This window comes from Pyrus communis, chromosome 11 (assembly GCF_041283825.1).
Source record: "Pyrus communis isolate YQ-2024b chromosome 11, ASM4128382v1, whole genome shotgun sequence".
NCBI classification, from domain to species: Eukaryota; Viridiplantae; Streptophyta; class Magnoliopsida; order Rosales; family Rosaceae; genus Pyrus; species Pyrus communis.
The window spans coordinates 31307501-31435209 of record NC_142575.1 but is presented as its reverse complement, the minus strand read 5'-3'; the positions used below and the strand labels follow the sequence as shown (position 1 = coordinate 31435209).

General features: G+C 37.7%; 17 protein-coding genes and 3 pseudogenes across 29 annotated transcripts in view; 14 read left to right on the top strand and 6 right to left on the bottom strand.

The window, feature by feature from the left end:
* Positions 1-9129: 9129 nt before the first annotated feature.
* Positions 9130-16842, top strand: LOC137741547 (mediator of RNA polymerase II transcription subunit 33B). 2 transcript variants are annotated; one of them, XM_088679615.1, is made up of 13 exons: positions 9130-9646; positions 10300-10410; positions 11198-11545; positions 11638-11957; positions 12063-12154; positions 12294-12651; positions 12987-13197; positions 13558-13672; positions 13766-13927; positions 14048-14708; positions 14821-15027; positions 15301-15969; positions 16024-16842. In XM_088679615.1, exons 1-13 carry the CDS (start codon positions 9360-9362, stop codon positions 16419-16421), a joined length of 3939 nt encoding a protein of 1312 aa, XP_088535741.1. In that variant the 5' UTR covers positions 9130-9359; the 3' UTR covers positions 16422-16842. The 2 variants fall into 2 exon arrangements, with proteins under 2 accessions (XP_088535741.1, XP_068337342.2); XM_068481241.2 differs by having other exon boundaries at positions 15301-16842.
* A 1153-nt stretch (positions 16843-17995) lies between these two features.
* LOC137741548 (protein PALE CRESS, chloroplastic) lies at positions 17996-20220 on the top strand. Its single transcript, XM_068481242.2, has 7 exons — positions 17996-18193; positions 18407-18474; positions 18618-18812; positions 18975-19061; positions 19331-19381; positions 19608-19787; positions 19903-20220. Exons 1-7 carry the CDS (start codon positions 18076-18078, stop codon positions 20134-20136), a joined length of 933 nt encoding a protein of 310 aa, XP_068337343.2. The 5' UTR covers positions 17996-18075; the 3' UTR covers positions 20137-20220.
* Positions 20221-20480: 260 nt separating this feature from the next.
* On the bottom strand, positions 20481-23841 carry LOC137741549 (isoamylase 2, chloroplastic). 3 transcript variants are annotated; one of them, XM_088680115.1, is made up of 3 exons: positions 23718-23841; positions 22958-23290; positions 20481-22769 (listed from the first exon to the last, which is right to left on the bottom strand). In XM_088680115.1, the coding sequence occupies exons 2-3, from the start codon at positions 23032-23034 to the stop codon at positions 20639-20641; spliced, it is 2208 nt and encodes a 735-aa protein (XP_088536241.1). In that variant the 5' UTR covers positions 23035-23290; positions 23718-23841; the 3' UTR covers positions 20481-20638. The 3 variants fall into 3 exon arrangements, with proteins under 3 accessions (XP_088536241.1, XP_088536239.1, XP_088536240.1); XM_088680113.1 differs by having other exon boundaries at positions 20481-23290; positions 23710-23841; XM_088680114.1 differs by having other exon boundaries at positions 20481-23290; positions 23718-23833.
* A 1475-nt stretch (positions 23842-25316) lies between these two features.
* On the bottom strand, positions 25317-26865 carry LOC148693284 (hyperosmolality-gated Ca2+ permeable channel 1.7-like). Its single transcript, XM_068481246.2, has 4 exons — positions 26685-26865; positions 26229-26553; positions 25906-26139; positions 25317-25699 (listed from the first exon to the last, which is right to left on the bottom strand). Exons 1-4 carry the CDS (start codon positions 26855-26857, stop codon positions 25475-25477), a joined length of 957 nt encoding a protein of 318 aa, XP_068337347.2. The 5' UTR covers positions 26858-26865; the 3' UTR covers positions 25317-25474.
* LOC137741550 (hyperosmolality-gated Ca2+ permeable channel 1.7-like) lies at positions 26796-29935 on the bottom strand. The gene is made up of 8 exons (XM_068481247.2): positions 29360-29935; positions 28528-28677; positions 28169-28304; positions 27935-28036; positions 27668-27787; positions 27492-27572; positions 27038-27378; positions 26796-26930 (listed from the first exon to the last, which is right to left on the bottom strand). The coding sequence occupies exons 1-8, from the start codon at positions 29671-29673 to the stop codon at positions 26882-26884; spliced, it is 1293 nt and encodes a 430-aa protein (XP_068337348.2). The 5' UTR covers positions 29674-29935; the 3' UTR covers positions 26796-26881.
* A 1676-nt stretch (positions 29936-31611) lies between these two features.
* LOC137741810 (protein HUA2-LIKE 2) lies at positions 31612-41463 on the top strand. Of its 3 annotated transcripts, none has more exons than XM_088680664.1 (12): positions 31612-32035; positions 32687-32763; positions 35422-37515; positions 37775-38237; positions 38582-38690; positions 38806-38918; positions 39127-39311; positions 39394-39886; positions 39982-40414; positions 40512-40691; positions 40844-40899; positions 41000-41463. In XM_088680664.1, exons 1-11 carry the CDS (start codon positions 31913-31915, stop codon positions 40867-40869), a joined length of 4296 nt encoding a protein of 1431 aa, XP_088536790.1. In that variant the 5' UTR covers positions 31612-31912; the 3' UTR covers positions 40870-40899; positions 41000-41463. The 3 variants fall into 3 exon arrangements, with proteins under 3 accessions (XP_088536790.1, XP_088536791.1, XP_088536792.1); XM_088680665.1 differs by having other exon boundaries at positions 40844-40917; XM_088680666.1 differs by lacking the exon at positions 31612-32035 and adding an exon at positions 32867-32933.
* Positions 41464-42601: 1138 nt separating this feature from the next.
* Positions 42602-45369, top strand: LOC148693283 (putative glutathione peroxidase 5). The gene is made up of 6 exons (XM_088680667.1): positions 42602-42979; positions 43102-43178; positions 43274-43335; positions 43932-44050; positions 44848-45015; positions 45130-45369. The coding sequence occupies exons 1-6, from the start codon at positions 42926-42928 to the stop codon at positions 45160-45162; spliced, it is 513 nt and encodes a 170-aa protein (XP_088536793.1). The 5' UTR covers positions 42602-42925; the 3' UTR covers positions 45163-45369.
* A 13191-nt stretch (positions 45370-58560) lies between these two features.
* On the top strand, positions 58561-59268 carry LOC137743377 (small polypeptide DEVIL 14). Its single transcript, XM_068483259.2, has one exon. The coding sequence runs from the start codon at positions 58719-58721 to the stop codon at positions 58875-58877; it is 159 nt and encodes a 52-aa protein (XP_068339360.1). The 5' UTR covers positions 58561-58718; the 3' UTR covers positions 58878-59268.
* A 2094-nt stretch (positions 59269-61362) lies between these two features.
* LOC137742421 (uncharacterized) lies at positions 61363-67110 on the bottom strand. Of its 3 annotated transcripts, XM_088679886.1 has the most exons (11): positions 66969-67110; positions 66340-66404; positions 65704-65866; positions 65123-65509; positions 64854-65071; positions 63991-64560; positions 63324-63497; positions 63101-63217; positions 62587-62766; positions 62456-62502; positions 61363-61911 (listed from the first exon to the last, which is right to left on the bottom strand). In XM_088679886.1, the coding sequence occupies exons 2-11, from the start codon at positions 66385-66387 to the stop codon at positions 61590-61592; spliced, it is 2226 nt and encodes a 741-aa protein (XP_088536012.1). In that variant the 5' UTR covers positions 66388-66404; positions 66969-67110; the 3' UTR covers positions 61363-61589. The 3 variants fall into 3 exon arrangements, with proteins under 3 accessions (XP_088536012.1, XP_068338382.2, XP_068338383.2); XM_068482281.2 differs by having other exon boundaries at positions 64854-65509; XM_068482282.2 differs by having other exon boundaries at positions 64854-65509; positions 66861-67108.
* A 758-nt stretch (positions 67111-67868) lies between these two features.
* Positions 67869-72197, bottom strand: LOC137742026 (DUF21 domain-containing protein At4g14240-like). Of its 2 annotated transcripts, XM_088679887.1 has the most exons (14): positions 71984-72197; positions 71791-71867; positions 71507-71590; positions 71288-71401; positions 70902-70985; positions 70676-70747; positions 70209-70276; positions 69846-69933; positions 69632-69705; positions 69182-69536; positions 68979-69025; positions 68831-68900; positions 68665-68685; positions 67869-68360 (listed from the first exon to the last, which is right to left on the bottom strand). In XM_088679887.1, exons 1-14 carry the CDS (start codon positions 72195-72197, stop codon positions 68250-68252), a joined length of 1479 nt encoding a protein of 492 aa, XP_088536013.1. In that variant the 3' UTR covers positions 67869-68249. The 2 variants fall into 2 exon arrangements, with proteins under 2 accessions (XP_088536013.1, XP_068337859.2); XM_068481758.2 differs by lacking the exon at positions 68665-68685.
* A 308-nt stretch (positions 72198-72505) lies between these two features.
* On the top strand, positions 72506-75789 carry LOC137742723 (protein WHAT'S THIS FACTOR 1 homolog, chloroplastic-like). 3 transcript variants are annotated; one of them, XR_015953388.1, is made up of 4 exons: positions 72506-73688; positions 74680-74718; positions 74812-74944; positions 75187-75789. XR_015953388.1 is itself a non-coding variant. In XM_088679888.1 (2 exons), the coding sequence occupies exons 1-2, from the start codon at positions 72506-72508 to the stop codon at positions 74685-74687; spliced, it is 1191 nt and encodes a 396-aa protein (XP_088536014.1). In that variant the 3' UTR covers positions 74688-74870. The 3 variants fall into 3 exon arrangements, 1 of the variants encoding a protein (XP_088536014.1); XR_015953389.1 differs by lacking the exon at positions 74680-74718; XM_088679888.1 differs by lacking the exon at positions 75187-75789 and having other exon boundaries at positions 74680-74870.
* LOC137741812 (uncharacterized) lies at positions 74993-75789 on the top strand. Its single transcript, XM_068481529.2, has one exon. The coding sequence runs from the start codon at positions 75141-75143 to the stop codon at positions 75636-75638; it is 498 nt and encodes a 165-aa protein (XP_068337630.2). The 5' UTR covers positions 74993-75140; the 3' UTR covers positions 75639-75789.
* Positions 75790-78884: 3095 nt separating this feature from the next.
* Positions 78885-86975, top strand: LOC148693282 (uncharacterized; annotated as a pseudogene).
* A 1360-nt stretch (positions 86976-88335) lies between these two features.
* LOC137741358 (adenylate isopentenyltransferase 3, chloroplastic-like) lies at positions 88336-89398 on the bottom strand (annotated as a pseudogene).
* A 17738-nt stretch (positions 89399-107136) lies between these two features.
* On the top strand, positions 107137-110097 carry LOC137742097 (R3H domain protein). The gene is made up of 7 exons (XM_068481844.2): positions 107137-107436; positions 107720-107790; positions 108239-108347; positions 108715-108797; positions 109098-109256; positions 109441-109548; positions 109725-110097. Exons 1-7 carry the CDS (start codon positions 107364-107366, stop codon positions 109875-109877), a joined length of 756 nt encoding a protein of 251 aa, XP_068337945.2. The 5' UTR covers positions 107137-107363; the 3' UTR covers positions 109878-110097.
* Positions 110098-110481: 384 nt separating this feature from the next.
* On the top strand, positions 110482-113359 carry LOC137742096 (uncharacterized). The gene is made up of 6 exons (XM_068481842.2): positions 110482-110627; positions 110708-110902; positions 111678-111989; positions 112147-112311; positions 112978-113061; positions 113145-113359. The coding sequence occupies exons 1-6, from the start codon at positions 110598-110600 to the stop codon at positions 113250-113252; spliced, it is 894 nt and encodes a 297-aa protein (XP_068337943.2). The 5' UTR covers positions 110482-110597; the 3' UTR covers positions 113253-113359.
* A 191-nt stretch (positions 113360-113550) lies between these two features.
* On the top strand, positions 113551-114453 carry LOC137741816 (uncharacterized). Its single transcript, XM_088680355.1, has 2 exons — positions 113551-113670; positions 114079-114453. The coding sequence occupies exons 1-2, from the start codon at positions 113551-113553 to the stop codon at positions 114451-114453; spliced, it is 495 nt and encodes a 164-aa protein (XP_088536481.1).
* Positions 114454-115145: 692 nt separating this feature from the next.
* On the top strand, positions 115146-117872 carry LOC137742265 (uncharacterized). Of its 2 annotated transcripts, XM_088680622.1 has the most exons (6): positions 115153-115361; positions 115440-115634; positions 116527-116838; positions 116996-117160; positions 117488-117574; positions 117660-117872. In XM_088680622.1, exons 1-6 carry the CDS (start codon positions 115332-115334, stop codon positions 117762-117764), a joined length of 894 nt encoding a protein of 297 aa, XP_088536748.1. In that variant the 5' UTR covers positions 115153-115331; the 3' UTR covers positions 117765-117872. The 2 variants fall into 2 exon arrangements, with proteins under 2 accessions (XP_088536749.1, XP_088536748.1); XM_088680623.1 differs by lacking the exon at positions 116996-117160 and having other exon boundaries at positions 115146-115361.
* A 134-nt stretch (positions 117873-118006) lies between these two features.
* On the top strand, positions 118007-119522 carry LOC137741817 (uncharacterized; annotated as a pseudogene). Its single transcript, XR_015953604.1, has 5 exons — positions 118007-118246; positions 118509-118827; positions 118951-119113; positions 119203-119286; positions 119383-119522. The product of XR_015953604.1 is annotated as an uncharacterized LOC137741817 (transcript).
* A 6739-nt stretch (positions 119523-126261) lies between these two features.
* Positions 126262-127709, top strand: part of LOC137742529 (Eukaryotic aspartyl protease family protein) — a 1559-nt gene continuing 111 nt past the window's right edge. The window contains exon 1 of the mRNA XM_068482420.2: positions 126262-127709. This exon is cut by the window's right edge and continues 111 nt beyond it. Coding sequence (XP_068338521.2) covers positions 126284-127603 — 1320 coding nt within the window. The 5' untranslated portion in view covers positions 126262-126283 and the 3' untranslated portion in view covers positions 127604-127709.

Sequence of the window (127709 nt, the reverse complement as noted above, 5' to 3'; positions counted from 1 at the left end):
ATAAATATTTTCCTTGGAACTGCTCTTGAGAATGCAGTTAATTGCGTTACATCCAAAACCTATAAATTCTACCACACATAACTTTATATTCCCTATAAATTAAACGACATATCCTTTAAGTAGTACGTAGCTATCCAAAACATATCTTCATCCCGAATTATCATCATTTTACTTACAGAGATTTGAAGCCACTCCAATATGGAACAACATGGAGCAACCTTTCCGGTATGTATTTCTTCTCTCTTTCTCTTAATAATAATACATGACCGCCGCTCGCACAGGTGCTTCCCTCTAGGCGAACACTTTCCTAGCTACGGAATCCTTGCTAAAAGGCTGCTTGTATACATATCTATACTCTTTATAATCATTTTGCTCTTAATCATCTCATGTTTCTATCTATTAATTTTCCTGCAGATTTGTACTATAAAAATGAAATATCTCCGATGTTGCGCTAAGTGTCCACTAAAAGTGAAAGAAAAGTTGCAGAAACTAGACGGTAAATATTCTATGTTTTAACATTCTGTGTGAGTATATATATATATTTTTTTTTTCTTCGAAGTGAATTGCACACAACCCTTTTTTTTTCATTTGGAAGTCTCGTTTGTTTTTATCTTCGAATTGAATGAATAAAAAAGAAATCAATCAACAGAATTAAACAAGGGTTTGCATTTTTCAGAACGAGGAAAAATGTGTACAGCAATCATTTTCCATTTCTTTATCCTCGTTTATATATCAGTTTATAATTTTGTTTTTTTTTTCCACATATTATTTATCTTTAGGAGTGGAAGATATAAACGTAGATCCAGAACAAGGGTTGCTAAGAGTTCAAGGTAAAATAGACCCTATGGTTCTCACAAGGGCAGTCCAAACTATGGACAAAAAGGCAGAACTTTGGTCCTTTCAGAAAGAACCCTTCCCAGGTAATATTGGTAAATCTTCCAAGTACAACTTCCAAATTGGCAATGAGTGTTCATGCGATGGCGATTGTGACGATCATGAAAGCAGCTCTGATGATGAAAGCCCTAGTAGCAGTAAAGTTATACCCAAGAAGCAATATGGTATTCTCAGGTGGATCAAAAAGGACAAGACGAAGAAGAATGGTAATAATAAGGCAACTTCTAGCACGGCCATGCCTATGCCTGTGCCTCGGCCGAGACCTGGACTTCGCCCGCCTATGGCTCCACCCATGGGCATTCCAGCCAATAGGAACTTTTATGGCCCTCCAAGGCCCAGTTATCGGCCACTAAACCCATACTATCAACCTGTGGCGTACCATAGGCCATCACCGCCACCATATAGTTACTACGGACAAATGCAGCAGCCGCCACCATATAGTTACTACGGACAAATGCAGCGGCCGCCTTATTCATATTTCCGGTCAAGGTCCCCGCCGAAAGTTAACCCTATCGTCCACTACACCAGTTATGCGGACAACTATCGTTATCCATGAGCCCTCGCGTTGTGTATGTTAATTGAACATGCCTAGCCCCAAAATTTTCAATGTTGCTATGTTAAATTATGTATACATGCATGAACTTCTGAGATTATCTTGTCTATCTTTGTTAGACGATATATCTTGTTAATTTCTCTTAGATTGGGATTCCAGTTATTGTTATTTCAATAGTCTTGATTCATTCTCTTTCAAGAGTAAATTACGTACTCACAATACAATAGTATATAATATAATTTTTGTACAAATTTTTTTCAATGATACGTAACATTGAGCAGTACATGAAATAAATCGCTGAGTTTTATAAAATAATAGCACTGAAGCATTAAATCCACACCCATCTTTGTGATAAGAAAATCACTTTGAAAATGTAACTTTGTCATTAGAAAATGAGAAAAAAATAACTCAACTATGACCTACGACTGAAAAGTAGTAGGAATCGTGTGAAGAAAACTTAGAAAAGTGACTTTTGCACATTGTTTTTCTTTAGATATACATTTATGTTTCCATGTAAATGTAATGAATAATTGAAGAATCAAATAACAAAACATGGTACCATCGGGGTACTAGTGTATTTTCTCATAACAAAGGAGAGGAAACTTGCAGGGTAATTTCCTTCCTCGTTTGTACTCCTCGTCCCTTGCGGATCACCTACAATTTCTGCGCAATTTTCGCGCCAATCTTGGAGCTCCGTAGGTGTTTCGCAGAGAACAGCTCCGGGATCCATGAATTTCGAACCAGACTTTCCAAAAACCAAATATACAAGGTTCAATCACTCTCTCGATCTGTGTGAAATTTGTGAGCTTTATGGCATTTTCTTTCTCACGTTTCCACAAGGACTTGCTTGGTTGCTGAGAAATTGAACGTAAATTTTGTTTTGGTCGGCTATTTATGAACTTTCCGCATGTTACGGATGTTCTTCTTGTTACAAGCAGTACAGGCAAAAGGAACATCTTTTCGAGCACACCACGGGCTCATTCCACTCAGTTCATCAGCTGAGATGTGGAGTGCGTAAAAAGCACTTCATGTCTTTTCATTCACTGAGGGAACATCTCTCGCTGGTGAGATTTAATTCCATCGTCATTTGTATTGATCAGATCATTGCGTACTCGTTTTCATTCGTCTATAAGATTGCTTGTTGTTTGATTTCTTTTCCATGGTTCCTATGATTTAGGCTCACCAGCAAAAGAATTTTGCAAGACGATTTTCACTGAACAAGGTTGTCATCTATGTCTAAAGCTTTTTGATAGCGCTACTCCTGCGAGCGAGCATAGAAACATGTTTTGCATATCTGCACCTGCCCTTATGGTACGTTGATTAGTTGAACATCAAGCATCAAGTATAAAACTGGGACACTTCTATCATCTTCCATACTCCAATTGTTTGCATTTCGACCCATTAAACATACTCTTAGCTGCAATTGTAGATAGATGTCTGCATACGTTACTTATATTTTTAAGTTGAACTGTTGCGGGGAATGACAATGATGCCGTGTGCAGAATCTAAATCTGATATAAGCTTGAGCAACGAAGATCACGTCGGAGACGGTCTTGGTGCAGTAGCTCTGGATTGTGAAATGGTTTGGGGTGGAAGTGATGGATCACTACTTGATTTCTTTCAAGAACTTTTTGAATAGCCTCTAATGCGTTGAATGTTTATATTCCAGATATGAAGTTACTGGGTAAACGGAAGAGCATCTTAGAAACGCCATCGACACGCTGGTGCCAACAAACCCCAATGGATGAACTTCCCAAAAACTATTTCCCGCCACCCAACCACAAGAGTCCCACCTTATCCACCCACCCGACACCAAGCTTATATGGAGAGTGTTCTGTAAGACTAAACTTATCAAAAACAGTAGTTAAAAGATTAAGCTTATAAACCACAAATTTATACACGTATTAATATACAATTTAATAAACACAATGACAACTAACCCGTAAAAGAAGTAGAAGAAGAAGCCAAAGCAGACTTCTAAATAGTGCACATTCTCATCTCTTGCAAAACCAAAAGTACTCAAACTAACAATAGGTTCAATATTGAGCGTATATTTGTGAAAGTAGTGGTCACTATTTATACTAGATCAATTCTAATTTATTCTCCTATTAGAATAAGAGTAATGCTATTCATACCATATTTTTACACCACATTTCTATACCACCTTAGGTGACATCTGATGTGGACAACCACATCATTTGAAAAGTTTGCAAAACCCAAGGAAATGAAGGAGAAAGACTCCTCATATACCACAATCATCATTTAATTAATTAGTTTTTCTTAATTATTAGTTTATTAAATAATGAACTAAATTTAAAAATCTGATTAATTTAAATGATGTAGCTGTCCACATCAAATGCCACCTAAGGTGGTATGAAAATGTGGTTCAAAAACATGGTATAAATAACATTACTCTTAGAATTATGATAGTTTTAAGCTTTCTAGCAAGACATTTCTATTTCAATTGAAACGCCGCAACCAGCTATAATATTTAGTTTTCTACTCATATTCTAACATGTTCAATTGAATTGGGTCGTGCAAGCACCGGTGGTGGTTAGTTCAAGCTCCAAGTAGAGCTTGCCGATGAGAAAGGGGAAAAACCAACTCCACATATGTAAGAGTAAATTGTAGTAATGGTTCCTCAACTTTAATCAAATTTGAGCAATTGTCCCTCAACTAAAAATTCATTATCATTGATCCCTCAACTCATTAAAATGTGTAGCTATGGTCATTTTCGTCAATTTCGTTAGAATTTGTGAAAATAAGTTATGTTGGAAGAAAGATTGCTAGAATTGGGATCCCTCAACTCATTAAAACGTGTAGCTATGGTCATTTTCATCAACTTCGTCAGAATTTTGTCAAAATGAGTTATGTTGGAAGAATTATTGCTACAATTGAGTTTAAGTTGAGAGATCATTACTCCAATTGGTTTAAAGTTGAGAGACCATTTCTCCAGTTGGATTAAAGTTGAGGAACCAATGATAATGGATTTTTAATCGAGGGACCATAACTTCACATTTTAATGAGTTGAGGGACCAATCGTAATTGATTTTTAGTTAATGGACCATTGCTCCAATTGAGTTAAAATTAAGGGACCACTGCTACAATTTACTCCACATGTAATGCAACTTTTTTTTTTTGTAATTTATTTTATATTTATTAATTTAAGCTTCGAAAATTAGAGAAACAAATCAAAAGTGTGGTTTCTTTTTTTGTTTTTATTTTCAATGATAGCAAATACTCATTAAACAAAGCATGAAACGAACAAATTATAGCGCTAAAAAGGACTGACATAAAGAAAGAAGATGTCACTTATGCAAACAAAGCATGTTTAATGATTTCATTGCAGCAAATACAAAATAGTACACAATTGGAAGAAAAAAAACATAAACAAGCTTTCACCTAAAAAGAGGTCCAAATGTGGCTAGTAAAGAAACCCTAGCCTAGGTGATGGATGACCTGCCACAGTTTTCCGGAAAATAATAACAGTTGACAACCCACACCATCAATTCCGCACCACAAAAAATACTCGTTCATCGCTACATCTTGCCATATACAGACTATTAAAAGACCCAAGTAATAAACAAAGCTAAACCCCAAACATACACCATCAAAATACCCCAAATAAAACTGAAAATTATCACCAATTAACCTTCAAACCGAAAGGAGCAGCCAAACCTCACAGCTATATCCACTGCATAGGGACCAGCAAGAATACAGTTCTAACGCCGACAAAGTAGACATGAATTCAGAACCAACAAAGGAGGCAAGGCAAAGCTCCACTACAAAACCAATCTCTTGGCTTCACACACCTTCACCTGAATGAGCAATGATTCGCTTTCAGGGTGGCATCTAACATAGGGTTGGACTCCTCAATCGAAAGCAGGCAGTTGATGACAAAAAATAGTCTTGAGGATTGAAATTGTAGTATGGGTTAGGGATTTAAGGATAACCAAAAAAGGGGAAAACGAATTCCTAAATTGGAACATTTCTCGAGCCCACAAATACCGACATTCGTGGATTGAGGCTCACCACATCCAAGGAGAGATGGAGCAAACGGGAGAGAGAAGGGAGACAGGAGGGAGGGAAAAGAAACGGGAGAGAGAAGTGGAGAATAGTAGAAGAGGGAGCGAGGGGGGAGAGAGGTAATGAAGCAGGCTGGAATTTTCCTTAGTGGGTTTCTCACAAGCAGCACGAAAGATGAAAAGAGGAAAACAAAGGAAAGGGAGGAAGGAATTCACATTGAATAAGGGGGGGGGAGATGGAAGATGCAAAGAATGGGGAGCAGGAGGCTTTCAGGTAGTTTTTGGGTAAGAAAAGACATGGGCTCTGCAGGTTGAAAAGATATTAGATATGATTATTATTTGAAAATTTTTATTTGAAACCATATAATCTCTTTTTACACTTAATTTAAACTTCAAATGTGAATTGTCTTTTTTATTTTATTACATAATTATCATCAAGTATAAGATAAAATTAACAATCAAATTAAAATTTATCAATAAACCCACCTAATAATCAAACCCTACCATCACATAATTTTTATCCTCCGTTCATTCTAGCTAAAACCTTAAGACGCTTTCATAGAGAAAAACAAACTCGTTTTTACTGATAGATGGTGATTTTGAAGTTGTAAATTCTCCAACTAAGGTATGAATCGATTTATACAAAAAAAAAAAAAAAAAAAAAAACATTTGATTTAATTTAATTTTTTTTAGAATTTAGGAACAAAATCAGCGTCTTTTTCATGATACTTGCATAGAAGATACTATTTTTTCTCCTTGGTAAATGCCTCGACGTTTGCAGCAGAACGCTTTGCATGAAGTTGATGCCTGCAGCAGGGACTTTGTTCATGTGCTACGAAGCATGCGAGAGGATACTGGTAAAAGAAACAAAGAGAATGGAATAGTTTCATGAGAAATAAATTATATTAGATAATGAATCTAAGAACAAATTTGAATCTTTTGGTAGTAGATATTGTAACATCTCACACCATCCAGGAGAGTGGATCATGTAAGCCTTATATGTATATTCTCATCTCTACCTAGCACGAGGCCTTTTTGGAACTCACTGGCTTCAGATTCCATCGGAACTCCCAAGTTAAGCGAGTTCGCGCGAGAGCAATTTCAGGATGGGTGACCCACTGGGAAGTTCTCGTGTGAGTTCCCAGAAACAAAACCGTGAGGGCGTGGTTGGGGCCCAAAGCAGACAATATCGTGTTACGGTGGAGTCGAGCTCGAGATGTGGTGGGGCCCGAGCCGGGATGTGACAGATATAATTGTATTCTACAACATTTTATAAAAGAAATTATATTGCAGTTAAGCAAATGTCACTAGAGAGAAAAATCTTGAGTGAGTTGTAGAACACTGATTTTGTGTTTTTATATTCCAAATGGTTGTCAAGACAAATTTATATATTGAATTGAATTTGTGAGGGTAATTTAGGTAGTAAATTTGAGTTAAATGAGATATTGATAGTTTAATTAAAAATAATATGAGTTTGTACAATACGTTGGGTGTAAAAAGATGTTACATGAGTTTAATTAAAATTTCTCTTATTATTTTTTCATTTCGCTACAAAAAAGAGTGTAATTTCCTTGCTAATAACATAATTATCTTTTTTTTTTCGCATTTTTATGTTGAAAATTATAGTCATAACTTAAAATATACATTAAAAATAAACACATGATAGTGGTGAGATACATGATATATCCTCTCATGTTACGCGCGTTCCATTTGAGAATTGTCTTTAACAATATACTATAGGCTTCGAAAGGAGATGTTAGTATTTTGCTTTGTTTCATCACATGTTACTCTCGTTGGATTTGAGAATTGTCTAGGACAATTTTGACAAAATTTCTCTTCTTATTAAGTCAAACTCAAATGCCCTACGTTAAATAAAATTTAGAGACCAAAATTATACCAATTTAAAAGTTTAATCTTAATGGAAAATGATCATTGCTGGATCATTTTTCGTTAGATATTATTTATATTTAATTTAAAATTTAAAATTTAAAATGATTTCTTACCTCACGATATCCGATAAATGATCACGAAATTCCCGTACATTCATGTGGTCGAAGCCTTAGTCATTATTTTATTTTTGGTCCAACTTTTTCAACTAAACCTTTTCATTACCGCGTAAGTCACTTGTCAATTCAAAGTGAAAGTTTAAGTAAATAGTAATACCAAGACAAAATGTAGAGGCATACAACGAAATATCTACTCAATCAATTAAACACATATGCTTTAACTTTGGCAAAAAAAAAAAAATTAACGCATGTGCTTTAACTTTGGCCAACAACCAGAGCTAGGGGAATGAAATTTGCCCTTCTAGTTTTATCTTATCTTTCTTCCTTTTTTTTTCTTATCCTTTCAATTTTGCAATGTCATATGACAATCGAAACCGCCATAATCGAGTAAATTTTAAAAATAATCAGTACTTCTAAAAATAAAATAAAATAAAATAACTCAATTAGATTAGAATTGTTTGATCATTTAATTAAAAATTTAATAAGAATGCTGCTATTGATATTCTAAAAATAAATATTATTTTGAAATCTAAATTTCTATGTTAAAAAAAATAAAATTATTGTGCACACTAGTAAACTTGGTTACCAGTACCACAATATATTTATCTTCTTTTTCTGGCTTTTCTCTTGTTCCTCCAATTTTGCAATGTCATATGATAATCAAAATCGTCATTTTTGAGTAAATTCGTTAATAATCATCGTTTCTAAAAATAAAATAAAAAATCTCAATCAAAGGGAAAATCATTTAATCATTTAATTAACAATTCAATAAGAGTGGTGTTATCGTCATTTCAAAAATCTTATCGTTCACTCCAACCTTTTTGTACTTAGAAATAAAAGATACGAAGATTGCACAATATCCCTTTTGTAGAAATGATATCTAAAATGGAGGGTTATCAAGTAGGCAATTCGATCGTCAAACTGCAATATTACAAGATGAGAATGCATATTCACGCGATACATACACGAACAACATAATCTTACATTATTTTTATCCAAACGATATTCTATTTTAACATAAACAGAAGACTAGCACACACATACCCTAATTAACTTATACTCTTAAATTACGAAAAAGAGACACCTCTCTAATCAACTCAGCTACACGATGAAGTGGCATTTTTCAATTTGGAAAGTGCTATTCACATTTTTGTTAATTTTTTACTATTGATCTTTTTAGATTCGACGATCGGAAATTAATAAGGCATGAGAGATGTAAAATGGGTGTGTGGAAAGTGGTAGCACCACCCTTTTGAGGTGTGATATCTATATACTTTTTTTTATTTTTTATTTTTCACACGCTATATATTAATTTCTATTTTTTAATATTATTCAATTCAGTTAATTCCACGATCGGAAATTAAAAAAGGAGGTGGATTGTTTGTCCTCCCATTTCAATACTTTTCTCATGCCTTCCTGTGATGCGTGGTCACGGTTAAGCCACGTCAACATTTTATATTAATTTTTTATAAAAATAATAAAATATAAAGTAATAAGAATATAAAATGTTGACGTGACTTAACCGTGATCACACAAACAAAGGGCATGTGAGAGTATAGAAATGGAAGGACAAACAATCCACCTCTATTAAACAAAGACGAATGACCTAAAAATAGGTTGGTGAATAGTAGACCCCGACCTTTTTAGAAATGCAAGTCACGGACAATTTTACCGGTCGAGTCAACGGAGAAAAATGTACTAACCCGCCTCCAAAACTGACTTCAACCGCGCCTTGTGTACTCCTCCCTCACTCTCCATACCTTACACAAATTCAAAGTCCGAATATATTGTTATCCAATAAAGCAAAAGTTCCTCCGATTCTCTCTCTCTCTCTCTCTCTCTCTCATGCAACCCTAATTTCCTCCTCCTACGACGACGACGATGGCCGTGTTCGTACAGCAGGCGCCGCAGAGTCAGCTGTGGGACTCGGTGCTCCAGCTGACCAAGTCCGCGCAGGACAAGAACAGTGACCCGCTCCTCTGGGCGGTCCAGCTCAGCTCCAGCCTCACCTCCGCCGCCGTCTCCCTGCCCTCCGTCGAGCTCGCGCACCTCCTCGTCTCCCACATCTGCTGGGCCAATCACGTGCCCATCACGTGGAAGTTCCTCGAGAAGGCCCTGGCGGTCAAGATCGTCCCTCCCATGCTCGTCCTTGCTCTGCTCTCTACCAAGTACTCTCTCACTCCCTCATTACATTCGTTTTGATGTATCGAATTACAATTTTTGGGTTAAAGTTACTATTTTTAGTTTGTTGTTTATGGGAGTGCGAGAATCTGAGATTGTGAAGTATTTACAGTTTACGATTTTCTGGGAAGTTGATTGTAGTAGGTGAAATATTTGATTCGTTTCGATATTCGACTGTGTGGTTGTTCAGTTTGAATGGTTACTAAAATGCGCGTGCCGGGTAGGTGGATTGACAAAGTTTGCGAATTGGTTAACCTAACTATATGGCACTAGGGGATCGGCTTTTGCGAAATGTCTGAGTTACTTGTAAAGTTATAGTCTTTGTACAAGTTCAAATGAAATTCTGGGGCTTTGTGGCATTATAGTTGGTAGTTTGTGGCTGAATTATGCATCATCATATGGCGGACGATGCTTTGAAAATGGTTCAGAAAGATATTGTTGAATGAATAATTATTTAGGCAGTTAAGGTCTTCATGCCCGTAGTTTCTTTACTGAGCTGGTGTTGGTCGACGAAAATTCATGCATGTGCCATCTTGTGTGATGGATGGTCTCCTTTAGAACTATGCTTAATCAGCTGTTGTTATTAAAATGTACTTTTACTGGTTAAAACTTACGTTTATTGTTGTCTTGTTTTATACAGGGTTGTTCCAAATCGACAGCTTCACCCTGCAGCATATAGGCTCTACATGGAACTTCTTAAAAGACATACATTTTTGTTTGCTTCTCAATTGAGTGGACCAAATAGTCAGAAGTAAGTTTCAAATTTCTCTTTTTGTTGTATAATATTATTTCCCAATAAGCCTTCCTTGAACTTGTATTTTGTTTTACTATGTGCCATTTTGCAAAAGTTCTTGACAATAAAATCTTAATTCATGGCTTCATTTCAGGAGACAAAAAAGTCCTTGACAACGAGATATTGTGCTTAGTTGTTTTTCCTTGATTTTTTAGCTGCTACCACTCCTGCTATATAGGAATGCAAATTGTGTATTTTATTTGGTTTCTCAATAGTCAATAAGAGTTCAAGAATTTAATTTTTCCGTTAAACATGACAGTTTGCACAAAGGTGTTCAAATCCCCCCTTTCCTCTGTTAAGGAAATTCTCCTTATTGATGAACTCTTTTACCCCTTTTTCCTTTTCATTTCCCCCACGTGCCCCTTTGAAAGAAACAATGACTCATAGAGAACTTATTTGTATAATTTAATGTCATAAACCAATCAAAGTCTTTCAAGTTTCAACACCATATACGTCTATTTAGTAATTTCTGTCGGTTTTTCTGTCTCGTGCTTTCTGATTCCCTGACCCTCTGTTGAAGAAATGCTCTTTACTGATGAACTTTTTTGCCTCCTTTGCCTTTCCATTTCCTCCATGTCCCCCATTTAAAGAAACAGCTCATCATAGAGAAGTTAATTTTATAACTAATACCAACCAAACCAACCAAAGTCTTTCAACACCATCTATGTCAACTCAGTAATTTCTTCATTTCGCTGTCTCATGCTCGTATGATAATTTCTAATAATATCTTTTGATGCGATTGCAGGATCATAAAATCCATTGATGATGCTCTACATCTTTCCCAGCAGTATGGCCTTCAAGTGTCTGAACCTGGAGTTGTTATTGTTGAGTTTGTCTTTTCAATCACATGGCAGTTACTTGATGCATCCCTAGATGACGAAGGTTTGCTGGAACTTACCCCAGATAAGAAGCCTAGATGGCCGACCAGGCCACAAGATATGGAAATAGATGGTCACGGTTGCTTTAATGAGAAGAGAAGTGAGCAAAATGAAGGTTTGCAGAAAGCAAATACTGCAATGGCTATTGACATAATTGTGGAGTTTCTGCAAAACAAAGTAACTTCAAGGATTTTGTACTTGGCCCGTCGAAATATGTAAGGATCTGAACCTTTTCTTTTCTTTTTTTAAATATATCCATTTACTTTTTTGGTTCGTGGGCATCTTTCTTATCACCTCTTCTTTTCAGGCCATCGCACTGGGGAGGTTTCGTTCAGAAACTGCAAGTGCTTGCGGCAAACTCGTCAGCTTTGAGGACTATGAAACATATAACTCCAGAGGGTCTTCTACAGCTGACATCTGATAGCCGTCGACTTCTGACTCGGGAATGCAAAACAATTTCACAACAAGAATTTCATGCAGTCTTGTCTTCTGGGTCTTTAGTGTCTTCAGCCTGTCAGTCTCACGGAGTGAGTTCATCTGCTTTTTGGCTTCCCATTGATCTGTATCTTGAAGATGCTATGGATGGATCAGAAGTAGCTGAAATTAGTGCCGTCGAATCCCTTACTGGTGCGGGCCGCCTTTTTGTATTTAAATTCTTCTATCGTACGTACCTAGAGTTGATAAGATTCTAGTACTCCTAGCCAGGAATATTGATCTGAGTTAAACTTGCAGGTTTAGTGAAGGCTCTGCAGGCAGTTAATGCCACCACATGGCACAATGCATTTTTAGGTTTATGGATTTCAGCTCTTCGGCTTGTTCAAAGGGTAAGAATTGATGTGAACAATTTGGAAATTTCCATATCTAATGATTGATTGACATCTTGTTCTGTGCAAGGAAAAATTCCTCAAAAGTGTTAGTCCAATTGACCTTTTATCCCCTTTTCCCTCTTGATTGGTTTTATAGGAAAGGGATCCTAGAGAAGGACCTGTCCCTCGTCTTGATACCTGTTTATGCATGTTGTTGTGTATTACAACACTTGCAGTTACTAATATTATTGAAGAAGAGGAAGCTGAATTGATGGAGGAAATGGGAGGGGATCATACTAACCAAAGGAAGGAACAAGCTCCTGGAAAGCGCCGCAGAGATTTAATCACCTCCTTACAGCGATTGGGTGATTATGAGGCCTTGTTGACTCCACCTCAGTCTGTTTGTTCAGTGGCGAATCAAGCTGCAGCTAAGGCTATAATGTTCAGATCAGGCCTTACAGTCAGTAATGGATACCATGAATGTATTAGCGTGAACGAAATGCCAATAAATTGTGGTAAGAAACTAATTTTTCCTTCAGCCCAGCAATGGAGTTTTTTTATTGAGAAGGTATAAGATAGCTCACGATTTGGTGTTTAAGACCTTTCGTTTGTCTACCATTATTATTATGTTTTTGTCTAATTCTGCTTTCAGGATCAATTGTGTTTTCCTTTCTTATTCTTCAGAGGGTTTTGTTCTGTTTTAACATCTATAGTTTTCCTTTTGGTCCCGTTTATGTTTCTTCCCATTATGGTTATCTCGCATTCATGCTTTCCTTAATTCTTTTATGGGGGCTTGATACTTTTTATATATATATTTCCTTGAACCTATCCTAATATTTTGCACTTGCAGCGGGAAACTTGCGGCATCTGATTGTTGAAGCTTGTATTGCGCGGAATATCCTAGATACATCAGCATATTTTTGGCCAGGCTATGTGAGTGCACGCAGCAACCAAGTGCTACGCAATGTTCCAGGCCAAGTGCCTGCTTGGTCTTCAATAGTGAAGGGGTCACCTCTAACTCCGTCACTGGCAAATGCTTTAGTTGCCACTCCAGCTTCTAGGTATGCTATTGTATCATTGGTACAATTTGTCTGTTTGTATGTTTAGCCATAACAAGGTAAGTAGGGCTGCGATTGATAGGCAGTGATAGTCACACTACATAAACATGAATTCCAAGTGGGAATCATCTATTTTGGGTCCATGATTTTTGAGTTTGTAGCGCTGTTTAGCTCATATCATTAGGTACCAAATAATGACTAGAGCATCCATAATTTTTCTGAGCATCCATAATTTTTCTTAGCATCATGGCCTGGTCTTCAGTTACCCCCCTTCTTTTTCCTGAAGCCAGGTATATCAGATGCTCTATTTTGTAAATTTACCCAGTGGTATGGCAACTGAATTTGCTCATGGTTTGATGGAAGCTTAGCAGAGATTGAGAAAATATATGAGATTGCAGTCAATGGTTCAGATGAAGAGAAGATATCTGCTGCTACCATTCTTTGTGGGGCTTCTCTTGTTCGTGGATGGAATATACAGGTGACTCTCCCTTTCTCTCATCTCCCCCTCCCTTCCTTCCTCCTGCTGGCCTCTACTGCATGTTAGTCTTATTCAATTCTTTGTCCTTCGCAGGAGCACACCTGTCTTTTTATTATAAGATTGCTGTCACCTCCAGTTCCTGCAGATTACTCAGGGAGTGATAGCCATTTGATCGGCTATGCTTCATTCTTTAATGTCCTTCTGGTTGGCGCATCATCTATAGATACTGTACAGATTTTCTCCTTATTGGGATTGGTATGTGGATCCCTTGTTGAAATAGATAAGATTGATAAAGGTCTTTGTGTTATGAAATGAAAATTTTCCCTAGGCTTTCATGCTTTCCTAAAACTAACGTTATTTGTCATTCACTTCTAGGTTCCACTACTTGCAGCTGCATTGATGCCTATTTGCGAAGTTTTTGGCTCAAGTGTTCCCAATATCTCATGGACACCTACAACAGGGGAAGAACTCTCATGTCATGCGGTGTTCTCAAATGCTTTTACACTTCTATTGAGGTTGTGGAGATTTGATCATCCGCCTCTGGAACACATAATGGGTGACTACCCAACTGTGGGAAGCCAAAGTGGTCCAGAATACCTCTTGTTGCTGCGAAACTGTAGATTAGCATCCTTTGGTAATTCACCCATGGATCGAATAAAAAGCAGAAGAGTTTCAAAATTTATCACCTTCCCTTCAGGTACCATTACCCTGGATTTCTTTCCGAAACTGAAACTCTGGTACCAGCAACATCAAAAGTGTATTTGCTCTACCCTATCTGGGCTTGTACCTGGGACTCCCGTTCATCAGATTGTTGATGCACTCCTGACCCTGATGTTTAGAAAAATAAATAGAAGTAGTCAGCCTTTGACTCCAGCAACTTCAGGTAGTAGTAATTCATCTGCATCGGGAACTGATGAGTCCGCTATTAGACTCAAGGTACCGGCATGGGATATCCTTGAAGCAACTCCATTTGTCCTTGATGCTGCTCTTACTGCATGTGCCCATGGAAGACTTTCTCCCCGTGAACTGGCTACAGGTTTGTTGAATCCCCTTTATGCATTGATAGAAAAGCAGAACTGAAAGCGCCCCTTTGAGAAAGATGTGGAGTTGGTTAAGGTTTGTTAACTTCATTGCATGCTTCATCTCAGGACTGAAAGATCTTGCCGATTATCTTCCAGCAACTTTGGGAACCATGGTAAGCTATTTTTCAGCTGAAGTAACACGGGGAATATGGAAGCCAGCTTGTATGAATGGAACTGATTGGCCAAGCCCTGCTGCAAATTTATCACTTGTTGAGCAGCAGATAAAGAAAATTCTAGCTGCCACTGGTGTTGATGTGCCTAGCCTCACAGTTGGTATGTCCTTATATTCTATAACTTTGTGAAATAACTTTTTTGTTTTTCAAGATGTCTTATATTGTTGTAATATGAAAAATCATGACATATTGCCTCTGAAGTTCGAGCCAACTTCTTTCAGTTGTCACTCATGATCTAAAGTGAATGTGTTCTGTCGATATTTGAATTGACCAACAAATTTTAGACTAGTGAAATTGGAGCTTTGAGTTTATGCTGTAAACTTCTAATAGTTGTCATGTTAACACTGTTAGGCCTTCAATTTATTGCTTGCAGGTGGGAGCGCCCCAGCTCTGCTTCCCTTACCATTTGCTGCTCTCGTAAGTCTCACAATAACTTATAAACTTGATAGAGCCTCTGAACGTGCCCTCACCCTGATTGGACCAGCTCTGAACTCCCTAGCTGCTGGTTGCCCATGGCCTTGCAATCCGATCTTAGCCTCATTGTGGGCCCAGAAGGTAAAGCGCTGGAATGACTACCTGGTTTTTTCTGCTTCTCAAACTGTCTTCCATCACAACAGCGATGCTGTGGTCCAGCTTCTTAAGAGCTGCTTTACATCTACTCTCGGGCTAAGCTCCTCTCGTGCTTACAGCAACGGCAGTGTGGGTGCCCTCCTTGGTCATGGCTTTGGTTCCCATTTCTCTGGTGGGATTTCTCCTGTTGCCCCCGGAATTCTATACTTGCGTGTGCATCGATCTGTCAGAGATGTAATGTTCCTGACAGAAGAGGTGCTCTCTCTTCTAATGTATTCTGTTAGAGATATTGCCAATTGCGGATTACCCAGAGAGAGGGCGGAGAAATTGAGGAAGACCAAGCACGGGGTGAGGTTTGGACAGGTTTCTCTTGCTGCCGCAATGGCACGTGTCAGGATTGCAGCTACACTTGGGGCCACCTTAGTTTGGATATCTGGCGGATCGAGTTTAGTTCAGTCTTTTATCAAAGAAACTTTGCCTTCTTGGTTTATATCAACCCGTGGTTTGGATCCGGAAGGCAAAGAACCTGGTGGCATGGTTGCCATGTTGGGTGGTTATGCCCTTGCATACTTTGCAGTGCTTTGTGGGACATTTGCTTGGGGTGTGGACTCGGCATCACCAGCATCAAAGCGGCGACCAAAGATTCTCGGGCGGCATTTGGGATTTATTGCAAGCGCACTCGACGGGAAAATATCACTGGGTTGTGATTGGGCTATGTGGCGAGCGTATGTAGCAGGATTTGTGAGCTTGATGGTAGCATGCACGCAAAAGTGGATACTGGATGTTGATGTGGAAATATTGAAGATGCTGAGCAAGGGACTTAGACAGTGGAATGAGGAGGAATTGGCTCTGGCCCTTCTGGGACTCGGTGGCGTTGAGGCCATGGGCGCAGCAGCTGAACTAGTAGTTGAATGTGAGGTCTGAATGTTTCGAAGGCACGGAGGAGTCTGTGAGAGGAAAACTTACATGCAACGGGATGCTGTTGTCTGTTGCAGAGAAGTTTTTCTCGGTGAAAAGGCAACTAACGGACACGTATGTCTTGTATGCACTGTTAGTCTTGTATGCACTGTTTGAGAAAGCGGCCTAGGCACTAGGTGGAGGCCAAGCGCCCCAATTAGGGGCTAGGCGTTTAGGAAATCAGTGAAGTCTCTAGGCGGCGGCATAGGCGGCCCTAGGCGTTTCTATTTATTTGATTTTTTTTGGTTAAGGGTTTGAATATAATATTCTATTTGTAAAATAACTGTGGACTTTCTTTCTTGTAAAATAACTTATATAATACATTATTCATTTTATGTATTCAATCAACATTGTAGCACTTATGATTTATAAATCCTTCTATTTTGCATTTATGTTCTCAAATATAAGTGTGTGTGTGTGTGTAAATACTATATTTTTTTTTAAGTATAACTGTATAGGTAGTAACTTATTTATATGTTTTTATTGTTATATATAAATTTAATAAAAATAAAAGAACTCGCTTAGATCCTTGCTCGTTGTCCGATTTGTGCCTAGCGTTTTTTAGAATTTTTGCTTGTACGATATTCCTTGGTGAGATTTTTGGATAAATATAGCTCATTCAACTAAACTGCACGACTCTTCTTTTGAATGATAAAGAGTTTTTGCGCTCAACATTTTGATTACTTGAAATAGTCAAATGTTTTTTTTCTTCAAAAATAGAAAATAAAACAACATTTAACACTCATCTCTGAAGCAAAAAAAATAACCAAATAAATCAACTATGAGAAGAAGTGGTACATGATGATGATTTTGGAGTGTTAATAATACAACACATAAATTATTTCACCCACCTTTACCTTACTTGCGAGTTTTCTTTTGAAACTATGAAACGGAATTATAAAAAGAATTTTCTACAATCCTGTTATCGGGTTGATCAAAGTTATAATCTACGAGTCATAGATGAAGAAAATTACTAAACCAAATAGACGATTGATTAGCAGCAAAAATAAATAAGGGGTATACATTTCACACCCTTCATGGTTGAGGTAATTTTCAAAACGGACCACGAAGTTTTAAATATCTCACATTGCCTCTAAGGTTTTGAAATTGTATGAATTTACACCTGATGTCTAATGAATTATTTGAATATTCATTAAATTGATGACACAATGATCATGAACTCGGTAATTACAATAACATGTAAATCATATTTGCACCAAATTGATTAAAAAACTTATCAATTTAACAGACATTTAAATATTTAAAAGCCATAAATTGATAAGATTTCAAAACCTTAAAAAGCATTGTGGGAAAATTGAAATCTCACTGCCTATTTTTAATATTATCTCAAATCTCTCCCCTGTCGTGAGCTTCCAACATAAACTTGGTAAACACGAATCCGGTTATTGTTGGATTCTTTTGGTAAGGATTTCAGAAATTTATCAATCATGCTCGTTCATCGTACATCGTGTAATTAGAAATTATTTTAAATATTTTTATTTAAAATTAAACATATACAATACTTGATAAAAACTATGATAATCGGACACATTAACGTGGAACCGGAGAGGATCCTGTTGGGTAAACACGGTCTCGCCCAGTTCAAGTGAAAAAAGAGAAAATGGAAGCGAGGGTGTTCCCGCTAACGTGCGCGGCGCTGCCACTCTCACCGACGCCATCGTCATCTTCCTCGCCTGCAAGGCTCTGGCCCTCTCGATTGAAGCCAAAACATTTTTCAGGTGCATAGCACAACCTTTCAGCGCTCTCACATCACTTGATTTTTCAAATTTGAACTTTTTATTTCTAATAAGTTTGTATGCTTTCTGGGTTTTTTGTTGGAGCTTTGAACATTTTCTCTCTGAATTTTGATGCTTTTTTCTGGGTTTTTGATGGCAGTGTTGAACTTGTTCTTTTCTGAATTTGTATGCTTTTTTCTGGGTTTTTGGTGGCAGTTTTGAGGAAGAGCATGAAAAAGGAAGAACCAGTACTTGAAGGTCTTCCCAAAGAGTACTACGACGATGTGAGTGTCCTTTTTCCTTTAATTTGCTCTTTAATTTGTCCAAATGGGTACTCAAATTTCAAGTTTTTCTGTAATTATATGTGTAAAGTTTTGTATTTTATTCATGTTGGAAGTGGAAGTAAGCTTTTTATTTTCTGAATTAGGAATGGCAAGCTCAGCAAAGGGAGAAAACGAAGGAGCTGCATCGAAGGCGTCAAGAGGAGGACGAAGAGGAGGAAAGGAAGGTTGAAGAGTATAGGGAGATAGGCATGAGATTGAAGGATTATCCCGAAGAAGATGTCCGAAATGCTCGGAAGCTGATTTCGAGCTTTATCAGAGCTGCTGAAGAAGTGGAAGAGGTGATATCAGAAAACCCGTTGTGCTAAAATTGGTCTTAGTCTTTAGGAAGACTTTCAGTTTTCACCTGTGATGGCTTGCCTTCAGTTTCTTATGTTTGCTTTATTGCATTTTGTACTTGTACTCAGACTGTAAGTTAAATGAGGTTCATGATTTATATGCAGAAAATTGAGGAAGCTGCTGAGAAAGGGGAACTGACTGAACTTGTTTTGATGGTCATATGGAATCGCCTTGACCTCGCTCGACGTGATGTAAGTTGATGAGACTATAACAATTTCCTAAAGAAACTGATTTAGAGATATAGAAATGAAGTTTTGTAACCAAAAAGTCAGTAGCTGCCGTCTACAAACTGGCTGTGGTTACTGATTGCTTTAGATTAACAAACTCAACCTAATAAGTTGCTTGGATCAGTCTAATGTTATAGATAACCTATCACATTTTCGTCATCACTCTCTCTCTCTCTCCTTGTCTCTCTTGCTCTCCAGCTTATTGGTTTTGGGTATTTATGACCTTTTTACAGGATGAAAAGGATGTTATTAGAAGTCTTGATTTGCTATACAGAAGGGTTGAGGTACGAGCTGCTCTCATCCTATTCTAAGTTCTAGCCATGAAATTGTTCATTTTAGCATTTTGGAACCTGCTGTTAACCTATTTATACTTTGATTTCATTACCGGTGGGAGAATTTAAGCTGTTGCTATTACTCAATGGTTTCATATGAGAATACCTTACAAAATTAGTTTAGATTAGCCTTGATACCCCCTAAATCCTTGTGTAAAATTTTCGTATTCTTCTTTAGGCTGAGATTCTGAAACGGGAGGCTACTCCTGCCATGAGACTGCTCAATGATCTTTTGAATATGCATGATGGCTTCGACGGTGAAGGGTGGCTGAAGGAATGCAAAAAGCACATGATTGATACTTTCCCACGGGAGGATCCATTTAGCATTCTTGTTCCAGCAGGATTTGACATCGATAAGGTATGTTGGGAATATGCAGATTGAGATTTATGTTGGAAGTCATGATTTGTAACTATTTATAAGTCAAGTTTATCGTTTCTGACTTCTTTATTCGGTCATCTTTCTTCTCGATCAGCATGAAGGACCACTCCGGCTACCAGTTGAAGCCGATGATGCTCTACTGAGGGTAGACTTTGTCAGGGAGGTCGATGCATTGCTACAAGAGGTTCGCGCCGAGCAAAGTGAAGTACAAAATGCACAAGGGCTTGATCCTGAAGCCATTGCAAGTAGGTTGAAGCAGCAGGAAAAGCAGCGTGCCATACGCTTGGTAGAATCGATGCTAGACCTGGCCATTAATTTGCAGTGGTAGCAAAATTGTGTTCCTTGGTTTTTTTTTGTAGTTTTTGTAGCCTTTTCTTTTTCCTTGCTAAAAGAGTAAAGGGTTTTTCTTTAACTTCAAAAGACCAAAGATTGGACACATGAACGGAAGACCTACAGATGTTCCGTTAAAAGGTGCGACTTTGAGATGGAGGGTCAGGGCAAAATGGGTAGAGGAAGAGTAGGAAGACTCGAAAAGAGACTAAGAAAATGTATAAAGTACTTAGAGCTAACGGAAAACTTGGCGTAAAACCGAGCGCGTGGCGTTTTAGGATTTATACAGCCGACCCCATTTAGTGAGATAAAGCTTGGTGGTTGTTTTCAAAAGATCAAAGATTATTCAATAAAAATAGTACTTTATTGCTTTAAATAAAATTTACATGGAATTTACAGCAGTGACTTATGTGCTACTTTACTGCACTGCAATGTCTTATTGTCTAAGCATCCTATTAAAAGTTAACCAACAAAATAATTATATGGATTAACTAATAAAGCTACAAGCTTCTGGCTTCAAACAGAGCACAACTGTGAGACTTCATTTGGCACGCAAACAAACCAGCCATTTGTTCCGGAACTGGCTCGCCGTCAGTTGAGAAAAAACCTGGAAATGGAAGAGCCGTGTCGACCAAACGGAACCATCCCATACCTTCCGGAGGCGGAGGCAGAATGACAGTCTCTGAATGATCAGCTGCACTGAAGGCAACAAATAAGTCACCCCATAAAGGGGGAGAAACATCTCCTGGTTCGTTCGCTTCCTCTTCGTCTGGTTTCAGCTTCATGGCAAGGAATTTGCAGGATGGATCTTCCCATTTTGGAGAAGATTGATCACTCCCGTACCAGTCTATATTTTCTTCTTTCAAGAAGTTCCTCTTCTGAAGTAGGTCGCTCCGCCTTATCCTAAACGAACTTAAGAATGCGATGAATTGTGTGGTTTGAGTAGCAAAACCTGTTCCCAGTGCGTTCCAATCGAAAGCTTTTCTGTCACTGTATGCAGGGGAACCACCTGTAGATTGTCCACACTCATCTCCCATGTTAAGGACAGGAACGCCGAGTGAAACAAACAAGATAAAGAGAAAATTACGAATTTGTTTAAGTCGCCTTTCAAGTACAGCGGTTTTATCTGTAGGCCCTTCTTTCCCACAATTCCAACTCAGTTCTGAAGCTAACTCAACACCACTGAAACTAACAAGGTCCACGAGAGGAAGTCCGGAATTCCTGGAAATAAAGTTGAAAGAGAATGCTGGCCCTCGTCCATCCGAGAAGATGTCCCCGTTCCCACAAAGCCGTGTAGCAAGGTCACTAAGAAGGCCCTCACCCCTCAAAAAGTTTCTCACATCTTTAGAGAATTTTGAGTTCACTTCTGCCCATCTCTTCCAATGAGGAAGGCGAGTTTCCTTTGGTACTGAGCCATGAGGATCCCAGCAGTCTGCAATGATCTTGGTCTTCGAGAGTAGCGGATCAAAAGCAATTGCTTCAACCAAAGGCGGGCGAGATAAGTATTCACCATTAGACCCTCGCAACAGAGATGATGCATTTATAAAACAAAAGCCATCAACGTGAAACTCAGTCACCCAGTATCGAAGACTATCCAATACCATTTGTTGCACAACAGGATAGTTACAATTCAAAGCGTTTCTGGCTTTCAAATCCGCAACCCTGTTTATGTGATAATAAGATGAGATATCGATTCCTTGCAGAGCTTCACCCTCAGCGGTATGGGTGAAAACAACTTCCACTAGGACCTCTATTCCGTCGGCATGAAATTTTTTCACCATGTCTTTCATAGAATTGACAGCTGATACAGGCCCTCTAGAAGGTCCAAAACAATTCATAGGTGAAAAGAAATGGATAGGGAAGTATGGACCCTTTTGCTCATCAAATGGGAAAATAGGCTCTAATAAAACTGCATTCACACCCAGGTCTTTCAAATGCTCCAACTTCTCTGTCAAACCCGAAAAGGTGCCTGCTATATTAGTTGGTAGCTTACTAGACTTATGCTCTGTAAAACGCGTCACGTTCAACCGATAAACCACAAGTTTTTCCAATGCGAAGTCAGGTCGAACGTCACCAGCCCAGTTGAAAGCAGGTTCCTCACATAGTCTTCCAAGATACTTCAACCCTGTCCCATGAGGAACAGATTTCGCAATGATCTTAGCATATGGATCCAGCAAGACATTCCCTTCATCAAATTTATAACCATAGCTCACAAAATCCCATGCACTTTCAAATGATGCATGCCAGATGTCACCTGATCGATTAACATATGGATCTAGATCGAGCTCCAACACAGGTTTTTCAGCCGCGGTCTCACCATACAAGCATAAAACTACACTTTCTGCATTTCTTGAAAAGATGGCAAAGTTCATGGAACCATCATTAGAAAAAGACAGACCCAATGGAGCGGGATCTCCTCGAGAAAAACCAACTGGGAAGCAGAAATTTGTCTTCCTATGACTTCTTATTTCCAAGTCACTCGAATCAGCATCTGCGGGGGATTTCAAAATAAACGAGAGGTAGAAGGGGATTTGTTTAGCCTCAAACTCCAATTCTAGAGTAAACCTGCCGGAAGAAGTCTCAGTGAATGGAGTTTCAAGGGTGGTGGTTCTGTCAGCTGGGGTCGAACTTCTGAAATTCGAAGGCATAAAACTAGATGCATCAGATCTATAAATTCCCCAACTCAGTACTAATAATCTATCATTACTAGACAGGTGCAATGATGAAACTTCAATATTCACAATGTATTTGGCATTCTTCATTCTAACAAAAACTTTTACCAGATCCCCAGTTTCTGTCCTAAATCGATAAGTTGATACCTTGCCTGCTTCTTCAGTTTCAGTACTGGTGTAGACTCTTTGCTCCATTGGCTCAACAGAAACTCGGGATGTAGCATACACTTTCAAGTCACGGTCCCTTAGAGGCATTTCCTTCAAGTTCTGCAGAACTTCTCCGAAAACTAGATTTCTCTCTATACCCAGTTTTACAGAACCACGCAGACCGTTATGCCTGTGTATGTTACGATTTGCAGCAGTCAGCTTAGACAATTCAGTGGTTCCACAATTCAAACAACATGAGGCCTGAATGACGATTGACAGCGGAAGAGTTGCCATCCTAGAGCGCAAACACGAAGGTCCCTAATATATTGGATCCTAGAAAATCATCATCTCATGAACAAACTTCTTCAATCACCGGCATTCGATAAAGAAGCATATAATTTCCAATTTTTTCATGCTGCAACATACAATTGCAATGACAACACAGATAAACATCATAAACCCATCAAATCAAAGAAAGAACAGGATCCATGGGAGTTGTCACAAATGATCAAAAACTACGTGAATCAAGAAAATAAGTTGAACCCAGATTCTAATCTGAGAAAATCTAAGATGGGTTGCTCATAATTCGAGTATAAACAATAAAAAAAATTTCAGTTGGGTTGTTCATAATTCAAGTTTAAAAACTAAAATAGATAAAAAAAAAATCAAATGCATCAGCAGGTAAGCAACTAGACAGAAGATCATAAGCATGAACAAATTGAGAGATTTGGTGACAACAAAGAGGGAGATACGAACTTACATCATTGGACCTGCTCAGTTAGAATCAGACTGATGCAGAAACAGTAGGGGAGAGAGAGAGAGAGAGAGAGAGAGAGAGAGAGAGAGAGGCAGAGAGTTGTTGGGATTTCGTTCTCTGAAAAGTTGTCAGGATTTTATGGGCCGCACAACGCAGCAAAGCTGGTCGAGATCGAGATGGGTGAGAGTGACTTGAACTGTTCTTACGAAAATGCTCGACCGTTCGATTTTTGCTAAACTTCGAACTTTGTTAAGATTAATAATATTTTTAAGGGGCTTTAATCACAAATGGTCTCAAAATTAATCCAGTTCCTGTAATTGAACATTGATGAATGTAGTCAAATTATTGCGGTTATTCTGTCACAATTTGGTCGAAAATTTTGTTTTGTATTGACGTGTCACACAACTAGTCTTACAAATTTTATTGAATATTGTTATATGAATTAAAAATATTTAAATAATAATAAAAAAAAGATGAACGTTCATTATCTTCTTTCCCTCCCACCCGAGCAACACCCCGCAACATCCGTATGGTCAATATTTTCACAAATTTATATATCAATATTTTCATCGGTAATTATATTTTAAGTACATATCTCACTTCATCCGGTCACCCGTATGAGAAAAGAAAATTCTAAAACGGCTATTCTCTCAAATATAATATTTCCCAGAAGAAAAATTATGGAGGGAAAGCTCCAGGGTCTCAAACTAAAGTCCAAGAATACGTACTAAACCAGCAAGCCCAATTAGTTTAATGAGTAATTATCAAAGCAAATGTTAACCACAATAATAATTTAACGTGAATTGAAACTTTTCTGTATAGTTACACTTAAGAATTTCTTCTGGATCACACGATGAATTGCTAGTAAATAAAAAATAATCATGTTTAAACATACAAATTAGACTCCATCGCTACATTGACATTCTAATATGTCTGCATCTTCCCAATCATCCACATAATGAACACTATAAAATCCATGATCATAGACGGATTCATATAGGGACCTGAGAGGTCCCGGGACCCTCCGGAAGTCTGAAGAAACATTTGTGATTGACCTTCAGGACCCTCCAACAATTTGAGCAAGTGCATCGGAGAGGCTAGTTGCCTCCATGGATGTACATGCAGCAGTGCATATAAAGAAGAATAAGAGGTTTCTAATTTGTGCTTTAATCCTCCAAATCGTTGCAACCTCCCAACTTTAAACTCAAGTTACCCCATCCCCTAGCACCATTTGCCGTTCCACCACCTATAGCTGCCTAATTTTATTTCTTCCAAATTCATCTAAGTTTTTGTTGGTTTTATTACCTTTGAGATTAATCTTGATTATTATTATTTTTAAAGCGGGACAACTAGTAGTAAGCCACAGTTATTCACCCCTTCTAGGGGCCTAGAAGACTCACAGTCAAGCAAACTCACTAACTTGGAGCCTCGAACCTGGAACCTCCTATGTTTTGTATTTTATGAGTCGAAATCCGCGTCCTTACCACTTGGCCACTTGATGTGGTTGTAAATCAAGAAGGTGGTAAGACCCTTGCAGAGTTCCCCAACAGCATATTAATTTTGATTATTCAATGAACCAAATTCAATAAAAAAAAATAGTGATATGGAACCAAAACTAGTCTAATATTTTTTTTTTTTTGAACTTTTATCTTGGGACCTCCCGATCTTAAAATCCTGGATCGGTCACTGTCCATGATCCTCGTGCATTTACAAGAAAGAAGGGTTTTGAACCTAAAAGATAGGTCTGCCGGAAAGAAAAACTAACTGCGAATTTCAGGACCGGAGTCGGACTCGTGTTTACTTCCCATTTGAGACGTTCTCTTTGTAACAACGAGAGGACTGCTCTCTTCCTCGTCAACGTCTACTTCGTGATTCTGCATCTGCCCTCCCTTGAAGACGGGATGCACGTAAGCGTCCTTCAGATAGTTCAACAGATTCAGGTTTGGTTCCGTTGCCCGCTCGACTGTATCCTTCACCATTGCCTCCTGTTTGTTGCCAAACCAAGCACATTGAGAATATGGTATTGCTAAGAATACAGTATAGTAACGGCATTCAGAATGCGAGAGCCGCATATTTTTATGACTCTGTGTGTGTTAGTAAACGCATGAGAACTCAAGAAATGTGCCGTTATAGTAATGGCATTCTATACATAACTAACAAAACTTTGTACCGGAAACTTCAACCTAATTACCTGTAGTGGGAATTTTAGGAATGCTGATTCGAAACGCCCCTTGCAGACTCTATGGAACCAAATTGTCAAAATAGGTTGCGGGATGAGAATGAATGTTGATTTCGCAACGCCTAATGTGCTAAACAACCCCATTAGTAGAACTTGTGCTATGATTAGACCGATAATTACACGAAGATGCACTTGTGGCCAGAAGGCCGCACCACTCTCATATTTCTGGTCATAGACATTAATAATCTGGCAGCAAAAAGGAACCATTAGTGCCACCCTAACAATGAGCTAATCTGTATTTACTAATGGCAGAATGGCGGTATTAGATAGCGTACCTGATGGCGATAAACTACGTAGGCAAAAGCGAAGAATATGAGAATAAAAGGAAGTAGTATAGGTGTGACAACAGAATAAACAAGACCCAGCAGAAAATATAATTGTGTCCTAGGTTCGTTTGTGGCGAAATTCAAGGAACCGGGATCCGTTGCCTGCTCCCGATCTTGTTCTGTCTTAACCAGAAATGTGTTCTTGAGGTGAAACAAAATTAACGGCACCAATCTAAGGATTTCTGCAGCGATTCCACTCCAACCATCAACCATGACATAAGTGATGAAGAATGTACCTTTCATTGGGATGGACCTCCCAACAGTTTTTGTGAACCTGCAAAAGCAATCGTACATTTCCTGTCAGATTATCCCATCATCGATTAAGAAAGTATGAAAATTTCAAGTCTATACACAAAAATGCCATTGCCAACATTAATACTAAGTTGTGGAAAATTTTGACATTACTCGGTTGAGGGCTCGTTCATAAGTTTCTCAAGCTGCTGAAGTGCTGTTCCAGCAACAATGCTTCCTAGGAACACATTGATAAGTATGAACAAATGATACTTCGCTGCAGATCTCCTATCCAGATGTGAGAGTGATGTTAAGCCCTCAATCTTTGACATAAGCATAAGAATCATGGGAAGTATAGCAAGAAATATCTTTCATGCAATTCCCGGAAGAAACCCTTGGACAACAGACTTGACAGAACTTCTGCAAGAGAAAAACAAACGAAAAGAAGGGTTAGGATTTAAAACCCTTTGTATTAGTTAAAACCACATACAAGAAATCAATACTAATAGAATGAAACAGGGACACACATCTGAAGTAGTGGCTTCAAGAAAGGAAGGGCCTTCTGAATCCCCTCGATGTTAGCTAAAGATTGGACGAACGCAATTGGAATCATGAAGAAGAAAGTAAGGAAGAAAAAGGCAACACCCATGAGCAATTTTCGCACGTTGAGTTCAACATATGGAATTGCAAGGTTATTCCAATAGATGTCGCGTGGCTCAGGAGCCCACTCTGTCAACCACATGGTAGGATTTCTTGACTGCTGAGTTTGAGCACACACAGCTGCTCCCCATCGCGTTTTGAATGAAACAAATGCTGCAGGCATTATGGCATCAGGATCACTTATAACCTTTTCTCGTTCTTGCTTTTCCTGCATGAAATCTACATTATTATGCATCTAGAATGCACAAACAAAACAAACACAGACTGTCCAACATATCATTGTGTGACAAGAAAGAAAGCATGCTCCTTAAAAATACTCACTTCTTCGACCAACTTCTTGATCGTATCATTGTAGTAATCAATCGCGTCGACTCTATCTCCCCATAGACCCAAGAAACCTGTCTAATGGGATATGAGATGACGAACTCAACGGAATCAAAATATTAACAAATGACTCTCACAAGAACATATAAATCAAGTTACGCAAAAAAAGAAACCTTTGTAGTAGGCTTTGTCTTGGGATTTCTCTCAAACTTGTTTTGGTAGTACACAAGCCAATTTTTCGTACTCTTCTTCTTGTCGACCACCTGTGCAAGTTTATTTGCATTGTATACAACCTACAAGCATTTAAAGTAACACAATTGACTTCAATGTAGGTTTATAGTTTAATATATGTACTTTAAATTTGTTTTTCAGTAGTATATATAGCTGATTCCTTCGCAAATCAAACTAGCAAAACTAACCAAGTTCAGCAAGTGGCTTACTTGATGTGTAAGATAGTGATCGGGATGGTTTACACAGAAAAAATGTTCGATATGCTCACTGACTGATTCATCAGGATCTGGGGGTACATTCCTCACAAGAACCTGTTAGGGACGTAGAGTTAATGTAAACAATTGCAAACTAAAAAACTAACCCAGCTATGAGTAAACAGATGCCTCAAAGTATAAAAACAGATAACTGAAAAAACAAAACAGACCACCATGGGGATGCCTCACCGTGAACTGATCAGGACGACGCTTTTCAGATGCTAAAAATTGAAGCCGTTTAGTAGCCACTGTCTTGTACTCATGGTATAAAACAAAGCATGTCCAAAAGGTAAATACATAAGACATCACGAGATGTGCGAAAAACCTATAAGACCGAAAACAAAAGAGAAGTCAGATTTGGATTGTATAAAAGTAATGAACTTCTGAGAGCAGAAAAACTATGGTAACACTAAGTATTAAGGTCATCTCTTGTCACTCCTGTCTACTATACAAAAAAAACTTGGGTCGTGAGACCACAACGTCTGTAGGGTACCTCTCACAAAGAAGAAGAAAACATGGGGAAATGGAAATGGAGACGAAAAACTTACTTGGGAGATCCAGTAGGAATATTGGATATTGAGAGTTTATCAATGTCGCTGAATACTACTTCACGGCTCCTTTCCAGCGTATTGCTCATATAATTGACAGGCACCAAAACACCAAGTGCAAGCGCGGTTATGGGGACGAATATCTTCAAGCTGTGTGAAATGAGTATCATTAAGTTATTTACTGAGTTAATTAGCAAGAGTTTCGAAAACATGTAACATGTTATGTGCACTCCGAGTGTTTTAACACGATGTGTTCTGAACCATCTAACTCTTACTCGAGTGGTACCTCTCTTCACCGTTGGAAGAGGTCTAACTTCAAATAATACGCAATTTTCCTCTCACGACTTTGTTGAATTTCAAATGGGATTCAGTAATTCTGTGACAAACAACGGACTAAAGAAAGCTAATTGCAAAATACACCTTAGGTTCAAGGTCAATTTCAAGGGATACGACTTTGCAGTTTCCTTACATTACTAAGTAATTGAATCGTTAACAATTCAAACCGCTTTTGTGTCTAGACATCTTCCCCTCCGTACAATTTCTTACATTACGGTCTAAAAGTATTAAACTGTTGAGTAATTAGAACCGCGTTGTATCTAAACCATCTAGCCCTCCATGCAGGTCTACATAACAGGTGCCTCATACCAACTTTTTTTGTCTCGTTCAATTTCGGTCAGACACAAAAATGACTTGAATCGTTAATACTTTAGTAACCCCAAAAAATTGAAATTTTGGGGTCCCTCTTTGAAAGTGACCCCAAACCTCAAGGACGTATTTCGTAATTAGCTCAAAAAAATTTAAATTTTTCAAAAGCATGAAGGAAGTTAGCTACCCGAGTACATAAATCCGAATGTAAGCGGCGGAATCAAGGCCGGCGTGATCAATGAGCTCCGGTTCGGGCATCCGCAGCGCGGCAGGCATCCAATTGAGGAACTTGAAGTAGGTTTTGGCGTCCAGATTGACGAATTTCCTGACGGTGGCGCCGGAGCTCGTGGGGCTTCCCCTCATCCCCTTGAGGTACCATTTCGGAAAGTAGACTCTGTCGTTGAACGGCTGCAGCCGCAGCAGACCAAACGCCGCCAGAAATCCGAATGCAGACAGAATGTTGATGGCTGCTGACATCATAATATCTTGAAAATTCGCCATTTTTATTAACTAGTTTTGACACAGCGGAAGTTATAGGTTAAGGGATCACGAACGGTCGGTCTTTCTAGTCGGAAAGACGAAAGCTTTTTGGATTCCGTGACGGCGACGGCGGTTGGTGGTGAGATTACGGGTGGAGACTCGAAATTTTGGGCGGAGAATTGTGAAATTTGGGTGGAAATGTTTGGAAATGGGAGGCAGAAGAGAGAGGGAGCGGTTGGATGGCGCCAACAAGCTCGGAGGCGTGTTTGGCCTCGCTGGACTCACGCTTCTGAACGTTGGCAGGGGATATTTGAATTTTTTCTTTGACCGAACTACCCTTCAATTACTTCACTTTCTTCTTTTCTATTTTTGGAAAATATATGATTTCTTAAAAAAGAAATAAACAAATAAAAAAAAGATTTCCGTACACCCTCTTTCCTCTTTTTTTTTTTTTTTTCTTCTATGCATACCCTTATTTACTTGCGTTTATTCTTTTCTCATTTATTCAAAGGTCAAAAAAAAAAAAATTGTGTAAGGAAGAAAAGTGTAAAAATTGTTTTCCAGATATGAGAATGACAAGACCAAAATTTTCAAATAACATTAGTGACCGATTCAAGGAACACGAACGTCATTTGTCAGATCCCGCCCTGGGGAGGACCATTTTTTGGGCCCGCTCCACCACCGTAGCACGATCTTGTCCGCTTTAGGCCCCGATCGCGCCCTCACGGTTTTGTTTCTGGGAACTCACACGAGAACTTCCCAATGGATCACCCATCCTGGGAGTGCTCTCGCGCGCTACTCGCTTAACTTCGGAGTTTCGATGGAACCCGAAGCCAGTGAGCTCCCAAAAGGCCTCGTGCTAGGTAGAGATGAGAATATACATATAAGGATCAATCCCTTGGGCGAGGTGGGATGTCACAATCAGGGGCCCGTCCTCCTCGTCGACACACATGCGGCCAGGGTTAGGCTCTGATACCAAATTGTCACATCCCGACCCAGGGGGGGACCACTTCCCGGCCTCGCTCCACCACCATAGCATGATATTGTCCGTTTTGGGCCCCGACCGCACCCTCACGGTTTTGTTTCTGGGAACTCACACGAGAATTTCCCGATGGGTCACCCATCTTGGGAGTGACCTCGCGCGCTACTCGCTTAAATTCGGAGTTCCGATGGAACCCGAAGCCAATGAGCTCCCAAAAGGCCTCGTCTAGGTAAAGATGAGAATATACATATAAAGATCACTCCCTTGAGCGATGTGGGATGTCACATCATTTGTCACCAACTATCACAAATATAGGTGACAAAATAGTCACCAATAACTGTGAGAAAATACCCATATGATAAGTACAAGATTTGGTGATAACTAACTAACTCTTATATGCTAATACAAAATCTAGACTGCCGATTAATAAAATTTTATTGTCAATTAAAAGAGAGTAAGAAAAATTATTTGGTCTTTTTCATCAAAATAAAATTATGAGCTGTAATATAATTTCACACACACCAATTTTACTGTTTCTTTTCTCAAACCTCACACATATGTCATCATAATATATGTAATTTAAAAAAAAAAAAAAATTACATTCTCTCTCTCTCTAGCATCTCTCTTTTCCATATTTTTTCTAATATCTACACGCATAGTGATAGGGCTTCATCATAAAATAAAAATAGAATACTTGTTTTAAAGAAAAATATGTATTGGGCCTTCTATGCATACATATTCGGGTCCGCCCATTTCCAACAGAACACTTGGAAAGCATGGCCCATTTCCAACAGAACATTGTCAGTCGGTGAGTCACGTGTTATGCGCACGTCACTGTGCTTGCCGATACCCGAAATCTTAGTCCCCCAGCGTACGTTAGCACACTCCACCACTAGGCCCAAAACAAAACTTACACTACGCACCCCATGCGCACATTAGTCACCCCTTCACCTAGCCAACTCATCATCTCTCTGTTTGCGCTTCTTCCACATAAAAACTCTTTCTTCTATCATACTGTTTCTCCCTCCTCCCCCTCGTCCCTCCCTCTCTCTCTAGAATTAGGGTTTCGACTGAGTCACTCCCTCTATCTCTCTGTTGCCGATCGATCTTCGTGCTTCAATGCCTGCGAATCTCCGCCGGAGATTTTCCGCGAAGTGCCAGATTGTTCAATTCCTTGGGCGATTGCGGCACGCCGCCGTCCCGCAGTTCGTCGTGTGGTCATTTCAGTTCAAATAGCGGTTTCCCGATTTGATTGGAGCGGCGTGCGGTAGTTCTTCAATGGCGCCCAGCCGGAGGAAAGGAGCTAGCAAGGCCGCTCAGGCCGCCGCTGCTCGCCGCCAATGGAAGGTCGGCGATCTTGTTCTTGCTAAAGTCAAAGGCTTCCCTGCTTGGCCGGCTACCGTAAGTCTTTTTCCAAAAAAATTGAACTATTTCTCGCTTTATTTATGCCATATGCCGAGGTAAGGCGACTACCCAGTAGATGAATATGCTCTGGTTAGGGTTTTTGTGCTTTGTGCAAGCTTAGTTAGTTTGATACTGTATTGAATACTTCTTGGATGGGTGGTTTTCTGGATCTGAAAATTTCAGTTTCAGTTTCTATGGTTAATTTCATTGAGTAAATATTTCGGTTTGGCAATTCTATTGTTTGGGATTTTGTTATTTTTCCTTAGTTTTGGTATTTGGAAGTGTTAATTGAAAGAGGAAATGCATACGTGCTTCGGATTTCTGTACATCCTTATGAAATTAGGATTCTTGTATTCTTTTTCGATGCATGTGGAAATGGGTGTTCGATGATTAGCATCAATTTTCTGCAATTAGATTGGGGAAAAGTTAATTTATTTACTATCCGGAGTTTGAAGCTCCCTTCATCCTATATATATACTGTGATTCTTCTGCACAGTGGATATGAAAGTGTAGCCTTTGCATTGGTTTTGGTTCTTCTCATGCTTTGGTCACTGGACTTGCTTTCCGTGATTCCAAATGGGAATGCAGAGAATGGTGTCTGTTTTTATGTTCAGTGCGAGTGCTTATCAATTTAGTTTCTGATTGCAGGTAAGTGAACCGGAGAAGTGGGGCTACTCTGCTGATTGGAAGAAGGTACTAGTCTTCTTCTTTGGAACCCAACAGATGTAAGTACTTAATGCTTTCTTGATTAACTTTAACTAACATCAATGGTGGTTGTTTCCACTGTTGTGCAAGTCTATAATTGATTGGTTATGACTGTCCTTTCAGATCAGACTGACTGATGGAAGTTAACTTTGTACTTTATGATAATATGATGTCATGTTGTTTGAGTAAGGTATGATTACTATGTTTGTACTGTGTTTTTAAGAATGAAGCTGATTACATCGTTCTTGTCTTTTAAAATTGGTAATTGGTATCCTAACTTGTGTTGCTAGACGAGACTGTATATATGTATTTGGTGTATTTAAAATCACTACCACTGTTATTGTGCCTGTCCTTCATTTTGGTCCTCCTTGTTCAATTAGTAGTACATGAATATGGTGTACTAGACTCTAGTTGTGGATATTTTTCTATATACTGCCTCTGAATAAAAGGGGATGGCACTAGAAAATGGCATGTAATAACAGCCAAAACCTGTCTGTTACTTGGGATTTATTGTTATTAGTTATGGACCTTATCCTATTCCATTAAGTCGGGATAAAACATGGTCATTTGGATAGGTACAGTGACAAGGTCAATAAGTAACTTTTAATTCGTCATTCCTTTGAATGCACCAACAATGTTCTGCAAAAGACAAGAGTATAATTAATTATTTAATCAAGCTGACGCTTGATACGTAAAGTGGTTTAATTGATTCAATTTTTTTCTCTTACTTTCTTTAGCATGTAGTTTCTTTCTCTTGTTTTCAGTTGGTTTATTTAATTGGTTTCATATCATAATTAAACCTTAAAATAAGAATTATTTAACATTTATCAATAGAAATGGGGATGGATTTAGTGGTTGGTTTAATTCACGATCTGAGGTTTTATTGTTATGCCAAAATTCAAAGATGGGTTGCTTATACTGGTTTAGTCACCAGTAAGTTGAAGAGTTTCTGAATCTTATTAGTCTCTTTGTCTTTTATACCCTATGTCTAATGATACAAATAGTTGGTAAAACTTGCAATTATTGGACTAAAATGAGAAAGTTTCATATTCACCCTCCAAGGATAGAAACCTTTATTCAATAGTTTCACATTGGGGAAAACAAAGCTTTTGGAGGACTATTGTTTACTGATATTGTGGGTTACGGTATATCTTGTCAGTTTTGAGTAGCATAGTTCCTATGAGAATAGTTTGAGGCCGTGAGTTGAATTCTAGATTTGATTGTGATATTTTATTGGATGGACTCCGGTATATGTTGCATCAACTGTTTTTTATACATGTAAATACTGTGCAATCTACCTTCCTGGATTTAGTTCTCCCGCTGAGAATATTTCATTCTGTTTCATATTTTTCCACAAATGTAGAAATATGCATGTAGAATTGGCTGAATAGCAGTTGCAATGACCACACTTGAAATTGCTGTCCACACCCTTGAATTATGCTTGGAAAATCTGCCTTTGAAATAAAAATAACATAACGAATCTGCTAGTAATTATTACATTATGATGGTAATAGGGCAAGATGTTTTCCATAATGAATGCTTGTTAGTTTGTGATTGGTTTTTAAATCTGTAGTAAATTTTATTGTTTGGCACTGAATGATGTAAGGTGGGTGTGATTTTTCTGTACCCTTTGTTAGAGTGATAAGTGAGGATTTGTTTGGGACCTTACTGTTTTTTTTTTCCTCTCCTTGCTTTGAGGTGAAGCTTTTGAAAGGAGGAAGAATTTCTATTTTAATTTATATCATATATAGGGTAATGTTCTCTTGTCAAATATCCTATGTTGCAAGACTTTTAGTCTGAATTGCACAATCAAGTAACAACCTGATCAATTATCCCTGTTGACAATCTAGCAGCAAACATGCTGGACATTCTGGAAAGAGGACATTTCCCTATATATATATATGTTTAGAGGTATTTAACTTGGGTGGGTTGAGCTATGTTAGATGTTAGGGATGAATGCTGTTCCTTTTGGGTAAGACTGGAATGTAATATACTCTATCCTGGGTTCACTCTTGGACTTCGGGTAATAAATTGTAAAGCATGTTTGATACCGGCTGTATTTGTTCCTATCTTAATTGTGTTGTAACATGCAAGAGTTGCATAAATATGTTTCCATAGCCTTTGTTGATGAAGGATGAGTTAATTTATCTACTTGTTGCATAGAATTATATTTGATACACTAGGATAGTATCTCTTCTTTCCCTTTACTTGTATTGTTCATGTGGATGTACACAGGAGTATCCTTGCATTTCTGTGCGTGTGTGCATATTTTTTTCATCCCAGAGGGCTTTGTGGATTGTGGGTGAAGGATTGTAAGCTCAGATTCTGGCCTTTAAAGTTGTGGATCCTGAGAACTCCATATGCTCTGGTTACATACAAATGGGAATACTAGTAAAGATTATCGAAATTATGGAAATTATCTTAAAAACATGGAATTTGTGAGGCTTAATAAATGCTAAACCAATCAATAATGAAATATGAATATCATAAACTAGTACATTCTTGGTTAATATAAGGTTGCTCACCAATATATATCAATATATGTTGCATCACATGCCCTTTTGATTGTGTTGATGTTGACCTAACTAATCCAACTCATTCTGTACCTGTGCACTATGAGTCCGATTTGGTATTAGCTTGCTGTTTGTCTTATTCTTTTGAGTGTTTTTGTTATGCAGAGCGTTCTGCAACCCTGCAGACGTCGAGGCATTTACCGATGAGAAGAAACAGTCTCTTCTGGGCAAGCGTCACGGAGCTGATTTTGTTCGTGCAGTCCAAGAGATTATTGATAGTTATGATAAAATGAAGAAGGAGGACCAAGTTGATGACTTCAAATCCACTGCAAATGGAAGGAACACAGTGGACTCTTTGTCGAACTTGGGTGCAAAGGATCAGTCAGAAGCTCCTGAAGCAATTCTGGATTCACATTCTAAATCTTCACAGTCAACAAATAGAAATGAGCCAAGTGTTTCTGTAGAGGACGCTTCAGCAACTGAACAAGTAGATGCTATGCACGATAAGGAAGCCTTAATCGAGGAACCTGCGGCAACAGCAATGGTTACTGAAGCACCTCTTCCAGTGACCTACTCTTCAAGAAAGAGATCAAGAGACTTGCGATCACGGAATTGTGTCTCACTGAAAAAGGAAGCACCAGCTCGTAGGTCGAGACGTTCATCCAGGATGGAATCACGTAGAGTACGCAACTCAAGAATGTCATGTGATGATGATGACAAGAATGCTGGGCAAGTATCTGGTAATTTAGTTCAGGATAGATGTCTAAGAAGGAATAAACGAATACGGAAATCACCTGATGCCTCTGAGTGTGATGATGTGAATTCAGCTGCTTTTGTTTCAAATGGTTGTATCGAATATAATGGTTCTGAAGTTGTGACAGTTGATTCTGACGCATTTAGTCTAAATGAAGGCAGTGCTATTGATTCTGGTTGTAAAGGTGAACACTCAGAGGCTGTTGCCAAATTCTTGGATGGCGATGCTGAGTTGGTCAAAGGACTTGATCTCCAAATAAAGGCAGTCGTTATCAAGAAGAAAAGGAAGCCAAACAGAAAGCGAATTACTAATGATGCAGCTGACCCTATTGCTATGGTGGACAAGGAAACAGTTTTGGAGGTCAAGCAAAGTAGTAATCAAACTATGCAGAATGATTGTGGGAAGATGAATGGAAATTCCTCCAAGGAAGATGGAGATGAGCACCTGCCATTAGTGAAACGAGCCAGGGTGCGAATGGGCAAACCATGTTCTGCTCACGAGGAAGTAGATAGCTTTGCACACACTGAAGAAAGTCAGAAGGAAGTTGTACTCAGTCCACTGGGGCCAGTCAGCACATCATCAAATTGTGAGGAAAATTGTCCTTCTGGTAGGGACTCATCTGTGGTAAATGAAGTTTTGGATAATATTTCACCTTCTGGAGGTTGCACTCGCATTTTGGGAAACAGACCTCAGCTTTGGAACACCAAGAAAGACCAATCATTTGGTTGCTCAGTTGGTGGCGAAGCTGTTTTACCTCCATCTAAGCGTCTTCATCGCGCTCTAGAAGCCATGTCAGCTAATGTTGCTGAAGATGATAGATGTAATTATGAATCTTCAGTCGCCAAGACGTCTACTGTTGGTTGTCATCATTCTTCCACAAGCACATGCCCTGCTATGACTGTAGAAAATAATAAAGGGACTGGATTGGTACTGCAGAGTGAAGACTCTTTGGGCAATAATGCTTCAGGGGTTGATGCTTCTGGATTATCTACCAGTTTAAATCCTGTAGTCTTGGAGGAAAATGCTAAATCGGTTGTGGAAGTGGTTGCTGATGAAAAAACTGAGAGTCTGAACACCCAAAATCATGAATGTTCTATTGATGAATCACCAGATTTTGGAGACCATGTTGCTGGTAAAGATCTTAGTGGTGGTGCTTCTGGTTGTCACATTATGGGAAGTCCAGAGCATTTATCGCCTAATATTGACAGAGGAGAGGCTGGTATTCGGCTTATTGAAAGTTCAATTGATGAGTTGCCTACGAAGGACAAAAGCAAAGACAAAGATGAATTGAGCCACTGTGAAGCAGAAAATCCTGATATTGAATGTGATACTTCGGAGCATACTTTGAAGAGCATAAATCCTCCTGTATCGGGCACTATCCATGATATTTCTGAAGTTTCACCTTTAAACGAGGCTAGTCCACTTCATTATGGTGGAGAGGGCTGCAGTGAGAAAGTTGAGGCTTTGGAACCCTGTGTTCAAGATACTAGAGAAATCAATGACATGTAAGCTTTTGTTCAGTAGTATAGTTTTGCCATAGAATTTGATAGTTCATGTTTCTTGTTCATATTTCACGAGTCCCCTCCACCTTTTCCTATTTTGTAAGTTAATGCCTTGTTTCTTAATTTGTATCTTCTTTTTTTTTACTTCCATTATTATAGAGGCGTTTTGGTACTGATTTTTGCACTCAGTGTTATCCTTTACCTGATGGACTTTTAGGCAAGTACTTTTCTTAATCTCTATTGCTCTGTATTTCTGTCTTAGGTTTGATTTGGTGGTGAAAGAGGTTGAAAATAAAAAAACAGAGAATGATCCAAGTTCAATTTCCTATCCAAATGAATACTTGGGTGAAAAAAATGCCTCTGGTATCCGGTCAAGTCCATCCCTAACAGATGGAGGAGATTCTCTCGCACATGCATCACCTCCCAATACCTCAGGCTGTCACATGTCGACTTCAGATGGTAGCAATATTCTTCAGAACAATGGCAGTTGTAGTCCAGATGGTGATTTGCAGAACAAGAGAACTTCATCTACTATACTTGGTGAGGACGGAAAGTCTGAATCAGTTGTTAGTCAAAGACCAAAATCTGTGGGCAGGTATGCAGAAGTACATGCAACCCTCTTATCATTTGAGACAATGCTTGGAACATTGACAAGGACCAAGGAGAGCATTGGTCGAGCAACTCGTGTTGCTATGGACTGTGGAAAGCTTGGTGTAGCTGCTAAGGTAGGTGAAATCTAATCTCTAACGTAGGTTCAAAACATTGTACCTTATTTCCCCACCGGGCTTTCTTTTTTAAGTTCAATTTTCCATGTCAAATTTTTGTATAACATTTTAGATATATGAATGCTTTCACGATAACTAAGTGGAGACCGGTAATAACTTGTCGTTGTAGTTGTATATGAATGCTTTCTTGATGATTAGATGGAGACCAGGAACATCACTCCTTGTAGTTGTATAGGATACATAAAACTTCTTTTGGCGATTTCTTGTTGTACTTAAAATAATGTTGAAATATTGGCGGAGGAAAAATATGCATCCATTTATAATTTCTCTTCTTTAAAACTCAGGTCTTGGAAATTCTTGCCCATTATTTGGAAACTGAGTCAAGCTTACACCGAAGGGTGGACTTATTCTTCCTGGTGGATTCAATTGCTCAATGCACCCGAGGGTTGAAGGGTAATACATCTATTTTGTTTATCATAGCTAATCCTCTCGCACAAATAGAATTAAGGGAATTACGAATATACTATGTGTTGGATTTCGTTGTCTTGATATTGATTTTGAATAACAGGTGATGGCTGTGGTATGTACCCTTCTGCAATCCAAGCAATCCTGCCACGGTTATTGTCAGCTGCTGCTCCTCCTGGAAGTTCTGCACTTGAAAATCGTAGACAGTGTTTAAAGGTAAGCCAAGTACTTTTCCTTTTAGGGTTTTTTTTTTTTTTTTTTTTTTTTTTTTTTTTTTTTTTTTGTTTTTTCCCATTAATAGCATGTTGTAATAGCATCCTCTTGCCCACTCTTCATTATTGCTTAATATTCCGTAAATTTTGGACCTTATAATGTCATATGCGTTGTGCTAAATGCCTTGCCTGTTTCTCTTCTTTTGTATAAGGTTTTGAAACTTTGGTCAGAGAGAAGGATTGTTCCAGAGTCCATAATTCATCGCCATATGCGAGAACTAGATACTCATGGTGTGTCTTCTTCTGGTGCATATGGCAGGCGCTCTGCGAGAACGGAAAGGTCTTTGGATGATCCTCTTAGAGAAATGGAGGGTATGCTTGTTGACGAATATGGAAGGTTTGAATTGGCTGGACCTTACTACTAGATTTTCTCATATTCTCATATCAAATTGTTTATTGAGTTCTTTTTTTTGCTACAGCAATTCAAGTTTTCAACTTCCGGGATTTTGTATGCCCCGTATGCTCAAGGATGAAGATGATGGATGTGATTCTGATGGGGAAAGTTTCGAGGCTGTCACTCCTGAGCACAATCCTCAGGCCCATGAAGAACAAGAAACCACACCTGCCACTGAAAGACATAGGCATATCTTGGAAGATGTGGATGGAGAGCTTGAAATGGAGGATGTGGCACCTTCTTGTGATGTTGACATGAGTTCATCTTGTGGTGTTGCTGGAGCCAATGGTGTGCAGGCTTCGCATAATCAGTTTGAACAGAATTATCAACCGTCCCTTGCCCCTCCATTACCTCGAGATGTGCCACCGTCATCTCCTCCACTACCATCTTCTCCTCCGCCTCCACCGCCTCCGCCGCCTCCACCACCACTGTCTCCACCTCATGTGATCCATCCTCCATGCGCTATGTCTGATGCCTATATGAGTGGTGTTGATTCAAAGTCCTACACTGTCACACATGTGCGTATTTGCTTGACTTCTCTTGTTTTCTTTAAATCTGTATAAAAATGGTCATGATATTGCTTTTCTTCTAACTTTTGGATGTGCATTTGCAGAATGTGCATGACAACAGAGTTCAACCTCCACCTCAGCAGTTGAATGCACCAAGAGTCAACCAAACAATTCCCGATGCCATGCATTATTGTGCCTCTGAATGCAGAGATCATCAGAGACAGATGCCTGATTCTACATCGTGCTCTTATAGTAGTTTTCCTACATATTCAGATAGAAATGTGCCGCACTCTGAAAGTGCTACCTTCCACAATAAAGGTTACCCTTTACGACCACCTTGTGCTCCACCATCCAGCCAGTTCTCTTATGTTCAAGGAGACCAACAGGTAAAGCCTCGACGCGAGGCTCCGCCTCCTTATCATCACAACAGATTTGACTATGGGGACAGGGAAAACTGTTACAATAACCATGAAAGAATGAAACCTGGCCCGTATGAGCCCCGCGATAGCTGGAGATTTCATTCACATTCTTTTTCAGGTAAGTTTTTAGAGTACAAATAATTTTATGATAGCAACGCTCTGTATTTAATTGCAATATTTTGATTTCAGAATTGTTGGCCCTCTTTTTGCAATAGGTCCTCGATATCCTGATAAAGGCAAAACTTCTTATGGAACTGACCCATATTCTGGCCCTCCATGTGAAACAACAAGCGGACCTGGCCAAGGTTGGAGATATCCTCCCCGCTCGATGAGCCACAGAGACTCTTTGCCCTTTAGACCACCTTTTGAAGGTCCCATACCCGTCACAGGCAGAGGTGTGTGAATTTTCTGTAATAACTCGCTTTGTGCCGGGAGAAAATTATCCCCTAATATTTTCGTGTTCAAGAAAAATTGCTGCTTTAGATTTTCATGATAATATATAGGGACATTAAAATCGTAGGCTAAGCGACTCTTGTTTATGCTTCAGGTCCAAGCTATTGGCGGCCAAGATGACCGAAATGTAGCAAATTGTCGTCAGGACTGGTGTGTTGCAGCTACAATGTACTTTAATTTACCCTTTTCTAATAGTTGTTAGTTAACACTAAACACTCATGCTAATTCTATAACGGTTCATGAATTTTAGGTAATGATCCATTTTTGATCTTGCTCCTGCCCCGCTTATTCAAGAGCGTCAGTCATCTTGACGCCGCGAGGCACGGACGTTTAGAAAGAGGAGGAGGCTACAAGGCACCACAGACCGAGCGTTGGAATATTATGCTTTCGGTCTTGTATATATGTAATTCTATCATCCTTCCTCCTGCAAACGCAGATCAGGGAAGACGATCATTTGCAGAGACGATTGAATTGATGAGAGGCCGTCAGTGACTAACTCTAGGGTTGGCATTGTATCATTTCTATCCTCTCTTTTTTAGCCAATTTTATCTCAAAATTTTTAGAGTAATTTATTTCTTGAAGGCTCTTCATAGGAATTTTGTGACATTTGTTCCCATAAACTCGTCGGTTCGGAGCAACTTTTATGTGCTCCATTGTTCTTTTTATACAAGTACCAAAATGATGTAACATTAGAAAGCTTGAAGTGACTTTGTATGTTTGCGTGTGGTTGATTGCCCTTGCTGTTGGAGCCTTCATTTAAGCTCACGCCACCCGGGTTCGAAAGGAGTAGGATTCTCCTCTCTTTTTTTCCCTCCCATTCCCTCCCTTCTTATTTGAACGGTTACGGTTAAGTTACGTCAACATCTTTATTAATTTTTTATAGAAAGTGATGGACAAAATAGAGAATGTGAGAGGAGGGGATGGAAGGGAATGGAAAAAGGGGAGAGAATCCTAGTCTGGTTTGAAAACCTCCCCCATCACCCTAAGTTTGCACCAGGTTTTCAATTTAGAGTAGTTTAGGGTTCATTTGAAAGTTCTTTTAAAATTATTAAAGGCGTTTTTAATGAAAATGTTTTTAGAATCAATCATTCGTAGACATGCAAGTGAATCCTGAAAAAAAAACACTTGAAGCTTCCTACAAGAAGTGCATAATTGGTGTTTCTTGTAGGAAATCCTTTAAGTGCTTTTGAAACTTAAAAACATTTTTTCTAAAAACGTATTCAGTCATTTTAAAAACATTTCCAAACGAGCTCTTAATTAATAATTTTTGGTGTGATTGATGGGGGAAGTTGTTGAGAATCTCAATCATGCAAGTGAATGCGGCTTTAATTCTCAATTACTTTGTTCAAAGCGTGACCCTCACCAACGTACGTGAGCTGTTTTTCTTTTTAGGTCTCATGCCCTGTTGTCTTTTAAAAAAGAAGAAAAAGACTAGTTCTTTGTTGGGTAGATATGCAAATATAAGATACCAAACTGGTTTCAAAATAAGGGTTTGTGATTTCTTGGGGAAGGGTTAACGTTTCTGAATGCGTTTGACAAAATAAATTTTAAAAATGCTTGTTACTAATAAAAATATTTTCCGAATATTTTTATCAAATCATTTTTTAAATCTCAATTGTTAAAATTATTGATTTTTAGTATGTCGTTGATATTTGACCATGTGTCGTTATAATTGATATTTGATTCACATATAATCTATATTTAGTTTTGATTAGTTGCCCAATTTTTAATAAAATTCAACATTTAAAAAAAAAAAAATCAATTTTCCTAATCAAAGAACTTGAAAAATATTACCAGTCAAGACAATTCTTACAAAAATACAGTTAAAACGAGCTGTAAATGCTTTTAAATAATGACATGAGTAGGAGTTGACCCGTGGAGAAGAGAAACCGGTTAGAACTGGAATTGTAGAAAGACAGCACATTACTGGCTGGGCCAGCAAATAGACGCCTCAATGATTCATCACTCAACAAAAAACTGGAAACTGAAAATTTAAACCCAATTGCCTCTAAATTTAGAAACTTTTGAAACTCTTGTCTGCCATGAGATTGATTGACGACCAACTGTCCAACCCTTTCCTCCTCCTCCTTCCTCCCACAGTTTCTCAGTTTACTGTTTTTCCTTGTAAAGTCAGCTGGAGAGATAAACAGGGAGTCTAGAGAGAGAAACAGAGAAAATGGGTGGCTTCCAATCTGTCTCTGAGCAGTCCATCCATGAATTCACAGTGAAGGTAGAAAACCCATCTCAAAGATGATGGCTTTTCTTCTCCAAGTATATTATTTGGTTCAGAAAATCTTGATAAAGTTTGGTTTTTTGTGTTCTTTCTGAATTTTCTTTGGGTGGTGGTGGCAGGATAGCAGAGGGAAGGAGGTGGACCTCAGCGTTTACAAGGGGAAGGTCGTCCTCGTCGTCAACGTTGCTTCCAAATGGTTCTTCTTCTTCCACTTTTTTCCTGTACTTTTTTATTATATTTTTAAATTTGGTTTAATTTCTATTGATTAATTCTTGTATTTTTGTTCTTCAGTGGGTTTACTGATACTAATTATACCCAGTTGACTGAGATTTACAGCAAATACAAAGAGAAAGGTTAATTTTTTTTCCTATTTAATTACTTTTTTTCACTGCTGCAGCTCCATATGTATGAACCTGTTATTCAGAATTGAGTTTGAGTTATGGTTAAATAGTAAATGATATTATCCCATTTAGAAACTCTGTGTTTTGTTTTCATTTTCCATAAACCAAATGTTATGATTTCATTGCTAATTTCCAACTTCTGGTGTGAAATCCGTTTATCGAAATTGTTGGGATTGTCATTTTAGAATTGAGTGCAAAACCGAGTGCAGTGGCGTTCTAGGATTCATACAGCCGGCCCCACTTAGTGGGATAAGCTTTGTTCTTGTTGTTGTATCATTTTAGAATTGAGTTTCTGGGACGTAGCTGTAATTTTTGAATGAGGTTCTGGGTTTTATTTCTGTTTTGTAATCCAAATGTTATATTTTGTTTGTGTTGCTGGTTTCCAAGTTATTGTAGAAATCCGTGTATTGAAATTGTTCATGTGATTTATCCCTCGCCATTCTACCCTTGTACTTCTAAGTTCAGGTGATGCCATCTGCTCGTTGAGACATCGAGCGAATATTTGTTTAGTTTTGTCTTTGATTTGGTTTGGACATGAGTGATTGCAGGTTTTGAGATCTTGGCATTTCCGTGCAATCAGTTTCTAAAGCAAGAGCCCGGGACAAGTCAGGATGCTGAACAATTTGCATGTACAAGATACAAGGCTGAATATCCAATATTCAAGAAGGTAACTGAGTAACTTTTACCCCATTACTATCTGCCAATCAATCAGATTATCTTAATCGTATAAGGTGCTTGTACTGTTCTGAGCGTTGAAAAAGACGACCACTGATGTGATATTATTAGTGGCTCATGGATTTTGGCATTAATCGCTCTTCCATGTTGAAATTCTGGACAGAAAAATACTGCTCAGTGCTACCTTCTGCCTATTTATCCCGAGCTGTTAGACAACGTTTTCTCTCAAACAGCTTTTCGAGGAAGGCATGATCAACAACTTGATACTGATATAGAATTCTCTTACTCTTGCTGGATACCAATCCTCGTTTGTTTTGATTTCTGAGAAAAGGAAATCCCAAGTAAATTTGGCCCTTTCACATAAGTCGTAGGCCGGGATGCAGGGGCTGGCTAAACCTAATGCTACCCTCTGCTCATGAGATTATGGGGTTCCTTCCCCACTAAAGCATGTTTCAGAAAACAAAAACAAACAACAAACCTTGCCACCCTTCAAGCTCACGACCTCTGAAACAATTTTCTTTTTCTGTGGAACTCGGAAACTTTTCACTTCTCGATTCCTAAGATGATGCGCTTCAAGCTGAGTGCAAAAGTAAAGTACAACCCTTGACAGGAAACAAACCATGAAATCAGACAAGCTAATTGACTGTTGATGTCTCACATCAGTTTAAGATACTCTTATCTTATCTTCATGCTATCTCCATAACGAGTGTTAATCCAGTTGATTGCTGTCTGAGCACCGAGCAGTGTATCTTATTTTAAGAGAAATTCCGTACTCCTTTCTGTATGTAGGTACGTGTCAATGGGCCGGATACAGAACCTGTGTACAAATTCCTCAAAGCAAGTAAATCTGGATTTCTGGGGAATAGCATAAAGTGGAACTTCAGCAAGTTCTTAGTTGACAAGGATGGACATGTAATTGAACGGTACGCCCCAACCACCTCCCCCTTGAGCATTGAGGTACTCTCTCTCTCTCTCTCTCTCTCTCTCTCTCTCTCTCTCTCTCTCTCTCTCTCTGTGTATTCACGGAGAAGCATTACTCCGATCATGACTTAAAACTTATCTTTGGCACAGGCCGATATCAAGAAAGCGCTAGGGGAGGCATGATGTTATCAGGCAGTTCATCTTCAGACAATGGTGAAAGAGCATAGCAGTTCTTAGTGTCTCTCTTCTCTGTTCGTTATCTTTCCTCCCGGTGTCTTGGCTAGTTCTCCCCATTCCCGTCTGTGTAACCATTCTCCGTTTTTTGTTTTCGATGGGAACCCTTCTCTTTTAGTACTTATCGGTGATTTAATGGAGTCACGTTTCTGTTTATTCTTTCGTATAATTCACATTTATGTAGAGAGGATATGGAATCGGTAGTATCCAAAACTATAAAGGGCGACACCAAGCCAACATGGCTCTGTGTTTTATGAGGGTTATGTCAACAAGAGCTGCTAGAGCTGCTATTGTCTATGTTAATTACTCCTCACATTAAATGTTGTCAAGTGAGGTGGGAGCATGTAGTTAATGGTATTGGGAGCATTTTTGCTCACCACCATTTAGTGTGGTGTATGCTCACCACCTCATTTATCACCGTTAGATGAGTTTGAATTTCGAGATTCGTGTAGTGGACAAGCACAAATCTCAAAATTCAAATCATCTAATGGTGATAAATGGGGTGGTGAGCATACACCACACTAAATGATGGTGAGCAAAAATGCACTCTAATGGTATTAGATATTAGTTGTATGGTTTGTAATATAAAGAGCTCCTTACGGAGCCAATGTAATACAATGAAACAAGAAAATTGACCCACAAACCCATGATTTCTGAGATGGTATTAGTTATTTGATGCTATGACGCCCAATCAGATGAAGCGCTTCATCCGTTACGACACCGCCATGCAGGTATGGGATGCCATAAAAGGTCATTCACCATGAAGCAAAATGGAGCTCCTATTGCTAACTATTACAGCAATCTCACTGAGATTTTTCAAAAACTTGATCAATTTAGTCCCACTAGCATGAAGGACCCAGATGATATATCATCAAGGCAACAAGAAATCGAGTGACTTCGAGTCAGGATTAGACAGCAAGTTTGATCAAATTCGTGGTGAGATTTTGAGGATGGAGCCCAAACCTGGTCTTGAAGGAGCCTACTCTCATGTCAAACCTGAAAGCAACCGACAAGGAACCATGTCAGAAAGTGCCACCATTCCTGAAGCTACTGTGCTCTTTACCACAAATTCTCGATCTCCACAAGGACCTCGACTTCAAAACACAAGCTCCTCAACAGCTAATCGATTTCGTAATAGACCATGCAGCAAATGCGGATTGAAAAATCATACTATTCAAGGCTGTTACGAGATTATTGGCTATCCAGAAGCATGGGTTCACAAAGGATGAAAGAAGGAATCCAGCAGAGCATCATTCACCACCTTTGAGTCTTCTCAAGATGTTAGCTCATCTGACCATGTCCCAAAAGCCTTGAACACCTCAGGTATATCTAATTCTACATCCGCTAATACTTGTAATAGATCGCGGATTATTGATATAGGTGCCACAGATCACATGACGTATGATGCTAACCGGACATTTATTACCAGTGCCAATGGTTCAATCTCCCCGGTTACCGAAGAGGGCTCTCTTTCACTAACTTCCTCACTCAATCTTGATCATGTCTTGGTTGTACCATCCCTAGATTACGATCTTTTATCTGTTTCTCAAATTATTGACTCCCTTAATTGCTCTGTTTCTTTTTGGCCACTATATTGTCTTTTCCAGGATCTGCTCACCAGGGCCGTGATTGGTTGTGGTACTAGAAGGGGCAAACTATATTATTTGGACTTAATAGAAGAATGCAACAATAGATTGAGTCAAGTGCATCATGTAAGCAGACACGAATCAACCCGAATGAAGAAGATTTGGTTATGGCACAGACGATTAGGACAACCCTCATTTGGTTATCTTAAACTTTTATTTCCTGAACTTTTTTTCCAAGAATCCGATTTTCATTGTGAAATTTTCATTTTGGCCAAAAGTCATCGTGTTTCTTATCCATTAAGATTAAATAAAAGTTTTGTGCCATTCATGGTTGTTCATTTTGATGTTTGGGGTCCTGCTAGAATTCCTACCACTTCTTGCTTTAGATGGTTTGTGACATTTATAGATGATTGTACTAGAATGACCTGGGTGTTTCCCATGAAGCACAAGAGTGAAGTTCCTACCAAGTTCAATATTTTTCATCAATATGTTGCAACTTAGTTTGACAAGAAAATTCAGACACTCAGGTCTGATAGTGGAGGAGAATATGTCAATCATGCTTTACATAACTATTTGCAAGAGCATGGTATTGTTCATCAAACCATATGTGCCTATACACCTTAATAAAACGGTGTAGCAGAAAGGAAGAATCGACATCTCTTAGAAGTGGTTCGTGCATCTTTATATGGTGCCAACATGCATCATAAGTTTTAGGGCAACATATCTCATAAATCGGACACCATCCAGCACTCTCCAATATCAAACACCATTCCAACCACTTAACCACCTTCTCACCACTCCATCTATCCCAACCTTAGAACCACGTGTCTTCGGGTGTGTGGCTTATGTACAGGTTTATCCACATCAACGAGGGAAGTTTGATCCATGTGCCCTCCATTGTGTATTCTTGGGTTATTCTGATACAAAAAAGGGACACAAATGTTTTCATCCTTCTACCCAAACTTTGTATGTCACTACGGATGTCCAGTTTCAAGAGGGAGAAACATATTTTTCAATGGGAGACACTGAGTATTCCCTTCAGGGGAGAATATTATGTTTGAAGAGGATACCCAAGACATTAGCAACATTAAATTGTTGTAGAAATTTCAGAAACTGAGAAAAATGTTGATAAGTCAGCAGACGACTGTAATAAAACGATGCAAGCAGAAATAGAATCATCGACTCCAACAATAGACACAGAAGTACATCCAGCAACATTAAGTCAAGAATGCTTGCAATTGCCTTTTTCGACAATACCACACGATTAATCAGCCCCTGAACACAATCAACAGGTAATTGATCAATCTAATTCTATTTCTAATGAGATCATACCCAAGTCATGTCAAATTAAGTCCACTAAATATCAACTTCCCCCTTGAAAATCTTGAGGGATTCCTAAACAGTTATATGATCCTGATCCTAGAGCCAAGGTTATATACCCAACTGTTAACCATGTGTCCTTCCATAAGCTATCTACATCATGTGAGGCATTTGTAAATCAATTATCCATTGTATCTATTCATTTTAGTGTAGAGGTGCTATGAATGATCCTAGGTGGACTCGTGCAATGAATGAAGAAATGGAGGCACTCTAGAAAAATTCTAGTTGGGAGTTAACTAACCTACCTAATGGGAAGATAGCAATTGGTTGCAGGTGGATATACACTGTAAAATTCAATGCAGATGGCACTATTGAGCGATACAAAGCAAGATTAGTAGCAAAAGGCTACACGCAAACATACGACATTGACAACGGAGAGACTTTTGCCCATGTAGCTAAGATCAGCATTATTTGTGTACTCTTATCCCTAGGAGCAAACCTTGACTGACCTTTGCAACAGTTAGATGTCAAAAATGTTTTCCTGCATGGAGATTTAGAAGAAGAAGTTTACATGGGATTTCCCCCAGGACGCAAGCTGGATCCCAATCAGACCAACAACGTTTGTAAACTAAAAAAGTCGTTGTATGGTTTAAAGCAATCACCGAGAGCTTGGTTTGGGAGATTTACCAAATCGATGAAAATTTTCTGATACAAGCAAAGCAACTCAGATCATACTCTTTTCTTAAAGCATAAAAAAGGTAAAATCACTGCTCTTGGATGACATGGTGGTTATAGGAAATGATCCAAAAGAGAAGACAGCACTACAAAAGTATATAGCAAGTGAATTTGAGATGAAAGATCTCGGTGCCTTAAAGTATTTCTTGGGCATTGAGGTGGCTCGCTCACAACAAGGAATATTTCTATCACAACGGAAATATGTTCTTGATATTTTGATGGAAACCGGGATGTTATCATGCAAACCAATAGATACCCCAATTGAGTTGAATCACAACCTTGGTGAATATCCTAATCCGATACCTACCAACAAAGAGAGATATTAGCGACTTGTTGGTAAACTAATATATCTTGCACATACTAGACCAAATATAGCATATGCAATTAGCATAGTGAGCTAGTTTATGCATGCACCAAGCAAAACACACATGGATGCTGTAAACCGTATCTTGAGACATTTAAAGTCAACTCCTAGGAAAGGATTAATATTTTCAAAACATGATCATCTAAACGTTAAAGGCTACACTGATGCTACTGGCTGGTGATGTAACTAACAGACGATCAACATCAGGATATTGTTATTGTTGAAGGAAATCTAGTCTCTTAGCATAGTAAGAAACAAAAGGTCGTTGCTAGATCAAGTGCTGAAGCAAAATACCAGAGCATGGCACATGGAGTATGTGAACTGCTTTGGGTGAGGAATTTACTAAGAGATTTGGGATTTAGACCCAAGCATGCTATGCGTCTACATTGTGACAACAAGGCTCTGATGGACATTGCTCACAATCCGGTTCAACATGATCGAACCAAAAACAAAAAAACTAGACTCTAATGACTCAAAACAGAAAACTAGAATGACTCAAAACAGCACAAAACAAGCAAATTGACTCAAAACATAAACTAAGGGTGATTTTGGATGAATTTTGATATGACTTTGACTCAAAACACTAAGGGAAACAAATTTAAATAAGTTCTAACTAAGTAAACACGAAATATTAAAGGGGGGATTGGTTTTGACGAATTTAAAGCTTAAAACAGACAGATTCAAAGACTCTAAACAACTTTGGACGAAATTGGGTGTTTTAATGGGTGATAGGCTAACTAGAGGGTTCTTCTCCACACATGACAAATATGCATACAAATCGATTTCCAATTATTATTCCAATAAGCATGAATGACAATGCCCCAAATTAATCGTGAACAACACTAATTAACTCTTAGATTTCCCTAATTTCATTGAATTGGACTCAGCAACACAATCAAATTATTCTTATCAAGTTCTCTATATGAACAACATGATAGAGATACATATCAAAGATCATTAAGTTCTATGGAAATCATCAGCATTGACAAAGCATTCGTAACTATGAAAAGCATGATACTCCTGCCATGGATTTACTTAACACGATCGTGACTAGCAATCTCCACTACTTGCAAATATAAGTTCATAACGATTAGGTGAAAATCCCTTATATTTTAGCATCAAATTCATGCATGCAAATTAAGTGTGCACCCTCAATCAACATGCAAGAATAAGTTATCAATCAAGCAGTTAAGCAAATCACATTCATGTTTTACGAAACAATAATTGGATGAAATCAATTCATATCACATATATGCTCATGGCTTTGAATTCTCCTCTAGCCAAAACGAGTTTAGCTCCTCATGTTCGCAATCAAACAAAGATAATTAAAGTTAAACATTGAAAACAAAAGATTGAATACACCGAGAAACGTTCCAACAATCCAAACTTGAATGGCAGGCAAGGCTCCAAGGATCTCCTCTCCTTTTCTCCTTGCAAGGTTGCGGCACAAGGTGTTTTTGTATGAAATTAGGTTATTGTGGATGATTGGTGTAAATTGTGGTGAAGGATGGCTGAATGGATGAATGAATGAGTCTTTTGTGCGGCAGAAACATATAAAAATAAAGCGAAAAGGCAAGGCATTTGTGAACACGAAAGTTTCTTTGAAACAAGAAACCAGAATAACGTGTACAAAAATAATATTTTTGTGTTTATGATTTTGGGGTTACGATCTCTCTCAAATTTGGTCCTCTGATTCTATCTTCGTAGGGTGTAAGTTTGTGGATGAGTTGTTGATCCAAAGGGCCGTCGGGGCTTGATCTAAGGATGAACAGTTGATGAACGGATGAACACTTTCTTCAAGGGCCGTCGGGGCTTGATCTTGAATAATGGTTGTGTGGATTTCTTCAAGGGCTTTTGGACTTGATCTTGAAGGTTGATGGATGAGCGGATCTTCAAGGGCTTTTTGGGCTTAATCTTGAAGAACGATTGGATGTGTGGATTTGTTGAGGTTGTTGATCCAAAGGGCCGTTGGGGCTTGAGCTTAGGATGAACGGATGAACACTTTCTTCAAGGGCCGTCGGGGCTTGATCTTGAAAGAGGATTTAACGAAGAACGAAGAGAGCTTTCTTGATCCTTCGGGATTTGCTTGAAAGCTTTAGAGTTTCAAAGCTTCAAGGATTTGGGGAGTTCTTTTCCAATTTGGGAGTAGAGAAATGTATTTGTGAATTCCTTGATGCTTGATACCTTGATGGAGAAGCCTATTTATAGGCTTTGAGAATGAATCACCACCACAAAATATTTTTTTCCTTTCCAAGCACCATTGCCTAATTTTCCCACTTAATGCAATATTGAAATTGAAGTGGTGTAACTTATGGCCTAATTTCCCACTTAATACCATTTTAAACTTGAAGTGGTCTAACTTATGGCCTAATTTCCCACTTAACACCATTTTAAACTTGAAATGTGTATGCTTTGTCATTGCCCAAATGAGAAAAACTTGCTTTGATCCGTAATGGATTGAAGTGTGCTTGCCTTGTCATTGCCCAACATGAGAAGAAAAACTTGTTTTGATCCTCAATGGATTGAAATGTACTTGCCTTGTCATTGCCCAAAATGAGAAGAAAAACTTGTTTAATCCTTCAAGGGTATTTCTTCCTATTTTGTTGAGTCACACGCCATGTGTACAATTTGTACAACACGTGGCGTATGCCATGTATGCCTTGACACGTCAAAACTTTAATGCATTGGTGAACATTTGTTTTACTGAAATTTCGATGTCTACAGCATTAATTAATTAATTTTGGGAAAGATTTGCACTCCAAATCCTCAAGGAAAAAGGGTAAATAAATGTCAGAATCCAAGGGGAAAAGGGAAATGGATATGCGGCAGGACCTAGAGGGAAAAAGAAATGCCTTGCACGGTAAGGGAATGGGTTTTCTAGAAGGAAATGGTGCGGCTCCCTTTAGGAATTGGATTAGGCCTGCTAGAATCATTTATTTAAATGTCCTAATATAATTAGGGATCCTCCTTGCAGCTGGAACTTAAGTAGTGAAAGATTAGGATTGAGCTAAGACAAAATAAGGTAATTTGACTTATGTTTCCTTCTTTCTTGCTGAGCTTCATATCTTCTTTGTCTTGAATTAATTCTTCCATCTCTTTAGCATATTCTTAGCCCTTCTTGAACTTCAATTTCGTCCATCCATCTTGCTCCATGCATGTGTTATCCATTCCAAGCCCAAAACTGCTCTAAAATGCTCCAAATTGCTTTTTCTTGCCACTTTAGCCAATTGAACCTACAAACACATGAAAATAGCTTAAATCACTATAATAAATAGAAACTAGCTAAGTAAATGCAAGGAAATAGGCTAACAAAGTCGCATAAATATGCTCCTATCAGAGGTGGATAGACATTTTATTAAATAAAAACTTGAGGCAAGACTCATTGAAATTCCATTCGTAAAATCTGAAGATCAATTAGCAGACATACCCACCAAAGCAGTCACAAGTACAATATTTCACAGCTCACTAAGCAAGTTGGGCATTCACGACATCTATGCACCAACTTGAGGGAAAGTGTCAACAAGAGTTGCTAGAGCTGCTATTGTCAACAAAAGATATTGTCTGTCAACATGGACATGGCAATTGTCAATGTTAATTACTCCTCACATTAAACGTTGTCAAGTGATGTGGGAACATGTAGTTAATGGTATTAGATATTAGTTGTATAGTTTGTAATATAAAGAGCTCCTTACGCTTACGGAGCCAATGTAATACAATGAAACAAGAAAATTGACCCACAAAACCCATTATTTCTGAGAGGTTATACACAACCTTACCCTTACTTTGCAAAGAGGTTGTTATCACAACTCGAATCTGTGACATTTTCGTTACAAAGGAGCAACATTTCCGTTGCTCCAAGGCTCGCTCTCAGTATCCAGATGAAAAATAATAGTTGTTCCATCAAGTGTGCAGAATGGAAGTGTGAATCTGGTTTGTTTGGTCGGAAAATATCCAATGCTGATAATGTACTTGCGCTCTTCCTTCGTTTCTTCATCCGACAAGTTGGATTTTTATTAAGACTCTGTGGAAGCAAAAACATTCTCATTGGTTTTTGTACAATGGTTCTGAGGCCCCCTTCATCCGAGCGTCTCCTAATTACCATATTATGGAAGAAGGACTTGGGTGTCACCCGGCGGTATCTGAGTGCAAGTGCTAATATACACGTGTACATATTAGCACTCGTGCATTGATATACTGCCTGTGTCATGTAAGAATCAGTCCAAATGTAGTTGGGTGGTATATTATCCGATCATATATCTTAGTGACATAAAAGAGCCCCTCAACCTCTCTGTATGACGTGTTTGCGATGGGTACTAGAATCAATCGATTCTTGACTAGGGTTTACGAAAACTTAAGTATCATGACTCTTTTAATTCGCGACTCCCCTTCTATTTACTAATCATTTAAATCAAAAAACGACTTTGAGTCCTACATTAAAATTCGTTTTAATCTAATACTTAAAAAAATCAGGAATCAAATCAGTTAACCTCCTTAATTGATCCCACAACGATCCCTTCTGTCGCTTTCTTGACTCATGATTTTTTCCGTTTCAATTAAGTAAAACATGCTATCTGATGTGGAATTTTGCCAAGTATCAATAATTATCTCTTGAATGTTTTCATCCATTGAGAGATAAGGTTGCAAGTGCTTTATGGCAGTAGATTTGCCAGCTCGCACTGCAGAAGTGTCCCCTGAGACAATTAGGTATCTCTCTCAGACCAACGTGTGGTGCGCCAAAGCCACTATCTTAAAGGGGTGCCCCCCAAGTTGTCCATTCGTAGGGTTCACATTCGCACGCGGAGTGCAGGTTTTGTAAGGTCGTTGTTGTTGAAGGCGAATGATCGTCCTCACTGTCGCCTTAAAGTCCATACATGTAGGGCTTCAATTTCTGCTTCAAGTCATTGAAGATAATCTTTTTGAATTCCTAAGGTTTACGAATCTTAACAAGCATATAGTACATGTATCTTGTGACAAAACTAGAATTAAAAAAAAAACAAATACAACTATTGTTATTACACCGACAATCTTTTAAGATTTAAGGATCTTAATGTACGTGTAATCATAATACATGGATTTTATGATAAACTTAAACTTTTATGAAAACTATAAATAATTATTACGATATTGATTATGCTTACCAATTTCTTGCACGGCCTGTTAACCTAACACGAAACGACGCAGAAATAATAGGTTTTGGATGAACCTGTTAACTATTCGGATTATTATCAGGTCACCTGTTCAAAACGCGTTAGCAAATCAGATCGTTATCGGGTCACCCGTTAAGAACATGTTAACGAATCGGATCGTTATCGGGTTACCTATTGAAATACCCTTTGACCAACGGGTATGACATGTAAACGACATGAACGTGACCTATTTGCAAGGTCTAGACATTATAAACGGCAATTTCTTTAACTAATTTACCTGACACGAAACGACATGACTCTAACGAGTCGGGTCGTTATCCGGCCATCTGTTAAGAACCTCTTAAGACAACAGATTTAGCATGACATAATCTATTAAGACAACAAATATGACATGAAAATAACACAAACAAACACGATTTATTTGTCAAATCTAATACTAACGTGCATCCGTTATCATGTTAGCCTCTAAAAATAATATGTGAGAAACGATATTCGTAAAAAGTTAAAAACTTGTTTCACGAGATGAAGTCATTGAAGATTATGTTTACATGTGATTGTATTTGGTTTTTGCTAAAGATAAAGTGGATGGCAAGTCAGTTTGACCAACACAATTTGGAGTCGAACATAACACGACATGTTGCACATGATATTTTAGCCGTGGGAGGGTGTGGCTGGCCCCATTGTACTTGTCCTTATCCGAGACGTGGACTCTTGGTAGTGGTTGCAAAATGTAGTTACTGGCCAGTCTGAACTTGAAGAATGTCATATGGTTTAGTGCATGCAGATTCTTTTATCATATTCACAATGATATAGAGGTGGTTTTGGGTTAGAAAGCTTAGTTATGGTGGGTTGGGTTGGCAACTTGGAAGTGTTGAAATAGAAGATACTTAACGTTCGATTCTCACCCTCCATACTGTTAAGTACTTATTGTTCGATTGGAGTTTTGTTGGTAGGAGGATCGGGAATGAACTGTAAATCTATAGATTAGGGGGTTGTTGATTTACTTGTATTAATTCTGGAGTCAGTTTGTGTGATCGAGCTTTTGTCTTCTTTCTATTTTGGTGCACACAAGTGTTTGTTGAGTGTGTGAATCATAACGGAAAAAGAAAAGTCCCCTCTTTATAGAAAACTTCATTTTAATCCTTGATAAAAATGATCTTTAAATTAAAACCATGAGCAAGATCAAAATCTAATTTTAGTCCCTTTATACATTAATAACCTCATTTATTAATTATATTTTGATTTTTAATTATTTCTCTTTTTCTTCCTAATTTTTAATGTATTAATTTTATTTCATTATAATTATAATTTTCATTTCATTTATCGTAATATATTTTGTTGTAAACATTTAGATAAACTAATTTTTGTTATACAATATATTTTGATGTACTTTGTCTTCTTCATTTAGGTAAATCAAATTCATCATAATACATTTCGGTGCATACATTTAGGTACACACATTTCGGTACATGCATTTTGATACAAATATTTAGGTACATTAATTCAATATAATACATTTCAGAGCATAAATTTTGGTACACACATTTAGGTACATTAATTTAATATAATACATTTCGGTACATACATTTCGGTACTAACATTTGAATACATTAGTTCAACATAATACATTTCGGTACCAACATTTAGGTACATTAATTGAGTCTTTCAAGTTTGAAGAATCTTAAATAAAATTAATAAATTAAAAAACTCTTCTTTTTTTTTTTGTCAAAAAATAAATTAAAATTTGTATATTAATAAATTTAAATATTTAATGGGGAGACATTAAATAAAATGCACATTAATTATTTTGAATTAAGGACACATCAAGGGATTATAATCAATATGTAATCTAACACTAGGTTTATTTTAAATTTCATTATTCTTGAAGAATTAAAGTTAGAAAAACGTGATTTTTGAGCATTTCAATCGTATTTCCAGTTACTTTCGTGTTCAAAGCTAACATTAGTTTGGAAGTGATTTTATGGCTGGTAGCACTTTTAGAGAGAACTTATTTGTGTTCCAAAAGTATTATCACCAAAAGTGTTCTCAGTTTTGAAGGTACTTTCAGTTATTTTGAAAGTACATTCAAATGAACCTTAAGAGTTATTTGAGAGTGTGGAGTTACAGTGGGATTTATTGTCGTAAAAAAAAAGAAAGAAAAAGAAAGCATAACTAAGGAATTTGAATTATTCGAACGTACAAAACCTTCCTTAAACTTTATAATTTGAACATACTTTTTTTATTTACTCCACGTAATGTTGAATACTCTTCATATTAAATTAATATTAAATAACTTATATATTCTAATATATAATGACAATTTCGACATCGTAAGGTTTAAAAAAAAAATAATCAAAAAATACACCCCACATCACTTTTAGTATCCATATCCCAAGATTATTTATCTTCTTTAACTCTCAAAACCACTCTCACCCTCCATTGTAGAACAAAACCCTAACCAATGAAACTACAAACATGTTGATTGAAAAAAAATATATATTTTTGACGAATGGAACATGAAACTACATTTTGAAAGTTTTGCATGAGGTGAGACATCATGTTTTTCATTATTTTAGTGATTTCAATAACATCGGCATTCTTGTAGTTGCACTACGAATGATATCCCTTGTAAAAAGCATGGTTGATGATGAGTATCACACAGTTAATAAGCCCTAGCCCATATCTGATCACAGAACTCCGGCTATTGTGTTGGCACTTCTAGTGCGGAGGAGTACTTAAAGATTGGCAAACCTTTGTAAGTTCATCAACAGAAAAGAGGAGAACTAAATAATTGGATGCCTTTGAATCCAAATTTAGTTCATTTGATGAAGATATTCTTGAAAACTACATGATTGAATGAGCTCAAAGAAAAATTTGTGGCTGCGTAGATTGACACTTGTATGCATTTTGGTACAAAAACAAATGGAGAATTTTTATCTAAGATGTGAAGAGTGTGGAGTGTATGGACAAAATGTGGGATGTATGTTGAAAGTGTGGAGTGTGAGTGTACTATGGGAAAAAATGTGGGGTGTATTAAGATAAATTATAATTGAAAAGGCATATATATGGTACCGTGTATTAAGTATGTGAAGTCTATTTACCAATACGTAAGCATTTAAGAAAACAAGCTTTTCACAATGATGTTAAACATCTTACCTTGACAAAAAAAAAAACAAAACAAAACATCTTACCTTGACATTTAAATCTCCATATGAATAAAAATATTGTCGTTTCGACTAAAAAACTGAATTATTATTGTGATATGATCAAGTAATGATAACTAATATATAGATTAATTAGTTCTTATGCCACTAACCAAGGTATAATACGTGTACAATCTTTTTTTATAATAAATGTCTATTTGCACTATTAGTTCCTCACATCCTTTGCTAATTTTTCTTGAAGAAAACCACATAATATTAATTGTAAAAGAATTATAGTGCTCAGGTAATAAAATATGAGAACACATAAATAGATCAATTGTAAAAAATATTGATACGAAGAGCAAACAGGACAAGGCTTTAAGCTTGATTGGACTTTAGATGTTTATATCTAATTCTCTATTAGTTGACTTTTACACTATAAAACTATAGAAATCTATATTTAGCCTTAACAATCGGAACCGTAATTTACAGTAAACCTCAGCTACATAGCACATTAGATTTTTCTATTTATTTGATCCATTATGTTCTTCAATTTGTTTATAGAAGAAACGAGAGATGAATGAAAGTTTAGGGTCAAGTATGCCCCCTCGACTATTATTTGTGTATTATCTTCGGGTATAACAGACAATTAATAGTCTTAAAACAATATAATCCCAAATCAAATCTCTTTCTTTGTGTTTTCAATTTTGTATTAATTTTCTCTAATATTTTAATTATCTTAATCACGATTCTGATAATTCTCTTGGGTCATTGAAAAGAACAGGCATGCATGCTGGTTGGTTTATTAAGGTCAGACGGAGACGGGATGAGTCGGATGACCCCTCCAATGGAAGGAAGAGCCGATGAGAGGTCCCTTTTGAGGGTGTAAGCAACGAGCAGACAAGCTAATCGGAGGGCCCCACCCCTGTCTCGTTGGCCCAACCAGGGGCCAACATTTGTCAACCACCACCACATATTTTTGTTCCCCTCTTGCTCTCATATCTTCTTCTTCCTCCTCCCTCCTCCTCTCCATTTTCTCTATTTAAACCCCCTTTGTCCCTGAAAACCACCACCAAGTTAAAACCCGCTACCATCACAAGTCTTCCAAACTTCTTCAAAGTCTCTTCCAATTTCAATCACTCCCACTCTCTCAGTCTCAACCGCTTTAAGAATTTAGTTGATAACTATTCAAATATTCCTTGTTTTCTGCATGGACATGGAAGCCAAAGCGATTCCAACAAGGACGTCGAGGAGTTCTAGTTCGAAGGTTCGGCCATGGGGACGGTGTTCGAAGCAGATACGAGAGCAGCGGGCGCGGCTTTACATCATATGGAGATGTAGTGTGATGCTCTTATGCTGGCATGAGTAATTAAGAGGTTAATTATAATCATAATTAGCAATGGTTGGTCAAGTTTGAGATTAATCAGTGTTCGGGTGACTAATTAACCATACGGGTATCGTGCTTTTCTCTGTATAATAATTAGGCAAAGGATACCACTTTTTGGATAGATGGTAGGTTTAATTAGTATGTAAACAATTAAAGCTCCAAATGTCTTGTGAACAGAAATTTTTAGGATGCTCGGAATACAGGGTGGTACATTATATGTCATTATATAAGTGGAGAAAAGTTTTATTTTTCAAGTGTTTTTCTACTTATATAATGACATGTGTTGTACCACTTCGTATTTCAAACACACTGAAAAATCTCTTATATCTGACATTGTAAATATATGATAATTTAATGTACTCTTGTTTTCGTAGCTTGTTGATAGTAATGATCATTCTATATATTTGCGTGAAAAATACTTGGCTCTTTATCTTTTTGATATAAAAATATATTTACACTATGATGGTGAGAGATTAAATTGGTTCCGATCTCATTATTCATGAGATTCGAATCTAAGTTCGAATCATTTATATGTAAGGATTGAGAGACAAACAAATGTTCTACTTTAATTTCCACGACTAGCACAAATATTTGAGTCCAAATTCAAGAGTGTCACAAAAAGCATAAGTCATGATTCCCGAAATTTTTTTCTTCAGAAAAAATATATTTAGTATCAATCTAGTAATTCATCTGAATTGAACCTCAAACTTTTCAAAGAATGAAACCGTTGGACCATTTATTATTTACGTGCCCAAATTGAAATGTTAAACTTTGCTACCATTGACTGGAGTCAAAACTGACCAATATGGCAATGTTTCTAATTGCTGAATGTGTAAGAAAATGATTTGCTTATCCCAAAAAGCCATTTGACTTTCACTTTTTCTTAAGATTAATCGGATGTACATTCATTAGTCTATAACCCTCTGGACATTTTAATTTCTAGCTCTCATATTTTTGAACCACCAACAGTGTTCAAGAAATATATTTCTGTACATCGCGTGTCATGAGATAAGTGGAGGTGAGTTTTTTTTATTCAAGGATCCCATACTTTTATCACACATCCATGTCTCAAGTACACTTAAAAATTTCTCCACCAGCACACAATCATCATGCACTGTTTGGCTGAATTGAGTTCGCCAAAATCACAATGACAAGATTAGTCAATGGAACTGGACAGATTTTTTCATGTCACTTTCGCGTCGCACTATAAACTTCTTAAAATTCATACAAGCAATTTTGGATATGTACGCATCAACAATAGTACTCCATTCTAGCACAACTTAAAATTTGAGTTTTTATAATTAATAATCAAAATTTAGTCTTTAAATTTATAAATATCAGTTTTTATAAATGATTTCAGATATATCCAAAATTCTACTTAAATATACCCATTTGCCCTCAAAATTAAAACCTAATTACAACTAAAAGCCAATAGTCTTTTAAATTGTCTTCATCTTTGTTCATGAGGAGGGGAGTGGCAAACGGGGATATTGAAGGCCTTGTCGAACAAGATGAACACCATGAATGTATGTCGGCTGCACCATTGTGAAATCAAAATGCATGATAAGTATAAAAATTGAAGTAGAATTGATATATTAGAATATATGGGGAGCAATCGAAACAACAATTAGATCGATACAAAAATGTGTTCCTCAAATTAATATTATATATGCATAATACCGTGGAACCGTATACTAGAGATTTCCATCCAAACGAAGACATGAAAAATTCTATTTTGAAAATCTGCGGAAGTTCTAGGTCTATGAAATTTACAGAAAAAATATCAAATGATTATCATGCAAAAATATATAGTTGTAGGTGTTTGTCAATTAATAAATGAATTAGACAAGTTGATTGCTCATTCTCTTTTTTTTTTTTTTTCCACTTATTGGATTGGAATATATGGAAATAATCAAAACCCCTAAAAAAAATAAAATAAAATAAAAAAGTAGAAGAAATCCCATCTGTATATGTGAATCGAACAATTACTAGGTATGGAGAGAAAAATTCCCAGAAGCTCATATGCGTCTTTTGAAGTTCATTTTTGGCTATATATGATTTTTTTTTTTTTTTTTATAAAAACTGACATTTTTAAAATTAAAGGTCAAATTCTAGCTATATTTAATAAATACTCTTAAAAATTAAACAAAAAATACTTGTGTGACTCACCATTTCCACATGGGGCCTATAACATTTTATCTAGAATAATATGCCGTTTTGACTGCCTGAACTAATAGTCCACTTAATTAACCCTTGAACTATTTTTTGATAACTTAGCCTTTGAACTATTTTTTTGGTAACTTACCCTTGAACCATTTGGAAATAGCCGCTTACCGCCTCACCGTCAAATGTGATGAAATTTCATTTACTTTGCCGTCAAATATTAACACCTGACCAGCATGTGATTTCACTTTTAAGGATAAAATCGTTCCAGTATTGGCCGTCAACAGGCCCAGGAACATTTCACTGTCAGGAATATATATAATATGATAGAACAAAATGTAAGTGTACATAATATTCAAAACGCAGCAAGTCTAAATTATGATTGTTTTGAATCTCCACTATACAAAATCATAGAAATACTTGCAGGCTATATCAAAATATATAAATCCTCCTTGATTTGAAACAAAAATTGCATCCGTCTTCGAAGTTGATCCTGTTCATATTCACAGCATATGATATGCAGTAGAAGGTTTAGACGTCCAATTCTTTGTCGAAGACGACATCCCATCCGTCGTCGATAAGTTCCTTTTGATCGGCCTTGGTTCTTTCCTGTTCGAGTATGCTTTTTGGTGATAGGCCGTCAACTGAAGGAGCGGGGCTTGCCTTCTCTGGCGACTTTGGTAACTCAAGTCGTTCTGGAACTAAATCGAATGCCACGTTTTTCATGGATGAGCCTGAAGAAGCTAGGATACAGCTCGTCTGGCTCGAGGATACTGACTCGCTTAGCGGAACCCGCTCATCAAACTTCTCTTTCAGAAGCCTGACATCCTGACAAATAACAGAAATTTCTCCTCTGCACATGTATGGGAAGACTATTATCGTCTCCTCAAACACATAAAAATGCATGCCGCAAATAAAAGCATTGAACAGAAACAAAAATCTCGAGGAAGAAATAAATTGTAATAGAACAAAATATTACCAGATAGCGAAGAATTTGAGGTATCGAACTAGATTGTGACATAACAGACAACTAGTAGATGAGATTACATTGATAATGCTTAAAAAGTAACCTAATTCATTTAGATGTGGATGATTTAAAAATTGCTGGAGGAGACGAGATGAAATTAAAGGGGTAACTTTACTATATCTAAGGTTAACTGCAAAAACAGTCTCAACGTAGCTAAAGTTCCTCATACACATATATCAAGTCTAATATAAAGCAGGAGAGGATGAAAAATTGGTAATGGAGTTCTCCGAAATCAAGAGCAATATGTACTATACTTGCAAGTTGCTTGGCGTCAGCCACTTTAGATAGGTAATAAAGACCTCGATGGTCTAAACTGTAAACCAAACTTTAGAGTTTATAATATTAAAGCAATGGAGACAAAATCACTTACTGTAGCATATCAACAATGCGGCCACGATCCATCAGAAACTCCCGTAACTGCAAAAAGCAAAATTTGAGTAATTATATTATCGGTTATCTTACTTTAATATGTCCATGGTCACCACTGGAAATAGTTGTTACCTTCGAATTTTCCTCCGCCTGTTGTTGCAATATTTTGGACTCCTGAACAACTTTCTCCACCTCCGCTTCTTGTTCAGCAAGAGCTTTCCAGGCACATTCTTCCTTTTCTAGCTTGTCCTGCTCGGCCAGTCTCCTTGCCTCCGCTGCCGCATCTAGCCGTTCCTCAAGGGTTCCACACATCTGCAATGACAAAACAAATAATGAACTAAGAAAAAGGATTGTGTTTGTATCAACTGCCCCATATCAATCGAAGACAAATATAATTGTTGCAAGTAGTCACAAATAAGATTTTCCAATATCTTTACTGTGCAAATACTTAACATCTTTTGTGATGATATTGTTTGATAAATAAATATAATGAAACAGATCATACAATTGTTGTTTTTGAAGAATACGATATGATAAAGACAGCATAAAAATCAGGCAAACTAAAGATAAATGGATAAATTAGTGAAATAGAGCATGCACCAACAGTAATGCAGTGCAATAAGCAACTCAATGAAGTGAAGTCAACCTCATTAAGAATCGCAAGTGATTTATCTCTCTCATCTGATAAATTGAGCAATCGAGACTGAAGCTCCCTCGCTTCAGTTGCTAAAATTGCTTTCTCCCCAAAGACTTCTCCAGCATGCTGCACAGAAAGAATATAACCTCAGTTATGATGCACCCTTAATTAAAATTAGCAGAACTCAGAATCCATTAACTTCAAACTTTAATCACATTTCACAAAATACAACCATGTCATTTGCGTCTTTTGCATGTGCCAACATCTGTTTAAGGTCCTCCACCTTGACCATGATATCCAAACCTCCCCTAGAAGCTTCCTCTTGAACAATATCCACTGCTTTCTCCTGGACCTCCACTTCTCTCATCATGCTGATGACCGATTCCATGGCTGAAAACAGGGTTTTCTGCAACATTGTTAAACGATTAGGAACTCTATCATCAAGGAGGAGAGAAAAAATGGTGCCGCCGAAAACTAACTCCTTGACAATGGTGGGTCAGCAAAATAACACAAACAAAACATTAAGAATACGCTTTCAAATATCAAAACAAGATTTATTATCCCAAGATTATACATATTATTGGTAAAAAAACCGAAATGAAGCACACAAACCAAAAGTCCAAATCCATGAACACGTTATCCTTGGATCCTAACCCGAAATCAGATAGTACTTGTATCACACAGAGGAATTAAAAGACGCTTAAAAAAACCCAACGAAATACAGAACATCATCACATAGAAAAGATTAAGATTATATAACTACTCTGACCAAATAGGGCCAGGTTTATTTAGATTCTGAGAGAATTGAACAAACCAACAGTTACGTTTTAAGTTTATAGCAAGCGAATCAACTTCTGAATTGCAACCCTAAATCTACCAAGTCATAAACCCATTAGTACCTTGTTATGTTTAGCATCTTCAATGATCTCTTCCAGAACATCAATATTGCATACGCTGTTTGTGGCAGTCTCCTCAATGTCATTATCAACCATTTCCCTTGGAGTACAGTCTTTCTCGGAAGTATGATCCGAAGGACCAGTTGCCTGTAAGTTGTCATCAGCAAGAAGAGGGCCTGAACGAAACTCTGGAGGAATGTCACACTGTGGAGCATTGGGCACATGTTCTGGGAAGGAAGAATCAACTGCAAATGATTCTACTTTATCACGTGTTTCATGAAGAACCGAATTGGAATCACAGTTCACAGGGAAATAAAAACTTTTCCACTTAGGAAGCACATCACCCAAGGTGCCGTTTACTGCATCTTTTTCAGGCATTGAAAGACTAGTCATGCCAGATGCAGACTGCTGCAGCCCAACTTGGACATCAAAATTCATACCCTTGACATCGGAAATCACTGCTTCACTTCCAGTACTTGTATCAGCATCTGATGGAACAGGACCATTCTGCAATGAGTCCACTTGCTTCACCAGCGTGGGGTTGTCATGATAGGCACCACTTGTCATTGGATCCTAAACCAAAAGTCCAAATCCATGAACATGTTATCATTGGATCCTAACCCGAAATCAGATAGTACTTGTATCACCCAGAGGAATTAAAAGACGCTTAAAAGAACCCAACAAAATACAGAACATCATCACACAGAAAAGATTAAGATTATATAACTACTCTGACCAAATAGGGCCAGGTTTATTTAGAGTCTGAGAGAATTGAACAAACCAACAGTTAAGTTTTATGTTTATAGCAAGAGAATCAACTTCTGAATTGCAACCCTAAATCTACCAAGTCATAAACCCATTAGTACCTTGTTATGTTTAGCATCTTCAATGATCTCTTCCAGAACATCAATATTGCATACACTGTTTGTGGCGGTCTCCTCATTATCATTATCAACCATTTCCCTTGGAGAACAGTCTTTCTTGGAAATATGATCCGAAGGACCAGTTGCCTGTAAGTTGTCATCAGCAAAAAGAGGGCCTGAACTAAACTCTGGAGGAATGTCACACTGTGGAGCATTGGGTGCATGTTCTATGAAAGAAGAATCAACCGCAAATGATTCTACTTTATCATGTGTTTCATGGAGCACCGAATTGGAATCACAATTCACAGGGAAATAAAAACTTTTCCACTTAAGAAGCACATCACCCAAGGTGCCGTTTACTGAATCTTTTTCAGGCATTGAAGGACTCGTCATGCCAGATGCAGACTGCTGCAGCCCAACTTGGACATCAAAATTCATACCCTTTACATCAGAAATCACTGCTTCACTTCTGGTACTTGTATCAGCATCTGATGGAACAGGACCATTCTGCAATGAGTCCACTTGCTTCACCAGCGTGGGGTTGCCATGAGAGGCACCACTTGTATGATCATCACCAGCTGCTGGTCCAGGTTCTGGAACCCCTGATTCCTTAATTACCTGCTGGTGCATCAATAGTTTACCCTTCCCCTTCTGTTGAGCTGCAAGTTCAGCATGCAACATACAAATAAATACCTTAGATGAAATACCAATTTAAAAGAAAAAATGGAACACTTTTGTGTTGCAAGTAATTATCAATAATTATGGAATAACATGAAAGAGGAAAAGAATGTGGCATCAATAACAGAACAAATCCAGGAACGAAAGAAGGCTCTCTTGAGAAGCTACAGAATACCTGCTCGGAGCGGTGGAGTCCCAGGACTCTGAACCTGCACAGGACTGACAGCCAAAAACGACTGTGTAGCCAAGTTAGGGAACTCACTAAGAACATCAAGGACAGCTGCATCGGCATCGAAGGGATGTTCAATAGCAATAGCCCTCAGAATACGAAAATCAACCTGAGCCGAATCAGAAGAAATAATATGGATGGTCAGTTAGAGTCAAAAGTAAACATTTTAACCAAATAGACAACCCAAGCATCCTAGAACATACAGAATCACTTAAGTTACAGCTTTTACCTGAACAAAAAATCAAAGAAAGCTATTTTTTCACCTATGATCTTAGGCAACACAATTGATGTATATTCCATAAAATCAAACTATAAGTCTCAAAATCATTAGAATCTGCTGGAACAATATAAACTTAACAAAGATACAAAGGCGAAAAAATCAGAATAGGTGTTCCACCCAATTATTCAGATTAAATTCCTGAAATCATTTTCCAAATTGTGAAGCTTAATACCATGCAAGTTTGACAAGATTTATACATACGAAAATTTATAACGCCGAAATATTTAAATGGAAAACATAATTACACAACATAACAATTTATAATTCAATCCCAAAATACATTTTGGGGCAAAGAATCATACCTGTGGAAAAACTTCCTTTAAGCAGCCAAAAACCGCATTGAAACCCATCTCTAAGAGCTACGATTCTGCATATTTAAACACAATACAAAATTACAACAAAATTCATCCACTTGACAGCCCCAAAGCTGCAAATATATTTATCTTACAAAAATTCTAAACAAGAATTAGGTCAAGATCCAAGATTTTTTTTTTTTTTTTTCCTTCACTTTCGAAACCCAATAATCTGCGGGATTAAACTTAAAAAATCAGAATTTTCATCCAAAACTCAGAGAAATTCAGAGCCAATGATACAAAATCAATCACAATCGAAACCCAATAATCTGCGGGATTAAACTCAAAAAATCAGAATTTTCATCCAAAACTCAGAGAAATTCAGAGTCAATGATACAAAATCAATCACAATGCAAAAAACACACAAGCGATGAAATTAAAAATCACAATCGCTCCGTTTGGCTGCCGAGAAAATAAGAAAAACAAAAACAATAACAAAAACTAAAAACGAAAGATGATTTTTGTCATACAATTCAGAAGATCGAAATTTGCGAAAATTGAACACTTTCTCGGCGTTTCTCGTCCTTTTCTCGGCAGCCAAACAGAAAAAATAAGAAGAGGAAGATGAAAAGACTGACCGTTCAGGCAGGGGAGAAGGGAAAGTTGAGTGGGAAAAGGCGGAAGGAGGAGGAGAAAAAGGTTTGTGGTTTTTAGTTGTTAGTGTTCGATTCTCGGGAAATAATAACTCGGTTTAGCCTGGGATGGGCCGGACTCGGCCGAGTTGACTTGACCCATGCGTGATGCAGCTAAGGAAACGGGTACACTCGTTAATTGGGCTGGTGTGCGAGGCTGATTTCGTCAATTTCAGATTTTTTGTTTTTTTAACTGTTGGGCCGCTATCCTAGCCAGGGGTAATCTTGGTACACGAGTTTTTACTCGTTGTGATGGGCCCCGGAACGGTTAGCTGACGTGGAACTTGGGCAGTTTCCCGCTGCTTTTCCAGTTTACTTGCCGACTTGTTTGGCACCGTGGAACCTGGCCCCCAATCAACGTCTGAAAATGGAGAGAGGGAGAGGGAGTTACCTACACAGTGCACTATCGCAACGTCTTAAACTAATGATGTGATGTTATGTGTATATATTTATGTAAATGTAATTGTATTATTAGTTTAGATATCACAATGGTGTTTTGTAAATGTAACTGTATTATTAGTTTAGATGTCACGGTGGTGTTTTGAAAGTGTAGGTAAGTTTTAAAAAATGAAAAAGACTTGGGTTGTATAGCCTAACTAGCCAACAGGATAATGCCACACCATCAGTTACTTTCCACTTGGACTTCACCGACAAGCATATTGACACAATTTCGACGAACAATATTTGAAGTTAACAATACCGATAATATGAATGATATGTCAAAAGTTTTGTAGTACATAATATCGCGTTTGTCAGAAACGAATATGTTCTTTTTTTTTTTTTTTTTCCTTCAATAAAATGCAAGAGCCTCCAAATAATCAAACGTAAAAAGACAACTCTTGAGAGTTTGTGGGGAAAATGAACATAGAATATTTAGGGTTATGTTACCCACACACTCTTTTTTACCTCTCACACACCTCTCTCAATTTCCGGCCGTCATTATTCAATCTAAATCCTCATGATTTTTTGGAACCCAAATAGGTTTAATGTAGTAGTAGGACACATCTAGTTTTCTAGCCCTAGAAATGGACAGACTCCCAAAACTTGGACAGAAATTACAGGCACGCACTATAATCTACAAACCTAGCTTATAGATAAAACTGTAATATTCGCACGCGGCTGATCGCAACTTCGTGGCATGACAAGTAACAAAGGACTCAGAGCTTGCTGGCCGCAACTTCGTACCCAATTTTTCCAACCGGAAGTCTGGAGCTACTGTGAAGTCTGTCATCTCCTACTGCCTAGAAGAGGCTCTCGTGGAGACCCTGAAAACCTCGTCGAATGCCCATCATCTTCGGCAGACTTCTTTGGGGTTTGCGCATGCTTACTTAGAGCTCCCTGAAGGATAACAAGTATATAATTAGACAAAACAACTTCTATCTTCAGAACAGACATACAAATGACACACATCTTGTTATTCAATCCAAAATACTCATTCGGGAAAGAAGCACAAAAGTTTGATATTTCAGCTGCTTTTGGCTACTGGGTATAAAGTTACTGTATGATTTCCTTCTTATATCATTCAGCTGTATATAGTTACTATACTCTTCAAAACTTTTGTGTGAATTACTCCTTCCGAGTCACAAACTTATTTTAAAGCATGAGGAATGCACATCAAGAGAACAAGGACTTTTGTGGATACTTTTAGATAAATTCTGTTGACCTGCAGCGAGATACAAGTTTGAAAATCACAGATTTGGTGAAAGCTTCGGTTACTGGAAAACTTGTGCTTTTTCAGATATATTGGCTTATGAATTCATGTTCAAATGACTTAGCAAAAGACTGACAAGTAAAAGATGTTAACTTACTACAAGCAACTTCCGAGTTGATGGAGCTCGTGCCATGGATGAAGCAGCTGCTGCAGCAGCCACACGTATCCTATACAAATCACACATTCCAATTTAATCAAGGAACTTGACCATGAGAGAGAGAGAGAGAGTTCAGTTCCCATCATACCTCCTATGTACATCGATATATACATCTGTCTCATCTACAATTTCCTCCTGCGTTGAAAAGGGGACCAGGAAAATCGTCATAAAACAGTGGGCACATGAAAGGAAATAGAATGGGAATACTCGTAGCAGAACACATAATATCACACTGACTGAGCCACTGACAGATTAAATTAAGGAAGGAGATTGGATAGAAGCAGAGCATACTTGCAGAAGTTCTTCAAAAACATCCTCCAGGGTGATGATTCCTATGACCTCCCCGGCTTCAATGTCCTCTGATGAATTTGGAATTGTACCATTTGGCTGAATGGTTGGCTTGTTTGTCAGAGACCTTGGAGCTTTATCTATGTCAAGAGAAACACTCCCTGATTTTTCATCTTGCTTGGTTGGCAACGAGGCAGCTGGTTGAGATTTTAAATTTGCCAGTTTATCCTCGAAATTCTCTATGTCAGGAATTGCCAGAAGGTTGCTCTTTCCTTTGCTCTTCACTACAGCTGCCAGGTGACTGCTTCCTTTTTGAAACTCATTAAGTATATCATACAGCGGCATATCTGCAGGAACCCTGGGATATCCATGCATACGTATTTAAAGTTTTCCCACATACAACAGACGTAGATATATGCATAAAAGATAATATGGAGAAAAAAAATGACAAACCTAGGCATTCTTCGAATTGAAACGGCACTGACTGGAATCTCTGCTTCAGCTCGTACTGTGAGAAGACTTTTCACCTAAGTCCATTACAGAATAAATAAATAAATAAATAAGTCTACAAATGACTTGCGAGTGCTACAATCAGCTGTGACATACCAATTCTATAATTAGCTGTCATCAATGGCAGGAATCAACAGGCAGAAGTTTTCACACTCACCAGAAGGAGGCCGATAATGTTTTTCGGATTTTCATAATAGACAGGGACTCGACTATGGCCTCGTGCAAGAATTTTCCCAATTGCTTCCCTGCATTAGGAGACAGACATCAGTTTAAAAATGAATCTTTCCCTCTACAACAAAAAACACAAAGAAGACCAAGCCCCATCTCTATTACTACCAGATGATCCTCACAATTCCTTCTCAATACCTAGTTTCTACTCTATTCAGCCCAAAATAGCAGAAATACAAGAAGAAGAAGAAAAAGTACAATCAAGAGATGTCACTGCAATTTCAATGTCACAAAAAAATGCACCAAATAAAGAATATAAAGAATATGTAGAAGAGTCTGAAGGCAAACACACCAGTCAAAGTTTGAATTAACATCCAAGGAAAATGTTGATTCAATAGGTGTCATAGCTTCCTCTGCGGTCTGGACAACAAAAGAAACTTTAGTATTATGAATCCTTTGCAGATTGGAGAAAATGCAACACGCAGACGTGGTTTTTGGTGCTATCTCAATTACTTAAAAGGCATGCAGAAGCCTGAAAATTGTAACTAAAAATAAAACAACCAGGAAGCATCAAAATAGTTTGGGAACAAGTATCAGAAATACAGTAACAAGATAAAAAATGCACATAGAAAGCGAGAAAATTGGTAAATAATAGAGAACTCAGGAACATGTACATGAAATAACACTATAAAAGATTGGAAATGCCGTATACAGTCAAATTATCTTCCCTCAAATTGCTCTGCAACGTCCCATAAATTTTCCATGACATATGGTACAATGACAAATCAAAGCTTAAATACATCTGAAGACATTGGGTACCTTTTCAGTTAAATCCAGGGCTCCGCTGATGATCGTTGTCTCATCATGCGTGAGTTCACCTCCCTTACCAGCCTAAAATGGATAGAAATAACAAGTCAAGAAAAACAGAAAACAATTTGAATCCGGAAAACTGTAACTGTTGTGGAAATTCAGCAGCTAGTAGCCAGGAACAAACTGTGGACAAATGCAAGCGATGTCGTACGCACTTACAACCTAAACAGCTTACCTCTTGGCCATGAATAGAGACGAGGGCCTTCAACTGAGCTCGCCTAAACAAATCATCACTATGTCCAAGTACTTTATCAAGAACCTGAAACAATGGATCACACATAAAAGCTATAATATCAATATTCGAATCTGAAACATATTGAACTTCCGTCCATACTATGTTTTTACTAAAACAGGATACATACTTTGTGATCCAAATATGAAAATTATAACGAGTATGGTATTAAAACATCATTGCTTAATAAGAACTCGTCTCAGCGTTGATGTGATATCTTAACTGTGTCGCATAACCGCAAAAAGCAATTTAATTAAGCAGATGACTATAAAAGTTAGTAACTTGAAAACAAAATGAAATTCCATCCAGTACAAACTATAATTACATACCTTTGCAATTGGGTATGCAATCGGATAACAGATGACCATAAGAATGCGAACAAGCCAAACAAAATTGGCACCAACCGAAAGTCCATATCTTGAGCATATAGATTGTGGAATAACCTAGTCCAACATGAAAAGGCATAAGTCAGTCACAGTCCCATATAACACTAAACACTCTATCCATCTGCAGTCCAATAATTAATAACAACCCGGAAAGGCCCGTACCTCTCCGAATAACAGAACAAAAGTTACAGACAGCACAACAGCAACAACTGGGTGAAAGATTTTATCAAGGTATAAAGGAAGCGCCTGCACAAGCAAAATTCGATTGCGGTTAAATTAGTGGGACTTAATCTACCAATCATACAAATCTCGAAATTTAAACTTATCTAACGGAAATCAATGTTTTATCTATTACACAAATCTCGAAATTTAAACTTAATGGAAATCAATGTTCGTTGCTAAACCCAAAACGCATAAATTATCATTAAATTAAACTATTAAAGTACCTCCATAGCACAAGCATTGCAGAGAAGCAGAGTGACCAAAAGCTGGTGCTGCTTTTGCACAACGGGCAGTATCTTAGCTGCGTACAGTGACGGATCAACATCAAACCACCAAAACTAATCACATAATTAAGCTCAATTAAGTATAATTAAACACCAATTCGTTAATCCAATCTAAATTTTCCAAAAAACCGACCGGCTTGCTTCTTCTCGGTGGAGCTACCGCTGCGCTGGAGGATTTCGAGGTCGACGAGGTTGAGCGACATCAATCCCAAGGTGAGGCCGGACATGATCCCGGCGAAGAGGACGAGCAGGCACGAGACGCCGGCGTAGAGATACCACGACCCCGTCCCGAACGGGATGTCGTCCAAAGTCATCACCAGGTCCCTGGCGCCGTTCCACGACATCATTTTCGCCGTCGTATTCGGCGGCTAGATTAGGTTGCTAGGGCGATCGGCGGAAGCGGCATCGGGAGGGAGTCAGAGAGTCCGAATCGAATCGGACTATCGGTCTTTGACTTGCTGCTGTAAGCGCGACTGGTCATAAGCACGGTGTGGTTCCTGCTTTACCCCTGCTATGTTTGCATTATTACATTTTTGACACGCAGACGGAAATGCCCCGCACTCATCTCTTGTCATTGCTACAGAAACCCTGAAATTTGCCCCTCCCTCTCTCACTGTGTCCCGTGACTGAGTCAGCTCGGTGTCCGATTGCAGCTATGCTCTCCAAAACCCGAACAATCTGTTCCTATCTGCACACCCGCATACCCACTCTCACACCCAGCACCCACCCAGCAACCCACCTCCAATCGCGATCAATCTCGAGCCTCAAAGTCGTATGGCGCAAGGACCGGAAGCTCGACCAGGCAATCGAAAACGACAAGCCCTACAAGCTCTGCGCCCGCGTCGTCAAGGAGGTCCTCAACGAACCGGGTTGGGTAATCCCGCTCCGGTACCTCGAAAAACGGCGCGAGAGGCTGCGGCTCAACATCAAAGTCAAGACCTTTCTTAGCAGAAACCCAGGTTTGTTCGATGTTTACTATGATAGGATTAAACCCAAATCGGAACCGGTTCAGTTTCTTCGATTTGGCGATAGGTTAAGGATGTTTCTCGAGGAGGAGGAGAGGATTTTTAAGGAAAATGAGCCGTTGATTGTGTCGAAATTGTGTAAATTGCTGATGATGTGTAAGGATAGGGTTGTTAGTGTTGATAAATTGGTTCATGTGAAGAGGGAATTCGGGTTTCCGAACGATTTCTTGGTTAGCTTGGTGCCCAGGTATCCGCAGTATTTTCGGATACTTGGGTGCCCCGGAGAGGAGAATTGTTATCTGGAATTGGTTTCGTGGAACCCCGAGTTTGCGAAATCAGTGATTGAGAGGAGGGCAGAAGAGGAATCGAATTTGACAGGGATTCGGGTTCGGCCTAATTTTAACTATAGGCTGCCTTCAGGATTTTTCTTGAAGAAGGAAATGAGGGAGTGGGTTAGGGATTGGGTGGAAATGGATTACATTTCTCCGTATGAGGATGTATCGAAATTGGATCAAGCTTCGCAGGAAATGGAGAAGAGGACGGTTGGAGTTTTTCATGAGTTGTTGTCACTGTCTTTATTTAAGAGGATTCCTGTGCCGATATTGGGGAAATTTAGTGACGAGTATAGATTTTCGAATGCTTTCTCGAATGTGTTCACAAGGCATGCGGGGATATTCTATCTGTCATTGAAGGGAGGGATTAAGACGGCTGTGCTGAGGGAAGCGTACAAGGATGATCAGTTGATTGACCGGGATCCATTGCTAGAGATAAAGGACAAATTTACAGAGCTATTGGAGGAGGGATGGAGGGAGAGACGAGAGCAGTTGCGGTTGCAAAGGGAAGAGGTTGAGAAGGACAAGGAAATGATGACAGGTAATGATTCTTAATCAATAATATGTATCGATGTTGAGCTGCAAATCGTGTTGAAAGTATCAGATGATCTTGGTTGTGTGGGATTATTGAATTTGTAATCCACCACATTCATCTCAATTTTGTAGCGATTCTTGCTGTACCTGAATATCTTTAATGGAGGATGAAACTAGTTTTTTTGGTTCCATATTGTATTCGTGTTTCTTTTTATTGGACTTTACAACAATTCATGAAATTGAAATTATATATGGAATCCTAAGACCGTTGTGATGCTTGTTGGTGATTTGTGTAATTGATAAATTATAAAACGGTGATAGTTAACGGTGAAAATATTCATCTTTTTAGCATCCCCATTTTTGAAGTTCGCCTATGTGACTGTCACTATGACAATTTGTGATGCTTGCTCGTAAAGTGCATGATTGATATAACATAAAAACGATGGTGATAATTATGTGACTTTCATGGACAGTTGGACTCATGCTTAATGTGTTTCTCACATTCAGTTCCGTCCCAACTTATCGTATTCACAATATGACACAATTTTAGCAAAAGGTGACCTTATTATTGTGCAGTCAAAGTGCAACTATAGTATCGGTGTATTAATGCTGGTGATTGATTTCTTAGACAATGAACACCTTCTGACAAGTAACTTTTAAAGGGAATATCCACTGAAAATGGTTATGATGAATTTGCTTCTGTTCAGAGCATCGGTTAGTTTATACCCCCATTCAAATGAATGCTACTCCGTTTACCAATCGTAATTGAATTGATATACTTATGAGCTTTCCTATTCTGCATTGCTTTTGGATGGCCTTCCGTAATGAACTGGAGGTTCAATTTGAGCTTTAGCTGAAACTGTTTCATTTCTTTGAAATGATTCTGCAAACCGGGGGCATGATGGCCTTGTATTGGATTCTTACATATTTCATGATCTCTATGTTGTGATCAAATAGGATGGTAGTGTTTATATTACTGATGTCTGCTAAATTTACAGGGCAATGACACGTCAGATTGTCTTGGCAATGGTAGAAAGGTCGGAGCAATGACAGGGCAAACATCAGATTGAATTACGACTAAAAGATAAATCTTTAACAATTTTCAAATAATGTAATTTCTGTTCTTGCAGTTTGGTAGGAGCAAGGTCGGTTGTGGAAACACCATTTGGGAGAGAGTTTGCACGTCACCTAACACAAACAGAGTCTTCACACCAAATGAATGGGAATCAGTAAACCATTCAGAACCTGAAGCTCATTCCTTTGGTAATCTCCATTACTTTTTTAATTAGTATAATTGTTATAATTATTACCCACAAAGAGAGCCTAACAACTAAGAAAACAAGAACCTTACGAAACCACGACAGTGTATAAATAGACGGATTAGCAGAAACACCTAAAACCCATCCATATTTCTTCTCTTTCACATCACATGTGATAGCAGAAGAAGAAGATAGCTGAAATGGTCATGGGGAGAGTCAAGATTCTTACTTTAACCTTGTTTGCAGCTTCCCTACTCTTCCTGCCGAAGATGGAGGCGCAGCTTCTATTCCCACCTGCCCGCCCTTTCTGTGCATCACAGTTTACCCTTGCTAACTATGCTTGCTCGATACTCCCCTTTGCTCCGATGCCCCCTCCAACACCCCCCTCCCCTCCTCCCCCTTCTCCCAATGATGATGGACAGGAAGAGCAACATGACCATGGCCATGGCCATGGACACGGACATAATCACAGGCATAGACATGTCCATCATAGGCACAGGCATCATGTGCATGAATCCATACCTGCAGAAGATAATTGTTGTAGGTGGTTAACCCAGCTGGATAATCAATGTGTGTGTGAGCTGCTGGTTCACCTGCCTAACTTCCTCGTTAGGCCTGCTCATGTGTACTCCGTGGTTATCGGAGAAACTTGCACCGTTACCTACACGTGCGGAACCCCGATCAGGATAAAGATATGAAGAATAAAGCGTATTTACTTATCAGCGTACGAAAAAAATTATTTACACTCCTTGTTTATATTTGGTGTTACATGAGGTTTGGTGTTGTTTATTTAACTGCTTATTATGTTTTCATTCCAATTCATAAAACTTGCGGTTGAATTAGACTTTACTACAGTTGTTTCACATTTGATGAAATATATTTTCCACTATTAAAACTCGACGGCCAATCCAAACCAATCCAATTATATGAAATGGATTGGATTGGTTTGGATTGAAAATCCACAATCCAATCTATCTTGGATCGATCAAATGTGGATTGGCTAGATTTTTTGAACCGACGAGCACCCCTAATTGATTCAGTTTTCGTGTCGGATGTGATGCAACAATTTTACCGTTGAGAATATGATTCTCACAGAACTAAAGCTTTACATTTAGATGCGGGTTGGCTACGTTTTTTGTGGGCAGACAAGCACCCCTAGTTGTTTAACCACAACAAGTGACTGAATGGAAAGGTGCGGACACATTGCCTAAAGGAAAAAACGGGAGGTATAGGATTAAAATGTCTTGTAAGTTGTGAATCTGCTTGATTGTGGTCACAAGTAGAGTGCAATTTTCAACTAGCCTTCTTCAGGTTCGGAAGGGATGGATAACCGTGGTTCGCCATCACTTGTTCCTCTTTTTTCTTTTTTCTTTTTTTTTTTTTAAACCAAAAAAAAAAAAAAAAAAAAAAAAAAAAACAGCCCTAGTTTTTGTTCGGGAAGTGATGCAACGGTTTTCATGTTGTGAAATGAATCCCACGTTAGAAAAGTAAAGCTTCTCACGTAAAAGTTGATGCGATCTCTAGTCTTTTCATACGCTATCAAATAATTTTTCGTTTACTTTAATGACCTGATCTAATTAATATGATATTAGATCCAACTTACTCACCACACGTTTATACGTTGCATAAGATATGAATATGATTATTTGTTACTTTATTTTTATTTTTGTTGCAAGAGAGATTCATTTATCTCAAGATAAAGTAATATAGTCATGAATCCAAGAGTTCATAAATCAAACAAGAAATGAGGTATAAATTTTATTTTTATATTTTTAAAGGATCGATTAGTGGCAAAGCCACATCAATTGACCCTTTTGGAGGCCGGAAAAATTCATAGACACATTTCACCTTCTCATGAATACTATCGTGTGGTTTACCAGCATCAAGAATCGAATCCAAAATTAGCTATGCGAAATACGGGTTTAAAATTTACCCCAACCACTGGGGTTCTCTTGTCCTGAGATATAAATTAGGGTTTTCTTCTTGCTCATACAATTGTAGAATCTAAGATAATATATGATATATCTTAGGCTCTATGAATGAAAAGTTTCCAAGTGTCTGCAAAAGCGACAAGAGTAGAAAATGGAGATTGTATATATGCTGATAACACCCCCAATAATAAAATATTCCAATCTAAAAGATGGTGACTTGGTTGAAGAGAGTTTATTTGAAATTTAACTTTATTTTCCAGAAAGAATAATTGACTATATATACAAACTGGTTGTATTGGAGGGTATCAATATACTCGTTCTTGTTGAATATAAGTTTCACGTCGGAGAACTGAGAAAATAAAATAAAATATATATGTGTATAATTTCACTTCTAATATATATAGATATTTTATGATAAAACTCAACACCTAGTAATAGGTGGTTAAATTTTGATATTATCAGTATGATTAGGAGTGGATCAATGAGTCGTCTCTCTGAATATGTGACAGTTTTTCCTCCCTTTTCACCCAAAACTTCATTCCTTGCTTTTTTTTGTTTCTTCTATGAATTTTATGCAACAATATGCTCTGCATTTAAATATTGAAATCTACATTGACCAGATACCACACTTACAAACTTTAAAACTTCCGTACGAGGGGGACCATTGTGAGCCAAAACGTGTACGTAAATGCGATCTTATAATTAAAAAGTTGAAATTGTTATCAACGTGTTGACTTTAAAAACTACCAAGTTTACGAGGCGCGCAGGCCGAGTAACTAATGAGTTAACTACGTCCTTTGGTTATGTGAGGGGCATGCCAACTCGACGGTCAAGCTTGGTCGGGGAGTAAAACATGCTGATGTCGTGTTGAGCGCGCTGCTGACTTCTTGATCTTGTGACTGCAGTCGAGGAAGGAAAAAGTCTCGGCTTTTGGGTTCTAGAGCCTGAAGACAAGGTTGCTAGTTATGTGAAGTTCACAAATCATCGGCGTCGAGTTCGGTTACGGTGATTATATTCGTGAGAGTATAAACATGTCGAACTGACACCAGACTATATGGACACAAATACTAGAAAGAGATGTATGTCTTGATGGTAAATGTGGTTCGGTCGTCGGAACGTCGAACTCTAAAGTGTACTTGTGAATATCCAATCATAAAACAACTCAGCGCTTAACGTGCTAAGCCTAGTAACCTGTAACACCTCACTTTGCCGAGAAAGCTGATGAGATGACCTATACCAACTAGGACTCGAAAATCCTTATCGACCGAGACTTGGATAAATAACCAACCGGTCTCGAAGCAGTGCTTCCAGTGTTGTTTATCCAAACTGAAGATGTCGCTGGTTGCCTTCACAGTGTTGTTTATCCAAACTGAAGATGTGTTGGCAAGAAGAAAGGGAAGAAGGATAAAATCTCAAGTTGTTGAATTGGAGGGGGTTTCAATGTTGCCTACGACTCTGTATTTATAGCATCTATATTTTTTGCTTAGCACAGCCTGATAATTTCGTAGAAACCAATTGAAACTCAAACTCATAAAATGAAAGACTGATTTGTGGCATAGACTAAAGCCTATCTTCCAGATGGCTGACTTTTCAATCAAAATAAAAACCTATCTAGGCTTATCCCATCATGACCAAAAGCCTAGCTTACCTAGGTTTCTTATCTCAATGGAATATCAGAGTGCGGAACAAACAAGACTACAAAATAATAAGAATATTATTAAATAAACGAGAATGCTGGAACGGCTACAAAAACCCTAAGATGCTACATTGTGACTAACTTATTCTCTAATGAATAACAAAACTCTCTATTTATAATAAAATAACCCTAATCTTTAACTAAACCTAATTCTAATGGGCTAAGCCCAAATCCTAAATCTATTATTTTCCAACACCCTCCATCAAACTCATAGCGGTAAACAACATGAGTTTGCCAACAAGTAGATGTGGATGCACGTTTTGTTAGTCAAACAGACAGGCAGGCTCGGCAACGAGGACAGACAAGCAGGCTTCGCAATGGTGACAAATAGACAGGCAGGCTTCGCAACACGGACAGACAGACAAGCTCTTCTACAAGCAGACAGGTAGGTATGCAAACAAGATCCGCTACAAGTGGACAGCCACTAATGCTAACAAATACAGATTTCAGTAAACATATGTTGGAAGTATGGAGCCCGTCACTTAACGATGAGATTCCTATAACCTAACGACAACAAACAAGAAAACAGAAACTTCGACAATAATCACTCGGGTAGTCACTAATCCAAGCACTTGAGTCATTACCAAGCAGGCAACATCATACTTCAAACAAATCGAATACTTCATACAAAAAATCTAACAACCCAATATAGGCACCCTTATCTACTTAGCCCATTTTATCGGTCCAATCCAACAAAGTAGCCCAATAGACAAACAATGGCCCAACTTATTAAGTTCTAGAGCTGTCAAACCCTAACATAGTCAGATATGGTGAAGCAACGATGGTCTTGTACTAGCATGGGTCGTACCGACAATCAGGTCAGGTACTGGGAACTTCAGGCAGACGCTAGACTATGGTGGTATGATGCGAGATTGTGGAGATGTGGTTCAGGCTGGCGGCAGTTCGAACGATGGTGCGAATCAGCGGGGGTAACCTACGGGTTCAATATTCTTCAGGTTGCTGGCGGCATGGTGTGGGGTTGATGCGAGTGTAGTAACAGCAGCATGTTTCTTGGTTTTGTGCGGCAGTGAGTCCAGGAGGCAGTGCAAATGTGGTGGATTCATCGGATTCCTAGGTTAGTGGTGGCTTGTGGGTGCGAGCAAGTGCAGGGTGATCAAGCAGGAATGACTACGGGTCAGTAGTGCAACGGTGATGATTTAGCAATAGTGGATGGTGTTGTGACGGCGTGCTTGCAGGCGCGACTTGGTGGTGATCTGATGCGGGAAACGGCGAAGCACGACAACGCTTCATCAATTTTTTTTCTTTTCTAATATTAAACTAAACCCAAATGACGACAACAACATGACAGAAGCAACATACTAGATGAAACTGATAACAACCAAAGTAGATCAAATCCCGAAGGATTGAACTTGCACTAATACCAAATTGAATATTAAAGTGAGAAACAAACAAGACTACAAAATAATAAGAATATTATTAAACAAATGAGAATGTCTGAACGGCTGCAAAAATCATAAGAGGTTATATCGTGACTAACTTATTCTTTAATGAATAACAAAACACTTTATTTATAATAAACTAACCCTAATCTCTAACAAAACCTAATTCTAAGGGGCTGAGCCCAAATCCAAAATCTATTATTTTCCAACAATCTCATCATCATAATTCCATCAAATCACTTCACCAATTGAATCCATCATGCACATTTCCCATGACGAAGACCATGTATCCTTCACCAAATTAAACTCTGAAAAGTAACTGTAATTGATGAAATATAATCACCATATCTCAAGATAAAGTCACGTGCCACAACCCCATCCACTCCAACACGTCAATGAATTCCAAACCAATTTGAATTGTACCACCCACTTCAATACAAGAGATAGGATTTGAAGGGATAAGACTTGGTTTTGATAATAATTAGCCACGTAGAAGATTGCATGCACCTGGGGCTTTGATACGATGAGCCCATTCGAATGTCTTCGTGCAATCCTTTGACATTCGAACAATCCTTTGAAGACGGATCATATAATCTCTTTTCAAAACAACCAACTGGATATACCTAATATTAGGTTGAGATATCCTAATATATATATATATATATATATATATATATATTAAGAGATAATATCATAATTAAAATCATAATATTATTTTTCATTAATAATTGAAAATCATTTCAACCTCTTTGTCATTCAACGGTTTAAAATTATGCTCATTTAACGACCTTAATTACTCGGATCGATGGTGTAATTTTAGGTCCAAACACAAAGATATAGCTTTTTGTATATGAAAGGACATAACCATTATTTTTTCCTTGCAAAAAGGCTAACAAGAATAGAATCTTACATCTACATATAGGTATAAATTGACTTTGTTTGGACATATTATAGCTCAAGTAGAAGAAATTTTTAGATGTCACCGATGAATATTCATGTGATAAGAGACATAATACATGATTGTTTAAATCTGGTGAGAAAGCGTTTTGACTTTGTTGGAACCGAGCTAGTTATTTCGGTCGAAATTTGAGAGACAATGGATGTCACAGAAATATGAAATAGATAAACACATGATTGCATACAGTTGCAATAAGGTATGTTTTCTTTTTAAGTAATCGATCGGTCCATTTTGTCTTCTTGTTGTGCTGTGGGTATTTTCCTAAGTGGGTCCTAAGCATTTCATTTTCCAGCTGGGTGTGCTTGATGAATAAGAACCAGAATAATGCAGCACCATGCATCGCGCATCGTGCATAAAAATGACAACAGCTAGTGAGTGGTTTCCGAATATCTATAATTTGTTTCCATTTTCGTGGTTTTAGTATTTTCCTTTTTGGGTCAGAAATCCAAGAAAAACAAACGACATGACAGGGCAGCAAGTTATCAGAATCTTTCATGCTAATAATACAACATGCAAAAGTTTCTCTTCATTTGTAATTGTATCATTGATATGTAAAAGATTACAATAATACACGTGTTATATTAATAAAGAAAATTGAAATTTCATTATAAAATTCATTACAAATATGAACCATGTAAAATTTTATACTCTCGTGAAATTCATACCGTCAACAATCTATTACTTTTGTATAATATCTATAGGCACACAAAAACAAAAGCTAAAAAACCCAAAGCCACTTGTGGGACTATGTTCTCATGCTTCTTGTACCTCTACAACTACAATACAGAACACAAGAGGCCCGCCCATCTGGGCAAGTTTACCATAAAACAGTAAGTAATTAATGAGAACAAACTAGATTAGGGTTTTGAGTGTTGGACAAAAATGGTGAGCCTGGCCAAAGTGATGCATTAGGGTAACAAGATGGACAGGTAACAAGATTGAGATTTGAGTAGTGGACAAAATGGACAGGTAACAAAATGGACAGATAACAAGATTGAGATTTGAGTAGTGGACAAAATGGACAAAATGGTGAGCTTTGAGTAGTGGACAAAATGGACAGGTAACAAGATTGAGATTTGAGTCATGTATATTATGATCTATGTACGTACGAGCTTGAGACAAAGTATCCCTGAGCACCAAACATCGACCATGAATTTTGTCTAATTAAATTGGACTTGAACAACTAGTTTGCAGAACAAGGTTTTTATATACTTATTAGGGAATGTTAGAGATCTTCGTAGTTTGAACTTTTTCATGTTATCTTCTCGATCTTGCAATTTCACGTTGTGATTCGAACAGTTTATTTCTAAATCAATCTTTAAAGACAATTTTTACAAAATATTAACTAAATCTAAAATCTCTTAATCGAATAACGATTATTCAATTATTAATAAACGAACTATATATTTTCCTTAAAACAATGAATTTTGATGCAGCAGCATGATATAATTAATAGCTAGGAAATTGAATGAAATGCCTTAAGTTAGAATCCACCACGCTACCAAATTGGAATTCATCATGAAGTGGGAAAAGCCTCATAGTTAACTTATGAACGATATGAAAGATTACAACCCTGCACCTTTAGAGATCAATCCTAGGTTATCTAGGAGTACAAATAAAAAACGAATTAAACAAATAACAAAATAGCTACATGTCCTAAAAACTCCCATTAAACAAGCGAACTTGGCAAAAAAATGGCCATGCGTCAGGACAAAGCGCTCATCTTGTTGTTACAGCGAGTTGTGGGCTCAAATCGAACGTAGCTCCAACATGCAATGTTTGGGTCTTGCCGCCATTACGCCTTCTCACATGTTCTTTGATCGTTTCAGCTATTTGCTCTACATCAAATTTTGATAATGTGAATCGAGTAGTAAAGTAATTTCTACTTTTGATTATTTTTTTAATAATTCATCTTAAAAAATGACCTATATATTTTCGATCATGAAACAACATTTTAAATAAAAAATAAACAATATTTGGTTACTCAAAAATGAGTAGGAGCTCCTACTCAAAACTCTTAGTATTTTAATCACAGAGATTTGTGCTAATGATTAGAACCGTTCATACTATAAATCACACTGTAAAGATCATTTATGCAAAAAAATAAATTAAAACTAAGGTCGTTTAGTCAATCTATTGTAGCAAATACATAGACGATTCGTAATACTTTTACCAATATCATTCATTCGTTTTCAAACAATTTGATGACTAAATGACCTTATTTTTAATTGATTTTTTTGTAGAGACGATCTTTAAGGGGTGATTTATAATTTGAACGATTCTAATTATAAACACGAAGTTCTATAAATTGACAACAAATCATTTTGAGAAATTTTGAATAAGAGTTCATATTCATCTTTAAATAGCTAAGTATTGTTCAGGATTGTCAAAAATATAGACCGAAAAAAGCTAAGTAGAAAGTTGCTAGCACCTTTCTCATTTATTATTTTGGAGTCTGGGACAAGGGTGGGGCACTGCATCTGTCTTATCATTTAGAACTTGTACGTGAACAAGGTTCCTCTCCATATCCTCTTTGTGGGGATTCGAATGATCAATCAATCGTGTTCGTTCATCGTATATTGTGCGGTTAGTTTTCGTTAGGTACTATTTATATTTAATTTTAAATTTAAAATGATTTATGACCGCACGATATACGATGAACATACATGATTAATTGATCATCCAGATTCCCACAAAAAGGATTCAGAGCAAGGGCAGAGCTACCATGGGCCTAGGGGGCGGATGCCCCCACTGAGATTTTTCTGATGCTGGCATGCTGCTCAAACTGATCTGGTTTTGCAGCAGCAGAGCCCCCACTGAACTGATCTGGTTCTGCAGAAGCAAAGCTGGGTCTTATATATATATATATATATTTTTTTTTTTTTTTGTAATCCAGGCCAAAACGATGTTGTTTTGGTTCTGGTTCGTTTTGGTTATGGTTAAAAAAAATAAAAATAAAAAGAAAAAAAAGTAAATGAAACGGCGTCATTTCGTATAAGTTTTTTTTATTTTTATTTTAAAAAGTATGTTATAGGGGGGACTGCTTGTCCCCACAGTCCACCCCCATTCCCTAATTCCCATCTCTCCTTTTCCTTTTTATATCCCTTGCCAATCAGAGAGCAGCGAGGTGCTGCTCTCTTCCCATAAATTCCCAACATCTTGAAACGGAATGGAACAAGAGGAATGTGATGTTCCCAACCATGCCAGCAACCAGCCACTCCAGCCAACCACTCTCTAGCTGACATATATATATATTTAGGTAAAAATTTTAATTCCTAAATCTATAATCCTTAACCCTAATTAATTATTGAAGACGAATTTTTGTTTAATTGGTATAGAAATATAGAATCATATGGTAAATGGTTATTGGTTATTGATTATTGATTATTGATATGAATTCTATGATTATTGATGAATGAAATTATGAAATTACGAATTCTATGAATATGGGTATACATTTATTCATATGATTAGTTGAATTAAATGTTTATTTGTTAAATAATTTGTATGCTTGTTGGTATTGCCATATTGGTTAATTGAATTGTTGCCTTGGTTGGATTTGGATTAGTTATTAGGCATATTAGTATAGTATACTCTAGGATCAAGAGTCTAAGAATTTTATTGAGAATTTTATTCTATAAATTCTACAAATTACGTATGAACCTTATATGTTATTGGTATCAATATGATTGACTTTGCAGACTGAAACATCATGGAGAGGTTTTTCAAAAAAATACCAGTGCCACCATCCCCAGTTATTGAGAAAAATAATGATACTCGGGGACAAGATAGTACATAATTTATCTTATCAAATCTTCCATCAGATCCTAGTAAGCGAATTCGAATTTTGGATTACAATCCTAATATTTGAGATCAAGTACGAAGAGCGTATGTGCTAGCTGGTCCTCAACAACCTAAAACCAATAATTTTCCTTACAAGAAATATGGAGACACGCAAAGACGATTCAACCCTGCTTGGTTTGATGATTTTCCTACTTGGTTGGAATATAGTGTGGAAAAAGATGTTGCCTTTTGTCTGTGTTGCTACCTTTTTAAACCAAATATTGGAGAACAAGCAGGTGGTGATTTCTTTGTTGGTGAAGGATTTTCTAACTGGAAGAAGAAAGAAAGACTTCTAACTCATATTGGAGGCGTCAATAGTGCACACAATCAAGCATGGAGTAGTTTTGAAGCTTTAAGGAGTCAAAAGCAACATATCCAATCTTTTTTCTCTAAAACTCATGATGAAGCTCGAATATAGAGCTCGGTTGAATTCATCAATTGATTGTTGTCGATTTCTTTTGAGACAAGGGCCTGCATTTCGTGGTAATGATGAATTTGAACATTCAAGCAACCATGGAAACTTTCTTGAGCTTCTACAGTTTCTTGCCGACCACAATGAGGATGTGAAAGCCGTTACTTTGAAAAATGCTCCGGAGAATCATAAATTGACATCACCAAATATTCAAAAAGACATTGTAAATGCTTATGCAAATGAGACCATCAAGACTCTTATGCACTTCGTTGTTCTCTATTTTGATTGATGAATCTCGCGACGTATCAACGAAGGAACAAATGGTTATTGCATTGCGTTATGTGAACAAGAATGGGCATGTCGTTGAGCGTTTTATTGACATTGAGCATGTTACTAGTACCGCTACTCTTTCACTCAAGGAAACCATTTATGAGGTATTTTCTAGGCATAAATTGAGCATGTCTAGGTTGCGTGGGCAAGGTTAAGATGGGGCCAGCAATATGCAAGGTGAGTTCAATGGTCTTAAAGCTCTTATTATGAAAGAAAGTGGTTGTGCCTATTATATTCATTGCTTTGCACATCAACTTCAATTAGCTCTTGTAGTTGTGGCAAAGAAGAACATCCAAATTGAGTCTCTCTTTAGTATAGTTACTATTTTGGTAAATGTTGTTCAAGCTTCATCAAAGCGTTGTGATATTCTTCGAGAGAAGCAATCTATTGCAGTTATTGAAGCACTTAACAGTGGTGAGTTTACAAGTGGGAAAGGCAAAAATCAAGAAACTACTTTGAAACATGCTGGAGAATCACATTGGGATTCACACTTTGGTACTTTAGTAAGTATTATGACTATATTTTCATCCAACTTGATGTACTTGAAGTAATAGCAAATGATGGAGTAAGCTCTCAACAAAGATGTGAAGCGAATAATTTAATGGATTCCATGCTATCATTTGATTTTTTGTTTAATCTACACTTGATGAAAGATATACTAGGAATAACCAATGAATTGTCACAAGCATTGCAAAGGAAGGATCAGGATATTGTAAATGCCATGAAGTTGGTTGGAGTTTGTAAGCAAAGGTTGGAGATAATGAGGAAAAGTGGTTGGGATTCTTTACTTAGTGAAGTCTCAGAATTTTGTCTTGAACATGATATTGATGTGCCTAATATTGATGATATGTTTCTTTCTCGAAGGCGAGGGCAACGAAAAGCACAAGCAGTCACAAATATGCATCATTATTGTGTTGGGATATTTTATGTTGTTTTGGATTGGCAGCTTCAAGAACTAAATAATTGTTTCAATGAGACCAACACTGAGTTACTTCTTTGTTTGGCATGTTTATGTCTAGCTGACTCCTTCTCTGCTTTTGATAGCCAAAAGCTATTGCATCTTGCCCAATTTTATCCTAAAAACTTCTCTATGAATGAGCTAGTGATACTTAAGATTCAACTTGAGACTTACATTGTGGATATGCGGTCTAGCATTGAGTTTTCAGGTTTAAAAGAGATTTGAGATCTTGCAAAAAAAATGGTTCAATGCAAAAAACACAAGGTGTATTCGCTGGTTTACTTGCTTGTGACATTAGCACTAACTCTTTCAATTGCTACTGCAACTGTTGAAAGAGCATTTCCGGCCATGAAAATTTTGAAGAATCAATTGAGAAATCGGATGGAAGGTCAATGGATGAATGATAACATGATTATTTTTATAAAGAGAGAGATATTTGATGGTATTGGTAATGATGTTGTCATGCAACGCTTTCAGAACATGAAAACGCGTCGAGGGATATTGTAAGGGATTGTTGTATGAAAAAGTTTTTGGATTAATATATAAGTATTGTGTTTAGTAAATTTTTGAGCTTTTTAATTATGACTTTGTTGTTTGAGGATGCCCCCATTCACACAAAGCTCTGGCTTCGTCCCTGATTCAGAGAATATCCTTGTTCCTTATATATCATGCTCCACACTGCATACTTGCAACTGAATGAGGAACCTCTCCGGATCCTCTTTGTACGGATTCCGGAGATCCTCAAATCACGTATGTTCATCGTATATCGTGCGGTTAGTTTTCGTCAAATACAGTTTATATTCAATTTTAAATAAAAAAAATTACAATAATTTTTTACTACACGATGCACGATGAACGAACGTAATTGAAGAATCTTCAAAATCTTCACAAAAAAGATCCGGAAAAAATCTTCATTCGTGCAAACTAATCGACGAAGGGTTTTGTGTGTGTGATGCGTGAAAAGAAAGCAAAGTCCTAAGTGTTTCAACTATTTTATGTGGTTGCTTTTTATGAGAAGAAATATCGTCTATTCGCATTCAATTAGCTATGCTTTTGATTTCTTATCAAGAAATCATATCCAAAAACCAATTATATTAACTTAATTATCTTAGTTTGACGAGCATCGGAATACTATTGGTGACACGTTAATTTTAATTTTATTTATATCGTTTCACCTAACAACTTTATTATCGTAAGCCATATTATTATCCATCCTTATCATGTCAAGATTCTGATTCTATAAAGCAATGCATGACAAAAACTAAAGTGATATGAGGGTATGACATGTGTACGGAGCACATACTTAGGTTGTACCTGAAAAATCATCATAATTGACCCTACTTTTTCATGATCAAATACCTACTAACATGTAGTTAAAGACAAATTCTTCTTGCTAAAAAAGGACGTTAAACTGTATACACATTCGAAAGGATAAATTCGATGAAAAAGAAAGAATATAGTCTAGAGGAGTTGAGAGATGAGAATAGCCAAAGTTCATTTCAAATATGCTCTCGACCTTTCCAGCACCTGAAGTATACTAATCAATGAACCCATGAACCTACTTTTTTTTTTTTACTTTGTGTTCCGGTTACAAGAAGTTCTAAATAAGAGCCAATTGGTATTAAACTTGAGGGAAAAGAGAGAATACTTTAGACTTTGTTGATTTACTACGTGATGATTTTGTTGAAATTAAAAGATCAAAGCTGTGGTATTTATTTCATTAAGGATTTAGAGTTTTGCTCATCCCTCACTTTAATAATATCATTAAGAAAGCTAAAATTAAAACTATAATCATATCATGCATGATAGGAATGATAGGATACAATAAATTAATACTTAAGAAATGTCCATGACACTGACAATATTATTTTCTTTATTTTGCAATGATGAAATTAGATTAACCAAAAGTTATATTGCATAAGAAAATTATAATATCTAAGCCTCTAATGAGTTGCACTTGCGGCTGCAAGTGCTGCAGGAACCCTAAGACTTCCAATATGTGAAGGAACCTCAGCTGTCATATTGCAAAGAAACTGGCCAACGATCATAGCACCTGGCCCCGACACAAGCTTCTCCCAGGCCTCATCGGCCTCCTTGCCGCGCTTTCGGAACACCTCTGTGGCATCCAACGGGTGCAGATTCCACCCTTTGATATTTCTAAGTCTATGAATCTTCTCCAATTGTCGGCATGCCAATTTGCACGTATTGTCCTTGATTTCGTCCACTGCTTGCTGTAGTAACCTGGCACGAGTTTCTTCATCCAAAAGTGACCCATACCTGAAGTACTTATCGAATTCAGGGACCCCAATTGCCCTTCGAATCCCTTTCATGTAATCTGCATTGGGATCAAAGAACTCTCTCGCCTCATCCACCATTCCGTTTTGAACCATGCGGTCAACCCGTCCTGACACGAACGAGTGCATAACGGGTACAGACACATCTACCCATAAAAAGCAACATTCGTACTTGGACCGAAATTTATAGTCATGGTCATCGACTAACGCCTCGATGTAGGAGTTGGAGCCTCCGACGATGATTGGAAGCCGATCACGGCCTAAAACAGATTCAATGGCAAGTGAGGTTAGGTCACAAAAATCCCTGGCTGTAAAATCTTCATTAGGATCTAGTATCCCTAGCAAATGGTGCGGTACACCACGTTGCTCTTCTTTGGTTATTTTGTTGGTGACTATATCAAGGCCTTCGTAGACTTGCATTTTGTCGGAGTTTATGATTTCTGCCGGGAAACAGGTGGCTAGGTCGATGGAGAGCCTTGATTTTCCGGTCCCCGTTGCCCCCATTACGATCACCACCTTCTCCTTCTGCCGGCGGGGATTGAACACATCCATTTTATGATTATGGCCACTAGAAAGGAACATGTAATGTTTGTATTTGTTTGCACATTGGCATCATGTTGGTGATGATCAAATACTTTATCTGCAAAAAGTTAAGAAACATAAGCAAAACATAAAATTATGAAATCAAAACTTTAAAACAAATCAAATTTGTCCAAATTTTGGATTTGGTTTTAATAATTACCTTTTAAATTGGTTTATGAGACACAACGAGCCAAAGAAGCTAGAGAGAGAAGTTGACATGCGGCACGGCACACGCGTATTTACCTTTTTGATGTAACTAGTGAGATAGAGAGAGAATTGATGTCACTAGTAATCAAAGTTCTGAGCAAACAAAAAAATTCTCAAAAAGTTGAAGCAACTCCTTTACACCTCGTGTATGAAAGGGGAGGTTTTCATTGTTTATATACGGGGGAAATTGGCAATTTGGTCAATTGGCTATGTATTTGGAATTAGAAGTGGTCAACTATATATTTGTGGAGGAAGAGAAAAAGGAAATTAAAAGAAATGGTCTTGCAATATATTCCCTCCACAAAAGTTTGATTATTTATTCATTTGATTTGATTACCACTTGATGCAGGGAAGAAAATCTAAAGGAGTCTCGAAGAGACGCGGGATGATAATCTGTGAATTGCTTAACCAGGAAGAACGAAATCACTTATGTCTTTATAGGGATAGAACCTGGAATCACTTGACCAAAGGGTAATGAAATCACTCACGTTGCTAATCGTGGATTCACTCACACGACAAAGCCTCACACTTGATTTAAAAAAGGAGAAAACTCTCTTCTTAGAATACTTTTAATTTACTCAATTGGCTTCCTTTTGAGTACATAAGGATCCCTTTAAATAGAGAGATTACAAATGATCCATTCAAAACCTGGTCCATCCATGGAGGAGGTGAAGGAATTGCAGGGCTGCAACAGCTTTCTCGCGAGGAAGATGAAAGAGACATTGACTCTTTTATTTTTTTTCCTTCTACGTTGTCGTTTTGGACATCTCAATCAACATCTTTATGGGCTATCGAATTTAAGAGTGATAAAAGCCCACTAACTTTAAAGACCTTTAATTTGTTTTTTTTTCTTCTGGAAGTTGCCCATTTTTTAGATAATTTAAAAGAAAAAATAACTAAGTTTAGAGAACTGTTATCTTCTTTTCTTGCCAAAGAAAAGACTGTTTATTTTTTATTTATTTCGTAAAAGATAGAAAACTATCAATGTAAGAGAACAAGGGAATTAAGGTTACTTAACACTATAGTCTAGTGATATTCATGTTCACTTGTAAGTGAGAGGTTTTAGGTTCGATTCTCACCAAAGGCGAATTCAAACCACATTATTACTAACCCATTGGGAGGCTAAGCCCACCCGCTCCTCCCTTGGTGTAGATATCGTTTGTTCAAAAAAAAAAAAAAGTGTTTAGATTTTGTAAATTCTTGTGTTGTTTTTACCATGATTTATGGATGAAAAGTTAATGTTTAACTTTTTAATGTTATTTTCCCTTAATTTTAGGATAAATTAGGTTCTCATCCTTCCTTTTGATATTTCATTGATTAAAATCCTATTCATTTTCAATTTTTGATCAAGGCCCTTGGGTATTAATAATATCATTAATTATTTCAATAATAAAATATTTTTTTATTTCTAAATATATTCATTTAAAATGTTACAATTATTATATTTATATTTATGACTAAATTTTATATCATATATTTTTAGTTTTAGTTTGTACCCATTTTTAATTTTTAATTTGTACCAATTTTCTTCTCAGTTTTAAGTTGTACCCATATATTAATTTCTTTTGTGCCCATATTTTTTAAAGTTTATTTGTATTTGTACACATAATTTTTTTTTATTTTTTATTTTTGCTAAATGTACCCATGCTAATTATATGTACCCATTCATGTAAAACTTTTTAATCTTAAAATCTACTCATTCTTAAATATACCAATTTGTTATATGTAAAATGTACAATTTTTTTATTATATAAAATCTATTCAAAATTTTTTTAATCCATTTTTAAACTTATATGGGTACATTCTTTTTTCTTTGATTTTAAAATGTATCCATATCCAGTTTAATTGAAGAAATTTACTAATGTTATTAAGCCTAATATCTTTTTTTTTTTTTTTTTTTTTTTTTTGTGATTTTGAAGAATGTACCCATGTTTTGATACAATAAATTTTTTGGTTAATTTTGATGAATGTACCCATGTTTATATATTTATACACACACACACAATAGTATTTATATATTTTAATATTTTTAATCCCACAAATTATGGTTTTTTTATTATTTAAAATCTCATTTATATAAACAACTAAAATTTTTAATTTTTAATTTAAAAAATATAGTAATGTACATAGAAATAAATTATCACATTGATTTCAAGGACCTCGATCAAAAATTAAAAACTAACAAGGTTTCAATCAAAGAATATTCATAGCTAAGGACCGCATCCAAAGTCTCTCATTTGTTTTTGGATATCTTACATTGGGACCACCCTATGTTAGAATCCTGGATCCGCCACATGTTACTAGGCAACTCAATTAAAAGAGAAGATGACAAAGGTTTTGAGAGATGAGAAGTCACTACAACCTTAAATGTATATGTTTCCCATGCACTGCATCACTAGCTCCATAAATAATATGGCTTACAAAATTCATGAACAAAAACAATAAACAATAGCATGATAAGAGTTGCAAAGACTAGTTAGCCAGTTGAACAAAGTAATGTGAACGCTCCATTTATACCCGAGTTTGATGCTCTTATAGATTAGAATAGGTCGTGTCAAAATGAAAAACAAGACAAAACATGATCGGTGGTTTTATGCATGAGTAGTAGCAGTACTGTAAGTACCTGCCACTTCAGATTTCAACCTCAAGTTGAAAATGTTCTTGCATGACATTGCAGTTGCCGAAAGATTATGATTCTTAAAACGACATGTGATTGTTAGTCTAATTGGACTCTTCTGTAAATGCTTGCATTTTAGTAAGCAAGATCTGATTCCTCGCATACAAGTGGATTTAACAAAACCAGTGCCTGGCCCTGAATCCGAAACCCAATATGAATGTCGATGTGATTAATCCCAAAGGCTTAACTAACTTGGTTTATATGGCACCTAAAGTTAATTATATATATATATATATATATCTATATATCTATCTATATATATATATATATATATATATCTACTATATACAGAAATAATGGGAGAATTTTCATTAGACATAAAAATTAAAAAGAAGAGGACGAGTCTTTGGCGCAATAGAAATATTATTTTTTGTGATAAAAAAAATTATAGAAACAATTTATTTGCAACATAAAAGTAAAGTTACGTACAATTAATATTTGTTCCAATCCTTGTAAAGCGATAAGTTTCGTTAGTTTGGTTTGAGGTCCTCCTTTATAAAATTAAAAGCAAACAAATTAGATTAAATAAAGTGTTCCAACATCAGAGTGTCGTTTTGGTGATGGTCAAATCAATGGTCACTTTTCTCATTCGGGATTAAAAGAATAACCCACTTTATTCTGTAAAAAATTTCTTGGGACTCCACTGAATCTACTTAGCTTGGTCCTATATATGATCACAAAGTAATGTGTAAAAGTTTAATATAATTTATAACACGGGTAACTAATTCATCATTAGGTTCCATTAAATAATTTTGTCTAGGGTTTTTTATTCGTAGAACTTTCTAGTTATGATGTAACATAAATGTGTGTGTGTGTGTAAACAGAATGCAGGATAGTGAGGATAAGTATATCAGATTGGTGATATGAACAGATCTTTGGCATGCATTTGAAATGATTTTGTCTAATCATATAATATATATGATCAGTATATAGGATAGGGTTTGCTAGCTTGGTTTCCACTAAGAGAAACTGAACGATTTGGTATGGGATTTTTGCCATTTTGGGTTATGTCATGCTTGATTAGTACATGCTAATAACAATATACAGAAATATTCTCACAGGAACGCAATTGATGTGAATTGGGTTCACAGTTGATTTAAGTATTATGAAAACCAGTCATGTATGTTACACATGCATTAACAGTTAGAAGTCCACTCGCGCATGCATATGGATTCTCAACTCATTATTATATAATATAAATAGGTCAATTATATGCACTAAATAAATTATGAGAAATATTGTCAATAGTAATCATTCACATGCATATAATATGAACTCAGTTTGAAGTTTACTGTAGAGGCCGACTCACAATCATGTGAGTTACACATGCATTAACAGTTGAACGTCATTTACTCTAGACTCTCTCACTCATTATTTTGAGATATAAATGGTCAATCACATACTTATACTGATAAATATATAGGGTTGTGAACATCTTACATGTCTTGTACTGATTTCACATCGATCGAGACCACCTGGTTTAAGTCAGATCACGCGTCCGCCCGGGACTTGAGGGATGGTGGGATGAAGTTGAAAACAAAAAAAAAGCAAAGCTTTGTAATCATCATGGATGAGAAACCTTTCTATATATCCTGTATTCGTTCCATTCCATACGGATATTGTTGCATCGACCATTAATTCATTGACACCCAATCGATCGATCAGTTTATGAGTGGCGAGATATCGAGTTGAAAATTGTTAAGAGTTGTTCCACATCGGTAAGAAATACGATTTATTATGTGTTTATATGATTTTGGATTACTTCTTATATTGTCAATTAATTTTACAGTAGAATTTCAATTTCATCATGACATCAGAGTAGGTTATCCCTCTTGTGAAAGCCCAAGAGCCACACGTACTTACGCGTCAACCACTTGTTGTAGCCCAAGGGCCACACATGCTCACGCGTCACCCACTTGTTGTCCACGTGTAAGCTTAAAAATTGGCCACACTTGTAGGGCGTGTTGAGAGTTGTTCCACATCGATGAGGGACAATATTTGCTATGTGTTTATATAGTTTTAGGTTACTTTCTATATTATCAATTAGTTTTATGGTGGAACTTCAATTTCATCAAACAATATTGATGTTGTTGAAGTGGGCCGTCGACATGTCGACCTGAAAAATTCTACATGGTATCAGAGCCAAGGAAAGAGCTTGTACTGCCACGTGATTGGGTGGGTCCCCTTTGGCCTCGCGATGAGTGAGTCTCTACATAGCTCCACGTAGGTCAAAGTTGTCATGTGATTGGGTGGGTCCTCGTTTGGTCCCACGTGTTGGGTAAGCCCTGACTTGGATTCACGTAATTGCCGATGTGTGCATCTCCACGTGTGACCCACAAAATAGGGTTTCAAGTGCGGAGGCGTGTTGGAATCTCATTTATCCTACATTGGTCAGAGGGAAGGAGATAAAGCAATTCATATAGGATTATCCCAATCTAACTAAAACCCAAAGCCTTTTATGATAAAACATCACACCTGACTAATTGAGTAAATGATAAAGTAAAGATAAAATCAATGTTGTTGGAGTGAGTCATCGGCCCGTCGACCTAAAAAATTCTACAAAAATGACCTACGTAACTGCAAATTATTTGCTGCGGGTGGTGGCTGGCTCCTACCAACGTCACAGCTAGCTTGCTAGCTCGGTCAAATACCAATAAAAAGGACTGCAATGATACTGTTGAAGCAGTGTGTAAGTAGGACAAAGATTGTTTGTTTTCCCACTTTCGGTGTGCTCGGTGCCTTTTTAATTGTATGATTACAGTTAAGCCATGTTAATAATTTATATTACTATTCATTTTTGTTTTATTATCTTTATAAAAAAATAATATAAATGTTGACGTGATTTAATCGTAATCACGTAAAATAGAAGAGTACGAAAGAACACCGGAAATAGGAGGCAGATAATCAAAGGCGCCATTATTGGAGTATGACTAGCTACTGGACGTGCTCAAACGTCAAATAAAGCTTCATTTTATACCCTTTGCAGAGATATACATCCTTAGCTGCCACGTTTCACGAAGATATTTTAAATCAATCACACAATAAGTTTTAGGATTATACTTGAGAGTACTTCAACTCAGTAACACAAATAGGATTTTCGGGAGAGATTCGGACCCTCTGCTCAGAAGTGGATCCAAGTCTTTGGGGAGATGATGCTCAATGCATGGCTCGCGTGACGAGTGAACAGCTTGAAAAGAAACTTCAGTGGGCAACCCTATAAGGCATATCGGATGGGATGAACTTGTCATCTAGTGAGACCAACATTGAGGGAGGTTCTCATATTTTTGTGGGAAATGCCTTATGAATAACGAGTGTCCCTACCTACCTAGAGTTTTTCTCATATAATTGAGATATTGCCACAATGAAAACCCATTTCGGCATAGTTCTTTCTTGCTGGGAGATGAACTTACTATAGTCAATTGAAAATACCTTAGTTCTATGAAAATGGGCTTAATTGTTTGCAGAGGACCACATGATCCTACACCTGTATGTTAAAATTAAAAGGAAAACTAATGAAAAGGGTTTGAAAACTTTGAATTTTAACGATAAAAACAAAATAAAGGGTAAAATAAATAATACCAGGATTGATTTTTTAGTGTAAAAATATGGTTTTTCGTTAAAATGAACAGTACCGGGAACTTTTTGTTAAAATTCCCAAGGGGCATCAAGAAGTGCTTGGTATTTTGTCGTATGAACCTTTTATTTGGAGGACCACATTTTGCTGGCCAACTATCTGTCTCGCCCTTGACCATGCCTATTACTATTCCCCTGCAATTTAGTACCAGGTACCCTTTATGCTTGAAAACTGAAAAATTGTTCTCAAGGTCCAGCGTTGCTTTACTAGTTATTTGGTCAATTTAAAATAAATTTAAAAAAAAAAATGTAAGCCAGGCTCAGTGATGAGGATTGTTTTCGAGCGGAGGTGATGAAGAAGCTAGCCCTTATTGACAGAGTATGTTGAGCTATGAATCAGATTTTCCAGAGTGCATTGGGAGGGTCTTTTCGCTCGTGTGCCAGACAGCGGCTGCGAAAAACCTCTCAATGCACCAGCTTTCTTTTCATAGTTTGTTTTAGGTCCAGTGGGTTAAGATTATGGCCGTGGATTGATGGAAGTGCCCAAAACTTTGTTTAGCGACGGTACTTGGGTAGGAATTTTCAACCCAGACTAAAGAAAATGTCCAAAAGATAATGCCCACTCTTGCCACCAGGTTGGGTATGGCCCTATGGGTACAGCATAAGGGATCTGATCTACATAAAACCGGTTTGGCAATTGGAACCCTTTTTTATTTGAACAAGTGATATTAAGCTGAGCATACAGTTGAACACTTTTAGTCACCTGAGTTAAAAACTCTTTGTGACCATTTATGTCATTAGCTTCGAGCTTTTAGTCCCAATGGGACTCGAATGATAAAGAACTTGAGGGTTTATAAGTTTATCTTCTCTTCTTAATGTGTGATTTTCCTTTTTATCTAATTTTTTTTAGATTTTTCTTTTTGTTTTGCAATTTATCTTGCTAGTTCTTACCTTATAAGTTTTATAGAGGAGTTTAGTCCTATGTGCAAACAATCTTTTTCTTGTATTTTCTTTTTCAAGAGAGCTAGGTACGGTCTATGTCCTCTTTTTTTTTTCTTTTCTTGTATGGGAAATGCTAAGAAAACTAAATTTCTAAACCAAATGATGTGGATGCTAGTAATTAGATTATTACTTAAGTGTTGATTAACATGCTTATTTCTTGTTGATGACATATAATTTGGTTTGCAAATTTGGTTTAAAATTTTGATCTCCTTAGTATTATCATGTATGTGTTTTCTTTTGTAAGATTGGTAAGTGTATGTCCTCTCTCTTTTCTTGTATTTTTTTTATAGAAGGTTTTATATCCCAGTGTAATGCCAACAATGTGTTTTACTGGACCTTTTCGTACGTCTTGTCGCATGCAACTCTTACCTGACAAATGTGGCACTCGAGCATGACCGTCTACTACATAGTGTACGTATAGTCGCACAATCACATGGAATGACGAATGAACTTTAGAATTTGTCATCGTAAGGGAGTGAAATTCAATAGGGCTAACTTGAACTCAATTCCAATCTTGTTTAATCTTAATCAGTAAACAATCCCTAACAATAATTAATTACATAATCCAAATTGGTAATTAGTACAATGTATGTGAAATCTGGACCGTTTTGTGTGTGTGTGTATATATATATTTATGTATATGTATATGTATGTGTATATTTATATTTATATGTGTATCAGTGTATGATATTCAAATAGTAAATTCCTCAAACATTTGTCTAAATTATCTATTTCATATTTTGGTTTGGGAAATTGCGGGTCTGTTGCATACATTCCTCTCACAGACTCACAGTATGAATTATGTATATGTATATGTATGTGTATATTTATATTTATATGTGTATCAGTGTATGATATTCAAATAGTAAATTCCTCAAACATTTGTCTAAATTATCTATTTCATATTTTGGTTTGGGAAATTGCAGGTCTGTTGCATACATTCCTCTCACAGACTCACAGTATGAATTATGTATATGTATATGTATGTGTATATTTATATTTATATGTGTATCAGTGTATGATATTCAAATAGTAAATTCCTCAAACATTTGTCTAAATTATCTATTTCATATTTTGGTTTGGGAAATTGCAGGTCTGTTGCATACATTCCTCTCACAGACTCACAGTATGAATTATGTACATGTATATGTATGTGTATATTTATATTTATATGTGTATCAGTGTATGATATTCAAATAGTAAATTCCTCAAACATTTGTCTAAATTATCTATTTCATATTTTGGTTTGGGAAATTGCAGGTCTGTTGCATACATTCCTCTCACACAAACATGGGTATGAGTGTTATGTAGTTTGTTGCACGTCCAAATTCGAGATTTAGTGCATCATGTAGTGTCCGCTTTTCGTTTTTGTGTAATGTTTAGAACTTATCTTAGTTTTGACATTTTTCCTGTTAACCCCTGTTGTTAAAAGATGAGGGATCCCGTTCAGTGATTCACTTGTTTTTTGTTGCCAGCTTGGTGGAGGTTATCTTTATGGCTTGCCTGTTGGATTCGTTGCTGATTCTGTAGTGCAACATTAGGTGCCACAGCTTCATTTTTCCTAGGAAGAACAGTGAGTCTCTTAGGCCATTGATTTTATCAGTTCTTCTGTATGTGTGCTTGGATGCGTATGCTTTTGTCATTTTTCCTTGGATTTGATAGCATATTGTCATTAACAGCTTTGTACGCTTACGCTTATCTTACCATTTTATCTTGTGCGGAATGGAAAATCTTATGTCAAGGAGAAACCCCTGCATATATAGAGTAGTTTATCAAGGAGAAAATTCCCCCCTTGCAATCTTGGGACCTTCTAAGAGCATCCCCAATGGAAGCTTTATCCTTCATGAGGTTACCACATTTATTGCCTTAAGGTTACCATATTTATTGCCTTAACGAGAAATTTCATCCCCAATGAGTCGGAAAATGGGGCTAGATCCACCACTGGAGCTAGCAACTTCCTTTTTTGGGTGGCATAAAATCGGGCTACATCTAGCCCCAAAAAACAATGGATCCTACAAAAAAAGTAGCAACCCATGTGAGCAAAATTTTATCACTCTCCCTTCACTTGCGAATACACTTATACTGTCCTTTTATTTTTTTTAATTCTTTTTTCTTACTTATTTTGCTTGCAATTTGGCTAATTAATAATTATTTTAAATTCCATAAGAATTAAAATTTCAAATTGATTCAACGTTCATGGACATTGATGGATGAAATTTTCAAATAATTTTTTTTCAAAATTGTATGGTACTAATTTACCAATTTATGCTAGGTAAATTGTTGTGTTATACGTGAAAATCAAATTATTTCAGAGGGCGAAGTGGGGGTTTGTTTCTTTCAACGGATGAGATTGAGATAAGGGAATCTAATCCAACGAACAATTCCTAAGCGATGAAATCTAACTTTGTCACAATTTGAACATTTTAGGTTGAAGGGTTCATAAAATTTTTTTTAAGATATCACATCCAAAAATCAACTTAAGAAAAGCTAACACAAAAAAAATAAAAAAATAAAAAAAAAATAAATAAATAAATCATCGCTTAATCAATTTACTACAAAAATAAATATATATAACCTCATATAAAGCCTGAAAGATATAGCCCCTTATTGGGAGAGATTCTTTTATAAAGTTTCAAAGATTTCTCGGAATTCTAAAATAGGCTATATTCACCACTTTTCCAGTTCTATATAAAGCCCCTAACTGGGAATGCTCTAATTAGTGTTAACTTCCTGTAGGACGAAGTTTAAAGTGATGTGAGCCAATCTGGTGTAAGCGGGTTTTGCCCCCGCTTACATTTGATTACAGTATTAGTAAGTTTAAAATTCTGCTACTTCTGCTTGCTCCTTTGCTTCCATTTAACATGCTGAACTACCCCGTCTCGGTGACTCCTGTTAACGTAGGGGACTATGTGCTGGCATCTTGGTTGGGGATGATGGTGTTCACTCGCTTTATTTAAATACTGATTTAGCCATGAAGATTATCAGAGCTCATAATTTACTCATCTATCCAAATTTTAAATCCGAAAAGTTCAGCGCCTAGAGCAACACACTTAATGCTCCTGATCTGCATGGAACTACGTGACCACTGCATCGCTTCCGCTTCTTCAATTGATATCAGTATCCGCTCGTGGTTGCAGGTGTTTATCTCGAATTGTGATATAGATAATTTTCTTGTGGTTAACATGATATCTCATTCTTCGAACAGTATATTTTGCTTGAGAATGGATCATTTCTTTTCCTTTCGAGTATTCTTTGCGAAATTTCGAGTTCCTTGGTGTTACTTGCACGGTGATTCTAATGATTTGCATTCCTAAAGTTGCAGAGGCTTCATATATTGGACAAAGCAGTGGCTGAACATGCTGACACATAGAAGGCATCTTGTCCCCTTCAACGCTGCCCATCGTAGCAGATTCGTCCTTGGATCTTCAGAAGCCTCTCATGGTCCGGATAGGCTCAGAGCCCGTAAGATAGTATCACGAAAAGAAACTGCAAATTCGACGTAAAATTTTCATCTCGTTTACGTATTGATGTGATATTTTTGCTTAGGAATGAAGTGTAAATGTGCATAATGTAAAACCATTTGTGAATGACAATGAATTATGCCGAGAATCTTTGAGAGAGTAGTTGACTTGGTAATCAAGTTAATGAAATCTTTTGTGATTCTCGAAGCCTGAAAGGTATAAACATATTGGAGTCCTAATTACTTGCAATCAATTTATGGACCTTTTATTAAGAGAATACAAGGTATAAGAGTCATGATGGGACTCTAATTGATTAGAAAAGATTAGGGTGGATATCCTTTCCGTTAATAGGGTGGAATTGGTTGAAACCCTAGCTATATAACTAAGAAGCAATCCCTGCTTCCATACCGTCGGAATCTCACAAAACTACAAACCTATTTCGCTGGTAGAATTCATACAGAGGTATTGGAAGTAGAAGACTACTTCAACTTTGCACTAGAAGCACTCATGGCGACAAGTAAGTATTTCATGATCATATGCATGCATGCCATTAATGCCATGCCACATGCATATGTGAGCATAGTCTGCGTATTGTTTTCTTTTGTAATCCTAATACCATGCTGTTAGATCTTGGGATATTCTTACACATAAGAGAAAGAAGGTATTCTTCTCTAGCATTCATGTACTTTGTACAACAACCGAAATGATTTGTTTTCAAATGTACACAGCAATAACAAGGTTCTCGAAGCTCGCCAAACTCGTTGCAGTTTGCAAGCATTCACATCGAGAATCTCGTGCGTCAAGTCACAATTCATAGTTTAATGAAATCTCATAAAATTCAACAAGGATATAAAAGTTGAACGGTCCTTGTTCTGCTTCGACAATTTGCTTTGATCCCATAAGCTTGGATCGAACGTTCCATCTGGTGCCCTGCAGCTTCCTTTTCCAGTTGAGTAGAGAATCTCTTAGATGTCTCTGGAGTAACAAGAGTCATGTTGATGCTCGCCACCCACACCCACACCCACACCCAACCCCGCCTAGCCGCCAGCCATCCCGCCGCAGGCAAACTCTCATTCTCTCCGTCTCTCTGCCCTTGAGATAGATGCTATCTTTGTAAGGATATAGACAGTGGCTAGGATCATGACAGTTGTCAAAAGATTATAACTCTTAGTTAGATAGTCAGTTAGAGAGTTAGTCTTGTGTATAAATACATCATTGTAATAGCTTGGAGATTAAGAAAAAGATTAATACAACAGCTTACAACTTCTCTCTAAAACCTTCTCTCTCTCTCTCTCTCTTTCTCTATCTAGTTCTTGATTCTGATTTCCTTCTACGATCTTCCCCTGTCTATATTAACATGGTATCACTCGCCATTGTTGCTTGCGCTGTGTTCTTCGATCCTTCAGCTGCTTCCGCTCATCTTCTTGCTCTGTGATTTGGTGTTGCCGATCGACTATTACCGTGTTCTTGGTTGATTCTTTGGTATTTTCTCTCTCTGTGATTTCTAGGGTTTCTGCATTGCCTGTTCTCTCTCTTTCTGCGACTATCGATTTGTGCACACCAGGTGTTTGTGATATTTCTTCTCTTCAATTTCTGTCTCAATTCTGCAAATATGGTTACGGCATCTCAATTACAAATTCTCCAATCGCCTATTACTAGTCTTATCTCTACAATTTCTACCTCTGTGAATGTGAAGCTTGATGATTCTAATTACTTGAATTGGCATTTCCAAATGCAATTGCTACTTGAGGGGCACGGGATCATGAGATTTGTTGATGGCTCCACTCCTTGTCCATCTCGATATGTTCTTTCTAACTCTTCTGCTGTTGATGGTTCGAATTCGTCAACTCAATCTGAGAATGAAGATTATGTTGTTTGGAAGATGCATGATCGGGCCCTTACGCAGTTGATTACTGCAACTTTGTCTCCGGTTGCGCTTTCCTGTGCCATTGGAAGCACAAGTGCTTGTGATCTTTGGACCCGGTTACATGAACAATTTTCTGTTGTATCTCGGACTAGTGTTTTTCAACTCAAGTCGAATCTTCAAACCATCAAGAAAGGGACTGATTCTGTGTCTCAATATTTGCAGCGAATTAAGGAAGCTCGCGATTACTTGTCCGCGGCTGGTGTTCCTTTTGCAGATGAGGATATTGTTATTCTAGCCCTCAATGGATTACCTCCTGAGTATAATACATTTCGTAGTGTTATAAGGGGTCGTGAGAATGTTATTTCTCTCCAAGAATTTAGGGTGCATCTTCTTGCTGAAGAACTGATTGTGGACAGTACTGCAAATTCTCATTTTTTGTCTGCCATGGTGGCTAGTAACTCTGCTCCTAAATCCTATCCATCTGGTGGTGCTCATTCGGGTTTTTCAGGTCCTCAGCCTGTTTCCTCTGGTGGATTTCGATCCTTTAGTTTCAACAAGAAGGGTAAAAGTAAATCTAATCAGGGTTATCGGTATTCTAATCCGAGTCCTAGACAGCAGTTTCCTAATCACGGTTCACCATCAGCACCTGTTTTCTCTGGAGTGCTAGGACCCTCACCTTCACAGTCTATTGGACACTCAGCTATGCAGCAAGTGTCTTGTCAACTCTGTAATCAGTTTGGCCACACTGCTCCGTTTTGTAACTCCAAACAGTTGGAAAGACAAGGCTGTCAAATTTGTGGCAAGGCAAATCATACCACCTGGTATTGTTTTTTCAATGACAAAGGTTCCAACTTTGGTGGTCCACACTACTCTCAGATGTCTCGCTATGAGTATGCTTCTTCCGCACCTACTTAATCCAATATCCAGGCTCTGCACACAGTATCTTCTCAGTCCTATTCAGCTCATCCATCACAGATTTGGCTTACTGACTCGGGCGCTACCAATCATATGACTGCCGATTTCAGCAATTTGTCCTTGGCATCTCCTTATCCCGCTACTGAGACTGTGCAAACTGCCAATGGTGAAGGTTTGAAAATTTCACACATTGGTAGTTCTATCATTCAAACACCTGTGAAACCACTCAAAATGAATTCCATTCTTTATGTGCCTCGGTTGTCTCAAAATCTGTTATCTGTTCATCGCATTTGCCTTGATAACAACTGTTGGTTAGTGTTTGATGCTTACTGTTTCTGGATCCAGGACAAAGCCACAGGGAGGGTCTTGTACAAAGGCCAATGCAGTAATGGACTATACCCCATTCCATCCATTTCCAATCCATCCTTTCTTTCTCCAGGTCATTCTCAAGGGCATTTTAAAGCTTCTGCATTGCTTGGACAGCTTGTTAGCTCTAATCTTTGGCATAGTAGGTTAGGGTATCCGTCAAATACCACTGCCTCTATCATGCTTACTAAGTCTCATATTTCTTGTACAAAGGATATTGTTCTTATGCTCTGTCATAGTTGTCTAGAGGGCAAGTTTACTAAACTGCCTTTTCAGTCTAGTGCACACAAATCTGTAATTCCTTTCGAAACTGTACACAGTGACCTTTGGGGTCCATCTCCATGTAATTCCATTGATGGTTACAAGTATTATGTAACTCTCATTGATGAGTGCACTAGATATTGTTGGTTGTTTCCTCTTGTTAATAAATCAGATTTCTTTGACATCTTTGTTGGTTTCTATTCCTTTGTGCAAACTCAATTTTCTACTTGTATTAAAACTTTGCAAACTGATGGTGGTGGTGAATATTGTAGCCATAAACTTCAAATGTTTCTTACCAATAAAGGTATTCTTCACCATAGATCATGTCCCTATACTCCGGAACAAAATGGCTTGGCCGAAAGAAAACATAGACACATTGTTGAGACCACTGTCACTTTGCTACAATCTGCCAAATTACCTTCCTCCTTCTGGACCTTTGCTTGCCAAACTGCTGTCTATCTGATCAATCGCATGCCTACACCAGTTTTGAATAATTGTTCACCATTTGAAAAACTTTTTGGTACTCCTCCTATTTTGACTCATCTTAAGGTGTTTGGGTGTTCTTGCTTTCCTCTATTAAGACCTTATATTCAGAACAAATTACAAGCTAAGACCAAAGAGTGTGTATTTCTTGGGTATGCCTCAAAGTATAAGGGGTTCATTTGTTTTGATGTGTTACAAGGTAGGTTCTACATTTCTAGACATGTAGTGTTTGATGAGTCTAAATTTCCCTACTGTCACCTGTCTGCATTACCAAAGTCCACACATGTGACATCACCTACCTCTCGGCCATACTCACCACTTCCAGTTCCTAATATGGACAATGTCCTAGTTCATTCACCCACACCCCCACCTAGTACTTCCTCCTCAGTTTCCCCTATGTCCTCCTCTTCCTCCCCTATCTTATCATCCTCTCTACCTACTGAGCAATCCCCTTCCCCAACCAGTATCTCTTCTCAGTCCTTTACTGTTCCTACAAGTTCTATTTCTCAACTCCCTGTGGACTCTGAATTTAGTCCGACCTTACTTCAAGTGGTGTTACCAATTGCTCCACTTAATATGCATCATATGCAAACTAGAAGTAAGCATGGAATTATTAAGAAGAAGGCCTTTCTCAGTCAAGTGGCTGCATCTTCTGATGTTGATTTATCTTTGGTGGAACCTGCAACATATAAATCTGCAATGAAGATACCTGTGTGGTCCAAAGCAATGTAGGAAGAGGTTGATGCATTGCATAACCAACACACTTGGAGTCTTGTACAGTTGCCTCCTCACAAAAACCTTGTTGGCTGTAAGTGGGTTTTCAAACTCAAAAAGCACTCCGATGGGACAGTGGCTCGGCATAAAGCTCGCCTTGTTGCTAAAGGGTTCAGTCAAGAGCCTGGTTTGGACTATGGTGAAACCTTTAGTCCCGTGGTTAAACCAACCACTGTCAGGTTAGTTCTAGCCTTGGCAGCTCACTTCAATTGGACTCTTAGACAGTTGGATGTCAAGAATGCGTTTTTGCATGGTTTGTTAAATGAAGAAGTGTACATGGCTCAACCTCCTGGTTTTGGCGATCCTGCACATCCTGATTTGGTTTGTAAATTGCACAAGTCTCTATATGGATTGAAACAGGCGCCTAGAGCCTGGAATGACAGGTTTACCAGCTTTCTTCCCTCTCTTGGCTTTCAATCCACATATGCTGATTCTTCTTTATTTGTTAAGCTTGCTGGCAGTGACATTGTGGTACTTCTCCTCTATGTCGATGATATTATTCTTACTGGCAGTTCTCAGTCAGCTATTCAACAAGTGATTACCTCTTTAACTTCTGAGTTTGACATCAAGGACTTGGGGGATCTTCATTATTTTTTGGGCATTCAAGTTCTCAAAACTGCTACGGGATTATTTTTGTCTCAGTCCAACTATATACTGGACTTGTTGCAGAGAGTTGAGATGGTTGATTGTAAGCCATGTGATACCCCTTGTTTGCCTTACAATCGGTTGGTTAAAGATGATGGCACTCCCTACAATAATCCAACAACATATCGAAGTATAGTTAGAGCCTTACAATATCTCACCTTCACTCGACCGGACATTGCATTCTCCGTTCATCAAGTCTGCCAGTTTATGCAATCTCCAATGGTGTCGCATTTTACTGCTGTCAAGAGGATTTTGAGGTATCTAAAGGGGACACTGTCTGCTGGCATCTCTTATACTCGAGGAGATTTACTACTGAAGGCATTTAGTGATGCCGATTGGGCTGGTGATCCCAATGATAGGCGTTCTACCACTGGTTTGGTTGTCTTCTTCGGCAATAACCTTATTTCTTGGTCCTCTAAGAAACAACCCACTGTTTCTCGTTCCTCGACGGAAGCCGAATACAGAGCTATGTCTACTACATTCGCTGAACTTGATTGGATTCAACAACTCCTGGCATTTATGCATGTCAAGCCTGCTGTTCCTCCTGTTCTCTTCTGTGACAATCTGTCTGCCATAGCTTTGTCCTTTAATCCGGTTCAACACCAACGCACGAAGCATATTGAGATCGATGTCCACTTTGTGCGTGAACGGGTTGCTAAGAAGCAACTTTGTGTTCAGTTTGTCTCCTCTCGAGAACAATTTGCAGATATTTTAACTAAGGGCCTTAGTGCTCCTCTTTTTAAGTCTCATTGTTTCAAACTCATGCTCGGATCATCCCCTCATGAGTTTGAGGGGGCATGTAAGGATATAGACAGTGGCTAGGATCATGACAGTTGTCAAAAGATTATAACTCTTAGTTAGATAGTCAGTTAGAGAGTTAGTCTTGTGTATAAATACATCATTGTAATAGCTTGGAGATTAAGAAAAAGATTAATACAACAACTTACAACTTCTCTCTAAAACCTTCTCTCTCTCTCTCTCTTTCTCTATCTAGTTCTTGATTCTGATTTCCTTCTACGATCTTCCCCTGTCTATATTAACAATCTTGTCAATTATTTTCTATCCAAACTTTCGCCAACGCGTCGGTAGTAATATGTTCATGTTATATGGTTGGACATGCCAAAGTGACAGTAGTTTGATCTCAAATTTTTCGTGAACTAGAACAGATCAAGTGTACCATTAGAAGCCGTTTTAATAGTTAAGAACTCGTTTAAATGTGCTTTTAAAATGACTGAAAGCGTTTTTGAAACCAATTCTTAGTAAAAATGTAAGTAAATCCTAGAAAAATACTTAACTTAGAAAGCACTTCAAGTGCTTTTGAAACTCAAAAATATTTTCTCTAAAATCATTTTTTATCATTTTAAAAACTAAATAAGCCAAACCAATTAACAATGCAAAATAATTTTATTTTTCACATAACATCACATGATTAATTTAAAACACGCCACTTTAACGACCCGGCACACCCCTTGAGGCGTCACGTGCTCAGTGACAATTTAACAAGAGTTTCGAGTAAAACTGGATTACCACGTGCCGTGTGGCATCTCCACAATGTAAAAGTATATTCTAGTGTGGGTCGTCTCTCCTTCCCTCTCTTCCGTATTTCCAAGGCCGTGTTTGGTTGCGTCCCTCTTATTTCTCAGCGCCTTTGAAAGGAACGTTTCGTCGCCCTTTATCTCTCTCATCTCTTTTCTCAAAATCTATCGCCGCAGAAAAAACCCAGAAGCCCAGAAGAAGCAGAAGATTCAAAGCCGCAAGCATTGAGATCAGATTTGCATCAAATCAATCATGGCGACTCCCGGCGTTCTCAACAGAGAAGACGGCTTTTTCCTCAACTCTCCTATCCTCGAACCTCGAAATGGTACCCCTCTATCTCTCTCTCCTATTCTGTGGAAACGATTTCTAGCTCGTAGTCTGTAAAGTTTCAGACTTTGGCCGTTTTGGTGATTTGGGTGGAGTGAAATACCGTTTGGGGATTTGGGGTTTTGATGGGATCTGATTAAATTTCTAGGTTTTTGTGTAAGTTTGATTACCCAGATGGCGGAATGATAATATCTTTCAAGTTTACTGTTTAGTCTTTGAGTAGTTTTGTAAATTGATTGTTAATGTTGGAATGCTGGATTTTAAGTGGTGTTTTTGGACAGGAGAGAGTGTGAAATCCCGTGGAATGTCGATTGAGAAGAAGATTGAGCTGCTTGAGAGCATGGCCGGAACGGTACTATTGTTATTTGTTTTTATTGAGCATTGATTTAAATTGAATTGTGATTGTTATTGTGTGATAAAAATTGGTTTGGATTCAGAGTTAAACAATATTATCTACCCTCAGGGGGAGGGGGTGGGCTTAGCCTCACAATGGGCTACGAATAATGTGGTTCAAATTCGCCTTTGGCGAGAATCGAACCGAAGACCTCTCACTTACAAGTGAAAGGAATACCATTAGACCGTAATACTAATTGACAACTGATTACTTTTAATTACATAAGGACTTAATACTGTTTTGTGAAACTAGACAAATGTAGTGTGTATTGATTAGCCAACACATCTTATTTTGCTTTAATACTTTGTAAAAAAGTATGAGCTTGAAGAGCGATTAATTTTCTGCAAGCATGATAAATGATTCTTTGAATTCAATTCGTGTTATGACAATTCTTTTCTTCTGGCAGGTTAGCAACCGACGGTCTCGAAGATGGGTAAATGATCGGATTTTGTTGGAACTTGTTCCTCGTCTAAATGCAGAAGAAATCAGAGGCTTGTTTGCTCCACCACCTTGGGGTACTCATATAGAATCTTCTCTTAATATAGCTGTTTGATGCGTAGTAAATTCTATTCTATATGCATTGCTTATCCACAAGTAAAATTGTATTTATCATATGAAGAAACTGTTGGAAGTTCTATGATTACTTGAACTCACCTACATTTACTCTAGCTTGATATTTATGGTTACTGGCTTACTGCTTTTTGAAGGGATAGTGCTATTCACACACTCATTTTCACCTCCCAGACACCCTTGTTAATTTTGTGGCCATTGATTTTTCTTCAATTCATTCGATCTAACGGCCAAAAATTGAGAGGTGTGTGCGAATAGCACTACCCTTTTGAAAAATCTCATACCGAAATTGGCTTTGGTTTGAATGTACAGGTGATGATGTACCGCTGTCAGCATTTTGCATGACTAATGTGCGAGAGTGGGATACATTTAGGAATATAGACATGGATAAGCAGGTCCTTCACCCACTCTCTTCATCAAAAGCATGTTTCAATCTTTAATTTCCTGCAATGCAATGATTTCAGATGCCATTAAGTGTTGGTAGAATTTGAATTAAGAAAATTATCCTAGCAGTCATATGAATGCATGACTTTATTCAAATTAGCGTTTTAAATTGTGTCATACCATTTACGTAGCAAATAATGTGCCTCTATTTATTTATAACCAGTATGTATATCTGCATATGTTGTTATAGGATCATTTTAGAGGTTTCGGAGTCGCACTCCCTGACTCTAGCCTTCATTTCATTTTGACAGGCTAATGTGATTGATTCCATGAAGGGCCCAAGTGCAAAGAAGAAGAGTCCTGTTGATGCTGATAAAACGGCCGTCTTGAATGCATGGCGTAGGGTTGATTGTCGAACAAGAGAGGCACTTCGCCGTAGCGTTTTCGCAGAACTTGTTGAGTTCTATGAGGTAATTGCAATTCCTTATGTTTATCTCATATTGGTTCCTTTATTTGTCTAGACACTTTTTGTCATCACACTTTTCTCTTCAGGATCTTTGGCATTCCGTTTTCCATATTCATCTTTCTCTAAATCAAATTGAACCTGACAAAATCTTTTATTGTCATTGAGTATAAATTCCCTTCTCTTTTCAGGAGCGTGTACGGGCCTTTGTTACGGAGACTGAAGGTGGAGATGGAGATGTTCTCATCCTGCAGGTTCAAGATCCTCTCCGTCGATTGTTGCTCCATGGTGTTTGCGAGGTACATTTTCTCATTTATCTTTTCTTATGTATTTTCAACTATTAATTCATGCCGGATCATGGAGCTGTGCATTGAGACATCCACTAAAAGTATTGCACAACGAGATTACCCGTTCTGCACGTCATCAAAATCACTGTTGAAGTAATCTAATATGCGTAAACTGATGTTTGAAACAGTTCTACAACTTGGTCTCAGTGACGGTTGCTGAATCGGTGAATGGGGAGTCAACTAAGATGACAAAGATAACGAAGAAAAAAGGGCGTCCGATCGAACTTCCAAAGATCACTCTGTCCCATTTCTTGAAGATGAACAAACAAGGAATGTGGTGATTCCATTTCCATTTGGTTAATGTGTTAATAAAGTTGGGCATCATGTGTTGTATGTAACCTTGTGAATTACACCATGTAAATTACTCACTCACATTGCCCTGATCGTCTCCTACAAGTAGTTCATTGATCTCTCTAGGATTTGTACTCTGTACAGATTATGTTAGAATGTACTATTTCCGTCGCTCAACGAATGAAGTTGATTGCGAGAACTCGATTTTTAGCTTCGTGTGTTGTATTTTCAACAGCAAAACTGGTTGGCGAAAGCTGAAGTGTTCATACAGTTTGAATTTGAAACGATACAAGAACCAGTACAATCATAAAAGGAATTAACTTGGCTCCTTGATGGATGATGATGAGTTCCTCCTCAAAGTAATTTGTGATTGAATCATGGAATTTCATACTTATCGTTGGAACTGTTTCTATTATAAATCACTCTGTAATATAAAAAATCAATAAAAGATGAGAACGGCCACCTTGTCTCTTGTCTCTTGTCTCTTGCATCTCTAGTTTTTAATCTTCATCTTGTGTTTGATACTGCTTTAGCATTTCTACTTAAAAGTGCTTTGTGATTTGCTTTTACCAAAAGCGCTTTTGTTTTAAAACTCTTTACCCACCCGCGAAGAGTAATATATATATATATATATATCGAGAGAGAGAAAGAAAGAGTGCTACTTTCCAGGTCTTTGCTCAACAATCCTTTCGATTTTCCATTCCAATTCCATGGCGAAGAAAGCTGTGAAATACTCTGTGGTACTCTCTCTCTCTCTCTCTCTCTCTCTCTCTCTCTCTTCTGTGTGTATGAATTGAGTGTTTGAATTTGCTGGTTGCAGGTGGACGCGTTCGCAGACTCGGCTTTCAAAGGGAACCCAGCAGCGGTTTGCTTGCTGGAGGAAGAAAGAGACGACCAGTGGCTACAAGCCGTGGCCGCCGAGTTCAACCTCTCCGAGACATGTTACTTGACTCGGCTCACTGAGTCTGACTCAGCTCCTCGGTTCGGTCTCAGATGGTTCACTCCTTCCAATGAGGTATGAGCTCACCTCCCTTCAATTCAACGCTTTCATTCATATCATATCAATCTTTACACGTTCCTTAGTTTCCAAGTGTTCAACTTTTATCTGGGTCGATATGGAATCCACCAAAAGATTTGAGTGTATAGAAAACAGCCTGGAATTCAGTTTAAATTTGTTTCCTTTAGGCTTTTAGCATACGGGTTTATTTAAAAGTGTAACTGGGTAGTTAAAGCAGTTGGAAAAGTACTTCCGGGTTGTAAAATCACTTGGATTTTATTAAAATTTGGACGTGCTTCTACTAATTGCGCTTCGAGCAAAAAGGTTTCAAGTGATTGATCTTTAGAGTTTCCTTGGTTTCAAGTGTTTAACTTTTAAATGCACACGCTAACAAGGTTGAAATTTTAAATTTACCCCAAAGTTTGATTTATTAGAAAGTAAAAATGGTTCCTTTTTGGCGTATGGATTTATTTAAAACTGGTTCCTAAAGACGCTTTCCGACAACGTTTGATGGGAAAAGTTGAAATTGCCTATGGGTTGAACAAAAAGCACTTGGAAGAGGTTTTATTTTTAAAAAAAGTTGGATGTGCTTAGTATAATAATGCTTATGAGCATAAGTACTTTCTAGAAAAGCATCTCCAAACAAGCCCTCACTCAGGTTTCTCTAAATTTTGATGTGATTATGTGGCACTCTACTGAAGTGGTATTGCTAATGCCTTGATTTTGTCACCAGTGTATGAAGTAGCATATGCTTTCTTAATTGATCTTGAAAATTTGATTGCCTTTTGTGCAGGTTGAGCTTTGTGGTCATGCAACATTAGCAGCTGCATACACTCTCTTTAACTCTGGTTTGGTAAAGTCCGACATTATTGAGTTTGCCACATTATCCGGAATCCTAAAAGCTAAAAAGGTTCCAGATGTTAAGACAGCCAACGGTTTGAATACTCACAATGCGGAAGCACAAGAGTCCTATTTTGTTGAACTGAATTTTCCTGCCGACCCCTCTAATGAATTCAACTCTGGTGATGTTTCGGTAATCTCTAAGGCCTTAGATGGTGCTTCTATGGTTGAAATAAGGAGGACAACTGTCACAGATGATTTACTTGTAAGTCCTACAATCCTTCCAGAAACCTACATTTTCAATTCCCTATTATGCTTTCAATTGATGGAAGCGTATAAAACAACGGACAAATTTTTATTTTATTGGATTGCCTGTGCAGTCTAGCATGCACTCTTAAGTGATACTGGTTTCATTTTTCAAGGTTGTGCTTCCATCAGCAAAAGCTGTCACAGATTTACAGCCGCAGTTAGATGCAATTCGCCAATGTCCAGGGTCTAGGGGAGTGATCGTTACGGGGATTGCTCCTCCAGAATCTGGATATGATTTTTACAGTAGGTTCTTCTGTCCCAAACATGGGATTGATGAGGTAAGCAGCTTGCATTATTCTCTCAGTAAGCTTCTCTCAAGTGCCTGATACCTGGTGCCAAATGCTGTTGCTATGTTAGATGAGGAGATTATGGGCTGGTTTGATATTGCTGTGCTTTGAAAAAAAGCTATTTCTGCTGTGCTGTGAGAATAAGCAGCTGTGAAATAAAGCAGCAAAGTGTTTGGTAAACTTTTTTGTAAAAGTGCTTTTGAAAAAAAAAAGCAGTATTATAGTATTTGGTAAACTTTTATGTAAAACAGATGTGAAAAAAAATCGGTTTTTCAAAGCTGGGTTTTGCAGCTTCTTGTTTTTGGCTTTTTTTCACCCAAAACTGTGAAAAAAAGCTGAAGCTGGATGTTTACCAAACACAAAAACAGCTCCCAGCTTTTTTTGATACCAGCTTTTTTCAAAATCACCTCAGTACCAAATCAAGCCTATGTATCTGCATCAATAAGCCTTTCCTTTTATTTTATTTATTCTGCTAAAGTGGATTTAAAACATTTGAATAACCTGTTCGGCCTTTTCCTGTGTCTTTCTTTTTCCGCACGATCTTTATCAGTTTCATTATTCCAAGCTAAAGTATTCGAATATATCTGACTTAACCTGCTCACATGGATTTAAACCATTTGATACATAAGTCTGTATACTGCTAACTGTTTATGTCAGGATCCCGTTTGTGGGAGCGCACATTGTGCCCTTGCATCATACTGGTGCAAAAAACTTGGAAAGTCTGATGTTTTTGCTTATCAGGCACTCTCTCTCTCTCTCTCTCTCTCTCTCTCTCGGGTATTATAAAAACCTCAATCCTCTCATACGTTGATGTTTACTTTCAGGCATCACCTCGAGGGGGAGCAATAAACGTTCATCTAGATGAGCAAAATCAAAGGGTACTGCTGCGAGGAAAAGCTGTTATTGTGATGGAAGGAACTGTTTTAGCTTGAAGTTGGAGTTAATTTTATTTTGAAGTATAAACATTTGAATAAATGACTCAATTTGAAGGGGAAAGAATTATTATATTTGAATTAAATAAATTTGAGCAAATTAGTTAGGTGTGCCTTTATTTTTCAATTCGAAATTTGTATCCCGAGTTCTTCATCTTGGCATCTTGAAAGGTGCTACTGCTGCTCAACTTTCTTCTCAGCTGAGCTGCTGAAGTCTCTGTCTCTCTGTCTCTCTCTCTCACATATTCTTCCTGTGTGTATATGATGCGTGCAAGTAGTGTTTGAATTTAATGCTGAAATGGATGAGTGCGGGTGGACGCGTTCACTGACTGACTTAGCTGTCAAAGGGGAACCCAGCAGCAGTTTGCTTGCTGGAGGAAGACAGAGACGACCAGTAGTTGCAGGCAGTGGCCTCAGAGTTCAATCTCTACAAGACATGTTACTTGACTCAGCTCACTGACCCGGACACAGCGCCTAGGTTCGGTCTCAGATAGTTTCACACCTTCTAGTGAGGTCAGAGCTCATCTCTGTTTAGTGTTTCCTTCCAATTTCCACTCGTAATACAAATCGATCGATCTTCGTAGTTCCTCTGGTTTTATGGTTTAAACTCATATCACAGTTTATAATAACAAGGTTGAAATATAAAATCCACGCAACAATTCGAGTGTCTAAGATCCAAATCTTCGGCAGCCACGAATTCAGTAACATTGGTCCTTCACTCTTGCAGTGTATATATTTACTTGAAAAGCAAACTTTTCGTGTAACTCAGGTTTCTCTAAGTTTGATATCAAGCTATCTAGTCTGAAAACTTGATTCCCTTTTGCAGGTTGAGCTTTGTGGCCATGCAGCATTAGCTGCTTCGTACACTCTCTTTAAGTCTGGTTTGATATTTTCCGACATGATCGTGTTTTCAACTTTGTCTGGAATCCTAACAGCTAAAAAGGTTCTAGATGTTAAGACAGCCAATGGTGAAGCACAAGAATCCTCCTATTTCATTGAACTGCACCTTCCTGCTGCCCCGTCTAATGAATTCAACTCTGATGAGGTTTCGGTTTATCTCCACGCGTTGAATGGCGCTTTTCTATCATTGAAAGAAGGAGGGCAACTGTCACAGGATGATCTACTTGTAGGTCATGCAATCCTTCCAGGAACCTGCATTTTCGGTTCCATATTGAAGATGAACAAACAAGGAATGTGGTGATTCCATTTCCATCTGGTTAATGTGTTAATAAAGTGGGGCATCATGTGTTGTATGTAACCTTGTGAATTACACCATGTAAATTTCCAGCTCACTTTGCCCTGATCATCTCCTACAAGTAGTTCATTGATCTCTCTAGGATTTGTACTCCGTAAAGATTATGTCAGAATGTACTATTTCCGTTGCTCAACGAATGAAGTTGATTGCAAGAACTCGATTTTTCGCTTTGCGTGTTGTATTTTCAACAGCAAAACTGATTGGTGAAAGCTAAAGTGTTCATACAGTTTGAATTTGAAACGACACATGAATCAGTACAATCATAAAAGGAATTAACTTGGCTCCTCGATGGATGATGATGAGTTCCTCCTTAAAGTATTTTGTGAGTGAATTACGGAATTTCATACTTACGGTTGGAACTGTTTCTATTATAAATCACTCTGTGATGTAAAAAAATCAATAAAAGATGAGATTGGCCACCTTGTCTCTTGTTTCTTGCATCTCCAGGTTTTAATTTTCATCTCGTGTTGGACTATGATTTGTCGGTATGAAAAAAAAATGTTCTTACACGCAATGTGCCTCCTTTTTCCACATAAAAAAAATCATAGGATATGATATGAAGGAAGAAAAATCCCATGCGTCTTAAGATGCCAACTATTTTCCACATGGAATTCATTGTATATGTTGGGCTGCGGTTTGAAACTGCTTTAGCATTTCTACTTAAACGTGCTTTGTGATTTGCTTTTACCAAAAGCGCTTTTGTTTCAAAACTCTTTACCCACCCGCGAAGAGTAGTATATACAGAGAGAGAGAGAGAGAGAGAGAGAGCGAGCTACTTTCCAGGTCTTTGCTCAACAATCATTTCGATTTTCCATTCCAATTCCATGGCGAAGAAAGCTGTGAAATACTCAGTGGTACTCTCTCTCTCTCTCTCCCTCTCTCTCCCTCTCTTCTGTGTGTATGAATTGAGTGTTTGCATTTGCTGGTTGCAGGTGGACGCGTTCACAGACTCGGCTTTCAAAGGGAACCCAGCAGCGGTTTGCTTGCTGGAGGAAGAAAGAGACGACCAGTGGCTACAGGCCGTGGCCGCCGAGTTCAACCTCTCCGAGACATGTTACTTGACTCGGCTCACTGAGTCTGACTCAGCTCCTCGGTTCGGTCTCAGATGGTTCACTCCTTCCAATGAGGTATGAGCTCACCTCCCTTCAATTCAACTTTTTCATTCATATCATATCAATCTTTACAGGTTCCTTAGTTTCCAAGTGTTCAACTTTTATCTGGGTCGATATGGAATCCACCAAAAGATTTGAGTGTATAGAAAACAGCCAGGAATTCAGTTTAAATTTGTTCCTTTTAGGCTTTTAGCACACGGGTTTATTTAAAAGTGTAACTGGGTAGTTAAAGCAGTTGGAAAAGTGCTTCTGGGTTGTAAAATCACTTGGATTTTATTAAAATTTGGACGTGCTTCTACTAATTGCGCTTCGAGCAAAAAGGTTTATGAGTGTAAGTGTTTTCTAGATAAGCATTTCAAACGGGCCTTTAACTCAATTTTCTCTAAATTAGATATTGAGAAATTCTTAATCTTGAATCTTAACCAATGTATGAAGTAGAAAGTTCGAATGATTGATCTTTAGAGTTTCCTTGGTTTCAAGTGTTTAACTTTTAAATGCACACGCTAACAAGGTTGTAATTTTAAATTTACCCCAAAGTTTGATTTATTAGAAAGTAAAAATGGTTCCTTTTTGGCATATGGATTTGTTTAAAACTGATTCCTAAAGACGCTTTCTGACAACGTTTGATGGGAAAACTTGAAATTGCCTATGGGTTGAACATAAAACACTTGGAAGAGGTTTTATTTTTAAAAGAAGTTGGACGTGCTTCTAATAATAATGCTTATGAGCATAAGTACTTTCTAGAAAAGCATCTCCAAACGAGCCCTCACTCAGGTTTCTCTAAATTTTGATGTGATTATGTGGCTCTACTGAAGTGGTATTGCGAATGTCTTGATTTTGTCACCAGTGTATGAAGTAGCATATGCTTTCTTAATTGATCTTGAAAATTTGATTGCCTTTTGTTCAGGTTGAGCTTTGTGGTCACGCAACATTAGCAGTTGCATACACTCTCTTTAACTCTGCTTTGGTAAAGTCCGACATTATTGAGTTTGCCACATTATCCGGAATCCTAAAAGCTAAAAAGGTTCCAGATGTTAAGACAGCCAACGGTTTGAATACTCACAATGGGGAAGCACAAGAGTCCTATTTTGTTGAACTCAATTTTCCTGCCGACCCGTCTAATGAATTTAACTCTGGCGATGTTTCGGTAATCTCTAAGGCCTTAGATGGTGCTTCTATGGTTGAAATAAGGAGGACAACTGTCACAGATGATTTACTTGTAAGTCCTACAATCCTTCCAGAAACCTACATTTTCAATTCCCTATTATGCTTTCGATCGATAGAAGCGTATAAAACAACGGACAAATTTTTATTTTATTGGATTGCCTGTGCAGTCTAGCATGCACTCTTAAGTGATACTGGTTTCATTTTTCAAGGTTGTGCTTCCATCAGCAAAAGCTGTCACAGATTTACAGCCGCAGTTAGATGCGATTCGACAATGTCCAGGGTCTAGTGGAGTGATCATTACAGGGATTGCTCCTCCGGAATCTGGATATGATTTTTACAGTAGATTCTTTTGTCCCAAACATAGGATTGATGAGGTAAGCAGCTTGCATTGTTCTCTCAGCAAGTTTCTCTCAAGTGCCTGATACCTGGTGCCAAATGCTGTTGCTATGTTAGATGAGGAGATTATGTATCTGCATCAATAAGCCTTTCCTTTTTTCAATTTATTTTTTTTTCCTGCTAAAGTGGATTTAAAACATTTGAATAACCTGATTGGCCTTTTCCTATGTCTTTCTTTTTCTGCACGATCTTTGTCAGTTTCATTATTCCAAGCTAAAGTATTGGAATATATCTGACTTAATCTGCTAACATGGATTTAAACCATTTGATACATAAGTCTGAATACTGCTAACTGTTTATGTCAGGATCCCGTTACTGGGAGCACACATTGTGCCCTTTCATCATACTGGTGCAAAAAACTTGGAAAGTCTGATGTTTTTGCTTATCAGGCACTCTCTCTCTCTCTCTCTCTCTCTCTCTCTCTGTGGTATTATAAAAACCTCAATCCTCTCATACGTTGATGTTTACTTTCGGGCATCACCTCGAGGGGGAGCAATAAACGTTCATCTAGATGAGCAAAATCAAAGGGTACTGCTGCGAGGAAAAGCTGTTATTGTGATGGAAGGAACTGTTTTAGCTTGAAGTTGGAGTTAATTTTATTTTGAAGTATAAACATTTGAAATAAATGTCTCAATTTGACGGGGAAAGAACCATTATATTTGAATTAAATAAATTTGAGCAAATTAGTTAGGTGTGCCTTTAATTTTTCATTTCGAAATTTGTATCCCGAGTTCTTCATCTTGGCATCTTGAAAGGTGCTACTGCTGTTCAACTTTCTTCTCAGCTGAGCTGCTGAACTCTCTCTCTCTCTCTCTCTCTCTCTCTCTCTCTCTCTCTCTCACATATTCTTCCTGTGTGTATATGATGCGTGCAGATAGTGTTTGAATTTAATGCTGAAATGGATGAGTGCGGGTGGATGCTTTCACTGACTGACTTAGCTGTCAAGGGGAACCCAGCAGCAGTTTGCTTGCTGGAGGAAGACAGAGACGACCGGTAGTTGCAGCCAGCGGCCTCAGAGTTCAATCTCTATCTCTCCGAGACATGTTACTTGACTCAGCTCCTAGGTTCGGTGTTTCCTTCCAATTTCGGCTCATAAAAGATCGTTATAGTTTCTCTGGTTTTAAGTTTTAAACTCATCACTGTTTATAATAACAAGGTTGAAATATAAAATCCACGCAACAATTCGAGTGTCTAAGATCCAAATCTTCGGCAGCCACGAATTCAGTAAAATTGGTCCTTCACTCTTGCAGTGTACAGATTTACTTGAAAAGCAAACTTTTCACGTAACTCAGGTTTCTCTAAGTTTGATATCGAGCCATCTAGTTTGAAAACTTGATTCCTTTTTGCAGGTTGAGCTTTGCGGCCATGCAACATTAGCTGCTTCATACACTCTCTTTAAGTCTGGTTTGACATATTCCGACATTATCGCGTTTTCAACTTTGTCTGGAATCCTAACAGCTAAAAAGGTTCTAGATGTTAAGACAGCCAATGGTGAAGCACAAGAATCCTCCTATTTCATTGAACTGCACTTTCCTGCTGCCCCGTCTAATGAATTCAACTCTGATAAGGTTTCGGTTTATCTCCACGCCTTGAATGGCGCTTTTCTATTAATGAAAGGAGGGCAACTGTCACGGATGATCTACTTGTAAGTCATGCAATCCTTCTAGGAACCTGCATTTTCAGTTCCATATTATCCTTTCAATCAATATAAGCTTATAACTTTTCCTTTCTGATGGTTCTGTTTCCTTCTTGTTTCATTTTCCGCAAGGCTGTGCTTCAATCAGCAAAAGTGGTTGCAGATTTACAGCCACAGCCTGATGCAATAAAAAAAATGTCCGGGGTCTGGGGGAGTCCTTGCAACAGCGATTGCTTCCCCAGAGTCCGGGTATGATTTTACATTAAATTCTTTGCCCCTAAACAGTGTGAATGAGGTATGCTGCTTGCTCACTTATCATTTTCCGGTATTGTGACAAAACTACAATTGATAAAAATCTGGATGCTGCTTCTTTGTTTATGTCAGGATCCTGTTTGTGGGAGCGCACATTGTGTCGTATCATCATACTTGTGCAGAAAACTTGGAAAATCTGATATTGTTGGATACGTGGTACTCTCTCTCGCACTCTATAGCTCTCTTTCCCTCTCTTCATTCTTATCATAAACTTACAACCCCGTATATTGATACATTATCGCGTATGTTTAGGCATCACATCGAGGAGGAAGATTATGCATTCATCTAGACAAGCAGAATCAAAGGGTGCTGCGTCGAGGGAAAGCGGTTACTGTGTGATGGAACGAACTGTTTTAGTTTCAAATTCAATCTATTGTGTTTGGTTATCCTGCAGTTTTCTTCAAAAAAATCTGTATTCTGATTTGTTAGTTCTCCATTTGGCATGAAATGGTCCAACTTTGGACTTGTTTCCAAAATGAACACATTCAAGCAAGCTGTATGTGAAACTTGCTAGTTCAAGGTGTAGTTTTCGTTCAATTATTTAGTGTGCATGAAACTCACATAGTATTACTATTTCACTTAAATTATAACACGTGAATTTGTTTTTTATTTATTAAGACATATCGATCATTTTGTCCATCTGATTATAAAACATTGAATGGCACACCATGTTCATATAAACCGTGTTGTATCATACTGAAATTTGTAGTCTGGATGAAATAAACTCAGATTATTGTATTTTAGAGCAAATAATCTTCACACATGAGCCGTTGATCTATTTGTAATAAGTTCAGTACAAAATTGTGACTGAGTTAACCATCATTTATAAATTTGTAAATATTTTGAAAATAATTTAACCGGTACATAGCCATTTACTTGGATTTTTAAGTTACCAATTTGGAAATCATTTTGGTTCAATTCGGGGGATTCAAATCCCTCTCTCTTCACGCAGATATCTTATGCACATGGATTCTTGATATTTCTCTTTTAATCTGCACTTTCACAAAATATTTTCTGCATATAATAAATCATTAATGCACTAAATCAAGACATAATTACACCCAATTTAAGACAAAGGATACTATATATCTCTGCAATTATAAATACCCTTCTCATATTCCTCATAAACTGCAAGAAACCTCCACCATCTGAGCAGAAATCTCACTCGTGATTCCAGGGCTATATTCCAAAGCCACCATCAATGGCCCACAATCACATTCCTCAGGTACTTTCCCATTCCCACCATTCCAAATGAACTTATTTGTATATACATACACACATACACACACACACACACACACACACACATATATATGTTGTTGCATGCTGTATAGAACTTTGTGTACATAAGCACCCTTTGAACTATATCATTGCAGACAGAGATTACAAAAATTAACATAGAATGTCGCAAATGTCAAGAGAAGCTCAAGAGATTCCTCTCAAAATTTCAGGGTAACTTTTTATTATAATCTTGTGTTTTTGATGAACTGATTCCAGGTACGTATACGAATTTCGTATTTTATTTATCTTTTTTTTATCATATTTTTCCCTAGGAACCTATTCTGTTAAGTTCGACCCAGAATCCGGAAGATTAACAGTTGAATCCACAGTAGACAAGAACACGATCAATGAGGCAGTAGAGCATGCTAGGTTTTCTGCAGGGCTCATGTGTGAGGATAATACTCTGCCGCCATCCCACAACAGTTTCTTGCAACCCAAGGCAACCGCCAGCCACGAGTTGAACGGAGCACAAGATCAAGGGCTTGAGGTAATAAGATGGGCTCAAATGGGAGAGCTCCAAAAACTTCCCAACATCCACAGGCTAAAGAAGTTGGAGCTGACTCAATCTGGAAGCAATCGAAGAATCAAACTCACATTCTTCGACAAGAAACCTCAGCCTCAGCCACAACCTCAGCCCCATGCTAGGGTTAATGTCATTAATGTTAAGGATGATGAGCAAAATGAGCCCCATGGTGGAGGAAGTGGTGGCAATAGCTGGCCGGCGGACAAAGTTTGTGGAGATCATGAAGGCGGCGAAGGAAGCAGCACCACAAGTTGTGATGGTGGTAGCCACCACAACTTTGAGTTTCAATACGTTCATACTCCTGAGGCAGCAGGCAATAATAATAATCATCATGTGCCACATAATACTTATTTGCCTCCGACGTACGGTGACCGTGTGACGGTGGAACACGCTGCGGTCCGGTGCGAGGAGACCATTGCAAACAGATGCACCATCTTGTGATGGATCCCGGCCGTCGAACATCTCCATTGCCAAATGCCATGACTGATCATTGACTTGTTTCTATGCTTGTATTCTGATTTTTCAGCTATGAGAAATAAACACTAGCTAGCTAGGTAGCTAAAGGTGTACTTTTTGTGATTTTTTGTCTCATTTATTTTTGTTTAATAAGTTATCGTCGGTGATCTCAAATAATGTGACAATATTTTTTCGGAAGTAGGATTCTCTCTCATTTCCTCTTCTCATCTCTCAATTTTTTCTTTCTTTCTCTGTGTGTAAACAAGTCAGCAGACAATGCTGATATTGTTTAATCATGACCATGCAAATAGGAGGGGAGTGGAGGGGAGGAAAATTTGAAAAAGTGATAATCCTACTCCTATGTTTTTTTGCATTCCTAAGTAATTTGATTTTGTCAACCATTTTCAGAAACTTGGAATGATGAGCCGCAAATTTACAACAAATAAGACCTTCTTTTTTAACTCATTATTTCTCGAGTTTAAATCTTTTGCCTTTTTTTAGTGTAACTTAAGAGTCGTAACATCGTTTGTAATCACAAAATTTACAAACAAAAACCTCACCATGGTTTTCTCATCTCACTTTTATTTTCGTGCAGTAAATGTCTTGTCACATGCGTAGCAACTTGACTTCCTAAAAAGTTTAAGAAAATCGTCGTAGTTAAGCACACAATTAAGGAAGGTTATGCATTGACACTAAAAAAATAAAAAATTGGCCTTTGGGTACAAAATTAAAGACACAAAAGTATAATTCATGGAGAAAATACAACAATTATCTTTTTACACCCAACACCTAAAGTCGCTAAATTGTTCCTCCAAAACAAGTACTGCATTTGAAGAAAAAATTTGAATCTCATAGTCACACTACTGCACACAAAAATTAGTAGATATGTCATGTACACATAACATAATTTTAATAAATAAATCTACTTAAAATTCTATTTTAGTAATTGAACTTGAGATCTTTCTTCAATAGTAACATGAATATGTTATATAATATATTATTATTTTTATGCAAAGAAATAAGGCATCCGAAAAAATCGATTGATCCTTTTTGAATCTCACATTCTAAAGTTTACAGACTAAAAATTTCAAATTGAATGGTCTAAACTTTTCAATTTGTGTAAGGTAAGCCAAAGAAATAGGCTAAAATAGTAGAATTTAGATTCAACTGTCGGAATTTCTCGATCCTTAACTTCGGAGCGTGAGATCCGATGAGGATCGATCCCAAAAAAAACATGAATTTTTCCCTTTTGGCTGACGGATAGCATCAGCCATCTGTGGTAAACTGACAACTCACAGTACATCCAGAAGCTTACATATTTTGACTTTCACTTTCAGCCGACCATGGATCATCCATCTTTTAATTATTCAGCGGTCAACACAAAGACGTGCTTTGACTTTGTTATCATTCCTCTATTGTCTATTTGCAAACATAACATATAACAGTCTGATAGGATTAAAAGCATACCATAAAGTAGCACACAAATATTTTATTGATTTTTTATATTAATACTAAGATTTATCGATTGTAGCATATGAAAATATGAGTCTTTTCTGCAGAAGATTGTTTTATCCAACTACTTAAAATGTTACAAAAACTGGATTGCTGTCTCTACTGACCAGCCACCGAAAAATAATTATTAGACCGACTTACACTTATCTAAAGTATATGAAATTTTATATGAAGACACTAGACATACAGCGACTCACACAAATTTTTGGGATTTTTGGAGTTGATTTTCTATTTAAATTAAATCCAACAAAAACAGGACAGAAACATATTTTAAATAATAAAAATAGATTGTAGTTCACAAGTTAAGAAAACGAGTTTGGGAAATTGCTATCCACCACCAAATAATCATGCAAACATGTTATGCTTCATTCAAATTCCTTTTATTTCCGGATGAAGATGCTCAAGTTGGCTCAATGTTAGAACTCAACCTATTACTCTTTCTTATGTAGTATATTAAGAGAATGACAGTTTCAACTTAACTTAGTCCCTAACATACAATCTAGAATGGCGTGTTCATAGATTTAACAAGTAGAAATCATTATGAACGAAAAGAGTTTGAGTCATCACAAGGCATCGTAAGTGCTAGCGTACTACTTATCCTAGAAATTGGTTCACATGTTAATTGCAATTAACAAGTACTACTCTAGAACATATGTAGGTCCTTATTCGATAAGGGCAGACACACACATATTCATAGTGTTAGAATCCTAGATATGCTTACTAAGTATGCATCCGTAGAAAACACATAAGGAATTCATCACTGACATAAGTAGTGAACCAATTTTCATCCATTCATAAAAGTAATTCAAACGAAATGTCATACAAACTTGCAATCATATTCGGGGCTTCAAAACAGCCCCTAACTACTAAAAATTTAGTTACGCATAATCCTTAAATAAAACCAAAAGAAAGACATGAGTTCGAGAAGATAAAACTGAAAGAAGAGAATGCCAAGATTTCCTCCTTCCTTCTCTATTGCTTCTTCTGTCAGCTCCCCTTTTGTTTCCCTTTTTATTTTTGTTCTATTTTTTTCTATCCTTCGACCTTGCCGCTGCAACCTGCAGCCCTTTTCCCTTTTTAACTTGCTGCCCCATTTTCTTCTCCTTAACTCACCCACTAATAGCCATTTCGTGATGACAATAAGTGAGAGGAAATGGTAATACAATTGTAACTCTTTAGGTAGCCTTTATGCCAATTACTCCCTCTTAATCCTCATCTTTAATTCCATTTTCTCTGATATTTGAATAGTTGTCAACTGGCTTGTTCTTGGTTGCATCACTTTTGGCTGCTAGCTGCTAGCTGCTAGATTTATTGGGTTTATTGCTTTCATTGCAGTTACAAAGTGCTCATTCTCTTGTGAACCTTTCAGTGTTAAAACGACCATAACTTCTTCTAGAAAAATGATATTAACAATCCGCGAAATTCTCCAAAAAATAGACATCTGTAGCTTTCCAAGCATATAAGGCTTATTCTCTAATTCATTCTGAGTTTTCGCAACTTGCTTCCAAAGTCAGCTGATCTGCACAGGTAATTTTGACGAATTTGTTACTTAAAATCCCACAATTTTTCTTTTCTTTGCTTGACAAATCATACAAAATACAAAAACAAAGTAAATAGCTCAAAAATATAAACAACTAACTAAGAAAAAACAAGTGAATTTAATGTAAAAAATATATATAAATATGAGCATATCACAGTCATAATAGTCTTTTAGTTATATATATTACTGTTAAGAAGGTTAGTTTAATCGAAGAATGTGAAGGGTAAACGTATGAGATTGTCTAATTAATTAGACAGTCAATTAATTCAACTTGATTATCTTTTCAATGTCATGCTAGCTACAACCATATTATTCCTCAATAATTAAAAAATAATTTGAATTTGGAAGACCAGTTCTTTGGCAATGCCAGCAATATCTAGATCAGTTTGAAGATGAATGTAGTAAAAGCTAAGGTTCGAAGACAATATTAACGTTGATTTTTATTCAAATATTGAACAAGCTTTTGAGAAGCGGAAAAGCTGAACTCGTTTGAAACTGTTTTTAAAATAACTGAAAGTGTTTTTTATGAAAATGTTTTTAGGATCAACCTTTAGTAAAAATGCAAGTAAATCTTGAAAAGACACTTGCAGTGCTTCCTACAAGAAGCACATAATTTATTGTTCTTGCAAAGCATTTTAGTGCTTTTAGTAACTCAAAAATATTTTCTCTAAAAATGCTTTCATTCATTTAAAAGTATTAGGTCCAGTGGTATTCCTCTTCACTTGTAAGTGAGAGGTCTTAGATTTGATTCTCGCCAAATGTGAATTTGAACCACATTATTGCTAGCCCATTGTGACAAGCCAACCCCCTCTTCTTAGTGTAGATAATATTGATTGTTCAAAATCACTAGACCATTGGCTACAAACAAAAATCGATTTCGGATCAAATCCAAAACACTATATATATATATATATATATGGAAGTGTTATTGACACTCCAAAAATCTCATTCTACACTCCTCACAAGTATATTTTTCTTTCCAAATATATAAAGTTTGAAGTGTAAAATGTGAATTTTGGAATGCCAATAACAATTCCCTATATATATAATTTAAGTGGATGAGCATTGTTACGAGTTTATACGGAAACATGAGACCGACAACTATGCCTATTTAAACAGAGAAGTCCTCAATAATCAACCTTCAAAGTCAATTAATGTAGACAGATATTACAAGCTCCCTTTGCCACCTTGATCGAGCTTACCACATATATGCATAAAACCAGCAGCATCCGTTGACATCAACCTTTTCGCTCCCTTATCCTCTTACGTATACATATAAATCCAAAGAGATTTTTGATGATGACTAGTCGGTCTTAATTTAAGGGATAAAAAACTTTTAGTCATATAAATTGTTTTTTTTTTTTTCATTGAATGTTTGCAACTTTCTCGTTTATACTCTTTATTTATTTATTTATTTATTTATTTATTTTTATGATAGAAGCTATCTAATTTATATGTCAATTTTAAAAATTAACTTGCACAAAATTAATTAAATTATAAATTGTTTGACCGTTTCATTAACGTTGTCAAATTTCAGTGTGTAAGCAAGAACTACATAATTTGTTTATTTATTGAAACAATTAGATGACTAATGATTTCATTTTAATCAATTTTTTGTAAAATTGATCTTTATATGACGACTTGAAAAAATAAACGATTTATCGTGGAACTTTACAAATTAAAAAACATAGCCAAGAAGATAGAACGAGAAGTTCAAACTTCAAATAGCATATTCCCCCTTTTTTCTTGTTAATAATTAAACACCACCACACAAGTTACCATACCCACCGCATCAACTATAAATACACCTTGCGGTTCTCATACAATCCTTCAACTCAGCCATGGCTTCCTATATCGTCTTTTCCACACTTCTCCTCTTCTTCTTCAACCCCTCTTCCACTTTCGCGCAACAATCTTTCCGGCCAAAAGCCCTCGCCGTCCCAGTCTCAAAAGACGTTTCTACCCTCCAATACACCACCCACATTTCCCAAAGAACCCCTCTCGTCCCCATAAACCTAGTCCTCGACCTAGGCGGCCAGTTCTTATGGGTCGACTGCGAACAAAACTACGTGTCATCCACGTACCGCCCCGCGCGTTGCCACTCGGCCCAGTGCTCTCTCGCGAAAGCCACCGGCTGCGGCGATTGCTTCTCCTCCCCGAAACCCGGATGCAACAACAACACCTGCGGCCTCACCCCCGACAACACCGTCACGCACACAGCGACAGGCGGTGAGCTCGCATCCGACGTCGTTTCAGTCCAGTCAACCACCGGTTCCAACCCGGGACCAAACGTCACCGTTTCGCGGTTCCTTTTCGCTTGCGCGCCGACTTTCTTATTACAAGGCCTTGCTGCGGGGGTTTCGGGGATGGCTGGACTCGGCCGCACCAGAATATCTCTACCTTCGCAATTCGCATCGGCGTTCAGCTTCGACAGGACGTTCGCCATCTGTCTGTCGTCCTCCACGCGTACTGACGTAAACGGCGTCGTCTTTTTCGGGGACGGTCCCTACGTGTTCCTCCCGAGAAACGTCGACGTTTCGCAGTCCCTGATCTACACCCGGCTGTACATTAATCCAGTCAGCACGGCGTCGGCTTTCACCCAAGGCGATCCCTCGTCCGAATACTTCATCCAAGTCAACGCCATTAACGTCAACGAGAAAGCCGTCGCCATCAACACGACGCTTCTGTCTATCGACGGTGAGGGCGTCGGTGGGACCAAGATCAGCACCGTCAACCCCTACACGGTCCTCGAGGCCTCCATATTCAAGGCCGTGACTGAGATGTTCATCAGCGAAGCTAAAGCCATCAACATCACTCAAACAGGCGCTACTGGCCCGTTCGAGGTGTGCTTCAGCACAGAAAATGTGCTGAGCACGCGTGTTGGGCCTTCCGTGCCCAGCATTGACTTTGTGTTCCAGAACAACAGCACGTTCTGGAGGGTGTTCGGGGCGAACTCTATGGTGCAGGTGAACGACAGCGTTTTGTGCCTTGGGATTGTGAACGGCGGCGAGAATCCGAGAACTTCTATCGTGATCGGAGGGCTCCAGCTGGAGGATAATCTGCTGCAGTTCGATTTGGCCACGTCAAGGCTAGGGTTCAGCTCATCGCTTCTGTTTACGCAAACTACGTGTGCCAACTTCAACTTCACGTCCATTAATTAATCAACTGATTAATTAACGTTTAGCTACTTAATTTTATGTTGAAATTTGAATAATGTATCACACTTTTTATTATTATTAAGTGGCCAGATATGATTGCACCAATATT

Excerpts from the sequence above, each read along its gene's own strand:
- LOC137741810 (XM_088680664.1), top strand. The coding sequence starts at position 31,913 with ATGGCGCCCAGCCGGAGGAAAGGAGCTAGCAAGGCCGCTCAGGCCGCC. Across the intron at positions 38,238-38,581 it reads AGCTTGGTGTAGCTGCTAAG|GTCTTGGAAATTCTTGCCCA; the intron begins GTAGGTGAAATC and ends TTTAAAACTCAG. Across the intron at positions 40,415-40,511 it reads TCATTCACATTCTTTTTCAG|GTCCTCGATATCCTGATAAA; the intron begins GTAAGTTTTTAG and ends TTTTTGCAATAG.
- LOC137741549 (XM_088680113.1), bottom strand. The coding sequence starts at position 23,251 with ATGGCAACTCTTCCGCTGTCAATCGTCATTCAGGCCTCATGTTGTTTG.
- LOC137741547 (XM_068481241.2), top strand. The coding sequence starts at position 9,360 with ATGGCCGTGTTCGTACAGCAGGCGCCGCAGAGTCAGCTGTGGGACTCG. Across the intron at positions 11,958-12,062 it reads TGCCGTCGAATCCCTTACTG|GTTTAGTGAAGGCTCTGCAG; the intron begins GTGCGGGCCGCC and ends TTAAACTTGCAG. Across the intron at positions 13,928-14,047 it reads TTTTCTCCTTATTGGGATTG|GTTCCACTACTTGCAGCTGC; the intron begins GTATGTGGATCC and ends ATTCACTTCTAG.
- LOC137741548 (XM_068481242.2), top strand. The coding sequence starts at position 18,076 with ATGGAAGCGAGGGTGTTCCCGCTAACGTGCGCGGCGCTGCCACTCTCA. Across the intron at positions 19,382-19,607 it reads TGCTATACAGAAGGGTTGAG|GCTGAGATTCTGAAACGGGA; the intron begins GTACGAGCTGCT and ends ATTCTTCTTTAG. Across the intron at positions 19,788-19,902 it reads CAGGATTTGACATCGATAAG|CATGAAGGACCACTCCGGCT; the intron begins GTATGTTGGGAA and ends CTTCTCGATCAG.
- LOC148693284 (XM_068481246.2), bottom strand. The coding sequence starts at position 26,857 with ATGATTCTTATGCTTATGTCAAAGATTGAGGGCTTAACATCACTCTCA. Across the intron at positions 26,140-26,228 it reads ACGTAGTTTATCGCCATCAG|ATTATTAATGTCTATGACCA; the intron begins GTACGCTATCTA and ends TTTTGCTGCCAG. Across the intron at positions 25,700-25,905 it reads TCCTAAAATTCCCACTACAG|GAGGCAATGGTGAAGGATAC; the intron begins GTAATTAGGTTG and ends GGCAACAAACAG.
- LOC137742096 (XM_068481842.2), top strand. The coding sequence starts at position 110,598 with ATGGCGAAGAAAGCTGTGAAATACTCTGTG. Across the intron at positions 110,903-111,677 it reads GGTTCACTCCTTCCAATGAG|GTTGAGCTTTGTGGTCATGC; the intron begins GTATGAGCTCAC and ends CCTTTTGTGCAG. Across the intron at positions 111,990-112,146 it reads CTGTCACAGATGATTTACTT|GTTGTGCTTCCATCAGCAAA; the intron begins GTAAGTCCTACA and ends TCATTTTTCAAG.
- LOC137743377 (XM_068483259.2), top strand. The coding sequence starts at position 58,719 with ATGGACATGGAAGCCAAAGCGATTCCAACAAGGACGTCGAGGAGTTCT.
- LOC137742723 (XM_088679888.1), top strand. The coding sequence starts at position 72,506 with ATGCTCTCCAAAACCCGAACAATCTGTTCCTATCTGCACACCCGCATA.
- LOC137742026 (XM_088679887.1), bottom strand. The coding sequence starts at position 72,197 with ATGATGTCGTGGAACGGCGCCAGGGACCTGGTGATGACTTTGGACGAC. Across the intron at positions 70,748-70,901 it reads TCTCTATTCATGGCCAAGAG|GCTGGTAAGGGAGGTGAACT; the intron begins GTAAGCTGTTTA and ends TATCCATTTTAG. Across the intron at positions 69,934-70,208 it reads GTTAATTCAAACTTTGACTG|GGAAGCAATTGGGAAAATTC; the intron begins GTGTGTTTGCCT and ends CTCCTAATGCAG.
- LOC137742421 (XM_068482281.2), bottom strand. The coding sequence starts at position 66,387 with ATGGGTTTCAATGCGGTTTTTGGCTGCTTAAAGGAAGTTTTTCCACAG. Across the intron at positions 62,767-63,100 it reads CACTTGCGATTCTTAATGAG|ATGTGTGGAACCCTTGAGGA; the intron begins GTTGACTTCACT and ends TTGTCATTGCAG. Across the intron at positions 61,912-62,455 it reads CGCATTGTTGATATGCTACA|AGGAGAAATTTCTGTTATTT; the intron begins GTAAGTGATTTT and ends ATACATGTGCAG.
- LOC137741812 (XM_068481529.2), top strand. The coding sequence starts at position 75,141 with ATGGTCATGGGGAGAGTCAAGATTCTTACTTTAACCTTGTTTGCAGCT.
- LOC137742097 (XM_068481844.2), top strand. The coding sequence starts at position 107,364 with ATGGCGACTCCCGGCGTTCTCAACAGAGAAGACGGCTTTTTCCTCAAC. Across the intron at positions 107,437-107,719 it reads TATCCTCGAACCTCGAAATG|GAGAGAGTGTGAAATCCCGT; the intron begins GTACCCCTCTAT and ends GTTTTTGGACAG. Across the intron at positions 109,549-109,724 it reads TGCTCCATGGTGTTTGCGAG|TTCTACAACTTGGTCTCAGT; the intron begins GTACATTTTCTC and ends TGTTTGAAACAG.
- LOC137742265 (XM_088680622.1), top strand. The coding sequence starts at position 115,332 with ATGGCGAAGAAAGCTGTGAAATACTCAGTG. Across the intron at positions 115,362-115,439 it reads AAGCTGTGAAATACTCAGTG|GTGGACGCGTTCACAGACTC; the intron begins GTACTCTCTCTC and ends TGCTGGTTGCAG. Across the intron at positions 117,161-117,487 it reads CCAAACATAGGATTGATGAG|GATCCCGTTACTGGGAGCAC; the intron begins GTAAGCAGCTTG and ends TGTTTATGTCAG.
- LOC137741816 (XM_088680355.1), top strand. The coding sequence starts at position 113,551 with ATGGATGAGTGCGGGTGGACGCGTTCACTGACTGACTTAGCTGTCAAA. Across the intron at positions 113,671-114,078 it reads TTGCAGGCAGTGGCCTCAGA|GTTGAGCTTTGTGGCCATGC; the intron begins GTTCAATCTCTA and ends TCCCTTTTGCAG.
- LOC148693283 (XM_088680667.1), top strand. The coding sequence starts at position 42,926 with ATGGGTGGCTTCCAATCTGTCTCTGAGCAGTCCATCCATGAATTCACA. Across the intron at positions 43,179-43,273 it reads GTCAACGTTGCTTCCAAATG|TGGGTTTACTGATACTAATT; the intron begins GTTCTTCTTCTT and ends TTTGTTCTTCAG. Across the intron at positions 44,051-44,847 it reads AATATCCAATATTCAAGAAG|GTACGTGTCAATGGGCCGGA; the intron begins GTAACTGAGTAA and ends TTCTGTATGTAG.
- LOC137741550 (XM_068481247.2), bottom strand. The coding sequence starts at position 29,673 with ATGGCGAATTTTCAAGATATTATGATGTCAGCAGCCATCAACATTCTG. Across the intron at positions 28,305-28,527 it reads ATTCCTACTGGATCTCCCAA|GTTTTTCGCACATCTCGTGA; the intron begins GTAAGTTTTTCG and ends TCGGTCTTATAG. Across the intron at positions 27,573-27,667 it reads AGACAAAGCCTACTACAAAG|ACAGGTTTCTTGGGTCTATG; the intron begins GTTTCTTTTTTT and ends ATATCCCATTAG.